At 53.4% G+C, this 140906-nt stretch overlaps 3 protein-coding genes and 1 long non-coding RNA gene across 8 annotated transcripts; 3 read left to right on the forward strand and 1 right to left on the reverse strand.

Moving 5' to 3' along the window:
* The first annotated feature begins 6271 nt into the window (after positions 1-6271).
* INPP1 (inositol polyphosphate-1-phosphatase) lies at positions 6272-22395 on the forward strand. 2 transcript variants are annotated; one of them, XM_059702573.1, is made up of 5 exons: positions 6272-6596; positions 13896-14151; positions 17476-17536; positions 19526-19700; positions 21654-22395. In XM_059702573.1, the coding sequence occupies exons 2-5, from the start codon at positions 13948-13950 to the stop codon at positions 22225-22227; spliced, it is 1014 nt and encodes a 337-aa protein (XP_059558556.1). In that variant the 5' UTR covers positions 6272-6596; positions 13896-13947; the 3' UTR covers positions 22228-22395. The 2 variants fall into 2 exon arrangements, with proteins under 2 accessions (XP_059558556.1, XP_059558555.1); XM_059702572.1 differs by lacking the exon at positions 6272-6596 and adding an exon at positions 18250-18450.
* A 1165-nt stretch (positions 22396-23560) lies between these two features.
* LOC132238053 (uncharacterized) lies at positions 23561-27534 on the forward strand. Its single transcript, XR_009453719.1, has 2 exons — positions 23561-24394; positions 25179-27534. It is a non-coding gene; the product is annotated as an uncharacterized LOC132238053 (long non-coding RNA).
* Positions 27535-33656: 6122 nt separating this feature from the next.
* On the forward strand, positions 33657-74338 carry MFSD6 (major facilitator superfamily domain containing 6). Of its 3 annotated transcripts, XM_059702576.1 has the most exons (8): positions 33657-33881; positions 44606-46222; positions 57465-57562; positions 67329-67490; positions 68545-68643; positions 70303-70583; positions 72517-72541; positions 72684-72819. In XM_059702576.1, the coding sequence occupies exons 2-7, from the start codon at positions 44655-44657 to the stop codon at positions 72538-72540; spliced, it is 2232 nt and encodes a 743-aa protein (XP_059558559.1). In that variant the 5' UTR covers positions 33657-33881; positions 44606-44654; the 3' UTR covers position 72541; positions 72684-72819. The 3 variants fall into 3 exon arrangements, with proteins under 3 accessions (XP_059558559.1, XP_059558557.1, XP_059558558.1); XM_059702574.1 differs by lacking the exon at positions 72517-72541 and having other exon boundaries at positions 33658-33881; positions 72684-74338; XM_059702575.1 differs by lacking the exons at positions 33657-33881; positions 72517-72541 and adding an exon at positions 43546-43650 and having other exon boundaries at positions 72684-74338.
* Positions 74339-76182: 1844 nt separating this feature from the next.
* NEMP2 (nuclear envelope integral membrane protein 2) lies at positions 76183-96582 on the reverse strand. Of its 2 annotated transcripts, XM_059702577.1 has the most exons (11): positions 96248-96582; positions 91039-91154; positions 89264-89486; positions 89064-89136; positions 87730-87823; positions 86814-86928; positions 85894-85944; positions 84875-85088; positions 81196-81372; positions 77797-80335; positions 76183-77727 (listed from the first exon to the last, which is right to left on the reverse strand). In XM_059702577.1, the coding sequence occupies exons 1-10, from the start codon at positions 96558-96560 to the stop codon at positions 80011-80013; spliced, it is 1701 nt and encodes a 566-aa protein (XP_059558560.1). In that variant the 5' UTR covers positions 96561-96582; the 3' UTR covers positions 76183-77727; positions 77797-80010. The 2 variants fall into 2 exon arrangements, with proteins under 2 accessions (XP_059558560.1, XP_059558561.1); XM_059702578.1 differs by lacking the exon at positions 85894-85944 and having other exon boundaries at positions 96248-96579.
* Between the last annotated feature and the right edge of the window lie 44324 nt (positions 96583-140906).

Consider the following 140906-nt stretch of genomic DNA (forward strand, 5'->3'; position numbering starts at 1 on the left):
GCTTATAGTCCCACACCTTGCAAAGTGACTGTAAATATATCTGCATGACTTGTTCTAGAAATGTCCATTCGATTTAAACACCTCGGCTACCTGTGGTCCTCTATGCCACATGCAACTCCCCCTAGTTTATATAATTTAGTAAGTTTGCACTCTATCTTAAGAAAAACTCGGAGTTTTACATATTCGATCAGAAATGTTAAAGACTCCTCCCCTACATCTTTTTAAAAATCACAGCTAAGCTTTGTTTTCACGAGAGTTATCTAATCTTTCCTAAGGCGAGTGTAAATGATTTCTATGAGTTAAGTTAATGACTTAAACACAAAAGTAAGATTGTGCAAGGTGGTGCTGGGTGTTATGCCCAGATTTCAAGATCCCCAATAGACCACACCAGGGAGCCAGCGAGTCCGATGCAAAAGCAAAGAGCCTTATTATCACAGACCCAGGTCTGGCTCCCAGCCTCCACCGATGCCACGGCGAGATGAGAGAGACACCGCCCGTGGGAAAAGATTCCGGGCCTGGCCAGCACAGGCCTGGGCTTCCGGGAAGAAGGTACTTTCCTGAGCACATGGCTGCTGCCCCAACATGGAGGATACCGGGCAAAATGGAGGGCATAGCCCTCGCCCTTTCATTGGGATCGCTCACAACTAAATCAGTTCAAACCCAGTCCTTGTGTGGGTGGCCCATATCGTCCCCTCTTCCTGAACCACCCGGTCAGCTCTCCGCAGGCCTCACAGAGGAGCTGTAGGTGGCAGATGCTGCGGAGCTATTTTTCACCCAGTGAGCTACGATCAAAGCCAAGTGCACGTTCCAGCGGCCGATGTCAGGGGCTGCCATGCGGTATGATCTGTGTGACCACAATTGGTGACTTCAAGGCTTGTTTATAACAGTCAAGGATGTGACTGAGTCTAGGGAGGCTCGGAGACGACTATGGTGGGCCCTTGCAGAGGCCTTGGCTAATGTGTCATTAACATCAGATTTCAAAGGAATATTTAATACATGGCAAAATGCTCATAGATGACGGTTAAACAACAGAGTATCCAACAATATGTTTAGTAACACACAGAGAGAAGATGGAAAGTTATAATCCAAAATGTTTTTTCCTTCTTTACATTTTTTTTCAAAATTTCTACAAAATTTTCTTCATAATGCACTACTTTTATAACCAGAAAAAAAAGAAATTAAAAATAGATAATAAAATTAACCTGAAAGTATAAATATTAAAAATATTTTGAACAAGTGAATTCTGGCAAAGAGCTATCCTATTGCTATTAAAAAGGATACCCCATTGGCACAAGTAACTAAAGGAGGATGAAAAGAAGAAAATGAAGGACCTAGAAATAACTATGGCCTAGTGCAGTGATGGCGAACCTTTTGAGCTCGGCGTGTCAGCATTTTGAAAAACCCTAACTTAACTCTGGGGCCGTGTCACATAGAGAAATTTTTTGATATTTGCAACCATAGTAAAACAAAGACTTACATTTTTGATACTTATTTTATATATTTAAATGCCATTTAACAAAGAAAAATCAACCAAAAAAATGAGTTCGCATGTCACCTCTGCCATAGGTTCGCCATCACTGGCCTGGTGCATAGATGGACCTAATACATGATCCGCTGTTCATTAAGGATTAGTGGGGCCCTAGCCAGTTTGGCTCAATGGATAGAACATCGGCCTGTGGACTCAAGGGTCCCAGGTTTGATTCTGGTCAAGGGCATGCATCTACCTTGGTTGCAGGCACATCCCCAGTAGGGGGTGTGCAGGAGGCAGCTAATCAATGTTTCTAACTCTCTATCCCTCTCCCTTCCTTTCTGTAAAAAAATCAATAAAATATTTTTTTAAAGGATTAGTGGGGAAAAGATGCGTGTTCAGTAAGGATGTAAAAATAAAATTGGCTAGCTATTTGGGGGAGAAATCAATTTAGAGCTTCTCAAAATAATGTCTAGAGTATTGAAGACTTAATCTTAAAAATCAAATAGTAAAATTATTAGGAGTAATATAAGTGAATATTGACCTAATTTTGGCCCAGAGGTCGCAGGTTCGATTCCCGGTCAGGGCACTGGACACTTCTGAAGGACATCTCTTCTAGACTCTGTGACGCTCCAAAGCTGTGTTTTAAAATTGTGTTCCCAGGAGCTGGGGGTCTGCACGGGTGTCCCACCGTTTGCCTCAAAGATGAGCAAGAAGGCTCCCCTAACCTGCATGTGACTTTTATCTCATTCGCATGTGAGGCTCAATAGAAGAATGTTTTCTTAAAAATGCCAAAATTTGAACACCATTGTCCTGTAGTATATGAATAAATAAAGTGCAATGGAGAAGTGAAGAACATGCATAGCATGTTCCATTCCCAAACTCTGGCCTCGCAGTAATTCAAACGCCTGCTCAGGAAACTTGTAAGTCACTCTACAATTCCCTTGTAAGTAGTCACAGCCTCAGGCATAAAATCTGAGAATATCCAGGGCCTGCTGCACAATAAAGAAAAAATGTGTGTTCTAGGATGGCTGCCAGGCTCTTCAATCTCTCCATCTCTCCTAACGAGAACCCATGTCCACTCAGATGTTTCAACAAAAGACATTTAAAAATATATATATTTTTATTGATTTTAGAGAAGAAGCGAGGAGAGAGAGTCAGAAACATCAATGATGAGGAGAATCATGGATGGGCTGCCTCCCGCACACCCCCCCAGTGGGGATCAAGCCCACAACCCGGGCATGGGCCCTGACCAGGAATCAAACTGTGACCTCCTGGTTCATAGTCAATGCTCAATCACTGAGCCACACTGGCCGGGTTCAGCAGAATAACTTTTATTGAAGGGACTACGTACAGAAATTTCGGTTAGATTCGGGGTTTGGGTTGGGTGAAGGGAAACAACTCCACATGGAGGTGACAGGAGACACAGAGGTGTTCGGGCTCTCACAACAGTAAGAAGCTGTGACCACCACGAGGGCTGAAGGCTTAGGGTGAGGGAGTCAAATCCACGAGTCATACAGGGGGTGCTGCCCGTGCCTTCACGGTCGAGCGAGAGCAGGAGGAAAGGTGGGAAGGAATGGCCGACTTTTCTCCTTGACCCTCCAGCCTCGTGTTGGTAGCTCCCACTGGCCAGTCCTACCTGAGAGCCAGCTGGCGAGAGCCCAGAGACTAATCCACGCAGCTCTGCCCTTGGGGCCCAGTCTAGCAGGAAGGACCAAAACCAGTTCTGGTGAAGAGCAGGTTGGAAAGCCCAGCATGTTTATAACACGCAGGAGGGGGGCCCACAGGCTGCAAACTGGAGGCAAGCTTAACCACATGAGGGCATTCATCATTCCCCAGTTACGCACACAATGGGGCTCACCAGACCAGCGTGTGCTTGGGGAACGCAGAAGGGAGAGGGACCAACTCCATCTGGGGGAGTAGATTCAGAAAAGGTTTTCTCAGACTGAAAACTAAGGTGCTTCGTTGTCGCCCAAGCAAAGTGTCTTGTATTTTTGCTAGAATGCAAAAACAATACGTAGTCCCGCTAAGAAATGCAAACACACAACAAAAAACCAAATATTTACAGTCTCGCTCCAGCCTGAGCCCTCGATCAACATCTTTTTTTTTTTTAACATTTTTTTTTTATTGAGTTTTTACAGAGAGGAAGGAAGAGGGATAGAGAGTTGGAAACATCGATCAGCTGCCTCCTGCACATGCCCCACTGGGGATGTGCCCGCAACCAAGGTACATGCCCTTGACCAGAATTGAACCTGGGACCCTTGAGTCCGCAGGCTGATGCTCTATGCACTGAGCCAAACCGGTTAGGGCTTGATCAACATCTTAATGTGTTTATATCCTTTAGCTCTTATTCCATGCATATACAGTATACACATATGATTATGCGGTCTTTGGGATGACAATACAGACATTTGTTGGTAAACTGTCTTTTCCCACTCAAATCACAAATTCTCATGCAATAAACATCATCTGTAACTTGCTAAAACTTTTTAAAAACTTGTTTCCATTCGGCTGACATGACTCAGTGGCTGAGCATCAAACTATGAACCAGGAGGTCACTGTTCCATTCCGGGTCAGGGCACATGCCCGGGTTCAGGGCTCCATCCCCAGTAGAGGGCATGCAGGAGGCAGCCCATCAATGGTTCTCATCATTGATGTTTCTCTCTCTCTCCCCCTCTCCCTTCCTCTCTGAAATAAAACAAACAAACTTTGTTCCTCCTCTCTGGTAACTCATTTGTGTCTTCAGACACTTAGCTTGCTCTCTCTCCGGGCAATTACCAAACCCACTGTGGGCACACATGTTCCTGTGGTCTCTCTACTCTTTGCACACACTCTGCCCACAGGCCATTTCACACCACAGCCCTCGAGCTGCTTAATAGCTTTCATAATTTTTAAAGATTAAAAAAAAAAAGGACACACATAAAGAAGAAAATAAAGACATACGTGGCCTGCAAAGGTTAAAGTATTTACTATCTGGGCTTTTATAGAAAACATTTGTCAATCCCTGTATTATGAATTCCAAGAAATGCTATTTTTGAGTCAAAGAATGTGAACATTTTTTGAGGCTTTGACTGCACTCTGCCAAATTGAGGAAACATTGAAGCAACTTCTGTCCTGCTCAGGACTGGAGGGGCCATTCGCCAGGCACCTGCCTGGGGGTGGGGTGGGGGTGGGGGCACCGCCCCAGAGGTTAGCTAGCTCTGCGAGTTCTTTTGTTCTCAGCCTGAAGCTGCATGAGCAGTTTAAGTTGTCACTTCCCTTAAAAACAGGGTTGGCCATTTTCTTCCTTGATTTAACTAATTGACATTTTTGCCCATTAAAACACACAGGATATTTCTTTCTTTGTAAGACCTCTTCATTAAATAAGGATGTCACTCTTACCTTTTATACATATTGGAAAATTTTGATGATTTTTTACTTATCTTTTAATTTTATTTAATGGGTCTTTTTGATGAAAGAAGTTAAAAATTCTATAGTCGTCTGCCACTTTTCTTTTGTAATTTTGCCCTTAATGTCATGCTTACTTTGAGATTAAGAGCAATTCACTTATATTTTCTTTCTTTTTAAAAAAAACGTGTTTTTTTTATTGATTTCAGAGAGGAAAGGAGAAGGAAAGAGAGACAGAAACATCCAGGATGAGAGAGAATCACGGATCGGCTGCCTCCTGCACGGCCCCCCACTGGAAATGAAGTCTGCAGGGGGCATGCGCGCTGACCGGGAATGGCACCCTGACCTCGGGGTGCACGGGTGGCCGCTCAACCACGGAGCCAGAGGTCCAGTTTTCAGCACCATCTCCGGCGACAGGCCCCTCGCCCCGGGCTCCCTCGGGGCTCCTTGCTGCTCCGGGGACCGCGGGCGGACATCCAGGAGGCGGTGGCAGCGGTCTGGAGCCGCGCAGGTAAGAAGCCTGCAGCCCGAGCGGCACAGCAGCTCTCCCCGTGCCCGCCGCGGAGGGGCTGCAGGCGGGGGTCCTCTCCCCGCCGCTCCCGCAGCAGCCCCCCCGCTCCTGGCTGCGCCTGCAGACACTGCGGTTTCCTGCGCGGGCCCCGGGGCGGCCCCTGCGCCCCAGGCAGCCCCCCACCTGCCCCAGCCTGGCCCCGCCCTCTCAACACTCGGTTGCCCTTTAAAAATGTCTACTGCTCCGCCCACCCAGCATCGCCCAATCCGAGCCTCGCCCCGGTTTAAGGTCATCTTCCAGGTGTACCGAGCGCCACCGGTGACAGGGTTCAAGAGGGGGTTCCCACCCTGGGCGCGCACCTAGGGGCGAGCACCCAGGAGACGCCGCCACCAGCGCACCCCGCGTTTCCATTCGAACCGGGGACCCTCTTCCCAGCGGCCCACCCCGTCAGGCCCACAATCCCCCCAAAGCGCCCAGAAGAAGTGGGGAGGCTTGTAGCAGCGGCTCAGGGGTTGAGCATCCACCGATGACCCAGGAGGTCCCGGTTCCGTTCCCGCTCAGGGCACAGGCCCGGGTGGCGGGCTCCATCCCCAGCGTGGGGCGTGCAGGGGGCAGCCGGTCCATGACTCTCTCTCGTCGTTGATGTTTCTCTCTCTCTTCCCCCTCCCTTCCCCTCTGAGATCAATAAAAACATAGATAAAAAAATAAAATAAAGCGAACTGGAGGCAGCCCCGAGGGCAAACGCGATGGATCGGTGACTGGGGTCCCCCCACCCCCACCCCGGCGCTCCCCGCTGACCCCGCGCCCCGCTTGTGACGCCTGCGGCGTGGGTGCCACCCGCCCGGGGAGCCTGGGCGGCGCCACGCGGTTCCCGGCCGCGGCCCGGGGACGGGGGACGGGGGCAGGGGGAGGCGGCCCAGCGGAGGCGGAGGCTGGCGAGCAGCGCCCGCGAGGCGGCGGCCGGGTGCCTCCCTCCGCGCCCTCCGCGCCCGCCCTCCCGGTCGACCCCGCGCCCCCAGGCCGGCCTCCCGCCGCCGCCCCTCGCCCCTCCTCCTCCTCCCCCGCCCCTTCCGTTTCTCGGGGGAAAGGCTGCAGCCTCCCCGGCTCCGCATCCCCGCGTCGGTAGCGCGGTTTCCTCCTGCGCCCTCGCCCGGCGCCACGACTCCCCGCCCCGAGCCTCTGCGCCCCGAGCCGGCGGGCGGCGCGTTCCCGATCGCCCGCGGACCGCAGGTGAGTGGCGCGGCCTGGAGGGCTCCTGGGTGCCCGCCCGGCCCGCGATGCCCCACCGGGGCCCTGGGGTCCCTGCAGCGAGGCCGCCGCCCGGCCCGGGAGACCCGGGTCCCTGCAGCCGCCGGGCGGAGGAGCTCGCGGTCCCCGGGCCCTGGCTCTGCGGCCGCCGGGAGAGGTCGAGCGGGAGGACAGGGGAGCGAACCGCCTCTGTTTAACGGGGGCGGGGGGGGGGGGCGGGGGGGGGAGTCACTCGCGTTTCCAGGGGAGAGGCTGCGAGCGGAGGCCCCGGCTGATCCGCAGGTCGGTGGCGCGGCTGTCAGGCGCCCTGGCCCTCGCGTTGCCTGATGCCCGGGTCCAGGCCCCGGCCCCGGTCCTGACCCCCCGGAGGCTGTCACGGGGACACGACGGGCCTGGGTTTAGGGGAGTCGTGCCCCCGGCTTGCGGTTCTCTGCATGTGGAAGGCGGTTTGTGCGACGTGCAGCTGGTGGGGCCGGGCCGTGGGTGGGAGAACATAGTGGCCCCGGGCGCAGACGCATCCCGGGCGCTGTCACCACGCAGAGCGCGCGAACCCCCTGTTAGTGATGCCCCCTGCGAGGAAGACGCGTAAGCCAGCAGCGGGGGGTAGGGCCGAGCGTCCAGTTTTAAAGCTCGTTTTGAAGCTGGTCCTGAAGTTGCCCACGGGGAGGGGCATCTCATGCAGAAGCCAGCGGGCTGGGCTGCGTGGACGGTCCGCGACCTGCGTCCCTCAGGCCGAAGGAGACGTTTCTGGCCCCTTTCCGCGGTGCGCAGCTTTGAACCCCAAGAAACGCATAGGGACGGGTGCCCCGCAGTGACAGCGGCCGGTGGAAGGATGACAGTGGTCCCCCACCTGCAGTGGACGGCGACCTCATCCTCGCCTTCTAAGCAGGGACTATAGGGGACACAGAGACAATGGAAGTTCATTGTTTCAGTGCATTCGTTTCAGAACCCCTTTCACTTTAAAAAATACATATTTTTATTGATTTCAGAGAGGAAGGGGGAGGGAGGGAGAGAAATATCAGTGGTGAGAGAGAATCACTGATCTGCTGCCTCCACACTGGGGATTAAGCCCGTAACCCAGGCCTGTGCCCTGACCCTGACCAGGAATTGAACCCGTTACCTCCTGGTTCATAAGTTGACACTCAACCACTGAGCCACGCCAGCCGGGCCCTCGTAAAGATTTTTTTAAAAATATACAAAGCAGGTGGTACTACTGTGCTTCCCTTCATACGCTCCATAGTTACTTGAACAGGCAACACCCTGATTTACAACAACATGGTAAGAACAGCTCCCAGCCGCCAGGACAACATGTCCAGTTCAGTGCAAAGGCAGGAAAACCAAACAAAACCCATAACCCCAGTGGTCACTCCCAGCGCCTGATGCCAGGCAGGCCTCAGCGGGGCTGACCACCGTCAGGACTGGCCGAGCTCTTTCTTCCAGACCTTCCAGAGAGACTTCCCGGCGAATCTTAGGGTCCTCCCTTCAACGCCCTCCCCGAGGACGCGCACCCAGGACCCCTCCAGCACGGCCGTGGGTTAGCGCGGCCTCGGACTCGATGTGCTGCTTCTTTAGAGCCTTAGCTTTGCCTGGTTTTGAAGGTCAAATACATGACATTGCCCAGCACATTTCTCTCGCTGGGCGGCGTGTTTCCCGTGAGGTTCGTCCATGTCGCTGCCCAGGGCAGGAATTCTTTGGTTTTCACTGTTAATTCCGTGTTATTATTGACGGTTATGTGGGCTACTTCTAGGGTTGGGTACTGCCCATGCTGTAATGTCTGTACCTGCTTTTCATGCACATGTGCATCGGTTTCTGCCCGGCCCGGATCCGCAAGGGAAGCCGCTGGGCCCCGGGTGATGCCCATATTCCACACAGCGCACATCGTTCCCCAAGGGGCAGTGCCAGTTTGACTGCCAGCAGTGCCTCCTCCCCCACGCTTGGAGTTTTCAGTCTGAAATTCTATTGTGATTTCCAGTTGCGTTTCCCTGATTCCTAAGGAGGTAGGCTCTCTCTCCCTCGGCTTCCCGGTCATCCGCATGCCCGCCTTTGTGAAGAGCTTGTTCGAGTTTCTTGCCCTCGAGCTGTCCCCTGAGAGGGGAGCGGACGTGCGTGTAGACGGGACAGCACGTGCGAATGAATGGCGTGTACGGAGCGTGGGAGGACATGGACAGATAGTGGGAAATCAGCTACTACTAGTAAAACGCTAAATTTAATCGGAGCCTGGGCCGTGACGACAGCCATCTCACACAGATCAGAGTCAGGCAGCGGTTCTCAACCTGTGGGTCGCCAACCTGTGGGTCGCGACCCCTTTGGGGGTCGAACGACCCTTTCACAGGGGTTGCCTAAGACCATCGGAAAACACATCTATAATTACATATTGTTTTGTGATGAATCACTATGCTTTCATTATGTTCAATCTGTAACAATGAAAATCCATCCTGCATATCAGATATTTACATGACGATTCATAACAGCAGCAAAATTTACAATTATGAAGTAGCAACGAAAATAATTTTATGGTTGGGGGTCACCACAACATGAGGAACCGTATGAAAGGGTCGCGGCATTAGGAAGGTTGAGAACCACTGGTTATATATGTGTTTTCCGATGGTCTTAGGCGACCCCTGTGAAAGGGTCGTTCGACCCCAAAGGGGTTGCAACCCACAGATTGGCGACCCACAGGTTGAGAACCGCTGGAGTAAGGTAACACCCGAAAGTCCGGCAGCCCACAGGGCGCTGCCTGTGGTTCTGAGATGTTTGACGCCACACTCTGAAAGCCGAGCAGGGTTTGTTCACGGGAAGGACTGCGTCTCCAATGAGCTAGAAGGCGCCGCTGGTCACGCTCAGGCGACAGTGTCCCTCTGGCTGGGGAACGTGTGGCTGGGGCGTCCTGGAAGCGTCTGCTGGCCAGTCGCATGTCACCAACCCTGATCGCTGCGAAAGTTGAGCAGCCGGAGCCCCCACAGATCTCACCTGTGCCCACACCTGCTCCCTGCCCCTCCTGCCAGGGCAGCCTCCGTCCCTCGCCCCACTCCCTGAAGCAGCCCTAAGATGGGGCCACGGGGAAGGAGGCCGAGGCCTGGGCGGACCCTCCCGGGCAGGGGGAGCTAAATCCAGCCTTGGGCCAGCCCCTCAGCACCTGCCCTGGAGAGAGGGCACAGACACCTTCCTGTGAGACAGACACCCAGCGGTTTCCTGGGTGCGGCCTTTCCTGTCCAACGGGCCGCCTACAGTCGAGTCAGGGCCACGCCTAGGCCCTTGGGCTTAGCAGGTGGGAGGAAGGCTGGGTTCAGGAGGCGAACCGTGGAGGGGCTGCTGGAATCCAGGCGGCCTGTGGGCTGCAGAGGCCGTGGTTCTCCGGCGGGAGGGATGCCCACGGGCGCCTGACCCCCTTCCCTGCTCCTAGAGACAGCTGCTCGCCGGCGCTCCCGTCCTCACGCCCCTGTCCCTGTGCAGAGGGCCAGGCCGGCCCTGGCCCACCGCTCTCCACGCACTGGGCACCACGGGCCCCAGGATCTCCGCACTGTGGCCTGACAGAACATCCCCCAACAGGACAATGGCCCTCCAGATCCCACGGAGGCCTCGCCCGCCTCCTCCACCCGGGGAGCCACCGCTCCCCGAGCCAAGTTTCCGCCCGACGCCCAGAAACTGCGCAATCAGATCTGGCCGCACCAAGGAACTTCGTTCCGGCCGCTCAGAATCACCAGCGGTGCCCAGCCTCTGGGATTTAGTGGGCGAGTGACTATTCCAGAGAGCGGGCAGTGACCACGGACGGCTGCAGGCCTCTGGCTTCCTCACGGAGGGCATGGGGCTGGGCTCGGTGCTTCTCAGCCACCGCTGTCACTTGTGGGCTCTGGGCGAGGCTCTGTGCGGGTCCTTTCCCAGAAATGTCTCATTTGACCTCCACAGAGTCTGTGCAAGGTGTGTATTCTCTCCATTTCACAGATGAGGAGGGAGGCCCAGAGAGGGCAAGTCAGTTACCTGGTGCCATACAGCTCCTTAATGGCGGGGCCTGGGTTTGAACCCAGGTTTATCGGATCCCAAAGCCTACGCCTCCCCCCCTCTGCTGTTGCTCACACCTGAAGTGCGTGTAAACGATCTGGAGATGACTTGTAAACCTCTGGTGTTCGGGCGAGATGATAGGATGGTCAGAAATTAGAAGAGTTTTATCTGTGTAGAGCAGTGGTTCTCAACCTTGGCTGCACATTAGAATCACCTGGGACTCTTTTTAAACTCCTGATTTCCGGGCCTCATCCTCCTGAAATTCTGTTTCTTTGTTGCTAATGTTGTGGCCTCACCCCTTAACAAAGACACAGAATTTCCGGAGGATGAGGCCTAGAAATCAGGATTTTAAAAAGAGTCCCAGGTGATTCTAATGTGCAGCCAAGGTTGGGAACCACTGGTCTAGAGAGATTGGGCTTTCCGGAAGAGTCTTAAGGGCCCCCTTCCCCTCCCCCTTTTCACTGCCCTACTTCAGCTCAGTGACCATGTCTCCACCTGGACATGGACGTCCCACAGAAGCTGGAGACCCTTGCTACGTGACGTTGTGACGGGTGCACATGTGGTCTCTGGTGGGGAGGATGTGACTTCTTTCGACCTGTGCTGCTCAGAGCCGATTTGAAAGAGGTTGTCACAAAGTGACTTCAGTGTTTGCTGCATCAGTGACGACTGGGCTGCTAGGGCGAGTAGTTCCACGCGGGCAAGGCCGCCTCCCGGAATTAGACTTACTGACCACCTACTCGGGGAAGAGAACCCTGCCGAGCTCACTGCTTGGCCGGAGGAGCGGCTCTGCTGGCTTGCGAAGGTTCTCAGGCCTCTGGGTCAGGAGAAGTGTGTTCCCCTAGAGTTCGTCTGGGGAAGCCCCGAGCCCAGAACTTCAGAAGGCGACTGAATGTGGAGACAGGGCCTTTGGGAAGCAACTCGTTAAGTGGGGCCACGTGAATGGGCCCTGGTCCCCCGCCTGGTGTCTTTATAAGCAGAGGAGACACACCAGGGCTGTGAGCGCAGCGCGGAGAGGCCACAGCGGGCCACGGCGAGAATGTGGCCAAGCCCCAGGAGAGGCTCAGGAGACACCCCCCCCAGCGCCTTGGTCCCGGACCTCCGGCCTCCAGATCCGTGAGCCGCAGATCCTGGAGTTTACCCGGTGGTGGCATTGTGTTGGGCAGGCAGCCTGAGGAGCGATGGAAGGGAACTGGGGACTTGGTAGAGCTGAGCCCTCCCTTGCCCGAGGCCCCACAGCCAGAGGGGAGAGAGAGAGAGAGAGAGAGAGGTCAGTAGGTCTGCAGTGAGGCCCAGGATCCACTGGGAAAGGTTTTCCTGGGAGGACAAGGGAGTCAGGTGTCAAGTAGCAAGTTCCAGTAGTCAGACTAGCAACAGCTGCTAGGTGTGCGCTCCATGCACCTGGGCCAGGGCTCGAACCGAACCTGGGATGTGCCTTGACCGGGAATCAAACCCAACACCTTCCGGTGGATGGGACGATGCTCCCACCCACCGCGCCGCCCGGCCAGGGCCAGGAATCAGTCTTAGGCTGTTTTCCTCTTAGCATGATGGCATGGACACAGTTCCAGATGACCTGTTCTTCAAGAACATGCGTCTAAGGACCACACAGTAGTCTATCTCACACGTCACCAGTGTTTAAGGTTATTTTCCACTTGCTGCTGTGACCAGCCATCCTTCCTGCCCTGAAGTAGGCTCACTCCACTCCGGCTTCCTCACACGCCTTAGGGCAGGCCTGGAGCTGCCGGCTGCCCAGGCAGGGCCCGACCTCTCCAGGGCCCTGGTGCGTTTCCCTCCGGACCCGGCTGCTTCCCGCCGCTTCTGCAAGGACGTGAGCTTCACAGGCAGCTCCGGCCGCGGCCTCCGCTCACTCTCCTCTTACTACTGTTCAGGCGGGACATATTTCTCGGAGGGCTGGGGGGGATGATCCACACTCTTAAGAAAATAGCATTTAAAAAACTTGTTTAGCAAACGTGTTTAACTCAACCCAGCCGTGGCAACTACCCATGACCCCCGCCCCTGACGGCTCCTCGCTTGGTCCTCAGCCTCCTGACGGCCAGGGGGCACTTTTAAAAGAGACAGTGAGTGTTTGTGATGATGGCAGAGAACACGGCTGCCCCGCCTGGCCTGCCGGTGAGCCTTGTGTAACCTGCAGTTACTTAACCCTCCCTAAGCTCCAGCTCCCTCAACTTAAAGGGGCCTGGCAATCCCCCCACCATCGGCACAATAGTGAGAGCGATTACTGACGCTCCCGATCAGACGTGGCTCCTACTGAGCAGGGGGGGCGGGGTGGGGGGGGGAGCTGCCTGTCCTGCTAGCGATGTGCACCCCGAGGCGGACGGCCTCTCAGCCTGGAAGCCGGAACCCCTCAAGTCCCAGCAACAAGCATGGTCTAGGGCGCCCTGTTCTCTAAACGCCTTCTCGCTGGAAGCGCAGCACAGACAGACACAGTGGGACTTCTTTAGCTGGGGGGGGCGGGGGCTGCCCTGGTCGCTGGCCCGGGCGTGGCCTCAGTCTTGCAGGACACACAGTGCTCACGGGTGCTCGGTGTTTTAGGAAGTTGCCCCAGAACTGGTAGGACACATCCTCTCCAACTCCCCCTCCCCCGCGGGTAAAAGCGAGAACCCTGCTTCCATCCCGCAGTGGGCACCCTAGTCCCTGCGAGAACTTGGCCTTCGTCCAGCTCCGTGCCCACGCGCTCACCTGTCTGTCTGCTGGGGGTTCCTACATAGAATGTAGACCCCCATTCAAACGCCTTCTGGCACCAGGAAGCCAATCCTTTGCCTAATGGATTTTTGAGACGAACAATATTTTTTTTAAAGATTGAGAAACCAAGTTCCCGCCCGGCTGGTGTGGCTCAGTGGTTGGGTGTTGACCTAGGAACCAGGGGGTCAGGGTTCGATTCCCTGTCAGGGCACAGGCCCGGGTTGTGGGTTCCATCACCAATGGGGAGTGGGGGGGCGTGCAGGGGGCAGCCCATCCACGATTCTCTCTCCTCATTGATGTTTCTCTCTCTCTCCCTCTCCCTTCCTGTCTCTAAAAACCAATAAAATATACATAAACAAACAAAAACCAGTTTCCCCGTTGGGTGATGCCCAGTCTTCCCGCTGCAGCAGGACTGGTCTCCGGTGGGGCGGCAGGGGCAGTGGTGGCAGGGGTGCTCCTGGGCTAGTACCTGTTCACTGGTGATTTTCCCCGCGAGCTGGACCTGCGGCGCCCACCCTGCAGCGGCCGGACTGAGGGCATCGCTGCTGAGCCGCCTTCTCTTTCGCACCCGTGTCTCTGCAGCTGCCAGCGGCGTGGGCGCCCTCCCCCGGGCGGCGGGGCTCAGGGCCCAGCCATGTCCGCGATCCTGCAGGAGCTGCTGCGCGTCTCCGAGAAGGCGGCCCACATCGCCCGCGCCTGCCGCCAGCAGGACGCCCTCTTCCAGCTGCTCATCGAGGAGAAGAAGGACGGCGAGAAGAACAAGAAGTTCGCCGTGGACTTCAAGACGCTGGCCGACGTGCTGGTGCAGGAAGTCATAAAGCGGCACATGGAGAGCAAGGTAGGCGGGCCGCGGCCGCGGCCTGGACCGCAGGCTGCCTGCCAGGGCTGTGGCTTTGTGAGCACAGCCTCCCGCCCCCTGCCTTTCCCCAGAGGACCAGCACCTCAGATTCAAGTAAACACACAACTCTGGGTCTGACTCCCCTTGTTCTGACTATAACAGTTCTAGAATGTTCCCTGCAGAACAGTTTGAAAATACAGGAAAACAAATAAGGAAATAAAAATCACCCTTCTCAGAGCTAGAGAGGAACATGTTGGTATAGACCAGTGGTTCTCAACCTTCCTAACGCCGCGACCCTTTCATACGGTTCCTCATGCCGTGGTGACCCCCAACCATAACATTATTTTCGTTGCTACTTCATAACTGTAAATTTTGCTGCTGTTATGAATCGTCATGTAACTATCTGATATGCAGGATGTATTTTCATTGTTACAAATTGAACATAATGAAAGCATAGTGATGAACCACAAAAACAATATGTAATTATATATGCGTTTTCCGATGGTCTTAGGCGACCCCTGTGAAAGGGTCGTTTGACCACCAAAGGGGTCGCGACCCACAGGTTGGCGACCCACAGGTTGAGAACCGCTGGTATAGACCTTCTCACTTATTGAGTTTTTTTTTGAATAAGTAGTACACGTTCTCAGGAAAATAAGCAAATATCATCCCCCCACTAGAGAAAACCACAGCTGTGTTTGGCTACGTGTTGTGAGAATGTTTTTCTTCTATGTGTAGGTGTGTGCATGGCACATATCGTTTATTTCAATAGAAGTGAGAAAATACTATTTGGTAACTTTAAAAAATGGTTTCATTTATTAAGTCTCACTTTCTGACATAATCGTGTATCTAATGCCTGTAGAGTTCTGGAGACTTACAGTCCCCCTTTATTCTAGTAGGAAAATATTGTTTATAACTATCAATGATTGTGATTCTAGTTATTTTAAACTCATTGGGGGGGACTGTATTCATAAATAGTAATAATAACAACACTACACTAACAGACACTTATAAATGCTTATCGCATTCCAGACACTGCTCTAAAGGCTTACTTAACTTTTCAACTCTTACAACAATTTTATGAAGAACTAGTAATCCCGGGGAGTGGGTGAGGAAAGACCGGCACAGAGAGGTTAAGTCACTTGCCTGAGGTAACACAGCAAGCGAATGGCCGGGCCAGTTTTGAGCACAGGCCACCTGGCTGCAGAGTCTGTGCTCTTTGCATCGCTGTGCGGCCTTCTATATGATCTAATAATTACATATTCAGGAGGACAGACCTTTATGAGAGAAGGCACTCTAAAGTACTGGAATAGTTCTCTATGAAATGCTCAAAATATAGGAATCAATAAGAATCATTTCACTCTCTCATCATTGATGTTCCTATCTCTCTCTCCCTCTCCCTTCCCCTCTCTCTAAAAATCAATAAAAACATTAAAAAAAGAGAATCATTTAAGTGAATTCCTGACCATAGGAAGGAAGAATCAACAACCCTTTGAAACCTCTACAACGGTTCTCAACCTGTGGGTCGCGACCCCTTTGGCGGTCGAACGACCCTTTCGCCTAAGACCATCCTGCATATCAGATATTTACATTACAGTTCACAACAGTAGCAACATTACAGTTATGAAGTAGCAACGAAAATAATTTTATGGTTGGGTCACAACATGAGGAACTGTATTTAAAGGGCCAGAAGGTTGAGAACCACTGCTCTGCAAGCTACACTTCTCTGTGCCCTGTGATACCTGCCCCAGTGCGCTAAATGGAGCAAGTTCATTTCTGATCCTGATCCAGATAGTTGGTTGCAACTGGATTAGCAATGTACCGACATTAAAATTGATGAGTTAATGTTTGCCCAGAGCATTATAACAAGTCCAGGCTGGGTTCACGGAGGAGGTAGATGCCGGGACTTGGGGACGGATAAGTGAGGTTCACCTTTGGCGAGAAGAAATAGCTGTGTTTCCTGACTCACTCCCCGCAGCCTCAGAAACAGGCTTTAAGCAGGCGGGGTGCTGGGCCCCAGCCCTGGCTGATGCGCCCTGTTCTTCAGAATTGGATGCCAAGCGGTGGTGGGCGTTATTAAGCTATTGGCCGCCTGCGAATGGCTGAGGGCACATATCTGTAGCATTTTCTTGCCTTCGTTCCCTGAGAACATCACACAGATCAGAATTCAGCACATATGTTGAGGGAAACGTATCTTTACTGGAGAAGCAAAATGTATCTGAAAGCTTCATTTCCTACAAAGATGAGAGAAGATTCTTAGCTCTATATTTTAAAAAATATTTTTTATTGATTTCAGAGAGGAAGGGAGAGGGAGAGAGAGAAACATCCATGATGAGAGAGAATCATTGATCGGCTGCCTCCTGCATGCCCCCTACTGGGGATTGAGCCTGCAACCCAGGTATGTGCCCTTGACTGGAATCGAACCCAGGACCCTTCAGTCCACAGGCTGACGCTCTATCCACAAGCCAAACCGGCCAGGGCAGCTCTATTTTTTTTAATTCTATACTGATGCATAAATTACTGGTTCATAAAATATTTCCTTTGTTTGGTTGTATCACCTTCCTACCCTGAAGGTGAACGTTACCTCCAACAGGTGCAGAAAACACACTTGAAAATGGGGGGGGGGGGGGAGTAATGTTATCTTCTAACCCAGTGGTTTTCAACCTTCCTAATGCCATGACCCTTTAATACAGTTCCTCATGTTGTGGTGACCCCCAATTTCATTGTTACAAATTGAACATAATTGAAGCATAGTGATTCATCACAAAAACAATATGTAATTATATATATGTGTTTTGCGATGGTCCTAGGCGACCCCTGTGAAAGGGTCGTTCGACCCTCAAAGGTGTCGCGACCCACAGGTTGAGAACCGCTGGTCTAACCCCTTCTATCCAGGCTCAAGTAAAACCTGCGGTACTTGATCAATAACGTTAACTTATATAAGCGACGAGGGTGCTGTTTAAGAGCAAGAGTTAAAATATTTCCTTTGGAAGCATTCTAATCGTATGGTCCTTAAGGAGATAGATGAAGTTTCTAGAAATACTTCTGCAAACTCACCAGGACAGCAGGCAGCCAGACTTCTCCATGACTTGCACTTTTGATAAGGGCCGAGGAGCCGGAAAGTCTCCGAAAGTTAGGTCCTGAGCCACGCGGACTTCACGGTGTTATGCTGAGGTGGGTTTCTGGGATGGTACATTTCTGAATTTCAGATCTAGTTGTGCTATTTAATTTGAAACAGAAAATGGAAGCCTGTTCAGAATTGAGCATACGTGTGGGTTTTCCTTTATTGTTCTTGCTTTGGTTTGTTGTCATACCTGCATTCTTCAGTTTCCAGGCTTGGAGGACAAAATTTTTGGAGAAGAATCGAACGAGTTCACTAATGCTCTGGGTAAGTGCACAGACCCTGACGTGGTGTTGTAACTGTCAGTGACCATATCCTATTGTAATTTCCAACTTACATCTTAAGTGGATGTTTGGTAGCCTTTCATGTAAACGACAATATATTCAAATGTTAAGCTTCACTCAGAACTTCAGGCCATTTAACTTAAGGAAATGTGGTATCTTAGACGTAAATCTGTGGCATTTAAATAATGGATGACTTAACCTTTTTTTTTTTTTAATATATCTTGATTTCAGAGAGGAAGGGAAAGGGAGATAGAAACATCAATGATGAGAGAGAATCAGTGATTGGCTGCCTCCTGCACGCCCCCTACTGGGGATCGAGCCCGAAACCCGGGCATGTGCCCTCGACCTGGGACCCTTCAGTCCGCAGGCCGACCCTCTATCCACTGAGCAACACCGGCCAGGGCTTGACTTAACCTTTTGGAAAGTTGAGTGGTCCTTTGGGAATCTAATGGAAGTGACAGATGCCCCAGAAAGATGTGCTTCCTCACAACTGGGCAGACCATCTCAGGTCCACGGTTTAAACTCCAAACCCATCCGTGGACCTCGTGCGATTCTGGCCGGGGGCCAGGTCCGGGACCACGGATACGGGTCTGTTGCCCTCACCACATCCAGTGCACAGCCTTGCTCCCCCACCCCTCTGTGGTCCTTCCCCCTGACTCTTGAAATGCCGCGACTCTGTGTGTGTCTTCCCACCAGGGGAAATGATCGTCTTGCGACTGTGCCCAACAGAGGAGGAGACGGCAGAGCTTCTGAGCAAAGTCCTGAACGGGAACCAGCTGGCGGCCGGGGCACTGGCCAAGGTCGTTCACGAGGACGTTGCCTTCGCCGACCCGGCCCTGGATTCGGTCCAGGTCACCATTCCTCACGACACTTTGGGAATCTGGGTGGATCCCATAGGTCAGTGGAGGGTTTGCTTTCATCCATTTGTTCTTATTGGTCATTGGTGTTTTTGGTTTGTGTGTGTGTGTGTGTTGTGGGGGGAGGGGGCTTAGAAAAATACCAACTGAGTATAGTTTAACTCTCCTGGAAGTTTAAGCAGTTTCACAGTTTGAAAGGGATCAAGAAGAGTCGGGTCCGTGTTATGACATGTTGTTAGAAACAGATGTGCATCCGTCACCTGTAACAGACATGTATGCGTGTTTGTGGGTCTGTGTGGGGGCACGCACACACACGTGGGCACACGTGCAGAGCTGAGTTCACTCGTCTCTGAAGGACATCAGGGTCCAGACTGTAAATATGAGGGAAGAATGAGTGGGAGCAGCTACACGTCACCGGGCACACAGGCCAGTCACGGCACACGGCTCCGGCGGGCACGTGCACGTGGCACCGCACGCCAGGCCCTCGGCTTCTCCGAGGGAAACACAAACCCAGTTTCGGTGAGATCTCCCCCTGTCCCACCGCTTCCTGCGAATTCAACGAAAGGAGCAGTGAGCACCCGGTACAGGCAAGCAGAGCCCTGCTAGGGAGGACTCCTGGGCGGGCAGCGTGGAGGGCCTGCGGAAGCTTCCCCCGTTCGTATTTCTTTGGGTCATGACTGGGATAGGACCAAAATCTGCAGCTCGTTGTTGTTTGTGTGTGTGTGTGTGCGTGTGTGTGTGTCTTTTTTTGTTTTTGTTTCCAATATATTTGTATTGATGTCAGAGAGGAAGGGAGCGAGAGAAAGAGAGAGAAACATCAATGATGAGAGTGAATCATGGATCGGCTGTCTCCGGCATGCCCCCTACTGAGAATTGAGCCCACAACCCGGGCCTGTGCCCTGACCAGGAATTGAGCCCTGACCTCCTGGTTCATAGGTTGACGCTCAACCACTGAGCCATGCCAACTGGTCTCTTTTGAGGGTTAGAATTGGGGGGGGGGGGCACAAACATTCAGGCTGTCGCAGTTATTAAATGAGAAGAAAGAAATGCTGTAGGACAGAGTTCACAGATGTATTCATCCTCATTTTCTCCAAACGAGCACGCTTCCCTTTCAGATTCCACGCATCAGTACATCCAAGGCTCTGCCGACGTGGAGCCCAGCCACGGAATCTTCCCCCAGGGGCTTCCGTGCGTCACCATCCTCATCGGCGTCTATGACCTGCGGACGGGGCTGCCCCTGATGGGGGTCATCAACCAGCCTTTCGTGTCGCAGGACCCCGACACCCTCAGGTAGGAGGGGCACTTGGGGTGCGTCACGGTTTGTAGAATTTGCAACCTTAGCTCTGCTTTTTGTCAAGATGGTCACTCCATGTGGCATTCCCAGGACGCGAGATACCGGGCCGTTCCCGCTAGAAGTCTGCATGTTTGAGTTCACGTTCTTTTATTTGGCCTCATTTTATTGGCCCAGTTTGACTGGGGGCTGATAGAAGCTTTGAACAGAAATGGCATGTTGGCGGAGACCTTCTGCATTTGGAAGAAAGCGGTCCTGTTCCCTATTCCTCGAATCCTTTCAAAACCAGATTCATAGCACGGAGCCACCCCTGCTTCTCACACGTTCGGAATGAGATAGGCGCTGTGGTTATGCAGCCGGTTGAACTGATACACAATTTTAGAAGAAATTCAAAACCAAAATGGGAAAATTATCCAAGGGAAACATAAGTAGTTACGGCCAGGATTAGAACCTGCCCCTGGGGTGCTGTCCCTATAAATGTGAGAGCCGCCTCGCTCTCCACCCTCCCCGACTCCGGCAGGGAGTTGCGGGGGGGGGGGGGCGCGGGTGGCGCCTCCAATTGGCCTGCGTTTTAGGGTCGACGCTAGGGCACAGCAGGGTCCAGGGGGAAGCAAACCGCTTTTCTCCTGGGGGTTCACTTTTGATTTGTGTTTTCTTTTAAAATCTATTTTTATTGATTTCAGAGAGAGGAAGGGAGAGGGAGAGAGAGAGAGAAACATCAATGATGAGAATCACTCATCAGCTGCCTCCTGCCCGCCCCACACTGGGGATGGGGCCTGCAACCCGGGCCTGTGCCCTGACGGGAATCGAACCCTGACCTCCTGGTTCACAGGTCCACGCTCAGCCACTGAGCCACACTAGCCGGGCGGTTCAGTGTTCGCACTGAAGTAGGTCAGGCTGTTTGTTAGTGCAGGACTACACATTCTTTCTTGAGCTTTGACTTGCTTGGGCAACTAAGAATTGTTAGCGCTGTAATAGTCATGAACTACACCTCTGGGATTTTGTCATTTCCCCTCTACCCCTGCCTTCCTCCACTCGAAATGTGTTTGTTCTCTTTACAAGGTCACAGCGGAATGAAAAAGCGCTGGGCCTGGGTGCAGGCGTAACCCCGGCCTAGACGTGTTTCCCAAGCAGTTAGTGGCACGGACACTGCAGATGGCGTAGGGCACCCAGCACAGACAGGGCTCACACATCGAGCAAGGACAGGCGCTGTGATTGTTTCTGTTGCCAAAAATAACCCATCCATCTTTCCTGGCGTTGAAGTCGAGGTGAGCTTTCGAATAAGCCAGAGAAGAGGGTGAAACAATGAGAAGGAGTTTCCAAGGGAAGGACCACGTGTAAGGATCGTAAACGAGATGCAGATGGAAAGACAGACGGCCTGTTTGTTCGTCTTTCCCTCTTAGACTTGAGATGCCCACGCGGCAATAAAACTCTGCCGTGTTACTAGGGACCCCGAACCCCACAGATATGTTAGCATCGCCCGGGTCGCTGTGCTGAGGCCCGAGACAGAGCCGCCCCAACGGCAGCCACGCAGGCAGCTGGGCGGAGAGGTGACTTTCAGAAATGAATGTGCCGTGTGGTGTCTGTTTCTGGGCTGAAGGCACGGAGACTCGTTACGTTAAATATACTTTTTTCACATCGTGGGGTTGAAGGCAACACGAATACTAAAAAGCAAATGTGAGCCCGGCCTGCGTGGCTCAGTGGTTGAGCGTGGCCCTGTGAACCCCGAGGTCAGGGTTCGGTCCTGGTCGGGGCGCATGCCGGGTTGTGGGCTCCATGCCCAGTGGGGAGCGGGCAGGAGGCAGCCGGCCCAAGATGCGCTCTCATCATGGCCGTTTCTCCCTCCCTCTCCCTCCCTCTCCCTCCCTCTCTGAGATCAATACAAACACATTTACACATTTAAAAAGCGAATGGGATCTCCGCCTGCGCTCACGGAAGCCTCTCTCCCGCAGGTGGGAAGGACGGTGCTACTGGGGCCTCTCCTACATGGGCACCAACATCCACTCCCTGCAGCCCCCGGTCTCCGAGCCGCAGGGCGCGCGGACTGGCCACCCCGGCGCCGAGGCCGCGGACACGGGCTCCCAGGCCCAGGGCGCCCACCGGTTCTCCGCCGTCATCAGCGCCAGCGAACAGGAGCCGGTCCGGGCGGCGCTGGCGCGCGTCTGCGGGGGCCGCGTGTTCCGCGCCGCGGGGGCCGGGTACAAGGGCCTGTGCGTGGTCCAGGGCCTCGTGGACCTGTACGTCTTCTCCTACGACACCACCTTCAAGTGGGACTCGTGCGCGCCCCACGCCATCCTGCGGGCCATGGGCGGCGGCATGGTGGACTTCCAGGGCTGCCTGGCCAGGGGGCCCGCCGCGGGCCGGGAGTGGCCGCAGCTGCTGTACCACGTGGGCCACGAAGGCGCCAGTGGCGTGGATCGCTGGGCCAACAGGGGGGGGCTCATCGCGTACAGGTCGCGCCAGCAGCTGGAGACATTCCTGAGCCTCCTCGCCCCGCACCTGGCGCCTGCGGGCGCGCGCGCCTAGACAGCCTTCTCCCGCCCATGGAACCAAACCGTGACCCTGGGCCCCGCGCCTGTCGCCGGAAGATAGCTTTGTCCTGTGGGTGGTCAGCGTTCATCTCCCTCTCCGGAGGAGTATTTTCCGTTCTGTGTTCATATGATAATTTCTGTAAATAAACGACAGGCGTGCAGCCGTGGACGGGTGAACGCCTGCGGTGGGATTGCGCTGTCGGTGCCGCCTGCAGCCTGTCAGTCAGGCGCTGAATGAAGAGGCGGAGGGAACCCGCCCAGCGAGTGGCACAGCATCTCAGCTAGCGGGCTGTCAGGGGGCAGGGGGCTGCCCGGCGGCGCCTTCTTCCGGGAGTCGCTGGGGCATTCAGGCCCGGGAATGATGCATCATTTAGCCAAGGTCATGTGCTTCCTACAGCGTTCCTGTCATAGAATGAGAGCCGGAGCCTCCTTTCCGCACCTCCACACACACTCACACACACTCTCACACTCACACACACACTCGCACACACACACTCGCACACACACATGCACACACGCTCACACTCACACACACACACACACACACTCTCACACGCACACACACACACTCTCACACTCACACACACTCACATACACACTCTCACACACACTCTCACACACACACACACACATACTCTAATACTCTTACACTCACACTCACATACACACTCTCACACACACACACTCACTCACACTCACACACACACACTCACACACACATGCACACACACTCTCTCACACACACTCACACACTCACACACACTCACACACACACATGCACACACATGCACACACTCACACACATGCACACACGCTCACACATACACACTCACACACTCACACTCACATGCACACACGCTCACATACACACACACACACACGCACGCACACACACATACTCTAATCGTCTTACACTCACACACACACACTCACACACTCACACACACTCACACACTCTCACACACACTCACACACTCACACACATATACTCTAATAATATTACACACACACTCTCACACACACTCACACACACACACACACACACACTCCCTCTCTCCACTCCTCCCCTTGCACACTCTGTTCGGCAGGTGAGAGGAGGGACGGAGCAGCGGTTTCTGCCATGTTCCCATGTGCCACACTTTGAGCCAGAGGGAGACACAGCACCAGCTGCTCCTGGGCCCTCAGTGCCCGCAGAACCATGTCCTGGGACCTGAGCCTGCGCTCCCCACCCCGCACCCCACACACATCTGACAACAGAGCACGGTCCTGGAGCACGTGGGAGGCCAGATGGAAAGACAGCATGGGAACAGAGCAGAGACTGTGCCCGACAGAGGGGGAGCAGCTACGTGTGATTCCGCCACACGCCTGGTGATCTCCTCAGCCCTCTGCTCAGCTCTGGACAGCACCCCCACACCCCCAAATGACAAGGGATCTTTTCTTAAGCAAAAATGGACATGGATCTTTAAAAAAACAAAACAGACAGCCTTTTCCCGCCCTAGAAACCAAATACACATGGTCCCTGGTGGGCTGGCACCCCCCACTGCAGTCCCAGGCTCCTCCTGGTCTACAGCAGCCTGGAGAGGAGGCAGGTGCCCTCCGCAGGCCTCCATCTCAGCCCGCGCTCCTGCCACCCTGCGCCCCCTGGCGGCCGAAGTCGATTTCTGCAGCATTTTCTTTTACAACACAAACCAATGAGAAGAACCGCCTCTTTCTAACAGTACGTTGTTGCACACGGCAATTTATTTAGTGACAGGGCTATCGTTTCTAGAGCCCGAAGTGTGCTCTGTGGTTGACTGTGGACTCTTCCGCTGTACAGGATGGGTAAAAGTAGGTTTACAGTTGTGAGTGCGCAAAACAGAATTTATTCTTGTATTATTTATTAATTATTGTTTGATTTATTCGAATTACAACTGCAAATCTACTTTCCCCCGCTCTGTGTGTTCTCACCATTTAATGTTGAATTCTACAGGTTGATTTTTAAGTCACTGAGTTCATGCCTCACAAAACACACGATGGAGGAGCAGAAACGGGTCACGCTCCTTCATACGCACCAGAATGGAGAACTGGAACGCGGCTCAGGAAAAAGCCTTTGGTGCCTGGCCGGGCAGCTCAGCTGGTTAGATCATCCTCCTGGTGCACCAAGGTTGCGGGTTCGAGCTCAGGTCAGGGCACAGACAAGAGCCAACCCATGGGTGCATCAATACGTGGAACAACAAACGGATGTTTCTCTGTCTCCCTCTTGCAAGTCAGTCAGTAAAAATTTAAGAAAAAGCTCTTGTCCATATGAACATTTTAGAATATGTAAATTATCGATAAAATGCAGTGCAAACAGTCATCTTCGGTGCGATATAAACAGGCAGTTTGTTAACTTACTGGGATGTGGGGGGAGGATGGGGAGCTGGATAGAACAGAGACTCAGATATACTCTGTGAACATCTCTCACACACTGTTGGCCTCTGCAGGGAGGCCAGGGCTGCCTTTAAGTGCAGCTGCAAGGAGGCCTGCATCGATTCTCTTGCATGACCCACGCCAGCGTGCGTGTGAGCTCTAACTTTCATTTCTTTAGAAAAATATTTGCAAAGTAATCTGAGAGCATAATCATTCTGGATTTAAAAAATTTTCCCTCTGTTTTTACAATTGCCTTATACTCCAGTAATTGTTTAATCATTATATATATGTGTGTGTGTGTGTGTGTGTGTGTGTGTGTGTGTGTGTGTGCATATATATATATTGATTTTAGAGAGGAAGGGAGAGGGAGAGAGAGAAATTTCAATGATGAGAGAAAATCATGGATCGGCTGCCTCCTGCACACCCCCACTGGGGATCGAGCCTACAACCCGGGCCTGTGCCCTGACAGGGAATCGAACCGTGACCTACTGGTTCATAGGTCGACACTCAACCACTGAGCCACACAGGCCGGCTAGTTTTACTTTTTAATTTTTACAGGGGTTCTTTGAGGCAAACTGATGACTGCCGGGGAGCAAGAAGGACAGCCAGTGCTCTCTCCTGTAAGCTTCCAAGTCTCCAGTAGGTGTCCCTAGCAAATTTGCAGAGTCACCTAGCAGACATTAAAGGCAAATTACGGCCAAGTTCTTGTCTTGGCTAACTTCTTGCAATGGGTCACTTTTAAACTACATCATCGCATTTTAAACACACCATTTCCCTTAAATAACTCATTCCTTTTATTGTGTTTTAAACTTTCATGACCTGCTTTTTACTGGAAAACATGGGGAAGTAAACAGGAGGAAAACCCACCACCCAAACACCACTGCTGTTGATATTCAGTCAATGTCCCTAAAATTGTCTTTCCTCCAAGCCTAACAGAATGAAATGTGAGCCATGGAGTGGGAGGAAATACTTATAGTCTGGCAAAGGACCTGCATCCAGAAGATACAAAAGACTTCTTCAAGTCAATAAGAAAAAGACAGAAAGCCCAACTGAATAACGGCCAAAGACTCCTTACAAACGAGAGTATTTAAATGGGAAGGTGGTCAACATCACTAGTCATTGGGGAAATGCATTAAAACCACCTAAGGCAGTGGTCGGCAAACTCATTAGTCAACAGAGCCAAATATCAACAGGACAACGACTGAAATTTCTTTTGAGAGCCAAATTTTTTAAACTTAAACTATATAGATAGGTACATTGTTATTAACTTAATTAGGAAGAGCCACACTCAAGGGGCCAAAGAGCCGCATGTGGCTCGCGAGCTGCAGTTTGCCGACCAGGGACCTAAGGGTACCACTGCCCCTCCCCCACCCCCCAGAATAGCTAAGATTCAATCAATATCATCTTGGTGAGAATTTGGAGTCTCTTACAATGCTGGTGAGAGCGTAAGTTTATATCATTTAGGAAACATCTGGCAATATTTCATAAAGCTGAATATGCTTATTCTACGACCCTTTTCTAGGTACGTACCCAACAGAAATGCATGTACGTATCCATCCAAAGACATGCACAAGACTGTCCACAGCAACACTGTTCACAATAGACAAAACCTAAACACCAAGCAAAGGCTCAGCTGCAGCGGGGTGAGCAGGTGTGTCACGGTCCACGGAAAAGGAAGGAAACCACGTGGATTCACCTCCCGTGCGTGATGGTGAGTGAAAGAAGCAACGCACCACCCATACTGTGTGCTGCCGCGTACACGATGCTCAGAACCAAGCCGAACTAATGGAATGAGCCACCGAGGTCCCCTTCAGAAATGTGCTGCTCAGGAAGCGTCTCAGCTGAAGAGAGCTGCCTGGCCCAAGGTGACACCCCTAATCCCGGGCTAGGTATTGGAGCCCTCGCCCCAACGCCGGGGAACTCTGAGGGGTCATGCTAGCGTTCGAGCTCACCGTAGGGATAGGTGGAGACGGCAGTTCAGCCCAGCTCCAGCCTCTGCCCAATCACGTTTCTTTACTCCGTCTTCTCCCCTCCCTTCGCCTTCCCTCCTCTTCTCTCCTCTCCCCCATGGATGGGTCCCAGCTGCCGGGTAACCCTGGAGTCGGCTTCTGTGGGAACCTCCTCTTCCAAGTGAGAGTAGTCATGCTTTGGGGGAGGCAGTGAGTGGAAAGGGGCAGAAGTGAACTTTCAGGGGTGCCAGTATAATGTTCTATGTCTTGACGGCAGACACACAAGTGTGTTCACTGTGTAATAGTTCATTTTGTTTACTTACTGTTGGTATGTTCTACTTTAATGAAAACATTTACAATACAGCCTGGCCGGTGTGGCTCAGTTGGTTGAACATGGTCTTGAACACAAGTCCCAGTCAGGGCACATGTCCGGGTTGTGGGCTCCATCCCCAGCAGGGGGCGTGCAGGAGGCGGCCAATAGATGATTCTCTCTCACATGGATGTTTCTCTCTCTCCCTCTCCCTCCCTCTCTGAAATCAATAAAAACATATTTTTAAGAGAAAGACCACTATTGGCAGTTTAGATTAAAAAACAACAACACACTAAACTGAAGGTCATTCTACCAACTGCCTGACTTGCATCCTGTAAAGTGTTAAGGTCATGAAGACAAGGAAAGGCTGAAGGCCTGTCAGAGGTTGGCGGGAGCTCAGGAGACATACGTGTCACAAGGAGGCCTGGATTAGATCCTGGAATGGAAAGACGTGGGCGGGAGACGGGTGAGATCTAAGTCAGGCCTGTGTGAGGGTTCAGTGAGGTACTGACAGCGATGCCAACTTCTCGCTTTTGATCATTGTACTATGGCTGCGTAGGACGTTAACATCAGAGGAAGTTGGGGTGGGGAGCTCTCTGTTCTATCTTTGTAACGTCTCTCTAAGTATGAAATTATTTCTAAGTAAAAGATTGGGGGGGAAAAAAAAGAAGACTGACAATACCAAGTGAGGGCAAGGAGATGAAACAAGAGAACTGACAGGAGTGTATAAATTCTTGCAGCCACTTTGGAAAACTGTTTGGCATCAACTAATAAAGGTGAAAGCGTGTATAGCCTGTGATTTAGCAACGACACTCGCTCCTAAGTACACGCGACAGAAATTCACACGTGTGTGAGCCAGAGAATATAAATCATCCAAACGTCCATCAACAGAAGAATTTAAAAAACACGTATTGGAAATGAACTACAACAGAAACGTCATTTTTAGCAAAAGAAATCAAACACAATATACCATTTGATTCCAATTAAAGTTCAAACACAGGCAAAACTATGCTGAGGGGTTAGAAATCAGAATGAAATTTACCTCTGGGTAGAGGGGAGGAGCCGTAATTTGTCAGGGTCACAAAGGGACGTTTTGGGGTGCTCTAATGCTCAATTTTCTTGGCATTAGAGTTTAATACATACAGTTTTTAAATATTTATTATAACTCATTGATTTTACCCTTATGACTTAATACAGTTTTCTGAATGTATTTATACTCTATAAACATTTTATAAATTAGAAAACAAGTGTATTTTAAAGATAGTGTAACTGGGTTCCATTCCCAGTGCCTTGGTTTGTATCGGATGCATGTGCAAAGAGGGAAGCCATCATGGAGGCTGCTTCATGGGCCTTAGAGGAGCAGCGGAGGGATGGGCCAGGCGGAGCGCATTAGAGAGATACCCAGGAGAAACACTGGCAAGACTTCAGGGCTCAGTGGAAGGTGGTTAACGACCTGAAACTATGCACTAGGCCAGTAGTTGGCAAACTCATTAGTCAACAGAGCCGAATATCAACAGTACAGTGATTGAAATTTCTTTTGCGAGCCCAATTTTTTAAACTTAAACTATATAGGTAGGTACATTCAACTTTAAATTCACGGTTTTCGTCTTCCGTTTTTCTTTGCTTCTTCTTTGTAGCCATCTCAAACAGGGCACCTAAAAAATGTTTCATTTTATAATAATAAAGGCACCAACATAAAAGAATTACAATTCTCAACTTGATGACAAAAATGCCTGTAGGATCTGCAGCTGGTTGGAAAAATACAGGTAACTTTATGCTTCGAGTAGGTACTTTTGTCACCCACGCGCGATTTGCGGACACGACTAGCACTAACCATTGCACAATGAGACTGCGGACTGACTGGCTCGCTCAACTCGAGCATGAATCGCGCGCACCTCCCCCCGCGCTGCGTCTCCCGTCGCCTACCGACCCACACCCCCCACTTCTTCTAACGCCACTTCTTCAAAACAGACTCGCCAAGGCCGAAAACCGACTTCTGCGCCTGGGCCACGAAGTTTCCATCGCACTGTACGTGTGCGCCCGCACGTGGTATTTTGTGGAAGAGCCACACTCAAGGGGCCTAAGAGCCGCGTGTGGCTCGCGAGCCGCAGTTTGCCAACCACTGCATTAGGCCATAAGGATCGGATGAATTTTTCTTAGGAGGAGAGGAGCATAATGAAAAGTGATGTTTTTTAAAAGTTAACTTGTGTTCCCCTGATAGCATACGCTCCCTTCTACGTGGTCAACCTACTTAGAGCCGTGTGCTTGCTGGTAAATTACCAGCCTCTTGATGGAAGGGCCCTGATTTCATACTCCTCTTTTTTGTAATCCTCACCCGAGGATATTTTCCCATTGATTTTTAGGGGAGATTGGAAGAGAGAGGGAAAGACAGAGAGAAACATCGATGTGGGAGAAACACATCCATTGGTTGCCTCCTGCACGAGCCCCGACCAGGGCCCAGGCTGGGGAAGAGCCTGCAACTGAGGTACGCGCGTGCCCTTGACCAGAATCGAACCCGAAACCCTTCAGTCCGCAAGCCGACGCTCTATCCACTGAGCCACACCGACAGGGGCTGACGTTATACTCTTTCTACCTCTACTCTCCAGGCTCTGAGACGATCTTCTCCCGGGTCTCCCCCTGCTTCTGTGGCTGGTCCTGCCTCGCTCCTGCTCCTAGACCAGCGGGTAAACGCGGCCTTGCTCAGAGCCCCTCAGCCCAGCTCTCTCTAGGCCAGGGGTGGGTCTGTCCGGCCTGCGGGCTGCATCAGGCCCAAGGACTCACTTGGCCTGGCCCCGCCCAGGCTTCAGGGGCGAGCTGACGGACTGTTTCCCCGCACAGCAGGCTCATTTCTAAGCGGCTAACTCTGTGTGGCCCGAGATGATGTGGTGGAGAGCCAGGCCGGCCTTGGCAGAGAAAGGTCCCCCACCTGTCCAGGCGAGGCCCTTCGCCTCCAGGTTGGAAACAGCCTCAATGGCGAAGGCTGCCAAGCCCCGCCCTCTGCTGAGCCTCTCCCAGCCCCACCTGCAAGTCTCACAGGCCTCGCAGACACTGTGCCAAACCCGGGCTCCCTTCCTCCCCCCAGGCCTCCTCCCACGGTCCTCTCCCTCTCGCAAAGGCTACCACCCATCCACCCATGTGGAGCCAGGACCTTGTGAGTCATTCTCCCGCCTCCTTCCCAGCCTGGCACCCAGGATACCGCCCAGGTGTGGCACACTCCCTACAGCGCTCTCCATCCCCGTCCTCTCCATCCCGCGTCCTCTGTCCCTGCTGCTCCAGGCCCCCCCCCCCCCCAGCCCGAGCCTCACCTCTCTCCTTCCTACACGGCCACTCCCACTCCCACTCGCGCCCTCGCCACAGCCACAAAGGCACACAGCCCTCCTGCACACCCTCCCACGGGCCGCACGGGGGCGCGGCCACACTCCATGCTGCCCAGGGCGCACAGGTATCTGTCTGGCTGCTCCTGCCTCCTCTCCAACCTCCTCCCCCGCCTCCCCCTTCCGCCAGCTCCACTCGCTGCCACCCGGGCTGCTCTGTGGTGGGAAGGCCTTCCGGAGCCTTCCCTGGCCTCTGCTCCCGCCTCAGGGTCTCCTGCTCCTTCCTTAGGGGCCTCCCAGCCTCTGATGGGAACCGGGTCCCCTCGTCTTCTCCTGCTCGGAGCACCGGGTCCTGCCCTGTGGACGGGGCCGACTGCCTCCCGCCTCCGTCCTCCTGCCTCTGTGGGGAGAGGATGCAGCTGGCACGCAGCCTCGGCTGAGGGCGGGCTCAGCTCCCCATCCATGTAGGGCCGTGGCTGTTTCAGTCGGAGGGGTGAATGGGCAGAGGGGGCAAGGCTAGGGTTTCCCCTGGAGTGGCCAGCGGGCCAGGAGCCAGGGCCCTGGGGCAGGGGGGGGGCGGCGGGCAGCTGGGAGCACAGGCGGCTCCATCACTGACGGGTCCGAGGAACCTGGTGGTCCCTCACGTTTACACAGGTCAGGTTCCTCCTGCGTAACGGGGGGTGACAGTGTGTGCCTGCATGTGACTTCTTAAAAGGGTTCAATGAATAACCGTCTGGAAGGTGTGTGACAGCGCCGGGCACAGGGAAGTCCTATGTAAGTGTGAGCTGCTGTTATCATGGCCGACGGCAATGTGTTTGCCTTGGTATTTAACAAGGATCGATTCAGCCGGCAGCCCGGAGGGGCTCAGGGAGCTGAGAATCCTCCCGGGCATCGCAGGGTTGCCGGTTCGATTCCCCGTCGGGGCACACACCTGGGTTGTGGGCTTGATCCCGCGTTGAGGAGCTACCGATGACCTGTCTCTCTCTCACTGGCACTTCCCTTTCTCCCCTCCTCTCTCTAAGCATGTCCCTGGATGAGGATTAAAGAAAAGAAGAATCGATTCTGCCAAAGGAGATAAGATAACGAACATTAGGAGGAGAAATGAAGCTAAAGAAGCAAGGGGTTCCTGAGCTACAGGAAGGCTGGCAGGTCCAAGGGCACCAGAGTCTCCGCCCAGTAGGGATGCAGGAAGCACATCCGGCACAGAGGCCACTTGGCCGGCCCTGGCCACACCCGCCCCGGCCACACACCTACACGCTGTCCCGTGGCCCCGCCCTGGCCACACACCTACACGGCACGCTGTCCTCGGCTGAGACGTGCACACGGAGGCCCTAGCACTCGAGGTGACCTGGGGACCCAGAGCTGTGGGCAAGCCTGCGCCCGTCTTCCAGCACCGAAGCTCATGTGGGCTGTGGCACCAGGCGCCCTCATCTGCCAAGCCCCCTCTCGCAGCCTCAACTCTGGTCCTTGCAGCCACACCATCAGCTCAGGGAAGGGGATGCAGCAGGGGAGAGAGAGAGAGAGAGAGAGAGAGAGAGAGAGAGAGAGAGAGAGAGAGAGAGGAGAGACGAGGAAGAAGGGAAAGAGAAAGGCACAGGCCTCTGCATTTTTCATGAACTACCCCACCTGCGGTGCTTAGCTACCCTAAGTGTGTGCATCTACTCCTCCCGCCCCCTCCCCTCCCCAGCGTTGGCCTCTTCATTTTAACTGGACTCAATCTGCCCTGTGCTTTCAGCAGCTTAGTTTTGCCTTTGAGCCTTTCTGGGCGATGACCTCTGGGACCTCCAGCAGCCCGGCAACTTGGAAGCTCATTCCCACACCACACCCACCAGTGACCTCATGGTGGGCGGGGAGACCCGGGGGCGTGGCAGGTCGCCTTGTCTGTCTGTCTGTCTGTCTGTCTGCGTCTTCTCTTAGTTTCACTGGGAGGAGAGCCTGCAGGGAACCAGCAAGGCCCATTAGAACAGGCCTGCGGTGTGGCCTGGAGGCTTTCCTGTCCTATTTGAAACCATCGCCAGCTCCACGCTGGGCAGGTCTGGTTCCCTTCCCAGCACAGAGCTTAACGACCCCCCCCCCAAAAAAAAAACCTCACCCCCCAATCCTTCCAGCTCCCTGCCCCACCCTCCACCTGCAGGACAGAGGGAGCGTGTCAGACCTGCAGTGGGCTCAGTCTTGCCTCCCTTTGCCTTTCGTTTTAAACAAGGTGCCTGGCTAAGGTCCGGATAGATGAGAAGGATGATAATTCTATTGTGACGGCTACTGACCGGGTCTGTTCAGCTTCAACTTATGCAGCTGGAAGCGCCGGAGGCCAGTCCGAGTCCCACAACCACCCAGCGCCTCCGTGAGGAACTGTGGCCCTCGCCCCTTCCCGGCTTCGCTGGGTCAGCGCTGGCTTCGGGGCCCCTCCTCGGGCCACCTTGTCCTTCGTTTCCTCCTTTCTAAAGAGAGACCCCAAGCCCTGAAGCTTTCAGGCGAGGAGCTCAGCCCGAGATAAGGGAAGGCTCTGCCCTCTGCCCGCAGGCACCAGGGCTGTTCCGGTTCCGTTAAGGGTCAGCCCGCTTTCCCCGGGACAGAGGAGTCCTTAGGGCTGTGGGCACCGTCACCGCGTCCCACCCAGACCTGCTCCTGCGCTGCTGCCTATTGCTGCTGTCACTGCGGCCGGGCCCAGCCTGCCCGGGGCCATCGCCCGCAGCCCCCCCCCCCCCCTCTCTCACACATACACACACACACACACACAGCCCACCTCCCTCCCTCCCTCTCTCTTCTCTCCCTCTCTCTCTCACACACACAGCCCATCTCTCTTTCTCTTTCTCTCTTTCTCTTTCTCTCTCTCTCTCTCTCTCTCTCTCTCTCTCTCTCTCTCTCTCTCTCTCTCTCTCTCTCTCTCTCTCGCCTGCTGAAGGGAGGGCACCTTCCCATCCGCACTTCGCGTCGGACCAGAAACACAACCTCATTAGGTTCTGGGCGCAGCTCCAGGCCGCCGCCCCCGCCAGGCGCCAGGCAGAAGCGCCCAGCAGCGCCTTCCCCCTGGAGAGGGGCCGGCCCGGCACCGCCTCCGGGGAGCCCGCCAGCCCCGCGTCCCCCGGTCCCGCCCCGGTGCCCTCTCCTGGGCCCGGCGAGGGCGCCCGCGAGGCCGGGACAGACGCTGGGAGCGCGTCCGTGGAGTGAGCGCTGCGCCCGGCCCTGCGCCAGCGCCGGGACCGTGGCTGTCATCGCGGCTGCGACTCCCAGCCGGGCCCCCGTCCCCCCGCCCCCCCCTACTCCCCCTGCCCCCCGGGAGCCCGCCCGCCTCCTTCCCCGGGGCCCGGACACCGCCCCTCCGCCCGCCGCTCCCCGGCGCATCCCCGCAGCGGGTCCCGCGTCCCGGGCGCAGGGGGCGGAGGCGGGAGGCGCGGCGCCGACGCACCCGCCGCAGGAGGCGGAGCGCGCACCTGGCGGGCCGGGCGGGGCCTGAGCGGTGCGGCGGCGGCGGGAGGAGGAGGAGGAGGCCCGGGAGGAGGGGAAGGCGCCGGGCAGCACAGGGCTCGCCGCTCCCGCCCCGCATCCGCGCCGCGCCCGCCCCGCCCCTGTCGCCCCCGCGGATCGCGACCGCAGGAGATGGTGCGCGCCGCCCCGACGGTCGCCGCCCCGGGGCCCCTCGCCGCCCCGCGCCCCCCGCAGCTGAGCGCCGCCGCTCCGCCCGCAGCAGGTGAGTCCGGGCCCGCGCGGGAGGGACGCGCTCGGGGGGCGCGGGCGCCGCACCCAGGCCTCCCCGCGGGGACCAGCCGCGCGGCCCCGGGACACCCCCCCCCCCCGCGGCGCGCACCTGCTGCCGGGGAAGGGGGGGGCCCAGCGCGGAGCGGGCGGGCGTCTCCTCTACCGCCCCCGGCCGCCGCTCCCTCCTTCCCGGCCTCGGCCTCGGCGGGCTGTCACCTTTGCGGGGTGCTGGGGGGCTCAGCCTGCACCCCCGGCGCTCGGCGCGGGCGGCACTTCCGCAAACGTAACCGGAGCCGGGAAAACAAAGGCGCAGCGCGGGGCCTGGCGGCGGGCGGCCGGGAGGGGAGGGCGGCGGTGGAGCAGCTGGGCCCCGGGATCCAGGCCCTGGGCCGCGGGCGGCCCGCTGCCCGGTGAACACCCCGGGGAGGGGGAGGCAGCCACGGTCCAGGATCCGGGTCCCCTGTGCGTCAGGGGAGGGACCTGACAGCGTCTGCTTCCCGGGTGCATACCTGCAAAACGATCATGATAGTAATGATAATAATAATAACAATAATAATACCTCTCCCCTGCCGGATGCCGCCCTGGCAGCAGTGCCCACCTGTGCTCCAGCTGGTCTCGCGTCCTCAGAGCCCTGAGAGGGTGACGGGCCCCTGCACCCAAGCAGGTGGTGGGGCATGGGAGCGCAGCTCCCGCAGCTACGGCCCCTCGTGGGCACAGGTGCATCCATGCCCGAGGGCCGCACTCGGTGCGCTCCGCCTCGCCCACACACACTGGCAACCACAGCATTTCCTTTCACCCAAAATGTTCACTAGAACCTCACAGAGCTGCTGGGACAGGTGAGCCTCGCCTGTCTGCGGGCGGAGAGAAGCCAGGATTCAAGAGCGGAGGTTGGATCCCAGTTGGTCAACAGTGGTCTGCCCAGGGCCCCGCCTGGCCCGTGCCTGCCTCAGTTTCCCCCTCGCTGTTCTGGAAGTTTAGGATGCTGTGGAAATCCAACCCCATCGGATCTCAGTCTTCAGGATAGATGAATGTCCAGGGGGGTGACCGTGCGATTGACCGGCAACATGTGACGAGAGCAGACGCGCCTTTGGTAGATCCTGTCTGCAAAGCATTCCCTCCCAGGACAGGGCACCTGGCCAGCTGGAGGGGCACATCGCTGAGGGCGGCTGGCCAGTTAGGGGGGCATCACTGAGGCCGCTGGCCAGGGAAAGGGGGGCAGGAGGCCTCCTCGTGGGGAGGGTCAGCTGTGACGCTGCAGCTGCCGGTCATAGCGGACATGGAGATACTTTCAGTTATTCGGGCACCAGACGGTTTGTGCGCATCACACGCTGTAAGGTGCAGGCTGCGTGGCAAGTGGGAGGGGAGTCGGAGTGGGAGGGTCGCAGCTCCGTAATTAAAGCAGTAAAGCATGTTTACAGCAATTACTTTTAAGCCCTTTATGTGTCTATACAAATAAGGCGAATATAAAAACACGAAGGTAAACAAGAGAGAGAGGTTGGCGGGTCCGGTACGGTCACCGTCTGTCTCAGTGTAGGGATTAGTCATGGCCACCAGGCACTTGTGTGAGCCCCTGCTCTGTGGGCGGCACCTTCTTCAGCACGCGACTTCCCAGCCTCTGTTCTGTGGGCGCCGACAGGGAAGCTCAGCAGGAAGGAACTTACACAAACCTCGCAATCAGTGAGAGGTGGGGTTTGATTGGAGCCCGCGGTTCTGGTGCCAGAGCCCAGGAGGGTCCCACCCGCTGCCCTCGCGACTCAGGGCCCATGAGCCTCGCCATCTACTCACGTGCCACCCTGTGCTTCTTGTCTTTGAAAATCAACTTCACTGCAACGTCTGTGTGTTGCATAAGGTGACACTATCTCTGTTAGATTCGACATACTGGAAGTGCATCTCTATTCATGCACATAGGTGTTTCCCCGTGTGATCTCACCATTTCTTAGGTCGAAGGCGAGTGTGGAAACTAATGCAACCAAAGGTATAGGTGGAATCAGGCTTGTTTTGATAGTGCATCTTGTTTCGCAACCTCATGTAGGGAGAAGGAGAAGCAGCCATGTGCCGGTGTCTGCGATCCGCTGGGGTAGTGTCGGGGCGAAAGCAAGGTGCGGTCACTGGGAAAGGAGACTGCAGGAGAGACTCGTGCACGCCACTCTGACACCTGCACACGGCACCCCTGCACCTCACTGTCCCCGCAGCTGCCCTGGGCGCCTGGAGGGGGTGGGCGGGGTGGCGAGCGGAGGGAGCTCTCACTTCGCACCTTTCAAAGTTATATTCGGGCTTTTTAGAAACTTTGCAACAGGCACGTGTTCTTTTATTATCTAAACTAAAAAGGGAAACATGCAGAGTGGAATGGATTCGCTTCACAGAAATCCAAAATAAGAAGAAAAACGAATGTGCCTGAACTCCGTAATGTCAGGACAGCGAAATGGGGCTCAGATCAGAGAGCCGGCGGGCGGTGGTCTAGGCATCTGGGGGTGGGAAGGAAAGGTGGAGAGTCCCCGTGACCGTTCCCCACAGCACCCCCTTTCCCTCCTCAGTCAGGAGGCGCTGATGCACACACAGTGTGTCTGCGAGGCCGAGCGGTCGGCATTGCCCGCTGGTCTCGCGGGTGAGTGCTGGCCGCCCGTGGAGGCATAAATATGGAGGGTGTCCGTTCTGGAGAGGTGGGAGGAGGAGGAGGAAATCCACCTGCCGGTCATCTCATGACATGCTGGCCGTTGCGTGACTCGGGTGTCATTAATGTGGTGACATCATTCAGGAGCAGCAAGCTGTCATCGAGCTCATCTCGTCTGATGCACAGACGGAGGGTGTCCCCCCAAAATGTAAACACACTTTTCTCCTGGCGGCTCAATCGGTGTTTCCTTCTTTTCAGACTTAACCCATTGGAATGAATGATTATTCAAAAGTGTGTCTGCATTTTGGGGGGACACCTTCCCTATTTATGACCTATAACCCCACAGTGCTGCTCAGTTTTCTGTAAGATGAACAATAACGATTGCTTAGGGTCCTTAAAAGTTAATACATTTCCCTGCTGAGACTTAGAAATCTAGAGCCGAATACATTCAGACCTTTCGGAATCAAGAAAACGCTCTTGTGTTTTGTACACGGAAGGAAGGGGTTAAGTTTAGTTTCCTTTGAATCTGATGGAGAGTCCTGAGGAGCTGGGGAAGGTAAGCGTTTTCTCCAGAAGAGAGGTTCTGACCGTTCTGGGTGCCGTCCGGCATTACATGTCAGGTCCTGCTAGTTCGGGCTGAGGGCAGTGTCAGGCTCTTGACTGAAGCAGCTCTGTGCTCACCAGCTTCTCCGGAAACCACGAGATCAAGGGCATAGCCCTCCCTGGCACAGAGCCGGCTCAGAGCAGGGCGAGCGTGGCATCTCCTGGGCACAGCACCTGGGTTCCTGGGAAAGGCAGGCAGGTGCCTCTGATGGGAAGTATGCGTGTGGCGATGGAAACACCCTCACGCCCGCATCCAGAACAGTCAGTCTGGGTGTGGTTCCGCAGTGTCATCAGCATCAGCGGGCGGGGGCCACGCGCGGCCTTTTCCCGCACGTGGAGGGGCGAAGGCCGGTGTTGGCCGGATGTGCGGCCCTGCGCCCCGAGACTCAGCCGGCGGGGATTTCGGCAACGTCTGCTCTGTAGCTGTGTTCTGCGCTCCGTGTGACAGAGAGTTGTTTACTGTTTGGGGGAATGGCAGCGTCTAAATTAAGTCAGTTGGCCAGGCAGCTTTTGGAAGCCAGCAGAGTCGTTTGCTGAGCCGATGATTTATTGGTGCCGAGCCCGAAACAGAAAACCTGGCCAAACCCAAACCAAAAAGAACACAAATGTGAAACGCGCGGACCTGGAGCCTGTGTCCGAACATAGGTCGGCTGTGGAGGCTGCAGCTTTGGTGGTTAGTTCTCGGCTCTAAACAGCACACAGCACACACCCCTGCTCAGCACCCACAGACCTGCCCGGTGTTGTATTCTAAGCATCGCCCTCTGCGCTGTGGGGTGCTGTGGGGCGCTGTGGGGTGCTGTGGGGTGCTGATGGTGGGCTGAGGGCTGTTAAGGCTTGGAAATGCGGATGAGAAGCTGGTGTGCCCAGAGCCCGGCGTGCTTCTGCATGTAGGATGTGGGGTGGGGTGAAAGGTCATGGCGCGGGTGGCAAGAAATCCAGGCTCTCAGGAAAACCATGTCCCAGCTCTGGCTGGCCGCTCGGTCGGTTAGAGTGTCATCCAGTTTCAGGTTCGGTCCCCGGTTGGGGCACAGGCAGGAATCGACCAGTGATGCATACACCAGGGAACAACGATGCTCTCCCTCCGCCTCCCTCTCCCCCTCCCTCTCTCCAAAATCACTGAAAAGACCAGCCGTCCTCCAGGGGTGCGACAGGGGCTGCCACCTCTGTGGCATCCGTTCTGGCTGCACTGAGGAGAGAGACAGTCAGGAAGCACCCTGCCCCCGGAACCCAGGGAAGGCCAACCTGGAGTGACCGAGGACACGTGTGATCTGAGGCCGAGGGGGGCTGAGGGTGAGAAGGAGACGGGGAGTGAGTCATTGTGGCCGGAGGAGCCCAGGGTGGTTCCTGGGGAATAAAAGGGGAACTGGAAAGAGGAACCGACGCCGCGTCGGCCTGATTTGTGGGTCACTGTGCCGAGGGAAAGCGGCGAGGGCTGGGCCGGAGCCCCTCCCTGCGGTCAGTGCTGAGCAGTCCCCGGCCAGCGGGCGGGGCTCCCGGAGGACTCCGAGCCCGGCACGCGGCGGGGAGGTCCCCCAGTCTGTGGAGGACTCACCCCTCACAGCTGCTCGGGGGCGTGTAGGGACCAGGTTAGGGCGGACACACCAGGGCCCGGGATCAACAGGCCTCTCTCAGCGGAGCAAAGCCCACAGCCCCAGGTTGAACACAGAGCAGCAGCTCACAGGGACGTGCCCCGGCTCCGACTGTTAGAGAAATGCGGTCCCGGGGCAGACCGGGCTCCTGGGCTGTTCCGGTGCCTTCCTGCCTCTGCTGGGAGCGTCCGTGGACTTGGTCCCTGATGCGCAGGTGGAACCCTTTGGGAGGGAGTTGGAATAAAAGAGCTTGTTGTTAAGCTTTCAAAAGGGTGACAGGGACACATTTTAATTTTCTTTCCCATATAATGAGGCTCCCCTGTATTTGGAAGGTGTAATGGTGAGTGGATAAAAAAGCTGTGGTACATGTACCCGTGGAATACTATGCAGCTGTGAAAAAGGAGGCTCTCCGACCCTTTGAGACAGCATGGAGGGGCCTGGAGAGCATTGTGAAATAAGCCAGGCAGGAAAGACAAGCATCACATGATCTCACTCACATGTGGCCTCTCATGAACATGATAAGCTGAGCAACACCACAGGCCCAGAGGCATGGAGGCATAGGACAGACTGACAGGTCTCAGAGGGGAGGGGCGGGAGACAGGAAGAGGTGAACCAGAGCTTGGACGCGTATATGCACAGCCCATGGACACAGACAACGGTGTGGTGAAGGCCTGGGGTGGGGGCGGCTAGGGGGTGGGAATTGGGAGACATCTGTAATACTGTCAACAATTAAAAAAAAGCCCTTATAGCAGGTTCCTTCAGCTGTTTCTACTGGCGTGCAGGGTCGGTAGACTTCAACTTAGCAACCCCAGGCCTTTCAGGAACCTCAGGGCCCAGGGCGCCCCGACGGTCACCCAGATGCCTGGTGCCTGCAGCAGTGCTCTTTACACAGCAGACCTCGGAGATGCTGCGGGCTGGTCCGAGGCCTCTGCAGCGAGGCAAGTGTCACCATAAAGCACATCTCAGGTTGTTTGCTGGTGGAGGGTCTTGCCTTCAATTTGTAAAAAAAAAAAAAAAGGCAGTGTCGTAGGCACAAGAGATGGAAGCGCAGTAACAGGAGGCAGGCCTGTGTGTATTTTAACAGTGATCAGTGTTCACTGAAAAGTTATCCAGGAAAGTAGCAGGAAAAAATTGAAGTAACTCCTACACTTACTTCTCAGAGAGAACCCCTAGTAACATTTTGGTGTTATTTTCTACAAGTCTTTTGAAAAAGTGTATCTGGTATGAAGGACATAGATTTACACACATAAACGCTTACATTGCCCAGAAGTCTGTGCCCTGCTTTTTTTCACTTAATGGGGTACGAAGAGCATGAAGATTTCCCCCCTATTCCGTCAATTCGTTTAAGCTCCCAAGTTCTATTCGCTCAGCTCGGTTTTTCTGTCCCATGCGTTAAGGTTCTCTCATATGGCTAGAACGTAATTTAGGCGCCGCTATTACTGATTGCTTCCTTTTAGTTGTGGTTGTTACGAAAACTCCTGAAATGAACATCCTTGCACTTAAGTCTCTGCCGTCTAGAAAGGTGGTACTGCTCTCAGGGAATGAGAGCACCTGTCAGCCTTCCCCACCAGCCAGCACTGCTGCTTTCATTTCATTGGGATGGCGTTTATAGGAAATCTTTTGTCTTCAGTGAGCTCGGTAATAAATATTTTTCTGAAACAAATTGATAGCACACGGTAACTCTCAGTTTATTAGAGCTCCTGAGATGATAGGAAACAATGTTAGGTTATGTATACTGGCATGTGCGTAGGGTATGCATTGTTTGAAGCTGTAGTGTATTTGGGGGCATAAGTAAAAGCAATCGGTGGTCGCTACAGATCTGTAGGAAAGGTGTGTTTTAAAACCCGAGGTCTGTATTTTGACGTAAATGGTAAACTCACAGAGGATGTGTCTGAGCAGTCCCGTCACCCTGTCTGCTGCTGGCCGTCGCTGGGAGCGGGGACTGGGCCCCGGTTCTCCTGGGCAGCCCCCCGCAGCCTCTCTAAGCCCCTCCATCCTGTCCCTTCTGCACAGATAAACGCAGAGCGCCGGCGGCGGCAGCGCCAGCTCATCCTCTCCCTGTTCTGAACATCTCCTGGATTTTGTGGAGAAACCTCACGAGATGGAATCTGTGACTCCTCTTTCCGTGCTGCCCTGTGAGCTGCCACGGCCGCCGGCCCGGAGCTCGCTCTGCGACAGGAAATCAGTCGGAGAGAGAGAAGCGCGTGAGGTTCCGGGCTGCCTCCCGCGTGTGCGTCAGCTGTCAGCAGTGTTTCATCAGGAGCCCATGCTGATACCTAGGAACCTATTTCCATGTGGGTCGCCAAGGGCTAAGGGCCTAAATTGCACAATTTTTTATTGACATTTAGTTTCACAAAGTGAAAGTGAAGGCCACTTGGCTTTTATTACGGGAGCCATGTTCAGGGTCAAAGAGATGAAAGTAACTTGCTCCTTTTGCCCTCTGAGAGGGTTGAAGGGAAATGCGTTAGAGAGGGTTTCCGCCCTTTTTATTCACGTTTATTATGTTACAAGTAAAATCCACACAGTGTTCCCGCAGGGACTGTATTGAATGAATAGTCATTCCCTGCCTGGAGGTGCGCATTCCAGTCCATGACCCTACACTGTGGACGTGGACGTGGACATGGAAGTGGACATGGATGTGGATGTGGACGTGAATTCACGCGCATCGCTGGGTAAACTCGGGGGGTGCCAGGAAACCCCAGGACACAGGCAGGGAAGAACGCTCTAGAACACTTGCAGAAGGAGGCCCAGGGTGTTCATGAAAAAGTCTAAGACGACGACCACCACCAACAGCAGACGTTCATCCGTGAGTAGACTCCTGCGTTAGAGAAGACCTGGACCCCTCTGCGAGTCAGTCCCCTCGGGTTTGTGTTTTATCCCCGTTTTACAAAAAAAGAGGCTCAGAGAGGCACTGGTTTGTCGGAGCCAAGAGAGCAACGGGAACTTCTCTCTGTGCTTCTGAAAGTCAGTTCACCTCTGGGCACATTAACCTCGAGTGACTCCTTACATGTATGTCGCCATCAGTGCTGGTCAGTATTTCTCGGGAGCTTATACGAGCAGAGGGCAGTATCCTAAGTGCTAGATCCTCCCGGAAGGGGCGTATGATCCAGCTGGGCAGACAGGAAGTAACTATAAAAAGAGCAATAAATTCCCTTCAGGCCCACAACAGCTCGGGCGGAGGGCACCTGCGGAAGGAGGGGGAGGAGTCAGGAGCACATCGCCGTCCGCGCTCCTCTGGGTGTCGGGAGGATTGTGTAAGAGCAAAGCCCTGTCGGGGTTTATCACAGGACGTTAGCGTGGACAGTTCGTGTTAAGACTCTACACCAAGAAAACGGCCAAATGTCCGGGAATCCTTAGGGGGGTGCGGCCGCTAAACCTGCCCATCCGTCCCCACACTGAAGTCAGAATCATCTTTGTGAAACACAAACGTGACCCTGACGCTTTGCTGTTTACGTCTCCTCAGTGGCTTCCATTGGGCCGAAAAGAAATGGTGCCCACACGTTTTTAGTGTCTGCCAGGCCCTGTGCTGAGCAGGACCTCCCCGAGGGAAACGATGACGGTGTCCCGCCACGCCCTGCGATCGCCTGTCTTCTCTCCAGTTCGGTCACTGTGTCACCCCAAAACGCTATGTGATGGGACCAGGCCGTACGTGATGCTTTGAGACTTTGTCCATGATTCTTTTGCGATTCATTCGGGTCATTGTATGGGGCAATCGTTGGTTCCTTTCTATTGCTGCGGAATATTCCATGGTGTGGCTGCACCACAGTTTGTTTAACCATTCATCCATTGGAGGACACCTGGGCTGTTTCCATTTTGGGGCTATGTTAGGAATACAAGTGCTGTAAACGTGTGTGTTTTTATATGAAGTCAGTGACCCTTTCTCTGGGATAAATATTGCTGGGTCCTGTGGTAGCCACGGGCTTAGATTTATAAGAAACGGCCCCATTTTACAGCCCCACCAGCAATGAGCAGGGAGTTTGATCCTCGGCATCCGTGTCGGAATTTGGCGTTGTCACGATTTTTACTTTCGCCGTTCGCACCGGTGTGCAGCGACACGTCATATTTGTAGTTTACATTTCCTTAATGATGCTGAACATTTCATCTGTATATCCTGTGTGGCCTCTTGGTGAAATGCCTCTTCATGTCTTGGGTCTGTTTTCTAATTGGCTTTTTTATTGTCCAGTTTGGAGAGCGCTTTATATATTGTGGGTAATAATCCTTTGTGGAATATGTGGCTTTCAAATAGTTTCCCACCTGTAGGTCCATCCTCTTAGCAGGGTCGTCTGCAGAGCAAAAGTTTAGATTTTGACAAAGTCTGAGATTGTGATAGGGATGGTGTTAAACCTGTAGACAAATTTGAGGAGAATGGAACATGTCATGTCTCTCCATTGACTTAGACCTGTGTTTCTTTCACCAGCATTTTGCAGTTTTCAACATACAGCCCTGCAGGTTTTGCTAACCTCAATCTTTCAGCAGTTGTAAGTGGGATTATATTTTAAAGGTTGGTGTCCAGGGGCATTGCTGGTCTACAGACACACAAGTGGATTTTTATGTGTGTTTGTCTTGTATCCTGTGAACTTGTTGAACTCACTTCCTGGTTCTAGAAGGTTTTAGAGATTTCTTGGGATTTCCTCCCTGGACAGCCATTTCCAATAAAGACAGTTTCTGTCTTCCCTTTGGACCTGCGTGACTCCTGTTTCCTTCTCTTTCCTCGTGGCGCTGGCTAGGGCTTCCAGCTCCACGTTGCCTGAGGGTGGTGAGGACAGACAGTCTTGCTTTGTCCCCATAGAGAGAAAGCGCTCTCTGCCTTCAGCCATCAGGTGTCATGCTCTCTGCAGGTTCCACCAGGGTGACGCTCGCCTCCGTTCCTGTTTTTCTGAGACTTTTCATGAATGACTTCTTCATTTTGTCAGATGGGTGATGGGACCCTATTTTCTTCTTCTTGGCATCTTGATATGGTGGGTTACGTCGATTGATTTTCCAATATTGCACCTTGAATAGACCCATCTGGGTCATCCTGTACAATTCTTTTTATATATTTCTAAGCTTTCTTTCCTAGTATTTTGCTAGGGACTTTTGAATCTATATTCATAAGGAATATGGTTTTGTAGTTTTCTGGTTGTTGGACTTTTTTCTGAATGTAGGGTTCTGGGTGGGCAGTTCTTTCAGCACTTAAACACTATTGGCCCCTTCCGTCGGCGTCCGTGGTTTCTGATGAGAAACCGTGGGTTTGGAGTTGTTTTTCCCCTATTGGTAAGTTGTAATTCCTGTTTCGCTGCTTTCACGATTCATCTTTGGTTTTCGTTTTCTTACACTGCAATCCCTGAAAGCACACCTGGAGAAACGCATGTAACATCAGCCACTGGAGGCTGCTTCCTCACCACTGTGTCTGTCCTCTCCTGGCTGCAGCACCAAGGCCTGGTCAGGCCAGTGTTTCTCCTTCATTTGGTTGGAATCAGGAGCTGCTTTCTGTTTTTCTCTGGAAACGGAATGGGCTGGGCTACCTTGATTTCCTAAATATTCTAGACTTCCTAGTTCAGTGGCTACGTTTGAGCAGAAAAACCCAGAAACTAGAAATACTATTTAGTTTCAGTTCCCTATGTGGTTTAGACCTAATCCCTATCCTTTGGGCGTGTTTGGTAGGAATCCGTGAAAAGATTCGAATGAACCTGAGCTATCAACCTGTCACCGGGAGATGCGATGAGTCAGTCAGTGGCCAGAAAGAACATTGGATGTTTCGACAGGTTTTCAGAGCCGGTGTTGTATGGCGGCAGGTGACCCGTGGGGAGGATTCACTCCCACGGTTACTCTTCGCTGCCGTTTGAAACGCCTCTGCGTCCCGCAAGATGAAGCTTCGTGCTCACATGTTATCGGTGTCGTCACTAAGCCATCCTTTGCCTTTTACTCTAACAGGCCAGCAGCCAACACTGTGAAGTGGCACTTCCGATGGTGGTGACGAGCCATGGCGGCCGATGATAAAGTGGCCATCCTCACGGACGACGAGGAGGAGCAGAAGCGGAAGTACGTGCTCGCCGATCCTTTCAATGGCATTTCCAGGGAGCAGGAGCCGCCGCCTCACGAGACCCCCTCGTCCACAGCCACGGAGGCCGCCCCCGATGAGGAGGTGGACTGGATCGAGAGACACTGCGTGAAGATCAACAACGACCTGCTCGTCTCCAAGGTCTTCTACTTCTTCTTCTACGCCGCGTACGGCTCTCTGTACCCCCTGCTGCCCGTGTACTATAAGCAGCTGGGCATGTCCCCCAGCCAGAGCGGGCTGCTGGTGGGCATCCGCTACTTCATTGAGTTCTGCAGCGCCCCCTTTTGGGGCGTGGTTGCGGATCGCTTTAAGAAGGGCAAAATCGTCCTCCTCTTTTCCCTTCTGTGCTGGGTTTTATTCAACCTGGGCATCGGCTTTGTCAAGCCCGCCACCTTGAGGTGTGTACCAAAGACGCCCCCAACGGCCCGCCCCGCCAACGCCAGTCACCTGCTAACCCTCCTGCCAGCGAATTCCTCCTTCATTTCTTCGGCGACGCCGCCCCCCCGGAGGCCGAGGGAGAGGAGAGGCCTGCTCCTTGCCAGCGGGCCCACGGCGGCGGCGGCGGGAGACCCCGGGCCCAACGTCACGGAGCCTCTCACCTTCCCAACAGCCGCCGACAGGACCAGCGCGCGCACGCTGCCGCCGCAGACCGAGGACGTGACGGACGTCAGCAAGGACCTGACCTTGATCCCAAGCACGGCAGCCCCTGCCCCCCCGGGGATTGCCACCAGAGAGCCCACCACTACCGTCGTCACTACCACCAGGTCTCTGCCTTCTGACCAGGTCACTCTGCTTTACGACCAGCAAGAAGTGGAAGCCATCTTCCTGGTGATCCTGGTGGTGGTCATCATCGGAGAGTTCTTCAGTGCCTCCTCTGTCACCATTGTGGACACGGTGACGCTCCAGTACCTGGGCAAACACAGGGACCGCTATGGGCTGCAGCGCATGTGGGGCTCCCTGGGCTGGGGCCTGGCCATGCTGTCCGTGGGCATCGGGATCGACTACACCCACATCGAGGTGCTCGTCCACGGGAAGGGGTGCCGGCCCCCCGAGTACCGCAACTACCAGATCGTCTTCATCGTCTTCGGGGTCCTCATGACCCTGGCCTTGATCGTGGCCACTCAGTTCCGGTTCCGCTACGACCACTTCAAAAGTGACGAGGGTCGAGGCAAGGAGGTGGAGATCGCCCCGGTGGAGAGAGGCAGCCCCACCGAATCCGCCGAGGAGGTGCCCGCCGCGAGCCACGCGCAGGCCGCCAGCTTCTGGGACCTGATCCGCCTGCTGTGCAGCGTGCAGTACGGCTCCGTGCTCTTCGTGGCCTGGTTCATGGGCTTTGGCTACGGCTTCGTGTTCACCTTCCTCTACTGGCACCTGGAGGACCTGAACGGGACCACCACCCTCTTCGGGGTGTGCTCCGTGCTGAGTCACGTGTCCGAGCTGACGGCTTATTTTTTCAGTCACAAGCTCATCGAGTTGATCGGCCACATCAGGTAGGAACCTTGCTGCATGGTCTTACAACTCCTGGGGTATCCGACCTCCCCTTTCCATGGTCTTACACCTCCTGGGGTATCCAACCTCCCCTTTCCATGGTCTTATAGCTCCTGTGGTCACATGGGTGGATATGATCATGTGTGTTGGGGTGAGAACAGGGCTTTCTCTTTAAGAGAGAAACGAAAGGAAGGAAGGAGGGAGCCTCGCTGGATTATCTAAAACAAACAAGCAGAACATGCTGCGTGCTCTCAGCAAGGAGCCTGGGAGTGAGTGCTCTGAGGCGCGGGAGCACCAGCTGTGGGAGCACCAGCTGTGGGAGCACCAGCTGCAGGAGCATGTCACCCTGGGCCTCCGGGGCCCACCCATCGCAGGCACCAGCGGAGGGGGCGGGAGGGGATGAAGAGGGTTCTGTTTTCTCAGCCTTCGGTGATTCTTGGCCACTTGCTGACACACAGACCTCGACCGCCTGGGGCCGTGGTCGGCAAACTGCGGCTCGCGAGCCACATGCGGCTCTTTGGCCCCTTGAGTGTGGCTCTTCCTAAGCCTCAGGAGTACCCTAATGAAGTTAATAACAATGTACCTACCTATATAGTTTAAGTTTAAAAAATGTGGCTCTCAAAAGAAACTTCAATCGTTGTGCTGTTGATATTTGGCTCTGTTGGCTAATGAGTTTGCCGACCACTGACCTGGGGTATAGATGTCTGCTCCGTTCAGTCGGCTGTGGTGTGGCCCCCACAACCCCCTACTTCCTGTGAGTTCGTGGAGGAAAACGCTTCTATCAGAGCTTCCTGATTATGACATGAGTTTCTGTGTTTTTATCTGCCACGAACACATGGGGCATTTACACATCCTCCTCCTCCCTAAATGCTCCATGGAACCCTTTTAGCCGAAAAAATGAAATGCTTGGTTCTCCTCTGTGTGGTGTTTCTCCCCCTGGTGTCGGTCTGGAGTGGATGGGGCAGCGCTTGCCCTCTGAGTCCTGCTTCGTCACTGGCTCTGCAAGGAGGAGCCAGCCCCACGCCAGGCGCTCTGACCTCACAGGCAAGTCTGGCACGGCCGCTCCTAACGTTGGAAGTTGCCGTAACAGAAGAGGCGACTGTGTGCGTCCGCGTGTGCAGGGCAGTCTCCGCACCTGCTGTTCCTGTGAGAAATCAGGAAGGAGAAACAGACACGGACAAGACTTGAGAAACCCTGATCTCTTCTTTTCATGTCCCTTTTACTCACTGAAGAGAATATGTTATCATTTAAAGTTTCAACCTAGAACCATTCTTTTCCCCAAACAACTGTACATTTTTCCCATGTTTGGTTTGGTTTCGCTTTGGGAGGCTGTGCCCTATCCCTTCTTTCTCAAACCTTTGACCCCCTGGTGGTCACTGAACAAAGCCAGGCCCTGTGTGGGTGGTTCCCAGACCCAGAGTCCCCGGGCACACTCCGGGGGCCCAAGCTGCAGACGGTGCTGCAATATTAAGGAGGTGGGGTGACCTTGGCCTCGTCCGGGTCATGCGTATGTTCTCCGAGTCGCAGAGATGAACTAGTAGACAGTTCTCCTCAGCCCGGGTGCCTGAGTGCCAGCCGCTTTCACTGTTAAAACCAGTCGTTCGTGTTTTTCTTTCCTAAGCATTCGGAGTTACTCACCAGTTAGAAGCCTACGGCTCCCTTAGCTTTTCTGGTTTTATGTCCAGCAGGCACCTTCCGTTTCTTAGCGATGTGGGGGAGAAGGCTCCGTGGTCACCTGCTGCTCCCAGGGGCCTGCTGGGATCCATCAATTTGTGATCACTCACCTCTTTGGCATTTTAATTCCGTCCATTAGGATGTATTATCTTAACTACGTTTTCAGGGATTCTGATAGCGTAGTGAGGTTCTGCCCCTGTGTTCAGGTGGAATGCGTATGGGTGTGTTTTTCTGGTGAGAATTTTGGGCGCCCCGTCAGTTGGTGGTGGTTGACTTTGGGGGTTTGAAAATGTGGTGGTGACAGTTTAAACTTTTCCTTGGAAAAACATCAGACATTAAATAATCGATGAAGAGAAGTTATCTTTCTGTGAATTCATGGACTTTGTTTCCCTGGATGGAGCACAAGGAGGGAGCTCTCTGTGGCTCTTACCTATGCAGATGGTTTTCAACATTCTGTGCCGGTCTCATTGGGAGTTTGTTTTTAGGGGTCAGCACCACCAGAAAAATTGTAACTATCCTAATTTCCACAAATTACAGTTCATACCAGAATAATTTTTGAAAATATGATTGCCCACTTTTGATCCACTTAGTATTTGAACAGCTCTTACTGTTGGGCCCAGTTTTTCAGGGAGTAGCCTGTCTATCTGTGTAAACACACACACACACACCCACACACATGCACACACGCACAGAGTAAATTATTTCTTTGATTTTGACCTTGGATTTTGTCCTCTGGGACGTGGCTTTCTCAGGCAAACAGGAAATGCTTAGTATTTCCACTAAAAGATGTAACTTCTTTTGACTTGAAATCACAAGGCTTTGGGATTTACAGCAAGTATATTTCTGGGCTACTCCCTCTAAAGATGATAACTGGACACCTTTCGCTAGAAACGTAAATGCATCGTAAGGGCACACGCAACACCTCGCCGGATGTCTCAGCAGCTGTGAGTGGTGATCAAGACACATGGCAAGGAATCACTGGTAAATTCGTCAGTCCTTGCTTGCCAGTATTAGGCCACCACCTGTGGTTTCTGATTTAACTTTGTTTGCATCTCAGGGACACACTCGAACCTACTCAGTCAGCTCTGACCTCGCCTGGAGGTCCTTGCACTGCGGTCAGCGTGGCCAGGCCCGGTCCTGCGGGAGGGTGACATGGTAACCACGACTCGCCGTTAGTTATACTTAAGAGGAGCCACGTACCCACGTGAGCTAGCCGGCGGCTGGGCAGGAGGAAACACAGGATGCACACCGGCAGGGAGGAGCACGCCGGCTTTCTGGGGCCTGCAGGAGCCCCGATAGCGGACAGGGGTGCACGTGTGTTCCCCGAGGAAGGGCAGTCAGACCACAAAGGAGGAAGCGCAGCTGGGGGGGGGGGGGTGCGTGGAGAAGGCGGGGTTTGCGCTGCCTGACGGGTCTGAGAGGCCGTGGTTAGAATGTCTTCTTGTTCTGTTTCTCATCCTCTCTCCCTGTTTCTCCGCCCTCTGTGTGCTATTCGTCTCCCGGACCCACCGGCTCTCAGGCCCTCTCCTCGCCGGGCCGGGCAGCGCCCTGACGCCCAGGCCTCCGCCTGGGCTCCCTCGGGCGGGTGCTGCCCAGCGGGCCCACCAGGAGCTCACAGCTCCCGGCACCCGGACCCTCCCACCGACCCCCGCGGGTGCGCCAGGCGCTCAGACTTCAAGGACCCCTGGTGGCTCCCTGTGTGGCCAGGCTGCCGAGCGCAGTTCCTGGTTAAGAGACAGAAGGATGGTGGCCGGAACCAGCCCTTTTTTCCGCCTCAGTTCTTAAGGGAATGCGATTTCTTCCTTACACACAACTGTCACCACAATAAAAACAGTGTAAAGACTTCGTTCTCATAGTGAATTGGAAATTATTAGTTACACCTGCTCTCAAGGAGCCAGGGTTACTCCGTGCTGTTGAAAAATCACACCCTGCCTGTTTGTTCAAGGCAGGCGTGAAGAATTTAGGCTGAGAGGACCCCAGTGACAGGACGCGGAGATGAGCACCAGGAGAGGGGGTTGGAAAACCAGGGGCCTGAGGCCAGGTGGGTGCTGGAAGGAGGAACAGGCACTTCATCCTGGGGCAGGAGGGACCCTAGCAAGGTGCAGAGTAGGGGAGGGCACGGACCTCACCGTTTGCACTCAGTGGCAGTGAGTGGGAGTCCGCCGGGTGAAGGCGACAGGGCCTGAGCTGCCGCGGGGGCAGCAGACGCCGGGGGGGGGGGGGGGGGGGCGGGTTTGGAGGTGAAGCTGGCAGAGCGGGTTGGACGCAGAAAGCGAGGTAGAGCCCTCCACGCTTCAGCACGGGCTCCACTGGAGCCAAGAGAAAGTTCAGGAGATTCAGAACTGGGGAGCCCTCTGCAGGCAGCGCTGGGGCTGTTTAGCTCGAAGTTGGTCCGTCCAGACGGGAATGTCTAGCACAGTTGACGGTCATAAGCCTGGAGCTTAATGGAGAGGTGAGGGTTGGGGGCACGGGTCTCCCCCAGGAACACGGATAAGATGACGAGCAGGAACCGCGGAGGAAGAGAAACGGGCTGAAGCAGGCCGGTTACCGTTGCTTCTCACATTCCTGGTCTTAGTGGAATGGTGGCCTGCGCTTTCTTGCTTGGAGTGAGTTCCCTCCGACGTACTAGGAAGAATTCTCTGTGTTACGAGGGATCGTGCTCACGCTGTTTCCTGTACCTGGGCCCACGTCTCGCTCCGATGCCGCCGCCTGAGCCAGGCCTCTGGGCGTGTCCGTGGGCTGAAGACACAGCAAGGGAGAGAGGGAAGCAAAGGGAAGAGGAGGGAAAGGAACAGACGGGGAGAAGGAAGCGTGGGAAGAGGAAGGGCTGTCCTGAAAGGCCGTGTAGGCGGTGGGTACCGCGGGGCGTGGCGTCAGGCTGCCTGGCCAGCACCTGGCTCTGCACGCGAGCCTGAGGCCGGGACACGTCACACCAGCCTGTTTTGTCATCTGTAAACAGGGAGTGTCACAGTGCCTACCCCCTAGTTTTTTATGAGGTCCGAGTGAGAGAAAGCATAGCAGCTGTTCAGAACAGTGCCTGGCGTATAGTAGGTGCAGTTCCTTTTTTCTTTTCTTTTTTGCTATTACTTTGTCAGTCTTCCGATATATTATGTTGATCGTGACTATAAGACCCATGGAATTTGATGAAAATACAGTGACTCTGTATAATAGTTAAGGCTGCCGAGTTAAGATGTTTGTGGATTTCAAAATAACTAACATCCCCCTCAAAAAACATCTTGGTCAGTTAGGGTTTCCTCCCCGATAATTTATGACGCTGTCTATCATTCATGTCCTCCATGGTGCCGCTGCTGAGGGCTCCGTGGCAGTGAGCTGCCGTCTCTGCAGTCGTCGGCGCACAGGTGACGGTAATGACAGCTGTCGTTACTTGTACATGGGTAGACTTCTATTTTTCTGTGCCTTTCCCACTTTGCCTGCAGTGACGTTGATATTCCTTTGTATAGGAAACGCCGCTTAGAGCTACTTCAAGTGTAGATTCTCATTATTAAACTACTAGGGGCCCGGTGCACGAAATTCGTGCACTGAGTATGTGGGGGGTGAGGGGGGAGTGTCCCTCAGCCCAGCCTGCCCCCTCTCACATACTGGGAGCCCTCAGGCGTTGACCCCCATCACCCTCCAATCGCCTGATCGGCCCCTTGCCCAGGCCTGACACCTCCGCCACAGGTGTCAGGCTTGAACAGGGGACCCCCATCTCCCCCTGATCACTGGCTCTGGCCCCCGCCCAGGCCTGAGGCGTCTGGCCCAGGAATTATGCCTGGGCAGGGGACCCCCATCTCCCTCTGATCGCTTGCTCCACCCCCCGCCTAAGCCTGATGCTTCTGACCCAGGCTTCAGGCCTGGGCAAGGGGACCATCATATCCCCCCAATCCCCGGCTCCGCCCCCCACCCAGGCCTGATGCCTCGGCCAGAGGAGTTGATCCTCATCACCCTCTGATCACCAATCACCGGATCAGCCCCTTGACCAGGCCTGAGGCCTCTGGCAGAGGTGTCAGGCCTGGGCAGGGGACCCCCAGCTCCCTGCGGTTGAAGGCTCCGCCCCTTCCCAGGCCTAATGCCTCTGGCCTAGGCGTCCGGCCAGGGCAGCTGGGACCCGCAGCTGCAGCGGCCCCTTGATCGTGGGCTCCGCTTTAGGCCCAGGCAAGGGACCCCTAGCTCCTGGGACTGCCAGCTTCGACCATGCCCAGCTCCCATCGCTGGCTCCACCCCTACTTCCTGCTATCACTGGCCAGGGCGGAAAAGGCACCTGATTCTCCGATCATGGCTGGGGGTCAGGGCAAAGGCGGCCCCAGGGCCGCCTTTGCCCTGCCCCCCGGCTCTTAGCTCCCCCCTGGGTTTCCGATCACTGTCAGTGGCAGGGGGCTTCTTCCTGCTTTCCCTTTCGCCTCCCTGCATTGTGCCTACATATGCAAATTAACCGCCATCTTGTTGGCAGTTAACTGCCAATCTTAGTTGGCAGTTAATTTGCATATAGCCCTGATTAGCCAATGAAAAGGGTATCGTCGTACGCCAATTACCATTTTTCTCTTTTATTAGATAGGATAAGCTGCCGAGTCTCAAAAATAGAAGTTCTGATCAAGAGCCGAAAGGGTGTGATTTGTTTTTTGCAGCCCGTTGGAAAGAACATCTTTGCAGAGAAATGTGTTTCCGTATGATGTCATGGCTGCTAGGCTGAGTGGAGAATACAGCCTTACTGTTCCTTGAGCTATTCATAGTTCAGAACAAAAGGCCGTTGTTGGCAGGAGCTGCAAGTGAGTAGGTCGGGGGAATGCAGTGATCAGTGTCATACTGGCTGGTTTTCTCCTCTGCTCGGTGGCCTGAGGCTCTCACCGATTAAAGAGCACAGCAGGGCTGACTCCCAGTGGATGTGGCTTCTGTGGTTGTGGACCACCCATCTCACCATCTCACAGCGTGGCTCAGTGGCTGAGCGTCGACCTAGGAGCCAGGAGGTCACTATTCGATTCCCCGTCATGCTCAGGTTGTGGGCTCCATTCCAGTAGGGGCTGTGCAGGAGACAGCTGATCAGTGATTCCCTCTCATCATTCATGTTTCTATCTCTCTGACCCTCTCCCTTCCTGAAATCAATAAAAATATGTATGGGGGAAAAAGTACATAATTCACTATACAAACACAAAATCTACAGAAATATATTCTCTAGACAATGAAGGGCCCTGTAATCAGAAATTTCCAAGATAGCCATCGATCATGGTTTGGTTTCTATCTCCTTCTCGGTTTGTTTATATGCTAACGTAACTAGAATATGGAAACACACACACACACACACACACACACACACACACACACACACTTGACGATACTACAACCAGGAAGACACTGTTTTCAGAGATTACCCAGAGGTTCTCAGCAGCAGGTGTGCAGAATGGACGGGGGCATTTCCCGTTGTTTCGGAGACTGGCATTCAGCACGCAGGGGGCAGGGACCCTAACACCCCGCAGTGAATGGGGCCCCCATGGGAAAGAGTCATCCCGCCCAAAATCCTGGTGGCCACGTGAGAAATGCCCTTTTCAAGAGAACAGTTCTTCTCTCTGCCGTCATCATCGTTCATCAGCCTGGTTGAGATTATGTGACACGATGTTGCTGTATTCTCACGGCGTACTTGAGCAAGGCAGGCTCCTCTGAGTGCCGAGATAAAGAAGACACAGCCTTGTCCCCAGGCACTCGGTCCCTGCGTGCGAGTGCAGCTGTGACCAGCACCGATGGAAACGGGGACAGAGGGACGGGAGGCAGCCGGTGACGCTGGGAGCCCTGGCAGGTCCCCTGAAGGGATGGCTCCTGACACGGGGACTCGCACAGGGAGAGGTGCCGGGCAGAGGGCGTGTCTTGGGAAAAGGGAGAAGTAGGCCCTCCGCTCGGCCACATCTAGCGAGGCACCCGCTCTGGGCATGCGGCGTGGCCGTCCCAGCCCCTTAGTGCTCGGTCGCTGGCCCTGTGGCCACGTCTCCCTCCGACTGGCTGCTTTGCTACCATTGAGGCAGGAGACAGGAGACGGTGCCGTGACGGCAGCTGAGACAATGCCAGCCGTGTTCTTTATAAAAAAAAATAGATATTTTTTTTATTGATTTCAGAGAGCAGGGGAGAGGGAGAGAGAAATAGAAACATCAATGATGAGGGAGAATCTTGGATCGACTGCCTCCTGGGATCGAGCCCGCCACCCCGGCATGTGCCTTGACCAGGAATCGAACCGTGACCTCTTGGTTCACAGGTCAAGGCTCAACCACTGAGCCACGCCTGCCGGGCAGCGATGCTCCTTTTAAACCAGCCAGGCCTGGGAGTGGGGCACAGGATGGCAGGAGATGCCACCACGAGGGGACACGAAGGGGGTGGGACAAGCAATTCTGGAGCGTTGCAGCCTGTTCTGCTGGAGGGGCAGGGACACCCGCGGGACCTTTGCAGTCACATGGCATCATGGGGGCTGGTTGGGGGAGGGGGTGGGTATGAGAAAGGAGGGACTTTTCTAGACTAAAATGTAACTCTTTCAAAAGGCTTAAAGCTTATATTTTAATCATTTTCTAAAGAGCTTGGAGGGAGATGCTCTGCTGCCTTCTGCAGCAAACCACAGGGCATCATCTTCAGGGCCATGGCCGGAAGGGTGGCTGTGCTGAGACACACCTCATTCCGGGAGGACCCCGCCCTCATGCCCCTGCGGCTTTACTGTCAACCTGGGTCCGTTCCCTCTCCGGTCATGCTCTTCCCTCTCGTTGTCCAGTTATTTGTAACCGAGGTGCCCCGGACACTCCAGGGACAGCCAGCGGTCTCTCTGCCCACCTGACCTCATTTTGCCATGACCCCTCTTTAAAGGCCTCTCTCCAGATACAGGTACTCACAGGTGCTGGGGTTTAGGACTTGGGTCTTTAACATATAAATGTATTCGGGGGGAGGGGGGGGCACACACAATTCACCCCAGAACAGTGAATAACATGGCGGTTTAAATATTCCGCTCAGATATCAGAGATTCGTAGGTTGCTGCGATACTTTTCAGTGGCCGCTCAATAAATGCATGTCCACGCCTTTCCCTCGTCACAGGGCAGAACACTGCCTCCCTCCCCGCTCACGGTCCCATCTGGCCGACTTCCTGAGTCACGGCTGCCCCAGGACGGCTGGCGAGGAAGGAATGCGAGGACTCCTCTCTGTTTTGAAATTCTGGAATAAAATGTTTCCAGGAAACAAGAGGGTCCTTGGTTACTCTGCTTTAAAATAAGAACAACAATGACGAGGCTGCCATGTACGGAGTGCTCACCGGGGCAACTCCCTGGGCGGCGGTGATCTGAACGAGCCCTCAGAGTAGACACTGTCCCTCCTGGACCCGAGGAACGGGGCTGGGAGAGAGGGAGGGACCAGCCGGATACTCCTTCCTCGGCGTCTGCTCCCTGAGGCGCGTGGGTCCCGAAGGGCTGCAGCCGCGCGATCAGAACGCGGGACGGAGTGAAGGGCACATGGACTCGGAGCCGGGCTTGGTAGCGGCCCCTGGAGGCCCCGGGGCCCAGCAGTCAGGCCCAGCGGCTGAAGTGCACGCGGCAGGGCCTGGAGGCGAAGCCCGGTCTGTCCCTTAGTCTGGCTGGCGGACGGCTGCTTCAGGCCGGGGCCTTGGGGCTGGACTGAACAGCGGTGGTCGTGGTAACCCCGACGCAGGATTGGGCCTAGAGGGACGGTGGGGAGAGGCGGTGCGGACACAGGGAAGGTGTATTAGCAGTTTTTTTATGCTGGGAATCTAGGAAAGTATTACTACGAGCTGCCTGGGATGGCGACCCCGTGGTCGTCCCCCCGCTGGGCACCGCTCGTCTCGGAGCTTTCCCAAGCTCAGTGCCCGGGGCCCAGAGGCCGTGGCTGAAGGCGCCTGGGCCTCCACCCCTGTAGCTCTGACGGTTACTGAGCAAACCCGACCGACAGCCAAGGAGAACGGACGAGCCAGGCCGGGGCTGGCAAGCCGCAGCCATGGGCACGTCGGGCCTGCGGTCTGTCTCCGAATGGCCCGGCCCAGGAACCATAATGGTCTCCGTACTTTGAAGGGGTTGAAAGAAGTCATGAGAATACTTTGTGACGTGAAAGTCAGGTGAGGTTTACATGTCGGTGTTTATAACTCAGGTTTTGTTGACACACAGCCAGCGAGGTCGCTCACTGACAGTGTCTGTGGCTGCTTCCACACCCAGCAGAGCGCGTGGTCGAGGAGGCCCAGAGCCCTGGCCTGTCTGCTGCGTGGCCCGCGTGGGACTGTTTGCTGTCCGAGTCAGGCTACGTCGGGCTCCTGCAGGGGGCTGGCGTAGGACGTAAGGAGGAGACACGGGCATGTGTAACTTGTGTGGCGTATTTTGCATTGAATTTCCCGTGGGCTTTTTGCTTGTTTATGTCCTGGAGGGACCCCGGTTGATGGATCGTTAGCAAGTGTGTTGGACAGATGCTCTATCAGAGAGGACTCAGACATATACTTTTCCCTCAAAACATACAAGTACAAAGAACATCATGTCCACAGACTATAACCCAGACCTTTCCAATACCGAGACCTCCTCGGTCCCTCACCCGCTTCCTATCCCACCCCCACCCCTCAACCTTTCTTTCTTTTTTTGTTTTCTTTCTCCCACCCTCCTGTCCCAGCTCTGCAGTTAACACCAGCGGAGCCTCGAGCATCTCCTCCCCCTGATCCAATGTTTGGAAAAGGGCCGTACTTATAGGAATGATTTCAACATAAAAGTGTAGTTGAGCGCTAGAGATGAGGAAAGTACCACTGACTGTCAGGTTGGTTTCTTTCTTTTACCTTCTAGCGTTCACCCACCTGAACCTAGAAAACAAGGGGAGCATTGAGGCTAGGAAGGCCCACGGGAACCGGGAAGCAACAGGAGGGAGATCTCCACCATCGGGCTGTTAGTACAGAGCAGCAGCCCGCCCCGCTCAGCGCGCGCGTGACCTTAGATGCTTGGACACACACCGCTGTGGCTTTGCCTATTTTGTTTGCAGTCGTGGTTCGGTGGTGCTGATTGCGAGGGGGAAGGCAGCACATGACCTCATGCTTTAAAAACATAAGCAGGGCACTAAAAGGAAAAAGTATTTGGTTTCCAAAGGTTATTCTCCATCATTGGCTGGTGGCTTGGGTGACCTTGAGAGTGTCCTTGTGAGACGGCTTGGTGTCTCGGGGATTGCCAGTGAGGCCACGCCCAGTCACGCTCTCCTTCCCATCTGTCCCTCCCCTCGTGGGGGGGGGGGGGTCGCTCCTCCTAGGCGGTGCCCTCTCCAGCCCTGGAAGGAAGCCGGCCGTCACTGCAGATGGCGGGGTGCCCGGACCAGCTTACGGGCCCTCCTCCTGCACTGATGGAGCTCAGGAAGGGATGTTCGCCTTTATACCAACCAGCGTGGGAGAGGCCAGGGCAGATATGCCAGAAGCGACCCTCTTACTCCCGAGAACCCCCCCCCCCCCCCCCCCCCCCCCCCGCTAAGCCCGAAGGCTGTCTGGGTGATGGGTGGTTGGGCAGGGAAAATAGAAGCGATGCCTGCATGTTCTGTATCCCACACCCAGGCCCGACTCACTTTCCTCTGCGTCCCCAGGGTCCTGTACATCGGCCTGGCCTGCAACACGGCGCGCTACATCTACATCTCCTACCTGGAGAACGCCTGGACCGTGCTGCCCATGGAGGTGCTCCAAGGTGAGTCGCACCCCCCCCCCCCCCCCCCCCGTATGGGCTGTTTCCTGCCTGAGTGCAGGCGGGGGCCCTCGCAGAGGAAGGGCGGCGCTGCTGTTTTGTCTGATTTGAGGTGGTTGCTAAGGAAGAGGTGGCCTCCGTGGCCCTTCAGTTATCCGAACGCCGCCGGTGTGTGTGGAGCCAGAAAGGGCTGGACGCGGCCCACACCCTGGCGATTAAACACAGGAAGAGGAGCTGAGAATAAACGCCCGTGTACCATCGACGGGCGTGGCCATCCGGCCTGTTCTTCACATTAAATGGGTCTGTCGTGTAGAGACTTTGGTGTTTTGTTTTTGTGGGTCAGCTACGCGTAATGACAAAGCTGTCGTACTCGCTTTACAGCTTCAGTCGTTTTCCACATCCAGTGGCCTGTGGCTAACGCCAGGCCGGGCTGTGGCTCCCTGCCACCTCTGCTCCCGCCTGCCGGCCTGGCTCTGCCGGCGCCTCACGCACTCCTCCCTCAGCAGACCCCGGGAACCTGCCTCGAAGGCTCTTCCTCGTGGGCCGGGAGCACCGAGCACAGGCGCCTGCTCTGAGCTTGCTGCCCGTTAGTTCGCGTCCCCAGGCGGTACCCCGAGAACCCCTGGCAGCAGCTGGGCCAGGCATTTGGTGGTTGGCCTGACGCGTAGAAGAAAGGTTCGGGGCAAGGTGGTGGGCGTGAGGTCTTCTGGGGCCGCCCGGTGCCTGAGCCAGGAGCTGTACTGACAGTCCCCGATACGCAGCGTCCTGAGCTGGAGGTCGCTGTGGTCGTGGCCCCTGGCCCTGAGGGCGTCAGCGCGGCCCCATCAGCATCACGTCTTGTCATGAGGTCCAAGATGGACCACTCGCCGTGAGCTCGTCCGTGAGTGGCCTGAGGTGACCTCTCAAGCCCCCACAAAATCCACTTGACCCAGAAACCACCCCCCAAAATCATGCGGATCAAGAGGTTCAGCTATTTGTGTGAAATGGAGTGTGAGCAGAAATGAGGTGTCGCTTCTAACTGCGGCCCATGAAAGCCCCCATACGCCATGCCCCCCCCACCCCTCCCCACTCCCCCAGCCGGCTGGAGATCGGTGCCCAGGTAACCAGGTGCCGAGAATGGTGAGTCTGCAGCCTGGCCCCTGAGTGGCTGTAGGAGCAGAGCTGCCCCCGGCCTGGCCCCTGCCCCTTAGACATGGTGAGCAAGACAAGGAAACATCTAAGGCAGTGGTTCTCAACCTTCCTGACGCCGCGACCCTTTAATACAGTTCCTCATGTTGTGACCCCCAATTTCACTGTTTCAAATTGAACATAATGAAAGCACAGTGATTAATCACAGAAACAATATGTAATTATATGTGTTTTCCAATGGTGTTAGGTGACCCTTGTGAAAGGGTCGTTCGACCCCCAAAGGGGTCGCGACCCACAGGTTGAGAACCGCTGATCTAAGGCCTGAAACCGCTGGGTCCCAAGGTTTGCCTGTCCCAGCAGCTGCGGTCACCTGAGTCACACACACTCTCCCTCTCTGCCTGCCCAGGGGGCCTTTTGGGTGGGTGGGTGGTTGGTTGGTTGGTTGGTTGTTTTTAGGGTTTTCACCAGGTTGACCTTCAGAGGCTGTCTCAGCCCCAGCTCTCAGGTGCTCCAGGCCAGCTGGGCTGTTGGTCTGGTCTGTCATTGGTGAGGGTCTGTCACAGTGGACTCCGTGTGGGGCGCTCAGGGATAGTTATACATTGTTCAGGGGGCACAGGCCAGTGCCAACACAGCCACAAAACAAAACATTCCTGTTCGCCAGCACTTGGCAGTGTGCGCGCCTCCCAGCCATGGTGAGGTGACGTCGCCCAAGCCACGGGGAACCTTACAAAGAGCCACTGTCAGCTCGGGAAGGGGCGTTCTCTCGCTCGCAGAGCCCTGTGTTGCAGTCGAGCACGTTTGCGGGCCAAGAATGAACACTCCTGAAATTCATGTTGCGGAGTCCGTACCAAGGCTGCATATTCTGAAGCGTTATTTGGGGGCAGATGAAAACTTGATAGTATGTCTGCTGTGAGCTCTTAGGGGACGAGGGGAAGAAGGTGATAAGAATATACAGTTTTTTAAGCGAATAGATGGTTGGGCACGTTGGACATCGCCGACAAAACCTCTCCGAGCGGAGGCTGCAGTTACTGTAGAACCGTTTCAGTGCACCGAAGTCCTAAACCTGGATGCTGTGGGTCGAAATACTGCTCCACTACCCTGTTGTCTGTTGGCTTCGATCTCTCTGTGCCTTAGTTCCTTGTTGGAAAATGAAGGAAAAAATAGTCCCTGTTACTGGGAGGAACAACGGGATAGTCTGTGTAAAACACAGCAGAGTTCCGGCCAGAGCGGCAGCAATATTATTAGTGAAAAACACTTAACGTTCACCATCATTATTTCTAATGGTTCTAGGTCATTCAAATGCCAGTGTGTCCCCAAACAGCTAGGGTCCTGGCAGCAGGTGGCATGAAACACCTCTGCTTCCGTGGGCGTCGAAGAGACTCCTGGGAGACCCCAGCGACGGTGAGGCAGGGCTGAGAAGTCCAGTTTCTGCGGCCTGTGTGGCCTCTGAGAGTCACTCATTGACTTGCCACTCAAACTTATTTATAGCACCTGTTACAAGCGTTGGTAGTGGATGGTCACTCGCAGGTGTCAGTAGCTTTGTGACAGGAGCCAAGGAAGGGTTAGGGCAGGGGTGGGCAAACTTTTTGACTCGAGGGCCACAATGGGTTCTTAAACTGGACCGGAGGGCCAGAACAAAAGCATGGATGGAGTGTTTGTGTGAACTAATATAAATCCAAAGTAAACATCATTACATAAAAGGGTACGGTCTTTTTTTTTTTAGTTTTATTCATTTCAAACGGGCTGGATCCAGCCCGCGGGCCGTAGTTTGTACACGGCTGGGGGCACATATTATAAGGAGAGTCGATTGATGCCTTTGCTACTGTTGTGTGTGTGTGTGTGTGGGGGGGGGGGGTGGGGGGGGCGACATCTTTTTATTCTTACTGTTTTATCCACCAACTTAGTTATCTCACACTAAAGGGTTTAAGGAATTGTAGTTCTGCCCTAGCTGCTTGGCTCAGTGGATAGAGCACTGGCCTATGGACTGAGGGGTCCCAGGTTCAATTCCTGTCAACGGCATGTACCTCGGTTGCAGACTCCCGGCCCTGGTCAGGGGCATGTGGAAGGCAAACCAATCTGTGTCTCTCTCACATCGGTGTTTCTCTCTGCCTCTCCCCCTCCCTTCCACTCTCTCTAAATATCAATGGAAAAAATATCCTCAATTGAGGATTTATTTTAAAAAAATTATAGCTCTGGTGTAAACACATTTACCCAGGCCACTGACTAAATTTGCACACTTATTTCATCAAAGAATAATCATTGACTACTTTTCCCAGTTCTCTCATAAAATGTAAAGTTGATGATCTATTTCACCCCCAGATCTTAGAGCAGTGGTTCTCAACCTTCCTAATGCTGCGACCCTGTAATACAGTTCCTCATGTTGTGGTGACCCCCCACCATAAAATTATTTTCGTTGCTACTTCATCACTGTAATGTTGCTACTGTTATGAATCGTCATGTAACTATCTGATATGCAGGATGTATTTTCATTGTTACAAATTGAACATAATGAAAGCATAGTGATTAATCACAAAGAAACACGTAATTATATATGTGTTTTTCCGATGGTCTTAGGCGACCCCTGTGAAAGGGTCGTTCGACCCCCAAAGGGGTCGCGACCCACAGGTTGAGAACCGCTGTCTTAGAGGAAAGTCGTTTCAGGTAGCACAACGGTCCAGACTTCCTTGCTTGTCTTACAAATAGGAAAATGGGGGAGGGTTTCTAGATTCCTGGATGGCTTTTGCATTCTTGTAAAATCAGAGGACCAGAACCGGAGTAAAAACATGGGCAAGAGTTTCCGATTATTAACCTGATCACGAGGAGGTTTAAGAGCAAGAACCACACGTCTACCATTGTCCTTTGTGTACGAAGGGGCTGTGACCAGCCAGGCCCCTCCTGTGGATTGTCCCGTGTTGCGAGTTCCTTTTTAAGGGGATGATGGATTCTCCCACTTACATGACAGTGTGAAACGGGCCATTCCGAGAAGCCACGCTCCACGTCTGCCTCGGACGGTGTTGGAGCGGACAGGCCGAGCGGCTTTCATTCTGCTGTTACTGTGGCTTCCCCGTCCTCCCTTCAGTGAATGCCCCGAGCTGCTTCCCAGGACACAGTGCCCATTATCTAATCTGCCCCGAGAGCAATAAGGAAGCCCGAGCAGCTCAACCATGGACGCCTTTTACGTCTGCCGGTTAGTGCCAGCCAGCAGCCCTGAGAAGAGCTTCAGAGCACCCCGACCGAAGCCATCCCTCGGCCTTGTGATCTCAGAAGACTCAAAGTTTGGGGAAAACCCTTAGAATTAAACAAGAAAGACGGAAACCCTGTTACTGGGAGATTCTGCGTGTGCCCAGGCCTTCCCACGTAAGACAATAGCTGCTAAAATTATATTTGATCTGAAGTATAGCAGCCACGTATTCGTTTCTTCCGGGTCACGTAACTGCGAGGGCCCGTCTTTCTCTACGTGTAAGCCCTGCGATTGGTTGCTCAGACATGGACACGGTGGTGGCACCATCCCAGTTTCTTTGCAGCCATTTGGTGAGGTTTCAGGTCTTTAATGATTCATCTTTAAGAAATGATTTCCAAAACCTATGTTGGATGTTCCTGTTGAATCTCAATGAATTTTGAATAAATTCATTTTAGTTCTCGGCATGTTTTTTCCTTAGTGTTGTTAATGAAAAAAAAAACATGTATCTGAAAAAAAATGGCGTTGACAGTATCTTTAATAATATCTGTATATATAAAAGCCCAGCGAACGGAATGCCAGAATGACTGGTTGCTATGTTGTGCACTGCAGCTGGCCAACCAGCCCAATCAAGGGGCGGCCCTGCCCCTGACTGGCCCCCACCACTACGACTGGGGGCGGGGCCGACCGGCCAACCTCCTTCGGCCCCTCCCACCTGCCGGCCCTACCTCCATCGGGCCCCCCTTGGGGCAGGCCAGCCGGACCCTACCCATGTCCGAATTCATGCACCAGGCTTCTAGTATTTAATAATACTGCTGTGCCAACTTTTATAGTTAAGATGCCAGGCAGGCACTGCTTGGTTCTGAGAGAGCCTGCGTGACCTAGGGTACTGAAATTGTTCCGCCAGGTAAAGCAAAGCAAATATTTTATTTGACGTCCATGGAAATTAAATAAGTGTGCGTACGGCCTCTAATCAGCTAGCCCACGTTTCTAGTTAAAAAATAACCTCGTTGAAATGACTCCTGAAACACACGTAAGCCCAAGGGGAGCTAGTGTGCTGTGTTCCTGTTAACTGTGGGGCGTGTGGTCTCAGGTGACCAGGAAGAGTGGTGTTTACTCCATATGGATCGAGGGAGTAGGATCGTCCCGGGAAGGGAGTGTACGCCGGCCACTGTGAACGTCACCCTGCTGGCTGCTGGCAAAGCTGTGTCCTTCTGCCCTGAGCCGCCTTCTGGGACACAGCTACTTACTGGGAAACAGGGGGACCTCAGGGTCTGCTGCTAAAGATCAGTAGGTGGAGCCCTGTTAGACTAGGGCTGATTCTGTTCTGAGTACCCGGCAGTCCCAGGAATCGAGTTTTTCCGGTCTGGCCGGTGAGACCAGTCCTCTTCCTGGCCCGGCCTGGGGCTGAGCATGGTTCTCAAAGGCTCTCAGGCGGCTCTTTCCTGGCTTTGCCAAGTGGCTGCACCTGCTTTGCTGATCGGTGCTCTCTCTCCTCCCAGTTCTCTCTCTCCTCTCAGTTTTCTCCTCCCCTGTCTTCCCTCTCCCCCCCGGTCCTCTCTCCCCCCTGGTCCTCTCTCTCCCCCTGGTCCTCTCTCCCCCCTGGTCCTCTCTCCCCCCTGGTCCTCTCTCCCCCCCTGGTCCTCTCTCCCCCCTGGTCCTCTCTCCCCCCCCCCCGGTCCTCTCTCCCCCCTGGTCCTCTCTCTCCCCCTGGTCCTCTCTCCCCCCTGGTCCTCTCTCCCCCCTGGTCCTCTCTCTCCCCCTGGTCCTCTCTCCCCCCTGGTCCTCTCTCCCCCCTGGTCCTCTCTCCCCCCTGGTCTTCTCTCCCCCCTGGTCCTCTCTCCCCCCTGGTCCTCTCTCCCCCCTGGTCCTCTCTCCCCCCTGGTCCTCTCTCTCCCCCTGGTCCTCTCTCCCCCCTGGTCCTCTCTCCCCCCTGGTCCTCTCTCCCCCCTGGTCTTCTCTCCCCCCTGGTCCTCTCTCCTCCCTGGTCCTCTCTCCCCCCTGGTCCTCTCTCCCCCCTGGTCCTCTCTCCTCCCTGGTCCTCTCTCCCCCCTGGTCCTCTCTCCCCCCTGGTCCTCTCTCCTCCCTGGTCCTCTCTCCCCCCTGGTCCTCTCTCCCCCCCTGGTCCTCTCTCCCCCCCTGGTCCTCTCTCCCCCCTGGTCCTCTCTCCTCCCTGGTCCTCTCTCCTCCCTGGTCCTCTCTCCCCCCTGGTCCTCTCTCCCCCCTGGTCCTCTCTCCCCCCGGTCCTCTCTCCCCCCGGTCCTCTCTCCCCCCGGTCCTCTCTCCCCCCTGGTCCTCTCTCCCCCCTGGTCCTCTCTCTCCCCCTGGTCCTCTCTCCCCCCGGTCCTCTCTCCCCCCGGTCCTCTCTCCCCCCTGGTCCTCTCTCTCCCCCCGGTCCTCTCTCCCCCCGGTCCTCTTTCTCCCCCTGGTCCTCTCTCTCCCCCCTGGTCCTCTCTCCTCCCTGGTCCTCTCTCCCCCCTGGTCCTCTCTCCCCCCTGGTCCTCTCTCTCCCCCTGGTCCTCTCTCCCCCCTGGTCCTCTCTCCCCCCGGTCCTCTCTCCCCCCGGTCCTCTCTCCCCCCGGTCCTCTCTCCCCCCTGGTCCTATCTCCCCCCTGGTCCTCTCTCTCCCCCTGGTCCTCTCTCCCCCCCTGGTCCTCTCTCCCCCCGGTCCTCTCTCCCCCCGGTCCTCTCTCCCCCCGGTCCTCTCTCCCCCCGGTCCTCTCTCCCCCCTGGTCCTCTCTCCCCCCTGGTCCTCTCTCCCCCCTGGTCCTCTCTCTCCCCCTGGTCCTCTCTCCCCCCGGTCCTCTCTCCCCCCGGTCCTCTCTCCCCCCTGGTCCTCTCTCCCCCCTGGTCCTCTCTCCCCCCCCGGTCCTCTCTCTCCCCCCGGTCCTCTCTCCCCCCGGTCCTCTCTCCCCCCGGTCCTCTTTCTCCCCCTGGTCCTCTCTCTCCCCCCTGGTCCTCTCTCCTCCCTGGTCCTCTCTCCCCCCTGGTCCTCTCTCTCCCCCCTGGTCCTCTCTCCCCCCTGGTCCTCTCTCCCCCCCCGGTCCTCTCTCTCCCCCCGGTCCTCTCTCCCCCCGGTCCTCTCTCCCCCCGGTCCTCTTTCTCCCCCTGGTCCTCTCTCTCCCCCCTGGTCCTCTCTCCCCCCTGGTCCTCTCTCCCCCCTGGTCCTCTCTCCCCCCTGGTCCTCTCTCTCCCCCCTGGTCCTCTCTCCCCCCTGGTCCTCTCTCCCCCCGGTCCTCTCTCCCCCTGGTCCTCTCTCCCCCTGGTCCTCTCTCTCCCCTGGTCCTCTCTCCCCCTGGTCCTCTATCTCCTTTCTGGTCCTCTCTCTCCTCAGTTTTCTCCTCCCTGGTCCTCACCTCTGGACCTCCAGCCGCCTTGGGCCCCCAGACTGTCCACTCCACCTCCTCAGCCCAGGGCCCCCCCTCTGCCTGACGCCCTCAGACCCTCCCCAGGCAGTAAGGGGCTCCTCGTTTCCCTTCTCTCAGGCACTGTCCTTGCTGCTGATGTCCAGTCTCTTGGGAACGATGAACCCCGTGTTCTGTCCAGGTCTTGGTTGTTTCAGGAAGGAGGGCCCATCCAGGAGCAGGCGAATGTCGGATGAAGTCTTACCTTCCTACTAACCCTTTAGCTCCGCTTTCCAAACACAGGTTACAGCTTCTGATGGTACTGCCTCCACGTGGGTTATTTCTCAGGGAGCAAGTCCATGACTGAGCCTCCCAGGCCCACACGATTCCTCATCCCTCCATTGTGAAGGCTGTCGTGTTACTACCTTTTTATTACATTGAAAGCAGAGCTCTGCTCGAGATTTAAACCCACACAGTGTGTAGCTGCTCTACAGTAAACTAACGACCCCCCCCCCAGTTATCTCTAACCCCCCCCCCCAACAAATGGTGAAGATAGAATGAAACTGGTGAGGAGGCATTGTAAATGGCAAACAAATGGGAGTTATATGTGGGAAAGCATAAAACTTGTTACAGCCCTTTGTTGATTAACCCCACCGGTAGAATGCCAGGCAGTGGACATAATCTAAGATCCATGAAAAGCTGTATCTCCAACAGTGGTAATCATGTTGCTAATTATAATGGGAAAAAAGTTGGAAATAATCTTAATGTCAGTGTAGGTGCCCGATACCCAAAATACATAAAGCGCTCCTACAACACAACAGCAAAAAAGCCCCAAACCCAAAAAACAACCTGACCGCCCAGTTTAAACAAGCGAGCAGAGGATCTGAGCAGTCATTTCTCCAGAGAAGATACACAGGCGGCCAGTAAACCAAAAGGAAAAAGTGGAAATGTGCTCACAAGTCACTGGGAATGCAAGTCCAAACCCGGGGAGACGCCCCCCCCCCCCTTCCCGGCTGCTGCGGTTATAAACAACACGGCCAGTAACAAGGCTGCGAGGGCGAGGAGACCGCAGCTCTTGTGCGCTGCTGGGCGTGGAACAGGGTGCGGCTGCTGTGGACACGGGCAGGCAGGGCCTCCACGTTTAACCATCTGTGCGCCATACGCGTCTATAGACGCATGCCGTGGGCCTTTTCAATTAAATTCAAAATATCGTGGCAGTTAGCGGGTTACATAGATTGTTACCCGTAGGACCTAGTCCCCCCACTTGTGGGAATACACCCCAAGAACTGACAGCAGGGACTCAGACGGACACTGCACCCCTGGTTCAGAGCAGCGCTGCTCACGGTAGTAGCCAAAAGGTGGGTACAACCCAGTGTCCCCCGACAGATGGGCAAACAAACGCGCTTTCCACGTGCGATGGAGTACTAGCCTTGAGGGGAAGGAATCCGGGACCCCTGCAGCGCGGAGGGCGCTGGCGACGTTATGCTAGGGGAAGGGAGCCCGACACAGGAGGGCAGACTGTGCCGTCCACTTACATGAGGCCCCGAGGCACTCACTTCACAGCCACGGAAAGTTGGATGGGGGCCCGGCCGGTGTGGCTCAGTGGTTGAGCGTCGACCTAGGAACCAGGAGGTCACGGTTCGATTCCCAGTCAGGGCACGTGCCCGGGTTTTGGGCTCGATCCCCAGTGTGGGTTGTGCAGGAGGTAGCCAATCCATGATTCTCTCTCATCATTGATGTTTCTCTCTCTCTCTCTCTCCTTTCTCTTCCTCTCTGAAATCAATTAAAAAACATATATATATATATATATATATATTTTAAAATAATGAAAGTAGGATGGGGTTCCCAGGGCCTGGGGCAAGCTCCTGTTAGATGGGGAAGAGGCTCAGGGTGGGGGGAAGTTGTGGAGATGGACGGTGGTGAGGGCTGCAGACAGTGTGAACGTGCCTAATGCCACGAACGGTGCACTTACCAGTGGGGAACACGGTGGACGCTGTTATGCGGAGGCGACTGAAACCTGTCTCTCACAGGCAGATGTGTGTGCGTCTGAGGGAGGGACTCCTGTCTGGAAAGGGAGCCTGAGCTGCTGCTCACGTGCCCGCCCTCCCCCCCCCCGCAGGCGTGACGCACGCGGCCATCTGGGCGGCCTGCATCTCCTACCTGAGCGCCGCGGTGCCCCCCGAGCTGCGGACGTCGGCGCAGGGCATCCTGCAGGGCCTGCACCTGGGTCTGGGGCGAGGCTGCGGGGCCATGATCGGAGGCGTGCTGGTCAACTACTTCGGTAAGAACGGTGTTCTCTTTCTCCCTTTCTTCTTGGGTGAGAACGTACAATTTTCCAGTGACACCTCCATGGACACTCTCATTGTTCCTGAGCCCCCGGTCACAGTCTCCCCGGCTCTCGTGGGGTCTGACTGCACACCCGTGTGCCTGCCACGAGGGCGAGGGCAAGGGCAGCGCTGTCACCGGGCACACCCCCGGCCACAGCCAGTGAGAGGCCACACACGCCCAGAGGGGCCAAGCGAATGCATGAGCACAGGCTGTGGTTTGAAGTCAGCGACCGTAACGCGGCCGGGAATGCCCAGCGGCGAGACCCATCATCGTTGTCCACCCTGAGCATCTGAGCCAGGAAGCCTGCTGTGCGCACAGTGTGCCTGCCTTGTGGGCCTCCCATCGGGAATGCCGGGCTGGGCAGCACGAGGCCACTCTGTGCTGGGCCACACCCGCTCAGGCTGCTGCGGGCGGTGGGCCCAGGGTGCCTGGCTTCAGCCTGTCTGAGCTCCAGCCACTGAGTAATAGGGCGTTGTACAGTCAGGGAGGCGTCTATGGAGGAGGGAGCACCATGGAATTTTATGGTGAAAGGCTCTCAGAGGCGATCATAAATGCAGTTTTAAAATTTGACCAGTGACAGGCCCAGTACCAGCACCTGGGCCTCCTGACACCCCCTGGGCCCCCTGACACCCCTCTTGGCCCCCTGACACCCCTCTGGGCCTCCTGACACCTCCCTGGACCCCCTGACACCCCCCTGAGCCCCCTGACACCCCCCTGTGCTTACTGACACCCCCCTGGGCCCCCTGACACCCCCCTGTGCCTGACACCCCCCTGGGCCCCCTGACATCCTGCTGGGCCTCCTGACACCCCCCTGAGCCCCTGACACCCCCTCGGCCCCCTGACACCTGCCCAGCCCCCGTGTGTCCCACTCTGTGAAGCTCTGGCCATCTGCCACCACCTGTTCATCCCACGCTCTGCTGCCTTGCCCTGAACTTGCGAACGCTGAGTGTGGGGGAGCGCTGCCTGCCTCCCCTGGGGTTCTCCTAGAGCTCGGCTTGTTTCCACAGGGGCTGCTGCCACCTTCCGGGGAATCGGCATGGGCTGCCTGGTGATCCTCCTGCTCTTCGCCCTGATCCAGTGGCTGGCAGTGCCGGACGAGGAAGAAGGTAGACGGCCGTGCTTTCCTGTGGTTTGAAGGGTGAAGCCACGGGGAGTCCACACGTGCCCGGGAACCCAGGGTGGAGAGTGGCCGGGACTAGGTTGCCGGCGGTGCTCCCGGGGGCTCCTGCGGGCTGTGGGGGAGAAGCCACCTCGGTGCTGAAAAGAACAGTGGTCACTCAGGTAGCCTGGGGGGTCCTTGCTGATTGGAAGTATTGGTTTTACATTTCTCTAGTGCTCTAAAGGTATGTAAAATGTAAGTCAAGTAGACGTAAGGCTCTACAGCAGTGGTTCTCAAACTTCCTAACGCCGCGACCCTTTAACACAGTTCCTCATGTTGTGGTGACCCCCAATTTCATTGTTACAAATTGAACATGATTAAAGCATAGTGATTAATCACAAAAACAATATGTCATTATATGTGTTTTGCGATGGTCTTAGGCGACCCCTGTGAAAGGGTCGTTCGACCCCCAAAGGGGTCGCGACCCACAGGTTGAGAACCGCTGATATACAGCAATTTTCCTACTAGGGATGAGACATACTATTAATCTCTATGATTTTATCTTCCTTTGAAAAAAAGTTTAAACCTTAACTTTGAAGTTTTCCCTCAATTAGGTATGGCTTCATTAAAAACTGTTACACAGAAAGCTGCAGCAACTATAATGTTTAGATGAGAACAAATTTTCAACTTAAAAAAATGTTTTTATTGATTTCAGAGAGGAAGGGAGAGGGAGCGGGGGAGAGAACCATCAATGATGAGAGAATCACTGATCGGCTGCCTCCTGCACGCCCCCCACTGGGGATCGAGCCCACAACCCCAGGCATGTGCCCGACTGGGAATCGAACCCTGACCTCCTGGTTCATGGGTCAACGCTCAACCACGGAGCACACACCCAGGCAGTTTTCAACTTTTTAAAATCAGCTTCTTTTCCTTTTTCTTTAATGAAGGCCCCCAGCAGAGGGAGACATTCCCGCTCAGCCTCAGCGCCCTATCCGGCCTCTTCTTGGGGGTCCTCTCCTTTGAGTGGCCTTGGCCTCAGGCACCTGAGGGGCTTTGTTAGGAAAACCAGCCCCTTGCAGAGACTCAGGGACAGATTTTAATGTCAACGAGCCCTTCAGAAAGGGAGACAGTACTGCTCTTCTCACGCTGGTCTTTCCTGACCTTAGCCGGCCCCCGCCTCCTGCAGCCTTGGTCTCAGGCCTTCCCTGGGAGGCCTTCCTGCTGTGATGCTCGTCTTTCCGTGGGCCGGCCTGTGCGTGGGCCCCCGGCACCCGGGCTGCAGCCTGTGCCGCAGGTGTGATAGCCAAGGTAGAGAACAGCGCATTTCATCAGCAAGCAGACGTAAGGGGGCCCTGGAAGACCAGCCTCACGCTCCTCTGCTCTTTGATGAACACTTACTCGGAAAGAAAGACCAGTACTAGTCGGTCCACTTAATGGCAATGCGGGTGCCCAGGAGGGGTCAGCACCCAAAGTCTGTAAAGAACCCCCGCGGCTCAGCAGCAGCGAGTCCGCGGAGGAGCCGCCTGGAGCCCGCCGCTCAGGGAGGCTGCCATGCACTCTGCGGGGGCTGGGGGGGGGGGGCGGGGAGGGGGGCCCACCTAGTTCTGTGTTTGTTCAAGTGCCTAGGAAACGCTGAGCAATGATTCCATCCTGGCTTTCTCTCCAGACAAGACAATGTTGGCCGAGAGGATTCCGGTTCCATCCAGCCCTGTCCCCATAGCAACCATCGACCTGGTACAGCAGCAGCCGGAGGACGTCCTGCCGCGCGTGGAGCCGCGCCTCCCGCCCAAGAAGACCAAGCACCAGGAGGAGCAGGAGGACGCCAGCAAGCCCGCCTGGGGCGTCAGCGCCTCCCCCTGGGTGACCTTCGCCTACGCCCTCTACCAGGTGCAGGAGGTGCTGCTGCTGGCCAGGGAGGGCCACGCCTCGGAGATCCAGCCCCTGCAGGTAGCGCCCCCCCCGCCCCCCTGCCGGCCTCCCGCCCCCAGGCAGGCCCTCTATCAGCTGTGCGCCCCGGGTTTGCGGGAGGTCTGTGGGTGGTCTCATTGCTCCGTGCCAGGTGCGTAGTGGAGGTGTACGCAGCCTCCCGGAGAGGGCATTGTGCCTGCTGGAGCGGAAATACATCTTCTGATTTTGCGTTAAATTCTCAGCATCGATGGCTTGCAGCTGCAGTAAGATGTGTCTGTAATTCCGACTCTCTGGGCACAGGCGAAGGAACAGGCCCTGAGGGTGTCTGGTGAGGCAGTGGTCACACTGAGCCTGTGCGGGCTGGTGAGGACATTAACTCGGTGGAAGTGTAGTTTTGCTGGGGCCTCACGTGAAAAGTAAAAGGTGTGATTTTCTTGCCTTAGAGGTATGGTCTCTCCTGAGCGGAGTCGACTGCGGTGGATGAAACTGGGTACCTGACAGCGCCAGCCGCCTCGGGGAGGCTGAGTGCGCGTCTGGGGCAGCCTCCCTGCCAGCTCACTCACCGCCTTCCACTCGGTGGGTCGGTCACGGCCGCCCTGTGTCTGGCGTAGCCTCAGGGGACACATCAGAGAAGAGAAGGGCAAAGACTTAAACATAAAGAGCAGTTTGGCAACTTGCTTTTTAGAAGATTGGAACTGTCTTTATCACGACCTTGTAAACTAACATAACATTTCTGTAATTTAAACCAAGCCTCCTCATCACTGATAAGCATGATCCCTTCTGGCCTAGGCATGACCCTCCTTATGAAGGTCACAAACTCACCGGGTCCCCTGCGTGCCAGGAAGGGGCACATCGGTGGGCAGGGCACCAACGCTGTGAGGCCGGGCTGCGTGGCCAGGATTCGAGGCAGAAGAAAGGATGGCTTTTTTTTTTTTTTTCTGCATCTTATCTTCATTATTTATTTTTTTCTTTATTGATTAAGGTATTATATATGTGTCCTTACCCTCCCTTTGCCCCCTTACCCCTCTGTTGTCTGCATCCATCGCTTATGCTTATGTGCATGCAGACAAGTCCTGTGGTTGATCTCTCCCCCTCACCCCCACCTTCCCCTGCCTTCCCTCTGAGGTTTGACGGTCTGATTGATGCTTCTCTGTCTCTGGATCTGTTTTTGTTCATCAGTTTATGTTGTTCATTATATTCCACACATGAGTGAGATCATGTGGTATTTATCTTTCTCTGACTGGCTTATTTTGCTTAGCATAATGCTCTCCAGGTCCATCCATGCTGTTGCAGATGGTCGGAATTCCTTCCTTTTTACAGTAGCGTAGTACTCCATTGTGTAGATGTACCACAGAAACTAGAAACACCAATCAGAAAGGATATATGCACCCCTATGTTCATAGCAGCTCAATTCACCATAGCTAAGATTTGGAAACAGCCTAAGTGCCCACCAGCAGATGAGTGGATTAGAAAGGATGGCTTTTGCGCGAACAGTTTTCATTACTTTGGGTTCTTAACTCCTCATTTTCACCAAAGCCTCTGAGGCTTAAGGACCGTCACAGTTTTTTTTCTGGCATGTTAACATTTTATGCTAATCAAAGCTGGCTGGTATGACTCAGTCTTAGGAAGAAGCCATTACTACGATGTTTTTTCATTTTAGAATCAATCGCAGAAATAAAGCGTCTTGTGTGGCGCCCAGCTATTTGAAGTGGCAGCACTGGCTCAGAGGAGAGCCGTGTGTGGTTGGTTCAAAGCACGTGTCCTGGTTGTAGGGGTCAGGGGTGAGTGCGTGGCCTCAGCGGGAGGCCGGGCCGCAGGTCCCGCGTTAGCCCAGGACTCGCCGCGGCTGGCGGCTCCGGCACCTGTGGGTGTCCATGGCGCCCTGGTAGTGGCAGGCGTGTGGACAGGGATGCTCCTTTCCCACGAGGTCTGTCTGCTCACAGTGTTTGTGTTTTTCATGCGGCTCTGGCAGTTGCACACAGGAAAAGAGATGTAAGGTAAGCCCTTCTCCTCCCCTCCTCTCCTCCCGCCCCCGAGCGGTCCCCGGATGCCCTCCCGTGCCTGCATCTCACGGGGAAGCCTATGGGAGAGGTGCTTCGCTGGACCACAGCCGCCTGCCTTCCGTTCTTCTCCTTCCAGGGGACCAGTGAGAACCGGGGAGACTCTCCCGCTGCCGGAGCCCGGCCCGCCCCCAGTGACAAGCCCCCCGCGCCCCCTAGCAGCCAGCCGCCCCCTCCATCAGCAGCATCGCAGACGCAGAGCAGCTCCGCCCACCCCAGCTCCAACCAGCGTGCAGAGGGTGGGGGCCCGCAGGCCCTGCCCGCCGCTGGGGGACCCTGAGGGCCCTGCCCACCTCACCCCTGCACGGAACCGGCTCCGGACCGGGGAGGCGTCCCGAGCCCGGCACACGCCCGCCTTGAGCATCACACCACACGCTTCTGAGTATCTGAACCCGTTGGCGTGGAGACACACACACGTAGCCACAGTGCATAGCGGCAGGAGCCGGTCCACCCCCAGCCCGCTGGAGTGGCGGGGGGGAAGTGGGGTTCGCGGGGACTCCCGTTCGCGGGCGGGCTGGGGTCGGTCGGGGTGCAGAGTCACACTAAGTGGAGGGAGGTGAGCGCCGAGGGCGGGTCCCTTCTCGTTATTTATTCGTTATCTGGTTCTTCATGCGAACGGCAGGAGGAGCCGCCTCTCGCTTGGCTTCTCTTGAAGAGAATTTGGAAATTGTGCGGAAAGAACCCAGGGGCGGGTGACAGAGCAGCGGCTGTGCTTTTGTTTCAGAAGAGGAAGGAGAGTCCTCGGGAGCGTGGCCTCAGGGTCCCCGAGCTCCGCAGGGGCATTTTGTCTGCGAGGAAGGCGAGGAAAGCAGCCGCGCCCCTGAGCAGAGCTCGGGGACCCCGCGAGCCGAGCGGCGCGCTCACCGGCCGTTTGTTCTCCACGGGCTGCAGGACCGGAGCAGGGAACATTCCAGACCAGCCCGCGCCTCCGTGTCCTGGGCCGAGAGGCGAGGGGCGCTGGCCATGGTGATGCTGCAAGTCGCCTCGACCAGGCTTTACGGTTCCTGGTGATTCGGGCTCGGCTCGGCGGGCGGGTTTTTTCTTACTCGCCGAATTCCTAAGGGTTTCTTTAGCAAAGCAGTGCTATTTCCAAGTAACAGTGTAAGATGTAAGTGCCTGGGGGAGGGATACAGCTTTTGAAGTTATGTAAGGGGTGGGTTTTCGCTGTGGGTGGGGACAGTCAGACACTGGACGTGGCTGTGGGCTTGCTGCTGTGAACATACCACTACTGTCGGGGCCACGGCCGGTGACTCGTGCAAAGCTCGCTGCTAACAATGAAGACGAGGTCCCCGGGAAGTGGGGAGCCCGGGGAAAGGGAGCCGCCAGGGGAATGAGGGCCAGTCGGCGTGGATAGTAGCTGTGGGGGAGCGGAGGAGGAGGGAAGGGAAGGACGGTCAAGAGGAGCCACTCGCTTACCCCCTGGCCCCGTTCCACGGGTCAGTGGTCGAGTAAGAGCGGCTCCGTGGAATCTACGTCCGCCTAAAACTGCATGGGGAGGAGACATCCCACGTGTGGAGCTCTGGCTCCACAAAACACAGCTTTAAAAGAAATAATAAGGGAAAGAAGTGGAATTAAGCAGACAGTTATTTTTGCACTTGAACTGAGACGTACTGTACCGTAGATCATCATGACTCATCTTAAGTGACCTTTCCAAATCCGATGTATTTATTGTGCTTATGTGACTTCAGAAATAAAGACACGTGCGCAGGCGACCCTCGCCGTGAGGGCGACGTACGGCAGGTGGACGTGTGAACTGACTCACTGTGTCTCTCGTGTTTACAGTCCCGACGTCGTCACTGGAAAAGCCGCCGTTTGGGGAATGCAGTTGCTATGCCGAGATAAAAATAAACACCATGTCCAACCGCTTCCTAATGATAACGAAGGGGCCACCCCCACGGAAGCACTTCCCCCGGAAAGAGTCCCAGCAGGTCCTGGCCTGGGGGAGCCATGGGCGGAGCCCCTCGGGGAGGCCCCTGTGCGTCCTGCCCCCCAGGTGCCATTTAAAGCCGATGGAAGTGAATTCCAATGAACTCTGACTTGAGGATTGTGGAACCCTCCCGAGGTTTCCTGCAAATGCCCAGGTGCCTCCCAGCCCCGGCTGGTAATCGCCGCCTCCATGACCGACTCGGATGGTTTCCTCTGATGGCGGGAAAGGGGACGAGCCACGGTGCTGCGTATGTGGCTGCAGAGGTGAGCGTTCCTCAAAGCCGTAAGCAGAACAGACTGTCCCGCACCGAGCTCCACCCGCCGGTGAGCCCTCGCTGGCCATGAGAAATGGCCGCTGGCTGGGGCTCCCCTCGGATTCGCATTCCCCGCTGCTGCTGGGGTGGGTGCTGCAGGTGCGGGCCGTTACTTAGCAGTGTCTCCTGCAGCCAATCCGGGGTGAAGCAGGGGCTCCCGGGAAAGGGGAACCAGCCCGGCCAGCCTGGCTCGGGTTGAACATTGACCCCTGAACTTGGAGGTCACAGTTCGATTCCTGGTCAGGGCACACGCCCGGGTTGGGGCTCAATGCCCAGTGTGGGGCGTGCAGGAGGCAGCCGACCCATGATTCTCTCTCATCATTGATGTTTCTCTCTCCCTCTCCCTTCCTCTCTGAAAGCAATAGAAAAAATTTTTTAAAGAGAATTTAAAAGAAAAGGGGACCCACACCCGTAGCCCCGCATGCTTGTGATGTGCTGAGATGATTGGCTCATCCTTGTCGCCACCCCCTTTCACTAGGAGGTCTCTGGGGCGAACACAGCTCAGACATGGGGTCAAGGCCAGGATTCTAGCTCCAAGCGGATGCCAGCGGGCGGGTGCCCAGCACCCCCTCCCCCCAGGATGCAGGGGGGTTGCACCTGCTTAGTTTAGAACAAGCCAGAAAGCCCCTGGCTGAACCCTCCCTCGCCGAGGCCTGGGACCTGTACGTGTGGCTGTTTCCGTTTCGGACATTCACAGACACCGATGGAGCCAGCACCTCCCGCTCAGCTGTCGGCGGGGAGTGCAGACCCCGCACACTTGGTGGGGACTGGGTTTGGCAGAGAAAACTCAGGCTGGAGGGACTCTGAAGACCAGTGCCACCGGAGCCAGGAGGGGCTTGTACTTGGTGTGTCCTTTTTAAAAAATATTTAACTTTTCTAACTTTACAGAAGTATTGTTTGTGGTGGATGGGGGGGAGGGGGTGGTCCATCACCCCAGGTAGTTTAGAAGCACCGTGTGGACACGCACCTGCAAGGCACATGTGATGGCGGGTGCACAGCACTGACAAAACGGATGGGCTGGGGGCCGCTTCCTTGGCTGTTTATAAAACCAATAAAGGAAGTAGCCAGGCTCGGGCATCGACGCCCTGGGGCTCGAGTTCTATGCTGACCCTTCAGCTCTGAATGGTCCTCAGCAGCTTCTGCACCTCGGACTCTTTCTTCAACACAAAGTGGACGCGACACCAAAACAGGACAGACGGCGACGAGGTTCAAGAGGAGGCGCCCCCGAGTGCCTAGTACAGTGCCTGACCAGCCTCCAGTAAACCCCGACTCCCCTCTCCCCGCTTCATCACCGCTTTTCTGGAAAGTGGGCCAAAACCAAAACAAACATCCCCCCAATTATTTTTTAAAAAATATATTTTTATTGATTTCAGAGAGGAAGGGAGAGGGAGAGATAGAAACATCCATGATGAGAGAGAATCATTGATCGGCTGCCTCCTGCACACCCCCTACTGGGGATCGAGCCTGCAACCCGGGCATGTGCCCTGAGCAGGAATCGAACCTGGGACCCTTCAGTCCGCAGGCCAACGCTCTATCCACTGAGCCACACCAGCCAGCCAGCCTTCCCCCCCGCCCCCCCCCCCCCAATTAAAACAAGAAGAGCAGCTGCCCTGCAGAAGGCACCTCCTGATCTCTCCTGGTGAGTGCATCCTCATCCCTAATCTCTGGTGACGCATTAGGTAGCACATTCAGGGGACAGAGCAAAAATACGCATTTACCTCAAGACAACTGGACTCCTGGGCCACAGGAAGGCTGCAGCCTCTCACATCTCAGTGCAGAGCACCCCCTCCCGAAGGGGCTTCCGGTCGAGAACCGAAGATGAGAAAAGGAGTCGCCGAGAGGAAAAGGCGCTCGGGCCTGCGTCCAGGAAGGGGCGGTCATGGCCGACACCGGGTATCCCGTCACTTCGGCGAGGTTAGGCCGGGGGGGGGGGGGGGGGGGCGGGGGATGCATCACGTGTTGGTTTGATGACACTGACGCGGGCGACACAGCAGCCTTGTCCCTTCTGCCCACCGGGCAGGGCTCTTCCTACGCCTGATGCCTGTGGGGCTGCTTTCCGAGGGGGATCTGCCAGTCCTGTGGGTTCCACGGTCTGTCCTCACGCCCTTACACGGCTGCTGCGGACCGTGCCTGGCAGACCACACGGCTGGCTGCTGTGAGCAAGGTCTTCTTAGGGGTCATGGCCAAGTGGGGGTCCTGGGTCAACACCCAGGGGCACAGCCACCCGTTAGCTCACCAGTGTCATACCCAGTGGGCTGGCTCGGAAGGCAGCCGGCTCCTGGCGGCGCCTGAACACCTCACTGCGGGCTTCTCCAGACCCCACGCCCGTCAGGCCAGAGCTCCCGGCCCCTTCCACCCGCTGGACCAGAAAGCGGTTTAACCACCTGCACTCTAACTCCGGGACAATCACATGCAGAGTCACGTAAGATCCTCCTTCTCTTCTGGACATCATTCCGGGGGTTGATTCGTCCACATGTTTACACATGTGGATGTAACCCATCATCTATCTATCCTAAACCTAAAACCTCAAATCTGTTCAGTTTCTGGGTTTTTTTAAAAGTCACACATTCAAACATCCTCCTCAGTGTCAGACGGGCACTCCCCTCTAGTCCCCCCTCAGTAGTACTGGCAAACGACACGCAATTCACAACGCGTTTTCTGAGATGTGTAAAATGTGCCCTAAAACCTTTTAAACACGGCGTTTGAATGGCACGACTGTGCGGGCCTGGCCACCTCCGGGAGTCTCACCGGCACTGCTGGGGTCAGCGCCCCTCCCACCTGCTAAGGACAGCGAGCTTGGTGAGGCACCGGCCAAGCAGCGGCCGGCCAAGGGCTCGGGGAGGCCCCGGCTGCACCTCTGGCGGCCGGAGGCACGAAGCTCACCTGAGGGACAGAGCTGCTTCACGGAGTGCTCACCTCCTGAGGGACAGAGCTGCTTCACGGAGTGCTCACCTCCTGAGGGACAGAGCTGCTTCACGGAGTGCTCATCTAGCGGTACAGGCCTTTAGGCAAAGGAAGGCGGGGGAGGGAGAGGGGATGGGGAAGGAGGAAGGAAGGGGGAGAATCTCAGGGGAGCTAGCCAACAGTGCTTGATGGGGATCAGAACTGTGAGCAGCACCACAACGAACCCCAAATCAAACGAACCCCAGGGAAAGGCACCCCACATCACAAGTGACGCTTTAATGGCTCAGCTTTCCACAGACACGGACAATCCACGGCGTCCTCTGCGGCATAACTGAAGCCAGCCCCCTGGGAGACGCGGCTCTGCTGCTCTCCCGCCAGCTGTTTCTCTGGTGACGGTTACCCCGGCTGGTCAGCACCTCCGTGCCCGGCACAGGCAAGGCCCGGGGCCCCCTCAGTCACACGCGTGTGGTGGGACACCAGCTGCCTCTGGGGAGAGGAGTGCAGGGACACAAATACTGACGCATCTGACGTGTGCATGTGTCACGTGTCACCAGCAAATACAATTACAAAACATCAGCCTGAACTGTAAACACCTACAAAACCTCATCATAAATCTGAACGGGAGACACTTTGATTTTTAAAATCAGAGGCTACTGCCCGGCCGGCGTGGCTCAGTGGTCGAGCGTACACCCATTAGCCAATAGGTCACGGTTTGATTCCCGGTGAACATGCCTGGGTTTAGGGCTTGATCCCCAGTGTGGGATGTGCAGGAGGCAGCTGACCAATGATTCTCTTTCTCGTCCATGTTTCTATCTCTCTGTCCTTCTCCCTACCTCTCTCTCTAAAAAAATCAATAAAAACATTAAAAATAAGTAAAATCAGAGGCTGTGTGAAAGCACAGATGGAATTTAGTGCATTTTACAGAAAGAACAGAGCTCCTCACATGAACTGGTGTCTGGCAACACTGCAGGCCTGTAAACGCTGCCTGGAGGGGCAAGAGCATTGGAAGATCAATCCAGAAAGTCCCACACGGGTAGCCAGGCTACCCAACAAGTGAGAACGAGGCCACGAGACCTGGCTCGGGAGAGCGCCTTCAGCTCTCGCACGCCCCCCGCCACCTCTCCTCTCCAGTGAAAGGCCGCTCGCTCGATGCCTCGGAGTCTCAGAACCCACTCGGCGACACCGTCGCCCCCGGGCCGCTGTGCCACGTCGGATCCACGTCTTAGTCCTCCGCGTGGGCCTGCTGGGCTCGGTCCACGCGGCACTCACAGTCAGTCCCTCCTTCCCCTGGAGTCTTAACAGGAGGCGTCCAGAACAAGGCCTGCTCTCCGTGAGGAAGATCACAGATCAGTCCTGCAGGGAACTGTTACCGAATAGAGAACTCGGCGGTTTTAGAAATGAACCGTCGATGCAAAATGTCACGAGAGGGCAGATGACTCCAGCTTCAGCACACGGAAACACAAAAGTGATGCTAATCGGCTCTGCCTATAAAAGCCTTACCAAAACGCTCAAATAGAAGCGCAGGAAATGTTTCTCTTCATCAGTCACCAAACAGCTAGAAGGCTGTTACTAAATATAAACAAGTCACCAGTCCAGTGAGGCCAGGGCCGGGGGAGGCGGCCTCGCGCCCCTCGGAAGGCCTCCTCGCCCGGTGCCCGGCCGTGGGCCATGCCAGGGCTGAAGCGCCACCCCGCGCTGCCCGAGTGTGGGCTGGGACAAGTTGCCGCGCGTCCCAGACCCCAGCGCCTCCATCATAGCACGTTCTTCACACGTGAGCCAGGGAATCCTCGTCTCCTGGAACACGGGTCTGTGGGCAAATGAAGTCGGAAACCGCGACGCGATCTCTCCTGAGACACGTGGGCACGGGCGCCCTTAAAGGCCCTGGGCGGTCCTGCTGCATGCGGTGTCCGTCTGAGTTGACCTGAGAATCCGTCCTGAGCAGCACTGATCAGCACTCGGACGCGCTGGGCACACGGGTCGGCCTCCCAGCACCTGCGCCGGCACCGTCTGGGCAGACAGGCTCTGGGGCAGAGAGCACGCAGTGCCCTGGGGCCGACAGGCACTGACCCGGGCCCGCTGGCCCCTGGAGGCCAACACAGGCCCCCTGTTCCGAGTGGAGATCTTCACTCGAGGGAAGTGGCGATGGCAGGCCCAGGACGCGGGCGCAGCAGGATAAACAGCAGGCTGGCCGCGAGGGACCGTCCTCTCCCGTGCGCCTGGGTCTTCCCACGGCCACGTCTTCTGCCACCATCCCCTCCGCTACTACACACGTCTTGGTCCTGAGTGACATGCAGGGGCGGGTGCAAGGGCAGAGGGTGGGGACAGGGCAGGGGCAGGGCAGGGGAGTGGGGGCAGGGTAAGGGCAAGGTCGGGGGCAGGGGTGGGGGCAGGAGCAGGGGGCAGGGCCAGGGCAGGGGCAGGGGGCGGGGGCAGAGGGCAGGGGGCAGGAGCAGGACACTCAGGCCTCGGCCGCTGCCCCAGGTTAAAGAGCTGCTCCTCCAGGAAGGCGCCCCCCAGGCTGTACTCTTCGTGAAGACGCATTTCTTCGGGCGACAAGTGGCTTCCTCCGAGGACGAAGTCTGCAAACCTATTACGTATTTTGTGTTTGTTTTAAAGAAAGTTCATGTGGCCACGGAAAGGTTTGCTGGGAAGAAAACAGCTCCCTTGCTCCCTGTCCTCTTGGAGAAGTGCAGGCGGAGGCAATGAGAGTGGCGTGTACACGGAGGTGAAAGCCGACGGACCTTCAGGGAGGGCGGGGGCAGACGCCAGCCCAGCGCTGCCGAGACCCACTCTGCTCCCTAACGCTCTCCTCTCCCCTGAGCCTGGATTTGTTCCTTATTTTACTGTCGACACTTCCCCTCCGACCTTTCCCTGGGGGCAGGGGGTCTGACTGAAGCCCCCCACCTTTCCCTGGGGGCAGGGGGTCTGACTGAAGCCCCCCACCTTTCCCTGGGGGCAGGGGGTCTGACTGAAGCCCCCCACCTTTCCCTGGGGGCAGGGGGTCTGACTGAAGCCCCCCACCTTTCCCTGGGGGCAGGGGGTCTGACTGAAGCCCCCCACCTTTCCCTGGGGGCAGGGGGTCTGACTGAAGCCTGCAGGAGGGGAGCAGAGGGGAGGATGCGGGCAGAGAGGCCTTGGGGTGCACTCCAGCATCACTGCCCACACCAGCAGAAGCAGGGCCGCAGCCGTCCCACCCTCGGCTCCTCTGGGTGTCGCCTCCCGCCTTCCCTTACGAGCCCCTTCCCGGTAGGAGCCCCTTCCCGGTAGGAGCCGAGCTGTTGCTCTGACGCTCGCAGTTCTGCCTGGGCCTGGGCCAGGGCCCGGGGGAGCGGCTCTGGCAGCCTCGCTGGCCTGCTGGGCACGGATGCTTCTAACGCGGGGCCTGCACCAGCCATCACGGACCCTCGCAGCGACTCGAACGCGGGCCCGGGGCCGAGCGGGGCTTACTTTTTCGGCGCGTGGAGCCTGGACATGACCAGCCAGGACGGGAAGTCGGGCCGGCGGCAGGCCTGGCGCAGCTCCTCCAGGGCCCGGGTGGTCTCGGCGGCAGCTTGCTCCCGGTACTGCTCCTCAGTCAGGTACTTGACCGCCAGCCTTCGGGACCTCAGCCACTTCCTCACGTTCCTACGACACGGCAGGTGGCTGCTAGGTTCCTGGCCGCGTCGGGTTATTCAGCTCACCTCCCAAGACTCTGAGCAGCAGTGGTCATGGTTCCTCCCTTCCTGTGTACCACGCTATGCATGCTAAGCAGGGACCACGCTATCCTGCTGCTCTCGTGAATGCGGAACTGAGAACACGCAGCGCGGGCCTGCTGGCACACGCCCCTCCTTGGACCATCCTAATGGACCCCAGGCCCTCATGTGGCTTCCGAGGGCCAGTCCGGGAGAGAGGTCAGTGCGTCTTCCTTCCCGGTGACTGAACCGCCCAGGGGACGCTCGGGCCTGGCTTCCTGGTGCGGGACGGGCTGCTTCTCTCGGCACCGAGAGGCGGTCCTCGGGGAGGCTATGGAGACTCGCCGCTCCCCGTCCAGACCGAAAGCAGGAGGCTCTGCGGCCCGGAGTGGCCGCCCCTGGAGGGAGGGACGTGCCCAGGGCGCGTGTGTGCGTGAGTGTGTGCCAGTGCCCAGGGTGCGTGTATGTGTGTGTGTGTGTGTGTGTGCGTGTGTGTGTGTCAGTGCCCAGGGTGCGTGTGTGCGTGCGTGTGTCGATGCCCAGGGCGCGTGTGAGCGTGTGTGCGCATGTGAGCGTGTGCGCGCGCGTGTTTCAGTGCTCAGGGCGCGTGTGTGCATGTGTGTGTGTGTGCATGTGTGTGTGTGCGCGCACGTGTGTGTCGGTGCCTAGGGCGTGTGTGTCGGTGCCCAGGGCGCGTGTGTCGGTGAGTTACACCAGCTCTCGCTCTGCCGCATGCTCAGGACCGGAAGTGCTTTCCTACCAGGGAGTCCCAAAGGGGAGCCTCTCATACAAACGCTAATGACAATGAACAAGGTCTTAACCGAATTATTTATAAATGAGCGCTGAGATGTTTGCGGGCCGTTCACATGTTAATCTAAGGGAGACTCGCTCATGGGAGTGAGCGTCGGAATCACCAGTGGGGGGTCCCGAGTGCATTTTTCTGGGGGATCCGGGCCTGAAAGGCTTTTCCCTGTAAAGATCCTGGGGGCTGATGTGCTCGCCCAGGGACCGCTGACGTGGTTTCCACACCGTCTCCTCTGAGCGCCCGCCGGCCTCTGTGGGGACGACCGGCACGGCCCCGCTCCGAGGCCCGCCCACCGTGGGGACCGGGCAATTCCTCCCCGTGCCGAGCTGACCTGCTCACGTGAGACCCCGGAGGCAGCTAGCACCCACCTCACCCGTCACCGCACAGGCTGCAGGAGACACTCGCATCAAGTGCTCAGCGCCGCGAGCGCCCACAGTAAGTGTTCGGTAAGTACAGAAACAAGGACAGCTGCGACGTTATAGAAACAAACTCACACAGCGCTCTGAGAGCCGGAGAGCACACTAGCACCAGGGTGCTGTTTCTCTGGCCCGTTCCTTAGCCTATAAATACGCTCCTGTCTTCCCCTCGTCCTTCAGGCCAGCGCCCACCAGCCGCGTGGCGGGAGGCGGGAGGCGGGAGGCGGGCCTGTGCACGGTCACGGCGCTCACGGTAACAGCGCGCAGCGAGGCTGACAGGCCACCGTGCAGGCGGCAGCCCCTTTGCTCCTGGCAGGGCGGCTGGTGGAAGGGGAGGAGGAGGAGGGTCCGCCTGGCCCGCAGGATGCCGGCCTGGCCATGAGCAGGGCCTGGGCGAGGGGGGTGGTCAGCCTCCTCCCACCGAGGGCCTCCGGGATCCCGGTCACTGTCGGGCTCCGACCCCAGCAGAGCCGTCAGCCAGCCTCAGCCCCTCCCACCGGCCCTGCCCGCTCAGCCTCACCCACACCCTCTGCACATCACCCCACACCCAGTCACAGACCCATAAACCACCAGCTCCCATCTCCTTCCCGACAGCCTCGCTCGCCTCATGAATATTCATTAGCTCCTCTTCCAGGCCTCACTCCAGGTGCTCCTCACCTCCCACCTCCGGCCTGGACCACTGCGACGTCTGAGGACTGGGCCCCTGCTCCTGCCCCTGCCCCTGCCCCGGACCCACCCTTTGCCAGACACGATGGGCCACATCCGCTGCCTGGGGGTGTCTTTGGTCTCAGCTTTGATTTTTGCTTGTTGGATATTTTAATTTTCAGATCAGTTGGCAACATTTAAGAATCACGAGAATCCCATTCTCATCCACATTCCTGGCTTTTTCAGAAAAGCAGGAGACCTGGCAAAGCGGGGCCCAAACTCCCACAGGCAGCACCAGCTCGGGCTGAGGTCACTGCGCCTGGTGAGCTGCAGTGCAACCCCCGTGACACTCCCACATCCTCCCGGCCCCACGGCCTCGGCCCCGCTCGGCACCCCCGCACTGCCTGCAGGCCTGAGCGCGGGGTACAGAGCTCCTTGGGCATCCGCCAGGGAGCACCCCCTCAGCTGCACTGGCTTCCACCCGCCCTGTGCACGATCAGCCTAGACTCACTGCATGGCCTACGCTGCCTCACGCCTGTCCACGCCGCCTCATGCCGCCTCACTCGCGCCTGTCCACGCCGCCTCGCTCACGCTGTGCTGCCCGCCTCGCTCACGCCTGTCCACGCCGCCTCGCTCACGCTGTCCATGCCCACCACGCTCACGCTGTCCACGCCGCCTTGCTCACGCTGTCCACGCCGCCTCACTCACGCTGTCCACGCCGCCTGGCTCACGCTGTCCACGCCGCCTTGCTCACGCTGTCCACGCCGCCTCGCTCACGCTGTCCTGCCCGCCCCTCTCACGCTGTCCATGCCGCCTCACTCGCCTGCCTCACGACGATGCCCATCAGGCTTTCTCTCCGTGGGAGAGCCTCCCTACACTTAGTCACCTGGCTTCTGACTCACTACGACGTGGCCCAGTGCTCGCTCCTCCAGAAGTGCCCCTGAGCTCCCGATGCCCGGTGCTGGGCAGGCCTACGTTCGCACCTCGTGCGTGACAGTGTGCGTGACAGCGTACGCCTCGGTCAGCAAGCACAGTGCAGGGACAGGAGCCCCTCATCTGTGCACGACATGCAGGCAGGCGCTCAGCCCGACGCGGCGACCGACTAGGCGGCCTCACAGAGCGTCCCCTCCGCGGTCCCCCCCTCCCCTGGGCTTCCACGAGGCCGAAGCCTCGCCTTGAACCCGAGAAAAGAAAGCCCTGAATGTCATCGCATCTTCCACCCGATGATTCATTTCTGAGCCCTAACTCTTATCTCATCAGCACCGCGAATACCTCCGCAGCCGTGTTTGGCTCCAATGGAAGGAAGGACAGAATGAAGTAGAAACTCTAAGCAGCCCCGAGCCCAGGGCGCTCTGTCACGAGTCAGGGAGCCGGGGAGCTGCCATCACCCGCGTGGGTGTGAGCCTCAGAACAGCAACGAGATGCACCCTCCGGCTCGCTGCCTCCCCTCCCCTCAGAGGGAGCGCTCCAGGTGAAATGCGGTCCATTATGCGATCAAACACAGTATGTCCAAATATCCCCCAAACCATCAACAGAACCAGAGCTCGTGTCAAATTACAAGGAAAAAAGAAGGTGCATCTGGCACATACCTGAGGGCTCTCCCCGAGTAGTGCAGACCCCGGGTCAGCAGCATGAGGCCGACGGTGGTCCACGCGACCTGGGGCATGGGGGCGCCGCTGCAGGTCAGGGCCAGGGCCAGGAGCCGCAGCGTCCATGCCAGGAGGCGCTGGCTCCTCTCCTTGACCAGGGGCCCGCGTCTGTAACAGGCAGCAAAGCTGAGACACCCAACAGTCAAGACGTAGCCTGTAAGAGCAGAAGAATGTAACTAGTTATCACTCAGAACTTGAAAATTTATGGTAAAAACCGGCAGAGGTCTGGCCGGCATGGCTCAGTGGCTGAGCGTCGACCTATGAGCCAGGAGGTCAGGGTTCGATTCCTGGTCAGAGCACATGCCCCGGCTGCAGCCTCCATCCCCAGTGGGGGGCGTGCAGGAGGCAGCCGATCCATGATTCTCTCTCATCATTGAGGTTTCTCTCTCTCTCTCCCTCTCCCTTCCTCTCTGAAATCAATAAAAACATTAAAAAAACCCCCAAAACCGACATTGCCTGGACTGAGAGCTAAGAACATACCAGAAAAACCTTCACTTCTGTTTTCTTTTTCCAATGAAGTAAAATTGAGAAAGGCACCTCAGGCTCGTTGTTCCTTCATGTGATACGGGCTGACCGGTTATGAGTAAGTGAATAACCACCCTTGGTGAAAGTGAGGGCGAGTGATCGTCAGTTATTGGGACATGTGTCTAGTTTTCAGTCCGGAGTCCTAGAAGGACAACCGTCCTCGGGCGGCCTCGGTCAGGGGGAAGCCTCAGCACCGGTCCCAGCTACAAACCCGACTTTTTGTTTTCACGTTCCGGCCACAGAAAGTGAACTTTACAGCGGAGGGACCAGCTGCGCCCCGGCAACCAGGCCTGGGTCCAGCCAACGCCGAGGGACCGCGAGAGGGTCTGCGTCTCGGGCGGGTCCAGCCGCGTGCGTTTGAGTCTGAGCGAGCCCCAAGGCCGAAGGTCCCGTTTCAAGGACATGCGGGTGAGAGAGGAACACAGCTGACTTACACCACAGGGCGGGAACCGGAGAAATCCAAAGCGTGGCCTCGTCAGTGCGCCCTGTGATGGGAACAGGGCAGAACGGGCACAAAGTGTGATTCCCGACTACAGCGCAGCGTACGCGAACCCACCACCGAGGCCGAGGAGGGAACGTCAGCGTGGCCTGGGTGACAGATGCTTTATGGGATTTTTAATTTCTTTTTAGACTTGATACTTGACTATAGGGGAAAATGCTCTTGGTTTTTAGAAGCGCTTAGTGAAGTATTTAGGGGACCATACCATCATATGGGTGATTTACTTTAAAAAACACTTTAGCATAAGAACCATGAACTAAACACATAACATCGTAACATGAAACAGAACATGTATTGCTTCTGATTTGGGGGCATAAACTTGTGTGTGAAATCCGGGGTCAGGCGTCAGGAGGAAACCCGTTCTCTCATCCCCCACCACCTCCCGATTAAACCAGGAGGAAAAGTGGGTGTTGTTTTGGTAACAAGGAGAACAGGGGGCTCCCCATGCCTCCGTTTCTGGAAAGTCAGGGTTTCGTTCGTCACGTACATGGAGGACGTCTCACCTTTCGCGCTGAATACATCAAGACAAAGATCGAAAGAGCCACATTTTATAGAAACCTTTTCATCACGAGTTAGATGTGGTCAGAGCATCTGTAGCCAAAAGGGGCAAATCGTTTTTGCTCTTTTGAACATGAGGATAGACAACGAAGAAGGAGGTCATATGGGAAAGGGTCTAAGATGAGATCGAATAATGAACTGAAATCACCAACTATGGGAACAAATAAAATACGATTTTAAACAGCGCTGCTTAGTTCCAAAGGAAACCTAGATGCCGGGAACATCTGCCAAGAGAAGGCCTCCAGGGGCACTTTGCAGCTTTCCCGGTAATAGAACGGATCTTAAAACGTTACCTACCTACGACATACATCCTGTGCTCACCCCACAGCCACGGCAGGTTCTCCATCCACTGGCACACCACATACACTGAAGCAAACCAACAAGCAACCATCACAGCCCCAAAGGTGCTGCACTGCGTGTGGAGAAAATAAAAGCACAGCGTTCGGGTCACGCGCTCTCGTAACCGTAGAAGCAAGCACCCAGCCCCCCGTACCAGACACTGCTCTACACGAACGCGTTGCAGTCAACGCGGCCCTCGGGTCTGATTACAGGTGCGGCCCCGGCCCCGGCCCGGCAGCCCTGGCGCCCTGGGAGCTGCCGGGATGCAGACTCGCAGGTCCGGGACCTGAGCCGCAGCCTGCACTTGGGCAGGGTGCCCGGGCCGGCACGCCCGCTGTCGCTGGAGGAGCGCTGTGCAGGGAACAATTTATCTCCAGGTGATGCTGGGCTGCACCCTTTCAGCAGAGGGACGGCAACATTATCGTCGTGAACTAATATTTGCGTCTCCAGTTCTGTTCTGGGGAACGGATGACAACGCAGCAATCCGCAGAGGCAGCGACGCTGCTATTCACAGCCCGATGGCTCGGCCACGTGAGAGTCCTCAGCGAGGCCGAGGTCAGAGAGACTCTCTCAGCATAAATCGTCCCTGTCACTCACAAGGAAAACACATCCCCTTGAGAATGAACACGTTACCCAGAGAATGACAGGGTCTCCAGAAAAGTATCAGCAAGACGTACTACGGAAACCTACAGACGGCAATAAAATAAACAGGGACTCTCTAGAAAAGGTACGTTTTAAAGCCAGTCTGTGCAACGTAGAAATACAGCTTGCACGAGGAGTCACCATAATCAGCGTGGATCGGTCTGACCAAGCTTCCTGACCACAAGGACCCCGAGCTGCACGCTGTGCTCACGGCACCCACCGGCTCACCCACCTTACGGATGCACCTTCTCGCCAGCAGCAGCAGGAAGACGGGTGCCATCAGGACGCCGAGCGCCGTCCCCAGGGAGTAATAGAAAGCGGGGCTCCTGTTACGACAAGCAGACGGAGGCGTGTGAATGCCCAGCCACGCTGTTCGCATGGAAAACACATGTAACTTGACGACGGAAGAAGAAAAACTCAGGCGGCGGCTTTGATTACGTCCCATGCTCTTAAAAAACGGAATCTCTGCCTGAAATGTAGGGTGAACAGCTTGCCACGAACTCAAAACACAGTGTCTGCGCTATCTTCTGCTCAGATCGGACCCGGCAAGAACTGCGGCCCCTCAGGCAGCGGGCGGGTGGGTGGGAGGGTGCCTGAGCCGCGGCGGCATCCGCAGCGCCCGAGAAAGCGCTGTCCGCATCAGCCTCTGCCTGGACGACTCGGCTGCAGCCAGCTCCGCAGAGCCACGCTTCCCGCTCGGGCTGCGTCGGCAGCGGCCAGCTGCACGTGGATGGGCCGTGAGGGGTGTTCACACTTGGTTACGCCACAAGGAAAGGCTCAGACATACGCCGTGTGCAGAGCAGCGCACTGAACAGTGAAAACAACTGGAAGGGCCGAAACCGGTTTGGCTCGGTGGATAGAGCGTCGGCCTGCGGACTGAAAGGTCCCAGGTTCGATTCCGGGCAAGGGCAGGTACCTGGGTTGCGGGCACATCCCCAGTAGGGAGTGTGCAGGAGGCAGCTGATGGATGTTTCTCTCTCGTCGAGGTTTCTAACTCTCTATCCCTCTCCCTTCCTCTCTGTAAATAATCAATAAAATATATTTTAAAAAAAAAAAGAAAACAACTGGAAGGGCACTCCTTCCTCATGAGTAAAGTTGTCAGAAACAAGAAACCAGAATGGCAGGTTGATCAGAGGTTTGTGCAATCCCTCCTTGGGCATCCGAGCTGAACGTCAGGGAGGCGGCCTCTGAGAGGGGACCAGGCGTCTGCACCAGCAAACCCGCCCCTGCCCCGGCCCCGGGGGGACCAGTCAGGTGCCGGCAGATCTCCTTCCCCATCTACACGGTGGGGACAGTAGCACAGCTCACAGGCGAACACACTGATGTCTGTGAGCAGGCGATGCCGCATTCCGCCCCTGGAAGCACGCACGGTGTGACGTTCACCTGTCATCGCTACACAAACGACCATTCCTGGCTTTAAAGGCTCTGCAAGCTTGAGCTTCAGACCTGTCGTTTGCAAAACCTGAAACGGAGCTACCCTCCAACCCGTGTGGACCTCCTTCGCAGGCGCCAGCACGGTCCCCGCCTTTCGGTCCCCACGCTAAGAAGGGCGCCACGGGCACTTACTGACTCAAGCGCGCCGCCAGGCGGAAGAGGACGATGCCGGCCACGAACAGGAGGACGAGCCCGAAATCCACAACTGGAGCAAAGGAGACACAGGCACAGGCTGGTGTCAAGGCGGTGGCAGTGCGCAGGGAAACGCCAGTCTACCGACATGCCTCTCAGGAAGACGGGCCGAGAAGCCCAGTGAACCCGAGCGGACTCACCCCTGCGAGTCACCTGCACCGTGTGCCTCCCGGCCGGCTTCACAGAGAAGCACACGGTCTCCGCGTGTGGGCGGATGCTCACGGATATTTCATGCGACTCGCTCGGGGTCCAGAACGCGTGGATCGCACACTTGGTCAGAGAAAGGACGGTCTCTGGGTCCTGGCAGTTGTGTCTCTCTGTGATATACGCAACACTGAGCAGGTCTGCGCTGGTGAGCCTCACCTGCCAACGAGAACGCACAGCCCCATTAGCACAGGAGTTAAAGCTTCGCGAGCGCGTCCTAGCGCCCCGGCCGGCTGAGTGAGGGACACGCAGACGCATGCGGTGCCGTGTGGAGGCCACGGGCGCACTCCCCGCCCGGAAAGTGGGTGTTTGTTCCCTGAGTGGTGGTTGATCCAACTTCTTCTTCTAGCGCAGTGGTTCCCAACCTTGGCTGCACATTAGAATCACCTGGGAATCTTTTAAAAATCCTGATGTTTGGGCCTCATCCTCCAGAAATTCTGTGTCTTTGTTATGGGGTGGGGCCACAACATTAGTCACAAAGAAACAGAATTTCTGGAGGATGAGGCCCAGAAATCAGGATTTTAAAAAGATTCCCAGGTGATTCTAATGTGCTGCCGAGGTTGAGAACCACTGTTCTAGCGGGTTCTTGGGGCCAACGGAGACGTAAGCAAAGACGAGATAGAGGAACAGGTGGCCAACTGTTATAAACCCATGAGAAGAGGGCTTATCTCTGCCACTTTCTCCGTGACTGAGAAGTGCTCCCTCTGGGTCAGCTCAGACGTAGCCCCAGCGTCTCCCACCACCACCTCCTGAGGGCAGAGCCCGGCCTCAGGGCCTACCCACGGCTCACAGCACAGCACCAGCTACAGCCACGCATTACTGAATGACGGCCTGGCTGCTGCCTTGTCGGTCCCCGTTTCTCCTCCCTGCCCGGGACTGGGGCGAGCCCAAAGGGGGGCGTGGCCACCAGCTCCGAGCCTCCGGCATCGGGTGGTATCACCCACTGCCTGCCTCCCCCTCGTGGACTTCGCCCCGGGCCCACGGCTGTGCTCTCTCCAGTGCCACCTGCAGCCACGAATCTCGGGGATTCACCAGTGCATTCACTGCACCCCTATACGCTGGCCTCCCGTTCTCTGAGCTCCTCTGATGGTCGTGTCCCCCACCCACCTCCACATATCACTCCCACGGCCACACCCTGGACCTTGTCAGCCCCGAACGGAAGCCCCTCACACAGGCCGCATTCCATGCACCGCCTGGTGGACCACCTCCTGTCTTCCCAGCATGCTCGTCGGCACTGCACCCGGCAAGCCTTGGACCCCCCCATGCATCGGGCATCTCCACCCTGCTCCTCACCCCGAAGGACTCAGCCCCTGCTCGTCCTGAGGAATCCCAAGGCGCGTCAGGAGGAATCACGCCCTTGCAGGCACCGCCTTTGTTTTCACGCCCGCGGGCAAAGCCCGCCCCCACCTATTCTGTTCCTGCATCCGTGCCACTGCCCTGCTGCGGAGCACACGGTGGTCGCACTGCCCAGTCGGGGGCGCCGAGAGTATCACAATAAACATCAAACACATCCACAGCAACGGGCCGGGCAGGGGCATCTGGGATACTGTCAACAATAACGACACATTTTAAAAAATGAAAAAAATACATATTATTTTCATCTTAAAAAATAAAAATAAAGCCACGATCCTTTTTAAGGAGCTTGATTCAGAATCAAAGAAAATTAAACAAATTCCCCGTGGTAAGATAAGATTTAAAGGTACCCTCTTACCTGCACAGTTGACCATATGTATTTCCACTCGATTTGGGTTTTTTGATGGTAGCAGTAACAGTCTGACTCCGAATTTTTAATTAAATCCATTTCCTTCAAAGCTCTGCACCTTGGAACTGAGAAGTGTAAAAGAAAACATATTTTCTAAATATTTAATTGCCCAGAATCTTACCTTTTTTTTCCTTTTTTATTCACGGGGACATGGGGTAGCTGTTTTTATACTCTATGACCAAAAAATTCTTCTCTCTGGCAATTATAGGCAGCCCAGCAGGAGACAGACCAACAGTTCCAGCGCAGGACTTTTACGACGTTTGGAGGACACGCTACGAGCACAGGGAACAGGCACTCCCTCCACCCGAGACAGAGGAAGGACTGAGGGCCGCCTCCCAGCAGAGAGGCGATGTGAGAGAAGAACCAGAGAATGAAGTTGGAGGTAATGAGAGAGAAGTCAGGGGGTGGGGTGGCAAGTGTGTGCAGAACACCGGGGCTGAGGGACATCAGCCGTGTCAGCCCTTCACAGGATGGCGTGTAGGGGACACACAGGACATCCCACCACCTCAGCGAGAGGCCAGCAGGGGTCCTCTGGGGCCTGAGCTTGGCAAACAAAGGCTATCGTCCCACAGAGGGCCGGGTTTTTCCCATTTGGTCCCAAGACGGTCTGCTAAATCATTTGATATTTCTAACTCGGTAAGAGCGAGACGATGCCACTCAGGTGCTGTGAGCTGCTTGAACTTCGGAGTACATGCTTCCCTGGTCTCCTCTCCACTTGGAACCCCGTGAGGCCTGGCTGGCCTCCTGCTTCCAGAACTGCCCCCCCACGATTTCCCCACAACCTGTTCCCTAATCTGCACAAAAACATCCATCGGAGCGCACGACTGACCTACGTAAAACCCTCCCCGGGCTTCCCAGGGGACCTGGGCATCTCTGACCTTCTCTCCCGCCTCCCCCGCTGGGCTGCTCCAGCCCCACCCACCCTCCTGTCCTCAGGCGCCTCCACTTTTCCCACTGGCTGCTTCCTCGTGTTTGGCACATGTGTGTACTGGGTGCAAGGGCACTCCCAGGACAGGGATTGCTCTGCATGTCAGCCCATCTTCAACCAGACGGGGGCGGGGAGAGTGCGAGCGGAGGTGACTATGGATACGATAGAAACCCCCCCCCCCCCCCGAAAAGCACGCTGCAGACTGCGTCTCCCCAGGAGATCTCCAGAGTAGCCTCTACCTGATGTGGAACTCATACAACACCTGGGACACCACCGACCAGGTGTCGACACTGCATGTGTCCTCTGGCTGCCCGCACTATCCCCCCTCCTACGGTGAATGTTTCCATCGACCCGAGAGGGAATTCCTACACATCGAGGAAGTGAGAAACTCGCAGCCACAAGAAGCCGCACGCCTGGCTCCAGGGAGCTCCTGTGGACCTCCAGACACAGGCTGGCTGGATGAGGCAGGAGACGGTGACTGTGACAATCAAGCTGGTGTCGTGCTGGCCTATGGCCTCCCGAGAGAGCCAGGCCTTCTGTCAGATCAGCCTTGTCAGCCGTGTGCCGCCGGGGTGTTTGACACACGCCCCACCTGACGGCTAGCCTAGCCGGGGGCACCAGCCTCCTCCCCGCAGACTGTCAGGTAGAGAAATAGCAACGGCCACCAATCGCCAGCTAGTGCGCATGCAGCAACGCACACCTGGCTTTTGTTTGTGTGCCGCAGGGTGTTAGTCATTAGGTTACGTGCGGGAGATGGCAAAGGTTGAAAACTGGCTTCAGACTGTTCGTCAGGTTACGTCCTTCCCAGGCCTCTCCTCCCTTCGGTGATCTCCTGGAAATTGCATCGCTGTTTCTACTTCCTCTATCGCCACCTGAGGGTGGGCGTGGGAAGTGCAGCCAGCCCCACAGCTCACTGACCTCCACCGCCGGTTCCAGCCCAAGCGCAGGCTGTGAGCCTCCGGCCCCGGCAGGTGTCTCCCATGGATGCGGCCTCAGCCTCCGCGGGTTGGTCCCACTAGGACGGACCTGCTGGCCCCCAGCCACGTCAGCCAAACCCCCGCCCAGGGCTGCCCGGACACACGGAGGAGTTTCCGGGGCCTGAACATGCAGCAAGAGCCCTTCACCGGGAGGGACAGCTGCCAGCGAGAGCCACTGCTCCCACTGGGGCTGGAGTCCGTCTGCACCGGGAGGGTGCCCCCAACGAGGTGTTTGCTCCCTCAGACCTGAGTCCGATCTGGGAAACGACTGGGAGCATGGGCTATCCCAGCTCCAGCTCATCTCCCAGCACCTGGAGGATCTGGGGACCAGCCCGGAATGCCGTCCTCACTCGGCTGCCCCAGCAAGGCAGCGTCTAAGCTGTGAATGAGCGTCGCCCTCCTGAACTCCCCAGTCCCTGGCGGCTCTCTCATCCTTTCAACAAACCTGAACGGACTCAGTAAGATTTGTGCCCTAACTGCCAAGACACAGCACAATTCTTTACGTCACCCAAGGATTCGAGCCAGGATGACCTTAACCAATGAGATCCCTTAGCTCCTTCTGAATGCCACCCAATTTATAAATACTGAATTCGTCTATAAACAGGGACAGCTGCGTATCACCTGCTTTAACTAGTAACTTTAAAATCACGCCGTTGTAGTCCTTTTGTCATGTATTACTTTTCCTACGTGTACAAGGACATATTTAAGTTAGAGTCTAATCATTCATAAGATACAAATATTCAGTCGGAACTTGAGAAAGGGGCAGGTGGTACTGACACCTACTTAGAGAGTATCCTACAGATAAAATGCTCCTCAGATCTTAGCAGATCTCAAACAACCTCCAACATAAAAACACTTCTGCCATGTTCCCCCTGAACGTCACCTCTCATGGTCCTCACGTGAGACGCAAGTACCTGCAGGTGAGACTATGCCAGAACAATAACACCCCTGACTACACTCTCGTTCCCTCCATTCGGCCACAACGGCTCCTCTTTGGGGACAGCGAAAGGGAGGCAGAAGAATAGGAACAACAAAAAGCAAAAGCCGTCGAACCTGAACTCCTGAAAGCTGACATGGAAAAAGGGTGTTTCTGGGTAGGACACTGTAATTCACGTTGTCACAGGAGTTAGCACGGAGCACCATTACAAGGGTAACTTCTCGGTTCTACTAACCCTAGTTTGTTTGTGTTGTTTTTTAACATGACTTGAATCTAAGTCTTGATATTTTATGTCTCCAAGAACATGCATAATAAAACTGAAACTGAAATTCGCACATGCTAGCGTGGATTCAAGTATGATTTTCAACTCAAGCACCGATTTTTCTTCTCCCACAGATAAATCTGAATCCTGCTAACGCCCACGCCTGGGAATGCAGTCCAGAGGCCTGAACAACTTCCCAGGACACGCGGGGTTCCTGGGAGCCTCACCCACTGCTTGCAAACCACTAGTGGCTCTTAGTGCGAAGTTTCTCCTCCTCTCAGCCAGACCTGCCCCTGACCTGACTTCGGACAGGGTGACAGACGCTGGCCTCCGCCGATTTCCTCCATTCCCAGATGGGGTGTGTGTGTGTTGGAGACGGAATTTAGAACAGGAAATGGCCTCTAATCTAGTTTATGAAAGGAAGTTCCAGCCGTTGGGTCTCAGGGCTCCTCATTAAAACCAGCGCTTTCAGAGCAGCAACAGCCTAGACCAGTGATGGCGAACCTTTTGAGCTCGGCGTGTCAGCATTTTGAAAAACCCTAACTTCACTCTGGTGCCGTGTCACATAGAGAAATTTTTTTATCTTTGCAACCATAGTAAAACAAAGACTTCTATTTTTGATATTTATTTTATAAATTTAAATGCCATTTAACAAAGAAAAATCAACCAAAAAAATGAGTTCGTGTGTCACCTCTGACACACGTGTCATAGGTTCGCCATCACTGGCCTAGACACTGTGGTCCCGGCCTCGGCAGGTCGCTGGCAGACACAGGGCCGGCCTGCCTGGAGCGGCGAGCGGCGCTGCAAGGCTCACAGGCCGCCATTCTTCCGAGCTGGGGGCCAGCCTCTGATCAGCTCAGGGGGCACCTGCCAGTCCCAGGTGGACAGAAGCTGGCGGCTCGGCATGCCTCGGTGAACACCACACGGAAGTGAGCTGTTAGCACCGGATCTGGGGACTCAGAATCTGGAAAACACTGGAGTCACTGAGACAGATAAAAAGCTGAGGGCAACATGGGAAACCATCCAGCCACAGAACACCTTCCTTCTCCCGATGAGAAAGCCAGAGTCCGGAAAGGCCATGCGCCGGACCTTCTACAGGTGGTGCCTGGTTAATGGCTGGGCCGCCCGCTGCGGGTGCGGGTCCAGGGCTGCGCGGAGCTCCTGGCTGTTGCCCTGCTCAGAACCGCCCTTGGCAGTGCTGTGATTTACTTCCCTATCAGTATACACTGGTCACATCTCCTCCCAGGCCTTCATTTTCTCACCTGTAAAATGGGCTCATAAATGTTACCCCCCCTCCCCCTCCGCAGGACTACTGCGGGCACTAAATAAGATAGAGCCGTTAAAACACTGCCCAACACGGTAAAGACAAAACAAACGTCTGTTCGGTGGAAACGGGTGTAAAACAGCTCCCGAGGCGGTGCCCCAAGACTCCCCAGTTGGCAGCGGTAACGGACTCTGACCATGGGCCCCATCCCTAGACAAGGAGCCCTGGTTTGTTGGGGGGAGGCGGCCCCAGCTAAAGTCCACACTTGGTTGCCCCCCTTGCGACCAGAGGTGGCCAATGCGATGGAGAGAAGTGGGCGGCGATTCCAGGAAACCTTTCACGGGATTTTATGGGAGAAAAGGGGCCAGAAGTGAGTGGCGGTCCTGGAGCTGGAACCCGACTCCCAGGCCAGGACCCTGAGCTCACCGCACGGGTCCCCCACCGACGCCCCCAGCCGCCCCCATGTCCGTCCCCTGCGAGCCGGGCAGGCGCACGCGTCCCAGGGCAGCCACGTCCCGTGCGGGGTGTTTTTGCGAGTTCACGGCGCCGGTTCCGGACCCGCTCACGGTCCTGGAGCCGGTCAGGGCGGGCGCTGCGGCCAGATGCCCACGCGAGGCCGAGACCGCGGCTCCCGCCTCCATGGCTGCAGCCCGGGAGGCGGACGCTGCAGGGCCGTCCGGCAGAGACGGGAAGCCCAGGCGGGGAGGGGGGTGGAGGGTGGAGAGTGGGGTCCCCGGGCCGGGCCGCCCCGGAAGGGAGAGCCCCCCGCGGCCCCGGCGCCCGCGGTTACCTGCCAGCGGCGCCCCGCGCGCCTCCTTCGCGCGCCCCAAGCCCGCGGCCAGCGGCGCCCAGAGCAGCAGCCACCACGGGCCCGCGCGCGGCCGCATCCCGCCGCCCGCAGCCCAGGCCGCGCGGGGTCTGGACGGGGAGGGCGGGGCGGGACCCCCGCGGGGGAAGGCGAGGCCCCGCCTCCCGGGGGGAGGACCAGCCTCCGGGCCGCGGGGTTCCGGGTCCTCCTCCCCGGGCGCCGGGCGCGGGGCGGGCTGGGGAGGGCCGCGCGGTGGCTGTCGATGAAGATCTTCCCTCCGGTGACGCAGCCCCATCCTCCGCGCCTGCAGGGAGGGCGCCCCGGGGGCAGGCCCTTCAGCAACTTCCCGTTTTAGGAGTAAAAGTCCGTTTCTTTATTTTCCCTTTGGGTTTTCCTTCTCCTCTTTGTAACACGCAGTCACAAGCGGGCCAGGTGGCTGCTTAAACCGCATTGTAGGTCTACGGCTCAAGAACACCGCGTTTCAGGATCCAGGGGCTGGAAGAGTCCGCTCACCGATGTAACACGCCCCTTAGGATGACCTTGCGTTAAAACAAAACAGAAAAAAAACCCCAAAATAAACCAAAACAGATTGGTGGCTCCCCGAGGGGAGGGACAGAGACGGGGTGAGGGGGCGAAATGGGTGAAGGTGATGGAAGGTTATAAGATCAACGAGTTCTTCTGATGTGAGGTACAGCATGGTGACTGAAGTGAACAATACTGCACCTTATATTGGAAAGTTGCTACGAGTAGGTCTTAAAAATTCTCATAAGAAAGAAGTGTGGGCCGAAACCGGTTTGGCTCAGTGGATAGAGCGTCGGCCTGCGGACTGAGGGGTCCCGGGTTCGATTCTGGTCAAGGGCATGTGCCTGAGTTGCGGGCACGTCCCCAGTGGGGGGTGTGCAGGAGGCAGCTGATTGATGTTTCTCTCTCATCGATGTTTCTAACTCTCTGTCTCTCTCCCTTCCTCTCTGTGAGAAATCAATAAAATATATTTAAAAAAAAAAGAAATTTGGGTAATTATGTGTGGTGATGGATATTAACTTATTTTGATGACCATTTTGAAATATAGACATATCAAACCATTATGCTGTACACGTAAAACTAACACATGTCAATTATATCTCAGTAAAACTGGAAAAATAGTATAGAACAATCAATACTAATATTGATAATTAGTATAGAACTCGCAGCCTTGGATAATTTTGTACTTAAAAAGACAGTCACTCCTGAGGCCCTGGAAACCCTTTAATGGGATTCAATGTTCATATTAAACATTGACTAGAATAAAGGTCAGTTCCTTTTTCCTAATCCTGGTCTTCTGCTGACGTATCTCAGAGACCCCAGTGTGACAGTAAGCATCCTCTACGATAGTCTCACTTTCCCTAAAACCCTGAGTGGGACTCGCCTTTCCCTGGCTTCACAGGAAGGTTTTGTGGCAGCAGTTAGCCGCGAGCAGAGCAAGGACCATGGGCAGGTACCGGTCACCAGGGTGGACAGCCCACGGGCCTAGCAATGGTCAGTTGGAGGGGCGGACCTCGCCCCCAGGGTGACCTTTCCTCCCCTTGCAGATCCCTGGGCCTGAGGTCTGGACCCCCTGACCCCCCCCCCCCCCCCCCCGGAGATGACATCTAGGCCTCAGTTGGGTTTTGGCTCCAGGACCAGCTGCCCCCAGGACCAGCTGCGTTGGATAATGACCGGGTACCCTGATGCCGGCCAATCAGTGGAGACCACAGTCCTGAGAGGACACACCTGGAAAGTGCTGGATGTTCTATTGCAGTGGTTCTCAACCTCGGCTGCACATTAGAATCACCTGGGAAACTTTTTTAAAATCCTGATTTCTGGGCCTCATCCTCCGGAAATTCTGTTTCTCTGTAACTAATGTTGTGGTCGCACCCCATAACAAACACCAAAAACCCGCTCCTCGCCAAAAACCTGCTCCTCGCCAAAAGAAGCTCTTACATTCACTGGCAACAGTACTATGGAAAGTGGAAATAAAACGAAACAATAAAAAATCTAAAAGAAGGCAAGAATATAGGGAGAAAGAATGAACAAATAGAGAAGAAAAGATGGCAGGTTTTAACCCAATCATATCAATAATTACATTAAATAGAAAAGTCTCAAAACCCGAATTAAAAGGCAAACATTGTCATATTGGAAAAACTTATTTATATACTATTTATTAGAAATACACCTTAAGTGTAAAGATCTACTTATATGGATTAAAAAGAAAAGGAAGAAAAACATATTCCAAATACCAATCAAAAGAAAGGTGAGTGGGGCCCTGGCCGGGTGGCTCAGTTGGCTGCGGGCACCATCCGGATACGCCACGGTTTCGGGGTCAGGCCCGGTCAGGGCACAGAAAGGAAGAAACCAATGAAAACATGAATAAAGTGGAGCAACAAATCCGTTTCTCTCTCTCCTTCCTCCCCGCAACCCCCCCCCCCCAAAAAAACCCCAAAAAACAAAAACAAAAAAAAAGCAAACAAAAACAAGAAAGTTGAGTGGCTATATTGATACCAGATAAAGCAGACTCTGCAACAAAGAATCTTCCCATGAGTCCAGTGGGTCTAAGGCGGACCCTGGGGCTCTGCCTTCCACACCGACTCCCTGGCTGCCTAGGGACTGTCGGGCGCAGCAGATCCTTGGCCCGGAGGTCAGTTGGCAGAACGAGGAGATCCCAGATCACACAGCTGGGAAATGCAGCTGACTGTCTTCCCCCATTAGGTACTCACAGTGATGAACAGCAGACTCCACACTTAAAAATGTCTGCGGTCAAGAAGTCTGTAGCAGGCGGCCTCCAGGATGGCCTCCGTGATCCCCTCTGTTTCCTGGTGCTCAGGCCCTTCTGTCATCAACCCCTCCCTTCCCGTGTGGGCTGGAACCCACAGTAGATGGCAGAAGTGATGAGACGCCACTTCCAAGGTTAGGTTATAAAAAGACTGTGGCTTCCAGCTTGGGCTCTCTCTCTCTCTCTCTCTCTCTCTCTCTCTCTCTCTCTCTCTCTCTCTCTCAGTCACTGGTACTGGGGGAAGCCAGCTACCCTGTTATGACAAGCCCTGTGGAGAGACCTCTGGGAGTGAGCAGATCTTCCCAGTAGAACTCCCAGGCGGTTCAGCACTGGCTGCCATTGTGATTACGACCTTGGAGAGGCCCTGAGCCAGAACCCCCTCGTTAAGCTGCCCCTACATTCCTGACGCTCAAAACATGTGAGACAGTAAGTGCATATTCTTTTCATTGCGAAGATTAGGAGTAATTTGTTATACAGCAATAGGCGGCTGACGTGAAACTTTTCCTACCCAGTGTTTAGATGCAAGGGTTCGTTTTCACTCTGCTGAGGCTGTGGTGTTTCCGTAATAATCTACCTTCCTTGGTATTGAAGAATTCTGGAAGAGACATTTGACTTGTGCATATACTCCACCCAAACGTAAGCCTGATAATTATTTTTGTTTTTCCCAAATAAAATGTATTAACACCACAATAATACATAGTTTAGAAAACACTACACTTACTCTTTAGCAACGTCTTATTTCAAAGTCAAGGTACAACTGTATAACGAGTTTTTATTTTTTACTCTATTTTTTTGGAGAATACAAAAAGAAAGAAAGAAAGAAAGAAAGAAAGAAAGAAAGAAAGAAAGAAAGAAAGAAAGAAAAAGAAATCCTATATAATAAAAAGCTAATATGCAAATTGTCCCCTCCACCGGGAGTTTAACCCAGAGTTCGACCAGGAAGTGGGGCAGGCCAACCACCCAAGGCCCCTCCCACAGCCGCCCTCCCCGCCCCCTCTGGCCCAATCGTGCACCGGGCCTCTAGTAAAAGAAAATAAAATCACAACTGTACAAAGTGTGTTGGAGTACTTGGCCAGTACTGTGTGTGAAAGGTGTGAACAGGTGAGCACCCTGCCAACGCTTCTTGTGGTGACGAAGACACCAGCCAGAAGGAAAAACACGGAAGACAGAATCAGGAGTGCGGCCAGATTTAGGAAGACGTGTTGGTCCTTTGACATCCTCATGGAACATTGCTGCCTTCTCTGGAGAAGCAGATGGGATTAACACGCTGATGATTGCAGTCTACTGTCCTCAGAGGACACCAGCATTTGTCTGTCTCTTTCTAGGACATGAACTAAACTAATTAAACTCAACCAAACCCCATGTACACAGGGCACCTGCAAAACTGTTGTTGGAAGCCTTCTAGGTCACAGTGGTTGGCAAACTGCGGCCCCTTGAGTGTGGCTCTTCCACAAAATACCACATGCGGGAGCGCATGTACAGTGCGATTGAAACTTCGTGGCCGCACTCACGGGGCCAAAGAGCCGCATGTGGCTCGCGAGCCGCAGTTTGCCGACCCCTGGTCTAGGACATTATGCAGACTTGCTCTCCATGGTTCCACTAGAAAACAGAAAAGAGTTTGCCCACCAGGTGTCAGTAGGGTGAGAACGCTGTAGTTGGGCTCACCATTAAACTGACATAAGACAATTGTAACTGGATGTGAATACCAGCCCATACATTTCACACCAAAAGGGGTGAGTGAAAAGGACAACATTCATTTCTTTTGAAGCAGTTGCCCACTGTGCCTACAGATGTTGCTGTGGTCTTCTGGTAAACACCCCAGGTCCATGTTCAAGGCAGAATGAAGCTCTGATGCTTGGGGGACCTGAGCTCTAGCTAGTGAAGGAGTCTGCATTCCCCCCAGAATGCCGGCAGTGTGGGTGATAAGTACACGTACAGCATCGGACACGCAGACTCCAAGGCGTACCCTCCAGAGACCGGCTCAGTCCATCTGGGCGGCAGCCCACAATGTGCCTTAATATTTACCCAAGTGACTCAAAAACTGAGTTTCACAAGTTTCATGCTTGACAGTAAGTAGCGTTTTAGACAAGGTTGCAATCCCAACGAAAATACTGAGTGTGCATTTTAAAGTAATTCATATGGCTGTAATATGACATGTTTTTATTGAAAATAAGACCGATGTATAATAAAGAGCTTCCTTTATATTATTTTAATGACCTAAGTGCTTTATTTCCATTTAACCATTTCCACCTGGTGTGAAAAAGATTACAAACCCATTTTCAGCCTCTGCATTTTTTATTTCTAGAGTTCTTGCTCTTCATAACCAATTACTCTTCCATGACTGCCATGGGATTACAACCAGTCGTTATGAATCAGAAGTAAAATTTAGCTCGTGTCAGAAATTATTTAGGAGCTCTCACTTGGTTTCTAGGTAGGTAGAGCATTTAATTAAATGCATTAAAATAGTCTAAGTTCTACTACTTTTGGTTCTTTCATAAAGATTTGGTCTGTTGCTGCAATGATACCTGCCAATGCCATAAAGATTCCAGGCGCTACATGCCATCATTTCTCCCTTTATACAATTCCCACTGTAAATGCTTTCTCCCAGCGTTGGGGCCCTCGTCTGTCTCCTGCCTGGACCCCCTCCAATTCCACGTCGCTCTGTCCCTAAGGAGCTTCTGCCACTGTCTCCTTTGCAGCCAACACACCCTCAGGAAACATGGTTTCTCAATCGGTTATTCTCAACCATCTACCGTAAGCCCCCCCCCCCCACGGGATTAAGTTTTATTAAAACAGTTTATAGTAAGATAATTATATTTGAAAGTGTTTTCTTTTCTTTCAGGGAAAGCTATAAACTGCAGATAACCTTTTTATGAAATTCTTTAATTGTTGTTTTTTTTTATGTGTGTGTTTTAGTCATTTACGGGCAATGCAAGATTTGTGTGTGAATCAGGAGCCCATCCATTCAGCTAAAACAGGGATTTCCACCTCTCGCTTTCAGTTCCTGATCTCGTACTTCAGAATGTCCCCAGTGCCACAGTCCATCCAGAAAACTCTTCAATCTATTTCCTTTCATGTGTTTTTGGGAAGAGCTCAAGTATTTTCTAAAAGGGGGCATGTGGGCCTGGGAGATGGAGGGTAAAGATAAGTCTCCTACCTTGTTCCTCCGCTGGTATGCCCCCTCCTGCCCCCGCCTCTCGCTCTCTCGCTCTGTCAGATCTCAGTGACTTCGGTTTCCAGCATGCCGTCCATTCTGTTCGGTATCTGGCTGCAGCCAAGAATGCTTGGAGTGTTGTGCAGAGGTTTGACTCCCTTCGCTTTCCAGGAGGTTATTATTGATCTTGGGAATGGAAAGAAAGTATAATCAACTGTTGGGAAATTTATAAGGTTTTATTTATAATAAAAACAGTATTCTATTTGAATGAAGAAAACTGACACGAGTCTATCTGTTCTGAACTGTTTTAACAACAAAAATCATAATTTCTAGATTAGTCATGTTTGAGCAGAGATTATGAGGTGTGGAAAGTGTAAATAATTCAACTAATATACTTCTAATTTTTGCTAATGTTGTTAATCATATTTTGCCTCTAACGTCTTTCTGCCTGAAATTAGATATATTTCTGCTTATATTAAGCAAAGCCTTAGATGAAAAATAATTGTGACTTAGTTCATTTCAGTAACTCCCTCTTCCCCTCCCCCCCGACATGTGTTTGCTGTGATTACAGCCCTGCCCACAGGACAGGCCCAGAAGTCTGCCTGAGTCATCAGAGCATGTATTGGGATGTTTCCCACGACAAGTAACAGGATTTCCAGCTAAAAGTGTCCTAAACGAGGAAGACGCTTATGGCGTCAGGGGTAAGGAAGCCAGGCCGGCTGCCAGCCGCGGAGGCCTGCGCAGTCTCAGCTCTCTACTCCACCAGCTCCCTTGCTTGCTCGCTTGTTGGCTTTTGTCTGTGAGCGTCCCCTCCTGCCACTGCTCTGATGCTGAGTCCTCACACCACTGTGACCAAAGGCGGGGCAGTGACTCCCCTTCCATCGCTTCCTTGAACAGGGACGTAAAGCCATTCTGAGACGCTCGCCGTCACCCCCTCAGCAGACTAACTCTCTTGCTGCTCCCATTGGCAAGTGACTAGCGCTGGCCCTGGAGAACTGGGGCGGAGTGGGTGTCAGCCTCTACAGTGAGAGGGAAGTTTCACAGAAGAAAAAACTGGAATAGAAATAGACAGGAAGGAAACACTAAGTGACGTATATATATTATCTATCTATCGGCATGTGTGTGTGTGTATATGTATATATAAAGTGTGTATATATATATATATATATTTAAATTGATTTTAGAGAGAGAAAAGGAGAGGGAGAGAAACATGGATTGGCTGCCTCCTGCACGTCCCCTACTGGGGATTGGGCCCACAACCCAGGCAGGTGCCCTGACCAGAAATCAAACCAGCAAGCTCTCTGCTTGGAGCAACGATCACTGAGCCACACTGGCCAGGGTGCTGTGATATGCTGGACCGCTCACAGAGCCGTCATAGGTCTGAAAATGGTAATCCGAAGTTTTATGCTGCCTTGAAAAATGAGTTAGTTTTTTAAAAATATATTTTATTGATTTTTTACAGAGAGGACGGGAGAGGGATAGAGAGCTAGAAACATCGATGAGAGAGAAACATTGACCAGCTGCCTCCTGCACACCTCCTACTGGGGATGTGCCCGCAACCAAGGTACACACCCTTGACCGGAATCGAACCTGGGACCTTTCAGTCTGCAGGCCGACACTCCATCCACTGAACCAAACTGGTTAGGGTGAAAAAATGAGTTTTATTTGTCATTCTAAACTTTGTTAAGTGTGTTTTCTTTTTCGAAATTTACACATGGACTCAAAATGGGAGCTGCTTCTATATCAAATATGTATTCTGCCTTCTATAGATCTTGTTTAGTAGATCTATAATGCACCTTTATCCCAGAGGATTCAGTTCCCTAAATAGCTTATGTTCTATTCTAATAATGAACGAGAAGGAACGGCAGACAAAGGAGGAGGCCTTACAGTGGGAAAGGCGGGGATGATGGGAATCCTAGAGGAAAAGGAGGGCGGAGCAGAATAGCAGTGACCAATCGGGATGGTCTCCTGTGAGTGTGAACTAGGTCACTTGCCCCTTGGAATGACGGGCAAGGGAAGCCATTGAGACTCAAAGCAAGCAGGAGCGGGCGGAAGGCGGCTCCCCTGTCAGGCATGCATTTTGCAGGTTAGAATCTGCCTGCCCTGACCACATGCGGGCGTGTCCCTGGAAATGCAGGTTCAAATAGGCTGGTCTGTCCCCCCCCCCCCCCCGCCTTTTTTTTCCGTTTCTATTTTCACTTAAACATCATCGCCTAACAATGATGTTTAAAATAATCCATCTAAACAGTTAAGGCTCTGAACTTGTCTCAGCGATAATGAAGGTCTGGCTAGAACAGGTCAAGGAAATGTTCAGGTTCTTAGTTTCAAAGGCCAGACCCTCCCAATGACTGGGGCTTTATAGAGATTTATTCCTCTGTGTAAAATCTAAGCCTACTTTATATTTTAAAAAGCGGCTCACCTAAACGGCTCACATAGTATTTGTTGGATTTGTTTTAGGTTAAGAGGTTCCTCTTCCTGCCTCCCATCCCACCCGGTTCCTCACCTCCTTTTCCTGTTTTCCTCTTTCGCTTTGCTCGGTCTACTGATCTGGAAATGCTCCTGTAAGTACTTCATCAATCTTGAATAACACGCACGAGAGAACCTTCTCCCTTTGCTGCGATAGCTACCATTTATGTGAAATATTTTTTGTTACTTTTAATCATACCTATTGTAACGTAAACAGTTTAGAAGACAATACAAAATAAATGTACACCCTAATGAGTTAGGAAGACGTTCTTACAGCAAAACCCACAGTAAGCTAGTCCTCTCGCTGCTCTCTCCCAAGTCCTCCAGCGCTGCCCTTCTGAGTCTCCGCCTTCTCTTGACTTCTTGGCTTCAGCCATCGACGCCAATGGAGACTGAAGCCTTTATTTCCCACGCTGGTCTAGTTCATCTGGGAAAATGCAATCCACTAAATTGGTTGCACAACCCCTGAAGGATTGCACTTAAAACATTTCTTTTAAAGAAAATTTTAAAAATATATATTTTTATTGATTTCAGAGAGGAAGGGAGAGGGAGAGAGAGATAGAAACATCAATGATGAGTGAAACTCATTGATCGGCTGCCTCCTGCATGCCCCCTACTGGAGATTGAACTAAAACCTGGGCAAGTGCCCTTGATCAAATTTGAACCCAGGGCCCTTCAGTCCACAGGCCACCGCTCTATCCACTGAGTCAAACCAGCTAGGGCTGCATTTAAAATTTTTTTTTTAAAAAATTGTTTTGGCCTAGCCGGAGTGGCTCAATGGTTGAGCACCAACCTATGACCCAGGAGGTCAGGGTTCGATTCCCAGTCAGAGTATATGCCCCGGTTGTGGGCTCTATCCCGAGTAGGGGGTGTGTAGGAGGTAGCCGATCAATGATTCTCTCTCATCATTGATGTTTCTATCTCTCTCTCTCCCTCTCCCTTCCTCTCCCTTCCTCTCTGAAATCAATAAAGAAATATATTTTTAAAATATTGCTTTGGTGGCAGCATGGAGGAAGGGTGGTGGGAGAGAGATAGCAGACAGGTCAGGATGATTAGGGTTTGAAGCAAGGCAGTGGTTTCCAGCTGCCCATGAAAGTGGTTTTGGGGCATCTGGCGTGAGTGATTATCCATTCTATTTCCTAAAAATAGGAAAACAAAAATACAAGCTGAGAAAGAAAAATAATGAATTCTGCATGGAAGTGATGTGAAAGTACATGCAAGACATCTCATAGGTACGTGGGTGGGCGAGTTGGAGCGTAGGGAGGGGACTTGGGCAAGATCTGGGTCCTGATTGAAGCCAGAGGATGGGATGAAAGGTTGCCCGAGTGAGTGGAATAAGGCCCAGGAGAAGACAGCCAGGCAGGACCCTGAAGCCCCTGAGTATTCGTTTGCTAGGGCGGCCGTCACAAAGGGCCGCAGACCGGGGGGCTTACGCAGGAGTTTATGTCCTGAAGGTTGTAGAGCAGCGGTTCTCAACCTGTAGGTCGCGGCCCCTTTGGGGGTCGAACGACCCTTTCACAGGGGTCGCCTAACACCATCGGAAAACACATATATAATTACATATTGTTTTTGTGATTAATCACGATGCTTTAATTATGTTCAATTTGTCACAATGAAATTGGGGGTCACCACAACATGAGGAGCTGTATTAAAGGGTCGCGGCCTTAGGAAGGTTGAGAACCGCTGTTGTAGCGGCTGTTACCTCGGAGGCCTCTCCTGGGCTGGCAGACGGCCCACTTCTTCCGTGCCCTCACCTGGTCTCCCTCTGTGTGCGACCACCCTAATCTCTTCTCGTAACACCAATCCGGCTGAACGAAGGCACACCCAAACACCTCATTTTCACTTCACTGCTCCTTTAAAGGCCCTGCCTCTAAAGAGAGGCACATGTTGAGGTCCTGGGGTTCAGGCTTCAACACAGTCATTATGCGTCCACTTTGCCCTCAGGCGCTTTCTATCCGAGAGGGTGGAGGCTCAAGACAGGGATTCCCTGCTCCCAAGTCTTGGGTGACTGGCGAAGGCGCTGCTTGAAATGAATTGTGGAGGAGAGACGGGGCGGCTGCAAGAGGATGACGGAAGCAGAGAGAATCCCCACCCAGAGCAAAGGGGGGGCAGGCGCCTCTTCCGGTCAATCACATTAAAATGCTTCTTAACGCGCCCCACCCTGTCCCATGGGAAATACTTATGCGGTGTACGCGTTCTCTGCATGCCTTTCACAGGAGTGATTCAGATTTCTGATTTTCGAAAATACTGAACTAATAATAGTGTGCCCACACAAATACAGTATTTCAGTGCTTAACGCCAGCCGGGAGCAGGGAAACTGGTATTTGGGCTCCTCCCACCCAGAACTCAGCCCAGGAAGCTGAGCCGGCAGGATTGTGCCACAGTGGCTGCACCTCCCACACACACCTGTGGGGTCAGCGGGGAGGACCACTGAGTGCAGGGAGGTCCCTGGCCCCGATGGCGGGTTCACTCAGTCATCCATCCGTGGGCTCCTCCCCGCTTGCCTCTGCGTCGCAGTTCATACGTGGTACCCGTGGTTGTTCATCCTGATCTGGGGCCCCATTTTACCCTGATGTTAAGTGAGCCTCTGCGTCAGGTTCAGCTTTTAAAAATCGCATTTATAGTTACAAAAGGAAGAACGCGAGTGCCTTTGGTGGCAGGGAAAGGAGAGGCCCCGTTCCCCCTGGGACGTTAACGCGCCTCAACCAGGAGTCCTCAGCTCGGCTCCCTGCCGGCCGGCCGTGGCCAATCTTGTCCATGGCGGCGACTCAGAGACCATCCTTCAAACTACACTCACACTGTCTTCATCAGCGACAGTGGCAGGGTCACCCCAATTACCAGCCTCCATGACACAAAAGTCATTCTTTCTTTTTTTATTATTGAAAAGTAATTCTTAAAAAGCATAGTTTTAAAAGTTCAAAACAGCTCTCTGTAAGATGGCATTATCGGAAACCTTTGCTTTTTAAAATTAGAGTCGCTAATGAATTATTTTCTGATGCTCTTTTGTATGGTTCTGTGGATATCTTCTTAAAACCTTCACATTTGCAAAGTGGCTCTGTACTGTTTTCTCCTCGGGCCTACTCGTCACCCACACATACCTGCCTCCCACTCCGGCTGACTCACGGCCCAGCCTCCTCCCACGCGCACACTCCGTGACCCGGCGCCCACTCTCCACTCTCTGCTTTGTCCTCCCACAAATCCACTCGCTCATCTGCCCTCCTTCACACAGACAGACATATTCACACTCCCACTGCTTCGCAGCCGAAGAACAATAGTGGCTTAGGGAGGGAAGAAATAATTGTTCCGATGACCATTGTGGTGTGTGTGTTTCATTAACAAGCTCTAGCACAAATGAGCAGCTGATAAGCAGATCTTTCATTATTAGATTATGTTTTCAAAACTCCCCCATACACAGTAAGTGGATTTTCTATTTTCAAAAACTGTACCAACGTGTGTGTGCACTTTTCTGAGTGTTGCAACTTTTTTCAGGGAAAACAGATGCCCTTATCTTTTGTCCAAATGGAAATGTTTTACTCACATGTCGGCGTGACTGTGGGCACCGAGACCATGGCTCACTGGGTCGGTGATGTGAGTGACAGCGTCTGGAACCAGCAGGCTGCCTGCCCAGAGCCACTGGCTGTGAATTAAGAGGGAGCAACTCCAGAGCCGACTCAGGGGTAAGGGCAGCCCAGCAACACCTTGCCAGGTTCCCAGCTGTGGGGAGGCCCAGGTGAGGTGGGGAGGCCAGCCTCTGCTGCTGGTGTGTGTGCTTTAAGGCCACCAGAAAGTTCTTCTTCCCCCAGCACCCTCACCTTGATGCTGCCATGTCAACATTGCAGCACTAGAGAGCAATTCCGGAACCTTCTCAATGCTTCAAGTGTGAAGCATTCGAAAGGTATTGCTGGAGTCCCTTCCCATTCGTGGCAACTGCTCTGACCTTTTCAAGGAGCTCAGACTATGTGCCACGTCATGGGAGCGGAGTCTGCTCTGCAACGTGAATCCGCGCTTCCCGCGGAAACGGGAGCAGAGCTTCCCGCGGAAACAGGAGCAGAGCGCTGGGCTGTAAGGAGCGCTCGGCTGTGTACCTGTTTGTGTTCCTGTGGCTTCCTCTGTTTTATAACCGAGGTGAGCGCCGCAGGGAGGCGGGGACCTCCTCTCCTCCTCATTCATCTCCGGGAGGAGGAGCACCAGGCCTCCCGTGGAGGGCGCTGAGTCCACCACTGGGAAACTGCTTCCTATCCCGGTCATTTCTGTCGTCAGCACTGAACCGAGGGCCCATCGTACTCTGTTTTTTATCACCAGCATCTTACTCTTTATTTTGAAGAGAACTACTCTTTTGGTCAAATTTCCGCCATGCTGGCTCTGCTCGCCTATGCATTTGTCACTTTCTCTGGTCTATCACATTTCCTCTTAGAGCACTTCCTGCCCATTCCGCAGTGACAGTGGTGCTAGGATGGCCATGACATTTCTAGTTGCTGGCCTCTAGCTAAAGATGGTGGAATGAGCATAGGTATATAGCGCCTCCCAGGAGAGGCCAAGACAGGGGTTATGATGGCTGAGAGGTAGCAACAAATATTTGATGGAAAAAGAATAGAACAATGGGGGGTACTGGAAATAAGACAAAGGCTCAGGACTTGGAGCCACCAGGTTTGGAAGAGACTGCGGGGTGCGGGGGTGGGTTGCAAAGCATGAGATAAATTAAAAGCTTATAGACGGGATAGCCCACTGGTTTTGTGCCCCCAGGCACAGAAAGTCAGCAGCCAGGCTACGCGCCTGCCCCAGGAGGACGGGCAGAGGGACGATGATTTCCTGGAGACACTCAGTGGGAAAGGCCGGAGCATCCGAGAAACTGGGCCTCATAGAAGCATGGACAAGGCCTGGGGGTGTGAACAGCTCGAGGAGCTGGGAGTCTACAGGGTAATGGTTGGAGGCCTGTGCTCTCTCCCCTGCCGCACAGCCAAAGTGCTGTTCCTTCACCAGCCAACCAACCTCGAGGCCCGTGTCTTTCAAACTGTGGGGCATGAAATCAGTTATGATCAGGGGGCTATGGAATCAGTTATGATCAGGGGGCTATGGAATCAGTTATGATCAGGGGGCTATGGAATCAGTTATGATCAGGGGGCTATGGAATCAGTTATGATCAGGGGGCTATGGAGTCAGTTTAGTGAGTCAGAACCAACACTGTCCCGGGCTGGGCTCCCCAGGAAGCAGACCCTGAGGCAGAGCTGAGCTCAGAATGTTTACGGGGCATGCCCTTGGGACCAGCACCCGTAGAAGGAAGAAGTGGGACTGTGATTCAAGGCCCAGGGACCTTTTCGGCCAAGTCCACAGGGAACACTGACTGATGGCTCTTCAGAATTGTCCCACGACAGGCCAAGACAGCCAGGCTTTTATCCCCTTTAACCTTGATTTGGGACTGAGGCCTTTAAAGAGGTGACGAAGTTAACATGAGGCCCGCAGGGTAGAGCAGTGATCTGCTGTGGTGGGTGTCCTTATAAGAAAAGGAAGAAACGCCAGCGGCGTGCATCCACAGAGAAAAGGCCACGTGAGGTCACAGCCAGAAGGTGGCCATCTGCAAGCCAAGGAGAGAGGCCCCCCTAGAAAACCAACTGCTGGCCGCCTGGTCCTGGACGTCCAGCACGCAGAATTGTGAGAAAAGAAAATAAGTGTCTGTTGTTTAAGTCGCCCAGTCGGGGTATTTTGCTATGGCAGCCCTAGCAGACTGATACATCCCCTCTCCCAGGACGTGTGACCTTGGGCCTGGCAGGATGTGCCGAGAGATGTACATTTCTGGGAAAGAATGGGTAATTAATTTTTGACAGGTCAATAGCAAAGTGAGCATACACATAAAATCAGAAAATTATCGATGCCAGGGAAAGCAATTATGTACCAAGAAACTCAACGTAATCATAGTACATTACAAGCCTCAGCCTTAAATGATATTTACTTAATTATGCAAACACTGAATAGTGCCCAGGGAAAAACGTGATAGAACTATATGGGGAGAATAAGAGGAGCATATGAGAGACTAAATCCCTATCTTTCTTCCATAGATAAAATGTAGAACCTTGAAAAATCACGACATAGCAGGTAGAAGTGTGACGATAAAGACCAGAAGGCATAGCCGGCCTCATTGAGCATGTTGCTCTGGGGAATGGCAAGGAGCTCGCGCTCCTAGGCTGTGCAGGGAACGGAGCTGCTCCTTCTCTTTACGGCTTTGAAGAGATATATTTTGGCCTCTAAACTTAAATGAAATGCGAACAACTCTAGAGAGGAAAATGACAACGTAGGCATGTTATTCCTGAGACATGGGGGAACCACCCGAAAGCTAAAGGGCAAAGCTCGACAGCGGCTGTCTCTGTGGGAGCAGGAGCGGAGCCGATGGCACACGCACCATGAAACCACTGGGTTTCGGAGATGAATTCGAAGGAATGAATCCAGGCATGTAGACACGTAGGAAGGCCTTTGAATGTTAGTCCTGCTGCTTGTAGGTCCCTAATCTTTAAAATACAGAGGTCATGAAAAAACACGCTTTGGAAGCTTCTGGTAGATTGAAAATGATCAATAAAAGTTCCCTTTTCCCTCTTACAGATAAAGCCAGGCACTAGTTTTCAGTGGTAACGTCTCATTGTTTGAAACCCTCTCTGCCCCTGATTCACAAGACCCTTTCATTACACCTTGGGTACGAAAAGCATACTCAGTGTACATGTGAGTAATGAAGTCATCTAAAAAATACTCTATGCGAAATAAGAAACGTGTAATCCGACTAACCATTCAATGAGTGCACTTTTTCAACAATGAAGTACAAGGCACAGTTTGCTCACTTGGCTTTTCTCAAGCTGTGATGATTATTGAGTGGGTTCCGGATTCGAATTTTATCTGCTAGTAACCGGAAGCAGTCCACCAGTTGTGGAATGCCCTTAGAGCTGGGCTGCGGTAAACAGGTTAGGGGTGGGGGACTGAGGCCTTGAGCCCCCCATTTCTTGGAACAGGCAAACAGCCCGGATCCGCAGCCTCTGGCCAAGGGCCACAGTTTGCAGGGTACCGTACAACGATTGTTTTTCTGGTGCTCCGTCATAAGAAAGGCTGGGAAACACTGCCTTAAACAGATGCCTACAAACCCATTATAAGAATCGACAGCCATTGAAGTAAAGTCTTCTTCAGTTACTTCCTTATGACATTTACAAGAGAAGTAGTTAAATTAAAGTCTTTATGTGACATTTTGATGTCCCACACGTCTGAATGGGAAGTACGTGAGCTTAGATTTATTTACATATGAGTTTGGATTAAGTTCAGCTACTAGTAACTTAACAGAGACCTCAAGATAGTAGTTTAAACAGGTCATTACTCTTTCCTGTGAAAAGAAGGAGAGAGCTAGCCCGAGGCTAGCAGTGGCTTCTCACGGACGATGCCACAGCTTTCAGCTGCTGCTCTTTACACTGCTAAAGCGTGAGTCTCAGCTCAGGGAACGCAAGCCAGCACACCCACCCCCCAGAGAGCAGGATGGAGGAGCAGGAGAAGGGTGAGCCCTTCTTCTCTAGGGAGACGGCCCAGAAGTCACCATCCTATTCCCATTTAGGTCTCACTGTGAGGAACTTAGTCACAGCCCATGTAGCTGCATAGCTGGTTCCATGCTGTGGTCTTGTGGCTAGGTGGCAGTATGTCCAGCTTAGAATGGGAGTTGCACTGATTGAGAGAAGAATGAATTGCTCTGTGAACAGCAGTCTTTACAATCTGTTTTAGTAACTGCCGTGTAATTCATTTCAAACAAAATCAATCTGTCAACTAGTTATTTTATCTACACGGCTAAAAAGGCTGACAGAAGCATTAAGGAAGACCAAGGAGCAAATTCATCATTTGAAGTCTTGATTATATGTTTTGTTAGATTTGATGATTCATAATTAAGGCAGTGTAGCTAACAGGACTTGAGAGGAGTAAATGAGTGAACACAGGTAATACATGTAAATACACTTAGAATCGTGTGTGGAAATACTAAGTGCTCAACAAGTGTTAGCTGTTCATATATCTTTCACTTAAGTTTAAGATATATGAACCTGGTCACATGACAATACCTGGATTCAGGAAGGCTGGGAAGTGTGGTCCATGCTCGCTGTCCCTGCCGCTTAACCTGGACACGGGCTCGATCACTAAAAGGAAAAAGGGCAGAACAAATATGGGGTGTGTTAGTCTTCGTCACACAAATTGATCACACAGCTGCTTTATAGTGAGAACAGTTGCATTGTGCTTTTTACTTAACATTATAGCAAAAGGCTGTTTTCATGTTACTACATAGTCTTCCTAATTATAAAGTTACCAGTGACCTGGTGCATGGATTCGTGCACAATGAAAGGAAATTAATTAGAAGGTGGCCAGCAGGGCGGGACTGGGCAAGACGGGCTGGACATGCCCTGGAGCCAACCTCCCATGGTCCCTCCCCGGCATCTGGGGAGTGAGCGGGGTCCCTCCGGCAGGTGGGGTTCCTCAGCCTGGCCTGCGGGGATCGGGCCAAAACCTGCTCTCCAACATCCCCCAAGGGGTCCCGGAGTGCGAGAGGGCACTCTGCAATTTTGCTGTCATACAGGGTGTGGAACACAGATGCACGTGTGCAGTAAATCAGCTTCAGGAACAACAGTGCCCCAGCAACAACATAACCCATGGCTGAAGGTGGAATCACGTGGCCCCACGAAGAATCGGGCTCCCTCCTCTCTGGTTTTGGGGTGCATCACCCGAGAACCACCACTGCCAAGTCACTGCAACTCTACAACTCCTGCATTGAGTGTCTTCCCCCTGGTGGTCAGTGCATGTCATAGTGTCTGGTCAGATGGTAGGAGGGACACTTAGCATATTACTCTTTTATATATAGACTAGAAGCCCAGTGCATGAATTCGTGCACAGGCGGTGTCCGGCCGGCCTGCCCTGATCAAGGCCAATTGGGCCAGGCTGGCCGGGCTGACCGGGGGTAGTGGCCGTGGGCAGTTTGCCAGCTGGCCCTGCCCCCTGGTCAAAGTCCTGGTTAAACTCCTGGTCGAGGGGATATTTTACATATTAGCCTTTTATTATCAAGGATAACTATAATAACTCATTGAGTATATAATCAATACATTCTTTAACTCTCCCTTTTGTCAAAAATGTAGATTCTTTCCGGTTCTACACTATCATAAACAGTGTCACAATAGATCCTTTCATGAGTGTAAGTTTTTCATCTTCTTGGGATGATTCCCTTCGGATAAATTCCCAGAACTAGATTTCTTGGGTCAAAGGGTGTGTGAACAGTTTATGATTCTTAATGTTTTTATTCTAAATTGGTTTCTGAGAAGGCAGTACCAGTTTGTTCCCAAAGAAAATATGCAATTTTTTTCTATAACTGTGGAGAGGGAGACATATTCACATGGCTTTGTGGGTAGAGCAGTTTCAGTTTCCAGGTCTCACTGGAATGATCAGGAGACAACACAGACTTGGGTTTGAATCTCTTATTTTGCCATTTCCTACCTATATAGGAGGCAAGTACTTATTCGCCCTGGGCCACAGATGTCTTGTTTTAAAATAAAAAATATTTCCCTCAGGAGTTACGTAGCAATCACTAGGGCTGTTGACAAATAATCTCTTTTATCATCTCCTATGCACATGTTAGAAAATGTAATTCCTGCTCCCATGAAGACAGACGTGGCCGTGTAACTAGCTTCAGCCGGAGCATGGAAGCAGTGCAACGTGTCCATGTCAGGCACACATTTTAAGAATCCGTGTGGGATTTGCCACATTCTTTATTCCCTCTGCCCTGTGGTCTGAAGTGTTCTGGACTATCCCAGCTCTCTAAATGAGTCCTAGAATAAGGAAGGCTCAAGCGGGGCCCCAAGCTGACCTATGAGGAGTAGGAAAATGGAGTGAAAAATAAATATTGGGGTTGGCATTTTTTTAAGCCACTGAGACTGTGGTATTCTTTGTTACCTCAGCATAACCTCACCGACCCTGACTGCTGCAGGCATTCCCAGGACAGATAAAATAACATGCCCTGTATGATAATAATTCCTACGGTTAATTCAGGGTCCTCTATGAGCCAGGCATTTGTATACATTACCTCTAATCTTGAGAACAACCTTGCATATCAGGAAGCCTCCGTCTTACAGAGGAGAAAAACAAGGCCCAGAAGGGTTAGTGTTTTGCTGCCGGGAGCCGGTCCATCCTTGCTGTTTCAAGGGACCTGGCATATATGGCATACGGTTCTTTATATGTTTGCTCACCTTCTTGGCGCTGTGTTTTAACCAAAGCCACCTCTCCGAGAAAGGTTGAATCCCCAGGTAGGGATTTTCCCCTGAAGTTAGGGAGGGAATAAAACCCCTCAACTAAGTGCCAGGCGGGTAATTAATCCCTTTAACTACTAACAATCATGCTTAAACTACATAATCTTTTCTCCCTGGAATGGAGATAAGAAACACCCTAACCTTTGTAATAGAGATTGATAGGATTGAATCAACTGGTATAAATACAGTTGTAACAAGACAGAAACACTCAGAACTTAGAACAGAATCAAGAAGACAGAACCTACACGGAGCCTAGAGACAGAAGAACTTCGCTGGAGAGAGCATGCCGGAGGATCCTGGAGAGGGACTGGCCTCGGAGCCTAGAGACAGAGCCTAGCGGGAGAACATGGCAAGGGATCCTGGACTGAACCTGACTGCGGAGATTGGCAGGAGAACCTGACTGGAACCTGGACACTGAACCTGACTGGAGAGCCTGGACAGAACCTGGCTGGAGAACCTAGCGAGGGAACATGGCTACAGAACCTCGCTGGAGATCCGAAGCAGAACCTCTCTGGAGATCCGGGCTAGAGATCCTGGCTAGGTTGCTGATCAACTGAACGCTGTCTCCATGTCATTCCTTCTTCGCTGACTCCGTCCACGCCTTTGGGGACCCCTGGACCCGCTGGGGTTGGACCCCGGCATTTTGCTTAACATCCAGCTAGAAAGTTGCTGAGCTGGGATCCACACCTGCTGTGATTCTTCCCTTCTTTATTTTCTCCCCTCGTCTTTGAAAGTTTATGGCATTATTTTTCACTAGAGGCCCGATGCACGAAATTCGTGCAAGAGTAGGCCTTCCTTCCCCCGGCTGCTGGCCCCGGCTTCCCTCTGGCACCTGGGACCCTGGCTTCCCTCCAGCACCCAGGACCTGGGCTTCCCTCGCAGCCCCGGCTTCGTCCGGAAGGTCGTCCGGCCTAATTAGCATATTATGCTTTTATTATTATAGATTATTTATATCACTGTGTGAATTTTCTTTATGAACTTCACATTTATTTCTGCAACAAGATCTTTATTTTCTCAAACTTATTGCAAGATAAACACAAATTGGGTCAAAGCACAGGTGCTTGCTACTCAGGCCCCTGCTTGTTCCCAGAAGTAACCTCATGAACTCAAGTACCTTTACACTGGTCTTGGCTTGAATCTACCTGAGAGCAGGTAAGATTTATATGCTTATGAAAGGGAAAACATGGTTTCAAAATTGGAGTGGAATGAGTCAGAATAGAATGAGTTAGATGAGATTGAGTAACTTCTCAAACCCAACGTTACTGCCTCTGTCTCTCTTTTAACAATTTTATGAAGATAGGATTTACATACCATACAATTCAACCATTTAAAGTTACAACTCAATGGCTTTTAGTACAGAGTTGTGTATCCATCACGCCAATTGATTTTCAAATATTTTCATTCCCTCAAAAACGAAAATTCCATACCCCTTAGCTGTCACCCCAACCTCGCCGCCATCCACCCCCGCTCCACCCCCAGCTCTAGGCAGCCCCTTTCTGGACTCTGTCTCTTTACAGTGGCTCCAGAATGTCAGCCTCCCACCACCCCCAGCAAACAGTTCCTCCTCTCCCACTCCAGCCGACTCCCCACCCTGCCAAACTTTCATTATTTATTTTTATTTTTTAATCCTCACCTGAGGACATGCTTTTTCTTTTTCTTGATTTCAGAGAAAGAGGGAGGGAGGGGGGGGGAGAGAGAGAGAGAGAGAGAGAGAGAGAGAGAGAGAGAGAGAGAGAAATATTGATGTGAGAGTGAAACACGGATCCGCTGCCTCCCGCACGCGCCACAACTGGGGACCCACTGGGGATTGACCAGCAACTTGGGTAGGTGCCATGGCCTGCGTAATACAACAATTTCTTTTTTCTAGACTTTAAAAAATTACTTTACTAAACTTAGAATTACTAACGGTTTTTTTTAAAAAAAACCAGTTAAATTTTTTTGAGCTCTCATCTGTTCCTGACCTGACTATCCAGTTTGAAATGCATTCAAAAGCCTTTCTTCTCTTTCATTGTTCTCTTATCAGCCTTTTCACAGCTGGTTGGTATCTCTCACTCATTCTATGAAGTGGTCAGATGAGATTGAATTAAAATTGCTCTTACATGAATCTGATTTTCAAAAAGTGTTGGTTAAAAGAAAGGCAGAAATTGAAATTAGTGGTTAAAAAGAATATTCAAGATCACCTGTGAATTTTAGAAACTTGTACTCACAATTACGGTGAAGAGTTTCTGATTTATCTATATATATAAAGCCCTAATATGCAAATAGACCAAACGGTGGAACCCAACAACCAGTCGCTATGATGTGCGCTGACTACCAGGGGGCGCGCAGGGAACATGGTGGGTCTTGGCCATGACGGGATGGTGGAGCAGGTGAGTGGGGGCACCAGACCAAGGTGGGGCACCGGTCACTGTCATCGGGGTGGGCCTCTGGTGGTTACTGAAAATTCTTTGCTCCCACACACCATGGTCACACACACCTACTGCCGGTGCTTGTACCTGCTGCCACCGGTCCCAATCACTCAGCACCATCAGTGGGTCAAGCGGTGGCTGCTGGCCCCGATCACCCCTGAGGGCTTCTCCACCTCCCCCTGGTCCTGAGGGGTGATCAGGGCGGCCACCACCACTCACACCCGCTGATGGCGCCGGCCCCTCTTGCACCCGCTGCTGGCACCAGCCCCAATCGGTCTGCACTGTCAGTGGGTGCGAGTGGGGCTGGTGCCGTCAGCATGTGGGAGCAGCAGTGGGAGCGGGGCTGCCAGCAGACAGGGGACTGGGGGCCGCAGCGGGTGGGGGTGTGGAGGATGGGACGAGACCTGCCACTGTGCTCACCACAGCCTCACAGCCCACAGTTCAAGATGCACGAATTTGTGCACTGGGCCCCTAGTTTTTTTTATAATGCTCATGGCCATGAAAACTTATTGACAACTTGTTTAATCAGGTTGTATTTATTCCCGTGGAACTCTTGTTATCTGAACCAAATGGTTGGCAATAATGATTTCTAGCACTAGCACAGACTTCCTAGGCTTGCTGATGGAAGGGAGCCCCGATGCTAGTAAATCTGATATAAAATAACACAGGAAACAACACAAGGCAGCCAAGCATTAAGAGGATGAGAGATATGGGAGGGACAGATGGATGGCTCCCTACGAGGAAAAAATGAATGAAACGTGAATGCTTATACACCCCTGAACACAGTATTTCTACAGCGTACTTGGTGGGGGCAGTTAACTAACCTATGGGGCGGTCTGGCTCTGGCCTCGACTCATGCTGTGCCGACTTGTTTGCTGTGTGTTTTGGATGTGTGTGGTGACAGCACCCTGTTAAGTTCTGGTAAAACCCAACCCGAAGTTCTGTGAAGCCTGCCACGTGAGGCTGAATAAGCACATCCTCAGGCCATAATATACATGAACACTGCTGGGCGCTATGGCAACGGAAGCACAGTGTGGAGGAGCAGGAGTGCTTAGAGGGCAACGGCTTTACGGAAAGCAGGCCCTGGGGGCGGGGGGAGGACGGGGGCAGCTGGAAGAGGTTCACGGGGAGGGGGAAAAGGAGGACCCATGTAATACTCTCAACAATAAAGATTAAAAAAAAAAACCCGAGTTGAAACACACATTTATATAATGTACTTAAATATGAGTTTATATTAATGTAAACCTACAGTGGTATGCATTTATGAATATAGAATGAAAATAATACAATGTGCAAAAAATATATAAAAAGCAGGCACTTGGCAGGCAGAGCCCAGGACACGCCTTCTCTTTACCCTCTGGGCTCTGCAGATTCTCATTCTGCCCCAATTAGGTCTGCCCTGTCCTCAGGCGGTGTCCCTTCAGCAAATGTTTATTCAGCAACTACAAAAGTCGGCCTAGCTCAGTGGGTCAGGCACCGAGAGAAATACCCTGGAGAGATGGCAGGCCCCTCGCCTGGAGGTGGTGGGGAAGCACAGACTGGGTGTGCGCATCAAAGAGTCCAGGGTGTAGACCCCTACCCTGGTGGGAAAATAGAAGACAAGAGTTGAAAAGGAGTACGGGGCACAGATTTATACCTAGGGCTCTATTCCTTGGAAAGCAGGGACTCACTAAATTTTTCCATTTTTAAAAATATATATTTTTATTGATTTCAGAAAGGAAGGGAGAGGAAGAAATAGAAATATCAATGATGAGAGCGAATCATTGATCGATTGCCTCCTGCACGCCCCCTACTGGGGAGTGAGCCCACAACATGGGTAGGAATCGAACCATGTTTCATAGGTCAACGCTCAACCACTGAGCCACGCCAGACCAATTATTTTCCATTTTAATGTGAAAAGGAAGTGATCAGAGTTTCTGGCTATTTATTCATCTATCCTTTTGTCCCGTCGATACAATCTTTTTCAGATGGTAAATTGTCAATGAACAAAAACAATTTCTATCTTGCTTATTTAATGTCCAATGCAATGTGGTAGGCTATGCTTAATATTTAGTTCATGTAAACAGCAGCTGTTATGAAAAATTCCTGTGTTCTTAGTACGGAAAGAAAAAAATACACCCCATTGTTCTTAATATTTATTCAGCTAAACTACCATCTGCATCACCAAAGAAAAAGAAGAAACCCAGGCAACTGTGGCAAATCATTTGCCCAAGAAGACCACCTCCAAATCCCACTGAAGCCATCGGTGCCATCGCAGAGCATGGACATGAACTGATCCTCTTCTCTATTTCATGGACTGCCCATTTTTTTCAACATGGCGTCTGTATGTAGATTCCAGGGGAGTAGCATATATTTAAAATAGCTAAAGTTCTGGTTAAACATAATCAATCTTATTCCCCTCATATATATGTGCATGTGTGTATACACTGAGTGGCCAGATTATTATGACCACCCCATCAGTACTTCGTTGGGCCACCTTTTGCCTTCGATACTGGGGCGATTCTTCTTGGCACTGACTCCACGAGATGTTGAAAGGTGATGCGAGCAATCTGACACCATGCCTGATGAATAGCACTGTCCAGTTCTGTGAGATTTGATGGTTGTGGAACCAGCTGCCTGATGGCTCTTTTAACTTCGTCCCACAAATGCTCAATTGGATTGAGATCTGGTGATGGTAGGGGCCACCTAAGCAAGATAAAGTCTCCCTCATGTTCTTGAAACCACTCCTGCACAATACGAGCACCGTGGCATGGCGCATTGTCTTGTTGGAAGAAGCCATCTCCATTGGGATACGCCATCAACATGATAGGATGAACCCGATCAGCAACGATACTTAGGTATGTTGTGCTATTCAGACGTTTATAATGGTCTGGCCCTCTAGCAACTTCAGCGCAAAATTATAGCTAATTTGCCTACAAACGTCAGAAACGTCGGGTGGTCATAATAATCTGGCCACTCAGTATATATATATATATATAATTGATGTCAGAGAGGAAGGGAGAGAGGGAGGGAGAGAAACATCGGTGAAGAGAGAGAATCTTGGATCGGCTGCCTCCTTCACCTCCCCTACTGGGGATGGAGCCCACAACCCGGGCCTGTGCCCTGACTGGGAATCAAACTGTGACCACCAGGTTCATAGGTCGACCCGCAACCACTGAGCCACACTGGCCGGGCTCCCTCTCTCATTGTCCTGTCTGTCCCCTGTGGGATCCCCTAGCCCTGCGTAACCTGCCATCTAGACAGGATGTGAGCGATGCCACCGAGCACACTGCCAGGGCCTCTGACGAAGGGATGGGAAATCTGCAACAGAGTGAGAGGGAAGGAGGAAAGACAGTGACTACCCTCAGGCCTCCTCTGTTGGTTCCCCTGGGAATAAAGAGGTGGGGGGGGGGACAGGAGTTTCTATCGTTTCCAGAAATAGGACTGACTGCCAGCTCCTTCCCACCCCCCGCGGTGGCCTCGCTGTGGGTGAGGAACAGGCCGGCACACGCAGGCTGACTACCTCCGGCTGGTGACGGCTGGGATTCCAATGTACAGGACAGGAGCCGGTGCCAGGCTCCCAGCCAGGCAAAGGGCGCAGAGCGGGGCGGGCGGGCGAGGCGCCAGGAGGGAAACCACACAATGAAGCAGAGATAGTGAGGAGGGGAGGAAACTGGGCAGCAGAGAGGGCACTGAGGGCTGTGAGGAGGCTGGTGGGGGAAGGAGGGGTGCCTCGCAGCGCCCTGTGGGCGTGGGCAGAGGAAGTGTGGGGGCCTGTGTGTGCAGAATGCACCCCAGGGAGGGGCTGTGTTGATGCGGGAGTGGGAGGGTGTGTGCAGCAGGGTGTGGAGTGCGGGGGTGGCAGGAAAGGAGTGCAGAGCGGGAGGAATTGATGGAGAGCCAGGAACACCCTTTGCACAAAGCAAAACTGTCAGCTGCCAGAGGCCAGTCCCCGTGTGGGAACGGCTCAGATCCCCATGGTGGATTCTGGCGGCAGCTCCCACCGGGCTGCTGGCCAGATGTCTGACCCACGAAGGGAGGGACAGCTTCTGGGTGTGCACCGCGCCCTCTCCACGGTCTTTCCCAGGAACCGATGTTTTCCTTGCGTGTTATCACAGCGCTGGTCACAGAGCAGGGTTTCTTGGCAGACAGTCCAGTGAACAGACTGTAAGTTACGTAGAAGGAAATACTTTCTAGTCTTGGTTTCTCCACGAGCTTTCTGGGGGCCTTTGGAACCTACTATGACATTTCTGTGCCCCTGCTCCCAATTTTCCTCGTAACAAAAAGGACTATACGAACCAGCTAAGGGAAATCGGTCTAGAATTCACAACTGCAATGAGCCATCATGATAGAGACCAATGGGCGACAAAGTCTAAACCAGCACGAGAAAGAACTTCTATGACTTAGAATTGTTCAAACCTAGAAGAGACTGATGTAGGAGGAGGTATGCATGTGTCATGTCTTTAGGAGTACTCAAGCAGAAGGAAGCGGGCCGGTTGTTGGGTGTTTAGGGGGAATTCCCTGAAGAGTGATGCAGAAACTCTAAGATGTCACGATTCTAGGACTGCACGGTGCTTTAAGCAATACAGAATTATTTCAAATATTAAAGTGCCTTAAACACATAAGGTGTTATAGTGGTCAACTAACAAAGACCGTCTTGTGTAATTAGCACTGTTAATGGACAGGTTGTACGCCTAGTACATACATGCAGAGAGAACTTGGGGCTCAAGTCTTCCACAGGAACCCCGACACCAGCGAACACGGAGAAGAGGGCCATGCGATGGAGCAGGGAGAAGCAGTTAATAGAAACAGGCTGGAGCTCACCAGTCCTTCCTGAATAGCCGGGTTTCTGCGAGCGACCGGTGCAGCGTGGCGTGGTGCTGAGAGCAAGCGGACGTCTTCTCTTCAGCGATACAACTTCCAGATGCCTGTTGGCCCGGTTCCGGTGCACGCTGGGTGCGTGTTTGAGGCATGTACAGGAGTCTGCAGAGCTACCTTAGCTTTCCGGGCACCCTTGATAAAGCTTCTCAAACGTGGCTGCATTTTAACACCCCGGGGACCTGGTAAAAGGCAGGTTCTGCTCCGGCAGGTCTGAGCGAGGTCTGAGACTCCACGTTCCTAAGAGGCGCGGACCACGCCTGTCCTGGGGCCCTGGGAGCAGGCTGTGGAGGAGAGCGGGGAGGGCGTCTGGGTGCCCATCTGTTCTCCCGGACGCTCACTGCAGCAGGGAGGTGAGATCAATCCTGTGCATCTATGGAGTCACATAATGGAAAGTATAAAAGGGGAGGGGCTTTGAGGGACATCTGAAAAACCATTTGGCTCTTTTCAGGGGTGAGCGGGAGGGAATGGGAGGTCTGTGTGGGCTGGATTGGGGTCTCCTGAGGGTGTGTGAATGTCAGGGACTTCCTGGGAACCCCAGACTACACTGTCAAGTGGACCAAGTCTGTTCTAGTGCCTCTCACCTGTTGGTCCCTCCCTGCTTAGAACACGCCTTCCCCAGAGGGACTCTCATCTTTTCTCTTAGGGCTCTGACCCCAACCGGCTGTCTGTCGGAGCCTACCTGGTGCGGGGTGCGCTTGTGGGAACCCAGAGCCAGCAGCAGCACACGCTGCACTTCTCTCCCGCGTTTACCCAGCGTCAGGGGAGCCTGCGAAACGCACAGCCTGGGCTGCCCCTCAGTGAAGAGAGGCCTGTGTCACAGCGGAGACGGGGTGACATGGGAGGGAGGAAGTGGGGCGCCTCCCTCTGAAGTCGGAGTGGGGAGCACACATCGGGAGGGAGGGGGTTGGTCCTGCAAGGCCACTCCCATCAGTGGAAGCAGAAGCTGAAGGCCGGGGGAGAAGAGCGATCCGGACACTGAGAATGCAAAGAAGGACCCGCAGCTCCGTGGGGCAGGCTGTGCTCAGTGCCGCCTGTCCCGGTGCCCGGGGCGCCTCACAGCCCAGGACAGTTTCACAATGTGGCCAGCTCAGGTCAAGGTCCCAGCGGAGCGCACGCCACCGCCGAGAAAGGTTTCTACATGACCTGCTGATGGATGGGCCTGCGCAGCAGCTCGGCCCTGTTACCGGAACACGCTGGTGTTGTGGGTGCTCATCTCCCCAAGAAACCTGGCGGCCGGCGACGTGCCCGTGCAGGCGGTGGCACTGGCACCAAGGACATTCTGAGGACAAGCGCGGCGTTGTCCCTGGAGGCACTGGGAGACGCTGCCTGTGTGTGCCTAACGGTGCTGGAGCCGCTCCCCCGAGCGCAACAAGCATGCATGTACCCAAGCTGCTTTACCCTATTTATATTTGTGGACCACGCAACATCTTGAGGGTAACGAGTTCCATATGTTTACTACCCACTGTATAAAGTAACGCCATCTTTTATTTATCTTTCAACTGTCACAGGATTGCTGGGTGCCCTGGAGTTTCAGCACTGGGACTGGAGGGCCTCCGCAGTCCAGGGCGCCGTGGGCCTGGGGGGAGGGGGCGGTGCAGTGAGGAAGGAGCAGGCCCCTGGGGGCGGCCTGGGTGCTCCCTCGCTGGGGCAGAGGCAGCCTTGGGCCGGGTGCATGAGTCGGTGCACAGGGCACAGCCAGCTGCAGTCCCAGGGAGGCCCCCAGCCGCCCCTCCTCCTCACCAGGCCCTTGCCCGGCACCCTGGCAGGGCACCCTGGGCGTCCAGCAGCCTGGGCGTCCCCACAGAACAGTGCCAGCGATGCCCAGGGAAGCAGGTGCCCCGGGAGCAGCACTCAGCACATGCTGGAGGCGGCCCACGCCGTGAGACTGTCCCCACACTGAGCACAGAAACAGTGCGGCGCGAGGGCCCCCATGTTCCTGCAGGCTCAGACTCCTGCCCCAAACGGACCCCTCTGTCTCACAGTGAGGGAGGAACGCATCACTTGACCTCTGACCCCTCGCAGGGCTGTCCACCGGGCCTCGCTGCCTGGATACGTTTCCAGGGGATGGTGTTTGCTCCCATCTGATCAGCCAACTCTGGCCTCCGCACGGTGGCCTCGACACGGCCCCATGTCGAGTGCCTGGTGTCGGGGCCGGGTGCAGCTGCAGTGGTGGCCTTTGTCACCAGCTTCTCCGCAACCAGCGGGCAGTCGGGCATCTGACGGGCCTTCCCTGCTCCTGCCGCCACGGACGGGGCTGAGCGCTGAAGTGGCCTCCCCGGCCCCCTCTCTTCCTCCTGGTCGATGAGTGCACCCCCCCAGGAGGGTCCTTTCCTCTCACTGATCCCGGGGGAGTGCGAGGATGCGAGGGGGAGGAAGGGAGAGTTTTATTGGGAAATGTCTGACCCTCCCCTGTCCATTCCCAGGCAGGACGCTTTTACCTCTTTCCCTGGGGCCACCCCGGCCAGCCTGGCTGATTCATCTACTACCTCTGTAAGCAATAAACTCTTTTGTCGCTGATGTTAATGTTCTCGTTTCTTCTACCAGAACACATGCCGCCGTGGCAGGTTAACTATCTACCTGCATGCAGAGGACAATGCAGACTCTCCACAGTTCTCGACACCGTCCCCGCCTTGGACAACAGCCTGGCCTGTAAGACCACCCCCACCGCACAGAGCTCCACAGGGGCGGCGGCGGACGGGTGGTGATAACTCTCACATACTCTCATGGACGCAGCAAGACTGTGCCAAGAACACGGTGACGAGCAATGGAAACGAGTGGGATCCAGGCACTGCGCGTTCCCTCCGCATCGCCATGAGGGTAAGAACTGCTTCCTTTGCCAGCTGCCATCACGCGTGTAGGGCCCGGGGTGTGATTCCCGCCAGGAGAGCGTGCCTCTAATGACCTCTCCTCGGGGGTGACACAGTGTGCCAACAAAGAGCCCAATTACAGGGAAGAGTGGAGGCAGCTCTGGCAGGGCTGCCTGATGGGATCTGACGTTGCTGCTGAGCGCGATGAACATGTTCAAAGGGTTTGTTGGGAAGGTGCCTCTTACACTTACTGCTGTGCTTCAGCCCCACGCGGTGCGGTTCCAGGTCAGGAGGCTCCTGATACTGCAGGGGCAATGCTGGCTCACAGTGCGTGTGTGCGTGTGTGCGCCTGTGTGTGTGCCTGTGTGCATGTGTGCGCGCGTGTGTGCCTGTGTGTGCGTGTGTGCATGTGTGCCTGTGTGTGTGTGCATGTGTGCGTGTGTGTACATGGCGTGTGTGCGCACGTGTATGTATGGCCTTTCGGAACCTTTCAAGCATTCTGACCCAGGCAGTGCAAGAGTTGTTTTCTCACGTAGTGAGGAGGGTTTCTGAGGGTTACCATAACGCACAGCCTCGAAAGGTCTTCGTATCAGTCAGGGTGCACATATCTTCCCAAACACACGGTAGCTGCTGCTCATGGAAGCTCCATGAGGCTTGGGGGCCTGGAGACTGAGATAGTTCACTGACAGGCCTAGTCCTGGCCATGGGCCATTGGACTATGACATGTTATTGCTGTGAGGGAGTTTGTGGCGATTCAGCAGACAGCTCTGGAGTGCCCACTCTCTGCAGGTGTTGGACTAGACACAGAGCACACGGATGCTCCCATGTCTGCCCATGAAGAGCTGTAAGTCTGGAGGGTGGGCAACCATGAATAGGCCTGTAAACCAATCATTACTCTACATTGGACATGTATACAAGATGTTACAGGGAAATGCAGAGGAGGAAATGACTAATCCTGCCTAGGATTAGAAAAGAAAATTGAGTTCAACCGGCGTGACTCAGTGTTTGAGCATCGACCTATGAACCAGGAGGTCACAGTTCGATTCTCAGTCAGGGCACATGCCCGGGTTGCCGGCTCGATCCCTAGTGTGGGACATGCAGGGGGCAGCCGATCAATGATTCTCTCTCATCACTGATGTTTCTATCTTCCTCTCCCCTTCTCTTCCTCTCTGAAACCAATGAAAATAAAAAAATTAAAAGAGGAAAAAATTAAGATAAATTGTGTTCTTTACTTACATATTTCAGGTGGTGATTATAGCAAGTAGAGAATAAGGTTTACATAAACATATTTAAAAGAAGCCGGGCTTATGTCCCATGCCAGGGATCTCTGCACAGCAGCGCAGAAAAGAATCCTCTAGAAGAGTGCCTCAAGCCTGAGATGCTTCCTATTTTTTTTTTTTTTTTTTAGATATAACTCTCTCTTCTGTAGAAAACACTGCCTGCTTGTCTTTCCATCTTTTCTTGCGAAAGATGGCCGCCCTGGAAGAAAACTATTTAGCCAGGTATTTTCACCTTCACCAAAAACTTGTACATACCACTAACTACCCTGATGGGACTGTGTAGTTATGGCCACGCTACCAAAATGTCAGGAGCACTGTTTTGTGGGAGGTGAGGGAAAACAACTCGATTTGGAAATTAGGAATACAAATGTATACGAATAGACAAATGACATTTATAGATCCAAAAATAGCCATGAATACAGACAGTTGGCATCTAGTCATTAAGCATGAAGATGCTGTGGGTGTTTACAACCTTTTTTTAAAAGGTATTATTTGCATTAAAAATATGCTTTCCAATTTCCAAAATAGTCTGTGAAATGAACTAGGAAAGTTGGGTTAAACAATAAAGGGAGGAGAAGAAAACACGGGGAAAAGTGGGAAACGTGTCCATATAACCATCACAGTCTGGGTTTCAGCCTTCAATGCACATGGGAGAAGACGGCCATTGCTTTTCCAGTTCTGACTCTGCTCGGCTCCCCTGTACCCGTTTGTCCAAGCTCCTTCCTCTACCCGAGCCTTCATCTCTTCATCACCAAACACAGCAAGAGAGAGAACAGGAAGGAAGCCAGCACTGCTACGCCATGCACCACCTGAGCGGCACCCAGGGCCCCATCCAGCGCCAGCCCTCTGTGATCATCACTGTTTGAAAACACCTTGTGTGATTCTGTACAGATTAATTATGTGGGCTGTTGCTATTTTCCCCCTGCCTTTTGTTTGAAGGATGTTGGTAGGTAGTTTTGCTAAATAGGGCCTTATCTGCTTAAAATTTCTTGTGTGGTATCTACCAACATGACTGGAACCCCCAGTACCTAGGACAATGATGGTGAACCTATGACACGCATGTCAGAGGTGACACGCGAACTCATTTTTTTGGTTGATTTTTCTTTGTTAAATGGAATTTAAATATAGAAAATAAACATCAAAAATATAAGTCTTTGTTTTACTATGGTTGCAAAGATCAAAAAATTTCTCTATGTGACACGGCTCCAGAGTTAAGTTAGGGTTTTTCAAAATGCTGACACGCCGAGCTCAAAACGTTCGCCATTGCTGACCTAGGAGGTGTGCTTTGAAAGCCTCGGGTGCTGGTTGAAGTTTTAGTTGAGCCAAACCTGCTTCAAGTGGGCTTACTGTGGCAGGTTACCATCCATAAAAGGAGGTGGTGTGCTGGGGTCCAGCCCCAGCAGGTCCAGGGGTTCCCAAAGGTGTGGACGGAGTTGGCGAAGAATGTTTTACACGGAGACAGCGTTCAGAACTCTCTAGCTTTCCTTAGTCTCCGTGGATCTTCCCTGTGCCTGGCTGAGGCCTCAGAGAGAGATCCCAAGGCAAGCTGAGCCGTTATTTTATAGTGAGAGGTAAACAAGGTAGTGGTTACCAAAGTTACACTGTTCTTGTGAGTTTCACTTGTTTACACTGTTCTTGTGAGTTTCACTTGTTTTTGTTCTTGTGAGTTTCACTTGTTTACACCATGGTTATACTTCCTGCACTTCCTCAGCCCATTAGCTTCCCAGATAAGATCTAGGGAGCCTCATAAGGTCAAGCCTAATTATGCTAAGAGGACTGTGCCCTCTAAGCTGGGAATTGTTTGTGATTTTGCCCACAGGTCAGTCCGAGGCTTAACCCTATATCAGCTCCCTACATCTCACCCTTCTTTTATTTTTTAAGCTACTATAATGAGAGTTTTTAAGCTACCATAATGACAGTAAAACTTAAGCATCAAACTTAAGCCGACTCCGTCCACACCTTTGGGAACCCCTGGACCCGCTGGGGCTGGACCCCAGCAGTGGTGACCTGCCTCAGAAAGACTGGCAAAGAGCACACCTTTCCAGCTGTGGCCAGAGAGGTAGGGGCGAGGTGGACAAAGAGAAGTAAGTGTGCGTATGGTTTTTCAAGAGAGGAGGTACTTGCCGTAAGTGATCACAGGTATGTGAAAAGAAAACTAGGCTGAAGTCCCCTAAATCTTGTGAATGCTCAATAAAGACTCCGTTACTTACCTACAAACAACTCAAGGTTCTTAATGAGAGCTTCAAGGGACTTAGTGAGACTTTCAAGGATCTTAGAATTTCAAAGACATGAAAAAGGACCAGTCAGAAGGAAATATACACTAAATGAAGTGAAAATAGTTTACAGGGATTCAACAATAGAGTAGAGGATTCTGAGAATCAAATCAATGATTTGGAATATGAGGAACCAAAAAACACCCAATCAGAAGAGAAAAAAAAAAAATCCCCAAATAGGAAGATAGTGTAAGGAGCCTCTGGGACAACTTCAAGCATATCAACATTTGAATTATGGGGGTGCCAGAAGGAGAAGAGAGAGAGAGAGCAAGATATTGAAAACTTATTTGAAGAACTAATGACAAAAGCGTTCCCCTACCGCCCTAGCTGGTTTGGTTCAGTGGCTAGAGTGTCAGCCTGCAGACTGGAGGGTCCCAGATTCGATTCTAGGCAAGGGCACATGTCCGGGATGCAGGCTCGATCCCCAGTGTGGGATCATGTAGGAGGCAGCTGATCAATGATTCTCTCTCATTATTGAAGTTTCTCTCTCTCTCTCCCTCTCTGAAATAAATTATAAAATAAAACATCCTCAGGTGAGGATTTAAAAAATAAAAATAAAAATAATAAACTTCTCCTATGAAAGAAATAGACTTACAAGTCCAGGAAGCACAGAGAACTCCAAATAAGAGGAGCCCAAAGAGGACCACACCAAGACACATCATAATTAAAATGCCAAGGGCAAAAGACAAAGAGAGAAAAAAAGCAGCAAGAGAAAAACAGTTACCTACAAGGGAGCACCCATACGACTGTCAGCTGATTTCTCAACAGAAACTATGCAGGCCAGAAGGGAGTGGCAAGAAACATGAATAGCAAGAACCTACAACCAAGATTACTCTACCCAGCAAAGCTGTAATTTAGAATTGAAGGTCAGATAAAGAGCTTCACAGACAAGAAAAATCTAAAGGAGCCCATCACCACCAAACCAGAATTACATGAAATGTTGCAGAGTATTCTTTAAGAAGGATAAGGAGAAGGGGAAGAAGAAGGAAGAGGAAATGAAGGAGAAAAATGTGAACAATACAATGCCAATGTCAATGAATACATATTTATTGACAATTGAATCTAAAAATCAAAATAAATGAACAAGGAATGAACAAAATAAACTGATAAATAAAATAGAACCAGAGGCATGGAAACAGGAACAGACTGACGAATCTCAGAGGGAAAGGGTGGAGCTGGAAGAAATTAACCAAAGAATTTATATGCATACTAGAGGCTTGATGCATGAAATCCATGCAAGAGCAGGCCTTCCTTCCTCCGGCTACCAGCACCAGCTTCCCTCTGGCACCCGGGACCCAGGCTTCCCTCGCAGCCCTGGCTTCATCTGGAAGGTCGCCCAGAAGGACATCCAGTCTAATTAGCATATTATGCTTTTATTATTATAGATTATAGGTATGCATTACCTATAGACACAGACAATAGGTTGGTGAAGGCCTGGGGTGGGGTGGGAACTAGGTGGAAGGGGTTTAATGGGGAGGAGGGGGGAGGGAGACATCTGTGATATTCCCAAAAAGATTTAAAGAAACAGAGATATAGTCCCCAGAAAAAAATAAATAAAAAATGCCCACGTATAGCCATTGTTAAAATATACAGTCAAAACGTTTAGGACAAAAGAAGCAGCTCATGGAAGTGATCCATACAGTAGTGGAGAATCCTAGGCCAAGGCACAGCCACAATTCTAAAACCTCAGGACAAAACAAACGATCCCTCCGATTGTTTGCCACATGCTCGCTGTGGAACTTTTACTTGAGGAGCTGGGGTGGAGCAAAGAGTTTTAAAAAATCCCTTCTGAGCTTTCCTCACATCCAGTTTGGACGTTGAACTTCTTTCCTGGAGCTGCGGATCTGTAAGGTACCAGCTTACGTGGGGTTCAGAGGCCTTGTAGGCCTCAAGCCTGGCCGCATTCTACTTGTGTGCCAGCCCTGCACACATGCTCACACCTGCCCCATTTACCCCTCCAGGCCCGTGTTTCTCATTCTCTCAACTGCTGATATTTGGGGCCAGATAATTCTTATTGCGAGGCTGTGCTGTGCATTGCAGGATGCTCACCAGCATCCCTGTTCTCAGCAGAAACTTTGATATCGACAAGTATTCAATATCTGGTAGCCAACAGCACCCCGTTTCTCCCCAGGCCGCCGTTCCTGGCAGCTGTGATAACAACTATGTTTCTAAACATTGCCCGTGACTCCTGGGAACAAGCATCCTCCGGAGTTGGACAGTCACTGCTTTAGGCTGAGACGAGGCCCTTCAGGGACGGAGGAAGGGGAGCCTCAGGGAGAGGGAGGTGACGGCTTTCTCAGGATCCAGAAACTTATTCTCAAAGTTCTTCTCTTTATGGAAGTTACCCAAAGAGGCTTGCACGCACTTTTAGGAAACTGATTTTGATGCCAAGCAAGCCAATCTTATACATATTATTTTAAACTGGAAGTTATAACTGCTCTTCTGCAGAATGTCTTAATGGATTCAAGATTTGCCTTGGAGAATGCTATGGATTCATCCACTGTTTCTTGATTTGTGGCACGGCCAGCTTTCCCCTTGGCAAAGCATCGACTGATGTTTTGCTTTCTTCCCCAAAACCTTGCAAACTACTTTGATACGCTGCTGAAATCCAGTTTAGCAGGATACTTTCTTTTTTCTTACTGTGGTTGTCAAATTTAAGAACCCACGTTGTCTACTAGCTAGAAAGCAACTATTTTACATCTAAATGTAGTTGAGGCATAGCCTCCTAGATCCGTTTTGCCATGTTGCCACACAGGCTGAAAATATTCTGTTACTGGCAGAATCGTACTTTGCACACGACAGTGACTACTGAGTAATCTGATGGCCAAACCTCATGCCTTCAGAATGACTAGGAAGTCATACACCTTCCTCTGAAGCTTAAGGACACACCTTATCCACATGTTCACTTGACTTGATTTTGCTCCCCGACATGGAAAAACACGACACATGGGGAGGTTGGTTGCTTGTGTTTTGGTGGTAGCGCCCCACGTCCCCGCCTTCTACAACTTGTTTCAACCATCATTTACTGAACACTCACTGTGGGCATGGGTTTGTGCCAAGTGTAAGCAGATTTTATTTTCATAGTAAAGTGAGATGTATTTCTTTTAAAATCGTGCTGCAATGAATGTTTTCCCCATCATTTTGATATCAGTGAAGATTAACTAACACAAAGTTATTGGTTTCCATCTATAAATGCAGGATAGAAATCAAGAAATGGGAGAGAAGAAATCTACAACAGGTAGGCTGGGGTTTTATGACGCCCAACATCTAGCGCTGGAGGACTGAAATATGTGGTGAGAATTCTGTTTCCTGTGGCTTTACTACTTGTCATCAAGAAGACCAAAAACAAACAAACCCACCCCAAATCAGAAGCTCTTAGGCCCAACCTTCATTTTCGCCTGGAGAGATGGCAGGCCCAGAAAAATGTCACAGGTAAAACTCTTGAAACGTCTGTAATTTCAGGTGAGTTCTGGAAAAAACACGTATCCTTTTTGGCCTATAAATTATCCACCATATTTTCCCATATTTGCTACTGACGTGTTAGTCATCTGTCAAATCGCAGTAAGTAGGAACAGCATAAATATTGCTGATGCATTTGAACATTCTGAGAAATGCCAGCTTTGAGTCTGCTTGCCTTTGGCTTCCGTGTCGTTGGCAGGGCCTCTAACCTGTGCTGCTTCCCTGGCTGTGTAGCAGCCTGTGGACCACCCGCTGATACAAGCCAGGTGCCCGCAGCTCCTTATGCCTCAGGGACGAGGCTGGAAGCTCCAAGAGTAGGTGTCTGCGGCCCACAGCAAGCGTGACAACGATGGCACGTGGGGCCTATTTTCAGGGTCCCTTAGGCACGCTGTCTCCAAAACTCACCCCCATCCTTGAGGCTCCTCCACCCCCGGCCCCGGTCACGTGCCCTCTCTCCAGCCCGGGGAGAACTGTCTTTGGCAGGAGTCAGGCCCAAGCCCATTCCCGCACCAGTGAGAGTCCGCAGGCGCAGGTGGCCTCACGCTCTCCCAGGGCACGCGCCCCGCTGGATGCTGGGACTGGTCCCGGCACCTGAGCCTTATGAAGTTACCTGCGGAAGGTTTCCAACCTCAGCTCCGCACGCCACGGGAAACAATACATTTACCATCACTAACAAACAGCACGATTTAAAAACATCCTCTCTTGCCCTTCACATTCCTTTCTTTTTATGTGGCTTCTAATTCTTGTTTCTTGACTACTCCTTTCTAGGAAATGGGTTAAAAACTAACTACTAGGTGTTGGCGAAGGAAAGGCGGCTCTCGAGATGGGTGTAAGCGAGGGGCCGTCCACGTGAGTCCGGGTGCTGCCGGAACAGGAATTTTCTGTCTGTCACAGGGATGGGTGGCCGCGACCATGGAGCCAATAGATAGTAGCGCGTTCCCTGGCGCTGACAGCAGAATTCCTGCTGGGTTACCAGAGCCCTAGTGCCTTCCTGTGCCGGCTGCTCAGGACGGAGGGAGGAGGTACAAGTCATTGTTGGGGTTGGATTGTGCCCCCCCCAAACACCCCACAACTCATATCTTGAGTCCTAAGTTCCAGCATCTCAGAATAGGACCTTATTTGGAAGTAGGGCGATTGCAGATGTGTGTAGTTGAACTGAGGTCATACTGGAGGGGTGGGGCTGTCACCCACTGTGACCAATGTCCTAAGGAGAAGGGAGCCTTGGGCACAGTCACACACGAGGAGATCACGTGCAGACGGGGGTCACGCTGCCGCAAGCCAAGGACTCTCCGTGTTCAAATCTCCTTCTCCTTGTCACCCCCCCCTCTTACCAAGCTAGGAAAGGACCTCAGGTTAAGCATTTTCACTTGTAAATCCATCAGTTGGTGACAGTTTGGGATCCGTGCCCTTCACTCGACTGTTTTCCCTGCCACAGGAGGGAGGGTGTGCACAGGCAGATGCCGAGGGTCCTTCTGCCCAGACACAGGCGCCCCCTCCGCCTTCCGCTCCCTTCCCCTTTTCCTTCCTGGGACGTGGGGGGCGGGGGGGGGGAGAAGGGGCACAGACAGGGTCACCTGAAGACCAATCCTAACCGTCCGATGATTCCAACCCTTTGAGGGCGACTAGAGGGGGTCAGTTAGAAAAGCTGGTCGTGGTGTGCATCTCGCCCTGACACCTCCTGCTGGGACCTGGACAGGCTCTGCTTCTTGACAATCGTTTCTCCACAGATGGCAAGCCCACCCTGCCTCCCCCAGGCACTTCAGGCAAACAGCCTCCTCCCTGGCGGGTGGGGTGAGGGTAAAACACTCAGGCACGGACAACCAGGCCGGGAGCACGGGCTCAGGTCCCCAGGGGCCGACACTCGGCCAGATAAGCCTGCACCTGAGGATAAAGCAAGAACAAGGATGCTGATTGCCTCCTGCTCAGCGTCAGGGCCGTCATTAACCTGGCCTTAGTGATAGATGTTGACGAAAGGGCAAAAGGAGAAGAAAAACACAAAGGTACTATTTCTGTCTAATTTTATGTGGTACAATAATTCAGAATATAATAAAATGTTAAAACTTAAGTGTGAAAATTACATCCTATTTCAAGTTGTATTTGACGAGAACAGTAGACTCTGACATAGATATGGGGCTCCTTAAACTGTGGTTTACACAGCACAGAGAGCTGCTCACCCCCAAACTCCCAGCAGGGCGGCCTCTTTCGCACGCCTCCCACAGCTCGCCTTGGCTCTCACGGGTACAGAACCCACGTGCTAAGTTCCCCATCCTAAATTCTGAGACTTCTGGTAAAAATTTCTCCTTAATAATCTTAACTGTGGACCATAACTAATTTTTAAATAATTATTCTTTTTTATTTTTTTTTTAAAAATGTATGGACTTGAGAGAGAGCAAGCAAGACAGAGAAGCATCGACTCATTGTTCTACACATCTATGCATTCACTGGTCGGCTCCTGCATGTGCCCTGACCGGGGATCGAACCCACAACCCTGGCCCACCGGGACAACGCTCCAGCCAAGGCCTATAATTAAGTTTTGTGACGTTTTTCCTACATTTTTTGGAGTATTTAAGTATGGGATTTACAGACATTCGTAAATATCTGAGCCTACCGTTAATCCACTCCACTTCCATTTACTAGTAAATTGAAGTCCACACCCAGGGCCTTTGTCACCTTTCCAGGAACCTTCTCTTTCTCTGAGGGTACTCCTCAGAAAGTAGTCTCTATTTGGAAAAGGTTTAGGGCAGTCCAGAGGAAAGAGCAGAAGATGGATTTTATATTCTGGCATCCCTTCCTAGTCCTTCCGTTTTGAAGATTTCAGGGCTTACCCGGCTCCCACTCCACAGCATCCCACCTCGGCGCGCCCCAAACTAAACTCCCCCCCGTCGGAGAGATGACTACGCACTGCGTTAAACCATTCCATCTGCACATAACCCCCATGTGCCCCTGTCTAGTTTCAGAGTGCCACTTCCATTGCTTTCTCTGACCCTATCTGTCACTGCTACATTCTCAGACTAAAAGAACATAATGTTTCTCTGGGGAAATTTACCCAGCATAAACGCCCAGATACAAATTCTCTGGAAAAGAATAAGATGACACATTTTTCAAAAACAAGTTTTGATGTTTCCCTTAAGCTCCAGCTTCGTTTCTCTCAGGACAGCCATGGGGTAGGGGTGCGGGGGCAACGAGGGGGGGAGGAATCGAATGAAGTCTCTGGTTGCAGTTCAGTCTTCTTTAGCCTCATCTCTATGATCACTTTAAGTTCTTAGCCTACATTTCTCTGATTCAATCTCGGAAATGGTTTTTAGAATTTCATGATCATCTTAATTGTTTCTGTCTTTCAGGCTTTTACTATGAAATTAGCTACTGTCCTTTCTTTAAACTGTCTGAAAATGGAGACTTAAATTGTATTACCAAGTAGCTGGGCGGAACAGTGCCCTCCTGGGGTCCTAAGGGAATCCCCGCCTCCGAGAGATGCTGTCTTATCAGCGAACAGGGCCGGAAGCCCAAGGCATGAGCGGCTCCCGCCTTGCTCACAGCGTATCAGAGGATAATGCATCGAGGTGCTGGCAGGAGCATCCTGCCTGTCCACTGCTTCGTCTCATTGTGTACTCAGTGTGGCCCAGATTACGCATCCAGTCTCATCTCCTTTGTCCACCAACCCTCCGCCTGTGGCCACGTGTCCCCGGCCGCCCCTTAGTTCTTTTGTTTGTTTTAAAATATGTTTTTATTGATTTCAGAGAGGAAGGGAGAGAAAGAGAGAGAGAAACATCAATGATGAGAAAGAATCATTGATCGAACGCCCCCTACTGGGGATCCAGCCCACAACCTGGGCATGTGCCCTGACTGGAATCGAACCCGGGACCCTTCAGTCCGCAGCCTGACACTCTATCCACTGAGCCACACCAGCGAGGGCAGTTCCATCGTCACCACCATCAGTCTCTAAAAGCTCTTGGGCTCTGCAGGCCAGCACAGAGCACTACAAATGTGTCTCTCACGGCACTCAATGGCAGTTCATGAGAAACGCCCGCACTCCCCAAGGAGCCCCCCAAAATGGATAGCACTGTTGTGCGTTTTCATGTACCCAGCCCTCTTTTCCCCACCGTCCTTCCTTCCCCCTCTTCCTCCAAGCAGAAGGTATTAGCCAGGGATAAGTGATGTCATCTGTAGAGAAAGGCAATAACACCCAATTACCTAACTTATAACTTACTCTGTGATTAGGTTAGAGTTTCGCTTAAAAGCAGAGGGTTTTTTGTTCCTTTAAAGTTCTCTTGATCTGTATAATTCTTGCCTAAAAGGTTGGGACTTGGAGGAATTGAAATAAGCAAAGAATAATCTCTTCTAGTAAAGGTGGCAATGCTGGTTCTCCATTCGAAGAGCAAAACTGCTCTTGCTAAGACTCATAGGAACCCATGTGTCCCTTGGCTCTGAAAGCAATGAGATGGACCTTAACGACCCTTTCAACGTGATGGTTGCTTTTCTGACTGATTGTCGTACATAAATAACGCAAGGCAGAGGAGAATCAAAGGTGAGTGTGTGCAGGGGCAGGGCCGGGAACCAGGAGACGGGTGGTGTTTCTCCTTTGCCACAAAGGGGAGATCCATGTGGCAGCCACGGTCAGTACCTCCTGGTCCCTCGGCGTTGCACAGAGCTAGCGGCAAAGGGCTAGGAGCTGCAGGTGGGAGATGGGCACGGCCACCCGGAACAGAGACCTGGAGAACAGTCACCAAAGCCATGCAGCTCATTGTGCCGGACTGCGCGTCCCTGGCTGGGCCTATTTTGCCTGGCTGGCCGGTCCTGCATTGGCTCTTGGGCCTTAGCTTCTTAAAGGTACCACCTAGCACCTGTCAGTGCTTATGCTGGACAGCTGATAGTGCTGCGTCACTGTCGTCTTCATCGTCACCACCATCACCACCACATCAGCAGTTTCCCCTTGACGCAGACCAGTCCGCATTCCCCAGCTTCCGGGAGAGCTACACTCTCAGCGGGATCTGAGAATGTACTCTCTTCTAAGAAGGCTGCTGAGAGGGTTTTCGGGAGTTGACACCTTTACTGACTTTCTGCAGCTTTTATCTCACATTCCTAGCATACGTGCTATTGGGATTTATGGCAAATGTACTGCGTCCTGCAACCATAAGGATAGTATGGAAAGAAGCTATTAGATTTATCTACCACAATCATTTGTTTGTTCTCATTGGTGGGAGATAAGGAAGAATGCTTGGGGAGGGGGGAGGGTGTGGGAAAAGAGATAGAAAAGTTGCTTCTGCCACATGCAGCCTTTCCCAGAGGAAAAAATAGACAACCGGTCGCCAGTGGGCATTGTTTCCACATCCTATTACAATATTGAAAAGGACATGAATTCCTAAAAGAGCTTTCAGATTGCATTAGGTTTCATAATTCAGCCCTGCCCATCCATGGCACGCAAAGATAATTATACAGGGGACTCCCTCAACCTGATAAAAGCCATCCACAAAAAGCCCACAGCATCATACACGATGGAGAAATACTAGGCGCTTTCCCCTTAAAGTTAGGAAAAAGACAGGGAACATTCACTCTTGTCACCTCCATTCAACAGTGTACTGTAGGCTCTAGACAGAGCAACTGGGCAAGAAAAAGAAACAGAAGGCACCCAGATTGAAAAGGAAAAAGCAAAGCTATCTTTACTTGGTCTAGTATATAGGAAATCTTAAGGAATCCATTAAAAATAATAGGATAAATAATGTTGAAGATTGCAGAATACAAGATCAATATATAGATATCAATATATTTCTCTATGTTAGTAATAACAAATGTGAAATTGAAGCTAAGAAACAATTTCATTTATAGCAGCATCAAAAGGAGTAAAATAGAAATAAATGTAACAAAATAAGTAAAAGATTTTACACTGAAAACTCTAAGACATCATTGAAATACATTAAACAAGACCTAAATAAATGAAAAGACACCCCAGGTTCATGAATTGGAAAACTTAATATTGTTAAAATGCTGGTATTCCCCAAATTTATCTACAGATTGGATGTAATACACATCAAAATCCCAGCTGGCTTTTTTTTTGGGGGGGGCAGAAATTGTCTCACACTTCCCTATTTCAAAACTTACTACAAAGCTACAGTAATTAAGACAGTGTGGTGGTAGTGGCATAAGGATAGACATGCAGATCGATGAAATAGAATTACAAGTCCAGAAACAAACTCTCACTTTTATGGTCAATTGATTTTCTATAAGGGAGCCAGCCAATATAATTCAAGGGGACAACTAGCTATCTCCATGCAAAAGAATGAAGTTGGGTCCTGACCTTGCATCATATAGAATAATGGATCAAAGATCTAAATAGATGAGTTAAAAATGACAAAGCCCTTAGAAGAAAACATAGGACTAAATCTTTGATTAGGCGATGGTTTCTTAGACATGTCACCAGAAGCACAAGCAATAAAAACAAAAGAAGGTAGACATCATCAAAATTCAAAACTCCTGTGCTTCACTTCAAAAAAGTGGAAAGACAACCTGTAGAATGGGACACATTTGTAAATCACATATCTAATAAGGGACTTGTATCGGAATATATAACGAATTCTTAAAATTCAATAATAAAAAGAAAACTAATCCATTTAAAGATCAGCAAAGGACTTGAATAAATATTTCTTTCAAGAAGATATACCAATGACCAACAATCACATGAAAGATGCTCAACATCATTAATCATTAGAAAAAATGCAAATCAAAACAACGAGTTACCACTTCACACCCACTAGGATGGCCTATCATAAAAAATGCGGACAAAGCAGACAAGGAGGTAAAGGGATGTAACCCTTCTTCTTTGTTGGTGGAAATGAAAATGACACAGTTGCTTCAGAAGACAGTTTTGGTTCCTCAGAAAGTAAAACACAGAGTACCATCTGACCTAGCAATTCTCGTCATCGATACCCATCCAAGAGACTTGAAAACACACTCCACACAAAATCTGCACATGAATATTCATAGCTGCATTATTCATAACAGCTACAAAGGCGAAAGACCCCAAGTGTCCATCAACTGATGAATGGATAAACAAAATGTAATACACACACACACACACACACACACACGAATATTAATGGAGATGGATGAACCTTGGAAGTATGCTGTGTGAAAGAAGTCAGACATAAAGCACACATATGCATGATTCAATTTACATAAAGGGTCCAGAACAGGCAAATCCACAGAGACAGGAAGGAGATCAGTAGTTGCCAGGGGCTCTGGGAGGGAAATGGGGAGTGACTGCTAACGGGTTTCTTTCTGGGGTCATGAACTTGCTGTGGAATGTATACTGAGGTACAGCTTTGTGAATATACGAAAAACACTGAATTGCACATGTTGAAAAGGTAAACTTTTGGTATGTGAATTACATCTCAATTAACCTGCTATTTAAAAAAAGAAAGGAAGAAAAAGAGGAAGAGAAATAAAGAGAACTGTACCGAAACCAGTCTGTGATGGTTTAGGTCACGTCACCCCTGACAGCGCCAATGCCACCGGCTCTTTGCATTAATGAGCTTGTGTTTAGCTGTGCTTTTCTTTTTTCTTTCTTTTTTTTTTTTTTTTTTTTTTTTTTTTACATTTTGAGGCTTCAATTCAAGTCATCCAGCCAAATAGATTCTCAAACATGTGTTTCCAACATATCTGAGTCCATGGCCAAATGATTCCCATTCAGATAGGAAATCATAACCAAATTCATTTTTGTCAGAGATTAACATACAGGAAACCTCTAGAGGCCCACATACTTCTCTTTTCAAGCATGGTGACATATGTATAATTATTAAATTGCTAATAGGCCCCATGTAGTGCCAGGGTAATATTCTGAAAATAATAGAAAAGGTAGAGTGAATAACAGATGGAATGAAACACACAGTGACATTCAAATGTCCCCGAGGAAGCCCTTTCTATTGCCACATGAAGAGTATATTACAAAAGGAGCGGTACCTGTGGGTGTGCCATGACTTTGGGTAGCTGGCCAGCATCCCTCTTTTGAATTGCTCAGAATGCTGTATGGCATTTACTTCAGCAATTGTCACCACACCCTTGTGGGCGGCCAGCACTGTGCCAACAGCACAGTACAACCCCAGGTCAGCCAGCCAAGGGACATGCAGTTATGACGTGAGATGTTGAGCACAGGTAGGTGTGAGGTCTGGCCGATCCATCTAATGACGCCTCAGCACAGAGGACCCAAAGGGCATCTTCTTGGACCAATAACGTCTCTAACAAATGATGGATTGAGATCTCATTATTCTGGATTTTCCAAGTGTGTCTGCCATATCCTAAACAGATGGTCTGTATCACACAGTATGATTGTTTTTGATGGTAACAGGAATCATATGGCTAACACTTTCTAAAAAAAAAAAAAACTCCACTGGATTAGATATTGAAAATTGGACCTTGCTATTTTTTTCACTTGACTTCCTGTTTTATTTCCAGAAATGCATAGGAATATTGAAAACCTATATATAAAGAGTATTTTTGAAATGAATTAATGGCTACGTTTGTTATATGGGACACAATTTGAGAATTTCTGAAGGATCTGTAAGATAAGAGATGCTTCTTTTAGATTGCAAAAATGGAAAGGCCAAGAACATGGTCAGTTTCCCTTATGTGACATTGTGGGCCTCAGTTTCCCCATTTGTAAAATAAAAGTCTTGACTAATCTCTTGGGTCCCATGTAGCTATTTGGGCAGGGACAGATGTGTGGGGACAGCATCCATCTTATTTACCAGCATGTCCCCCATGCCTGGCACAAGGCTTGGAAAATAGGATGCGTTCAAAATGTTTTTATTGATTTCAGAGAGAGGAAGGGATGAGGAAAGAGAGACAGAAACATCAA

Source organism: Myotis daubentonii, chromosome 7 (genome assembly GCF_963259705.1).
Source record: "Myotis daubentonii chromosome 7, mMyoDau2.1, whole genome shotgun sequence".
Taxonomy (NCBI): Eukaryota; Metazoa; Chordata; class Mammalia; order Chiroptera; family Vespertilionidae; genus Myotis; species Myotis daubentonii.

Bases quoted from the DNA above. Each gene is read 5' to 3' on its own strand.
- MFSD6 (XM_059702574.1), top strand. From the start codon at position 44,655: ATGGCGGCCGATGATAAAGTGGCCATCCTCACGGACGACGAGGAGGAG. The intron at 46,223-57,464 runs GTAGGAACCTTG...CTGCGTCCCCAG, and splicing joins GAGTTGATCGGCCACATCAG to GGTCCTGTACATCGGCCTGG. The intron at 68,644-70,302 runs GTAGACGGCCGT...CTTTCTCTCCAG, and splicing joins AGTGCCGGACGAGGAAGAAG to ACAAGACAATGTTGGCCGAG.
- NEMP2 (XM_059702577.1), bottom strand. From the start codon at position 96,560: ATGGGGCTGCGTCACCGGAGGGAAGATCTTCATCGACAGCCACCGCGC. The intron at 86,929-87,729 runs GTGGGTGAGCCG...CTCCACACGCAG, and splicing joins CGAGAAGGTGCATCCGTAAG to TGCAGCACCTTTGGGGCTGT. The intron at 81,373-84,874 runs GTATGTGCCAGA...GCCGTGTCGTAG, and splicing joins TACTCGGGGAGAGCCCTCAG to GAACGTGAGGAAGTGGCTGA.
- INPP1 (XM_059702572.1), top strand. From the start codon at position 13,948: ATGTCCGCGATCCTGCAGGAGCTGCTGCGCGTCTCCGAGAAGGCGGCC. The intron at 17,537-18,249 runs GTAAGTGCACAG...TCTTCCCACCAG, and splicing joins CGAGTTCACTAATGCTCTGG to GGGAAATGATCGTCTTGCGA. The intron at 19,701-21,653 runs GTAGGAGGGGCA...TCTCTCCCGCAG, and splicing joins CAGGACCCCGACACCCTCAG to GTGGGAAGGACGGTGCTACT.